The 136,992-nt window shown below is 40.5% G+C and overlaps 5 protein-coding genes and 1 long non-coding RNA gene across 10 annotated transcripts; 2 read left to right on the forward strand and 4 right to left on the reverse strand.

Moving 5' to 3' along the window:
- Nucleotides 1-13,508: 13,508 nt before the first annotated feature.
- Nucleotides 13,509-14,322, reverse strand: LOC131239706 (uncharacterized). Its single transcript, XM_058237568.1, has 4 exons — nt 14,172-14,322; nt 13,955-14,085; nt 13,798-13,873; nt 13,509-13,717 (listed from the first exon to the last, which is right to left on the reverse strand). Exons 1-4 carry the CDS (start codon nt 14,305-14,307, stop codon nt 13,509-13,511), a joined length of 552 nt encoding a protein of 183 aa, XP_058093551.1. The 5' UTR covers nt 14,308-14,322.
- A 4,834-nt stretch (nt 14,323-19,156) lies between these two features.
- Nucleotides 19,157-23,340, reverse strand: LOC131216854 (uncharacterized). Its single transcript, XR_009166984.1, has 4 exons — nt 23,002-23,340; nt 20,078-20,820; nt 19,754-19,876; nt 19,157-19,510 (listed from the first exon to the last, which is right to left on the reverse strand). It is a non-coding gene; the product is annotated as an uncharacterized LOC131216854 (long non-coding RNA).
- An 11,086-nt stretch (nt 23,341-34,426) lies between these two features.
- On the forward strand, nt 34,427-89,871 carry LOC131228214 (flowering time control protein FY). Of its 3 annotated transcripts, XM_058224167.1 has the most exons (20): nt 37,585-37,603; nt 37,721-37,835; nt 42,034-42,095; nt 48,066-48,157; nt 53,060-53,128; nt 56,631-56,735; nt 63,510-63,605; nt 63,695-63,777; nt 63,884-63,955; nt 64,050-64,147; nt 65,302-65,361; nt 65,466-65,526; nt 65,617-65,704; nt 66,265-66,328; nt 68,732-68,810; nt 70,198-70,287; nt 81,976-82,064; nt 85,522-86,060; nt 86,578-86,829; nt 89,403-89,871. In XM_058224167.1, the coding sequence occupies exons 3-20, from the start codon at nt 42,038-42,040 to the stop codon at nt 89,508-89,510; spliced, it is 2,103 nt and encodes a 700-aa protein (XP_058080150.1). In that variant the 5' UTR covers nt 37,585-37,603; nt 37,721-37,835; nt 42,034-42,037; the 3' UTR covers nt 89,511-89,871. The 3 variants fall into 3 exon arrangements, with proteins under 3 accessions (XP_058080120.1, XP_058080150.1, XP_058080153.1); XM_058224137.1 differs by lacking the exons at nt 37,585-37,603; nt 37,721-37,835 and adding an exon at nt 34,427-34,594; XM_058224170.1 differs by lacking the exons at nt 37,585-37,603; nt 37,721-37,835 and adding an exon at nt 40,593-40,799.
- A 2,809-nt stretch (nt 89,872-92,680) lies between these two features.
- LOC131228516 (syntaxin-related protein KNOLLE) lies at nt 92,681-94,153 on the forward strand. The gene is made up of 2 exons (XM_058224252.1): nt 92,681-92,828; nt 93,011-94,153. The coding sequence occupies exon 2, from the start codon at nt 93,033-93,035 to the stop codon at nt 93,978-93,980; it is 948 nt and encodes a 315-aa protein (XP_058080235.1). The 5' UTR covers nt 92,681-92,828; nt 93,011-93,032; the 3' UTR covers nt 93,981-94,153.
- A 3,048-nt stretch (nt 94,154-97,201) lies between these two features.
- Nucleotides 97,202-105,432, reverse strand: LOC131228579 (uncharacterized). Of its 3 annotated transcripts, none has more exons than XM_058224372.1 (9): nt 105,223-105,432; nt 104,692-104,763; nt 104,548-104,625; nt 101,462-101,542; nt 99,624-99,693; nt 98,982-99,073; nt 97,849-97,890; nt 97,690-97,770; nt 97,202-97,564 (listed from the first exon to the last, which is right to left on the reverse strand). In XM_058224372.1, exons 1-9 carry the CDS (start codon nt 105,253-105,255, stop codon nt 97,493-97,495), a joined length of 621 nt encoding a protein of 206 aa, XP_058080355.1. In that variant the 5' UTR covers nt 105,256-105,432; the 3' UTR covers nt 97,202-97,492. The 3 variants fall into 3 exon arrangements, with proteins under 3 accessions (XP_058080355.1, XP_058080435.1, XP_058080511.1); XM_058224452.1 differs by having other exon boundaries at nt 104,548-104,622; nt 105,223-105,428; XM_058224528.1 differs by lacking the exon at nt 104,692-104,763 and having other exon boundaries at nt 104,548-104,622; nt 105,223-105,430.
- A 28,495-nt stretch (nt 105,433-133,927) lies between these two features.
- Nucleotides 133,928-134,785, reverse strand: LOC131228747 (uncharacterized). Its single transcript, XM_058224633.1, has 2 exons — nt 134,704-134,785; nt 133,928-134,620 (listed from the first exon to the last, which is right to left on the reverse strand). Exon 2 carries the CDS (start codon nt 134,536-134,538, stop codon nt 134,008-134,010), a length of 531 nt encoding a protein of 176 aa, XP_058080616.1. The 5' UTR covers nt 134,539-134,620; nt 134,704-134,785; the 3' UTR covers nt 133,928-134,007.
- Nucleotides 134,786-136,992: the final 2,207 nt, after the last annotated feature.

A 136,992-nucleotide genomic window follows, 5' to 3' on the forward strand; every position in this document is an offset into this window, starting at 1 on the left:
TTCACACCACTCCTGCCTGGTGAATTGTCCAGTTTGGAATGTGCACCAGGGTCCATCTACTGCCATGCACCCCCATGTTTCATTTTTGGACAATGTTTGGAAAACTAGAGGGTTTGTCCATTACTGGCTAAAATCAAAGACCTCGTTGAATAACCACCTCTTGCCAATTGATATGCGAAACCTTATTAAAGAACAATACAGGTGTTGAAGGCCCAGAACAAACACAAGTTATCTCAGGGCAAGGGGTTCATTGCAGGGTTTTTTGTGCACAGGGGACCTCCCCATCCAAATTCAATCAATTCTCAAACCCAAATTGCAAGCAAAATTGAGGGATTCATGCCCTGAAACCCCTATTTTGTACACCCCGAACTGATTTTTCCTAAAAATTCTTAAACTGAAACTAGGGTTTTGTTAAAAAATTTAGATCCTCACCAACTTTTTGTTCAAGACTCTCTAGCATTAAGGATTTCTTAATCCTAGAAAAAGAATCTTTTAGTCTTTTTAAATAAAGCACCCTTATTTCATTTTAACAACATTAAATAACAAGAAATCCATGGCAAACAAATCTCAAATATTCAACAATACAAGTCCTAAACCTGGTAGCAAACGAAGTCCTAAACACAATCATCAAATCGTCACTTCTGTCAATGTCAACGCCACTGATTTTAGACACGTCATAAGAGAACAGTCGTCTAGAAACTTTTTTATTCTTTTCATGGGTAAACCTGGTTTTATTATTGTTGTTTTTATTTAATCCAATTACCCAACTTCTAATCGGGATGGATTTGATCGTTTCCATATCTGATATCCAGTAACTTGAATACGTAAAGATATTTCTATAGATTTATGAAATATTAGTATATGATTGGAATGAAAAAGTATCCAATGCTATTATTTTAATCAACAAGTGTCCGTGAATTGGAGCTTATGATTTCTCAGCCAATCTGATTTTAAGGTTGTGAATTGGAGACGGCATGTCTCCCAATTTAATCGGTTCAACTTTGGTTTGGTTATTCAAGCGTACAAATTCCGGGGGCTAGAATCCTCCACAACATTTCAGAGTAAAATACCCATGCTCATTAAGGCCCACAATGTTGCTTATGTAACATTCAGTTCGTCCATTAGGGTCTATCCTCCATTCTAGTCTTTGGATCAAAAGATCAACCAGATCTACAACTCAGGTGGGCCACGCCACAGAAAACAGTGGAAATGGGATGCCAACCATAGGTTTGTGTGTGGGGACACCATGACTTATCTTTCATCAAGTTAATCAAGTGTAAATCACCAAGATGAAGTGAAGATCGAAAAATCAGCTCGATCCAAAACTAGTTAATCAAGTGTAACTCACCGAGATGAAGATCGAAAAATCAGCTTGATCCAAAACTAGTTAATCAAGTGTAACTCACGGAGATGAAGTGAAGATCGAAAAATCAGCTCAATCCAAAACTAGTTAATCAAGTGTAACTCACCGAGACGAAGTGTTGAAAAATCAGCTCGATCCAAAACTATGGTGGCCCAAGCCCTGTGAACTTATATACTTTAAGAGCAATTTTACATTGTTTCCCTTAGCATGACCCATTGGAGTTTTCTATTCAGCTAGTCTTTTACATGTACAATTCAATTCGTGACTTTTGTGGGCCACACCACATACAAAAGTTGAGAGGGGTTTCCCTCCATTAAAACATTCATAATCATTTTTTGGGCCCACCTAGATGTGGTTCACAAATCTAGCCCATTCATTATGTGTGTCTCACTTTTATGAGGGGTCAGACCAAGTTTCAGACGCATCCAATTTCAGGTGGGCCTCGGCAAGTGCCTTTACATGTTTTAGGCGTGTCTTCACATGATTTTAGATGGTATGGCCCACCTGAGTTCCACATATGGCTATTTTTGGGATATCCCATAATTTAAAGGGGCCCATCAAATGCACGGGATTGATTTTCGACATACATCATGGTGGGGCCTACATAGCTCGACCTCATGGGAAGTTCCCATGAGCTCGACCATATAGAACTATTTCCATATATATATATTAGGAAGGATAATGAATCTTATTTGGAAATTATTGATTGTCAGCACCCTCTTCTTTCCACTAGTCAAGCGAACACCGCCACCCTCGGTGGAGCTCTGGATAAGCATACGAAAATAAATAAATAAAATAGAAATGGTAAATGAGCATTTCTCCAATAGTTTCTTTGATTTTACAACCCTTCATTGGTAAATCCTCACATTTTATTTAATATTTCACATAAATTTTGATGTATTCTTATTCCATAATAGAGGATTATAATCACCATCTAAAGTCATCTAGCATAAAGGTTATATAAGATATTTCTTTGATGATAAATAGTGTCTTGAGTTAGGAGTTGTAATTAAACGGATTTTCCCCATATCATTGTACATGATGTTACACCTATTGGAATTGTTGGTAGACCTCATGGATATATTCATGTATCTCTTCATACATCTTGGTCATTGAAATTAACCTCCATTTGAAAACATTTATCACAATGAACAATTAAAAGGTACTAACATTATACATGCTATATCACCTATTGAAATTTTTTGTTGATATCTTGGATATATTCATGTATCTCTTTATTCATCTCGTTCATTGAAATTAACCTCCATTTAAAAACATCTATCACAATGAACAATGAATGCCCTATAAAGGACAAAACCTTGGGAGAAGCATTTAATTGAACAAATTTTCAAATCATATGGCAACTAACATAGGCTATAAAACATTTGCTTGCAGTGTTGAAGATGGGCCTTAACATATCAATTGACTTGGATCACTAAAAACAGCCTTAATAATACAAGGCGTTTAGATGATTAAAATGATACAAATAAAGGGTTTATAACACATAAAACAAGCCCAATAATATGAAGGATTATGATCATTTCAAACGACAAAAGTATTTCAAAAAGTTGATTCAATTAGATCACTTCAAATGGCAAGGCATTTCAACTGGTTTAGACCAATGCCACAAATGATTTGGTTAGTGAAAATGGGACCCATTCTACAAATACTTTGTATCAATTAGAAGCAAATCTAGTGATTAATGGTTTGGATCACTACAAAGGGACCCAATCAAACCAAATGTTATTACAATTAAAATTGGAACGAGAGAAATTAAAGATTTTATTGTTGTAAATGAGCTAACTGTGAATGACTCATGCACTTGATTATCTCATGGATTCCAACTTACTCAATTATATGCCCATATGCGAACAGTAGAGGGGAAATCGCATATGCGATCCCTTCATATATGCGATCGTATATTTGTAAGCCCCGTATCCTAGACCATGCCGTTTTGTAGGCTTCCGCGGTCTTTCCGGTCGAATTCCGGCAACCATCGACCCTTAACCAGCATTTGCGCGCGACCCTGCGTCACACGCCGTCAACCTGAATCGACTCAACTCAAGACTTGTACCCTAGCGACCGCGCCGTCGCCGCGGTTCCAATGCCGCGTCTCGCGCACCGATCCGATACTCTGGCCAGAAGATGTGGACCAGCGTTCGGTGCGAGGAAAATGCCGCGCGTACAAATTTTGAGAGAATCTCTACAATATGTCAAATCAATCAATCAACCAATCAATCCCATCATGTCAAGTACACATCACCTCTCACCCTTCCCAAGCAACCCCTAAAGTCAAAAGTTTCTTACAAACTCATACCTTTCTTACACCATTTACCACAAAAGTCAAAAAGTCTCTTACACTTCCATCACCACCACATCCATCACCCATCTCTCTCTCTCTCTCTCTCTCTCTCTCTCTCTCTCTCTCTACAACCCTCTCTCTCATTTCTGAAAACTCATATTCCAAGCAACCAAAGCATCACACATCCAAGCCATTTCTACCTCCAAGAGAGCTTTGTGTGTGGCCCACTTCCTACCCCCCTCATCTTCCATGTCAACCATCCAAACTCCATCTCTTCCGTTAGAATCGAAGCTAAGGAGCAAAGGAAGCCTAGGGAGCAAGAAGGAGCGGTGGGTGATCTCGGATCTTCATCTCTTTAATTTTTGTGATGTAAGGGCCCACTTATGGTGGGACCCACCTTGATGTAAGCTTTGTATCAAAGAGGGGCCCATAGTGGCGGGGCCCCTCCATCTTCGCTGATGTCTCTCTCTCTCTCTTTTTCTATGATTATGGCCCACCTATAATGTGTGTATATCATCCATGTCATCTACCGGTGGGCCCCATCCATGTGGGACACACCATGATGTTTATATGCCATCCCAACCGTCCATAGGGGACCCACCTTGATGAGGCATGCCACACCGTCCGTCAGTGGAGGTGGCCAGCAGTGAAGTGTTAACTGACAGTGAGTGTGGACTGACGTGGGTTTGCTAACAGTGGAGGTGTGCACTGACGTGGGTGTGCTAATAGTGGAGGTGTGCACTGACATTGGGTGTGCTAGCAAGGGAAGTGTGGACTGGCATGGGTCCATGGGACCCATCCACGCCCTCCACCCCACGTGTGGGGCCCTCCTTGACGTTTTAACCCACCTAGATCCATAGCTCAGGTGGCAGACTAGTGAAAGATATCTCGTTTCAACGTGGGACCCAGGCCCTAGTTCAACTGCCAGACTGAGTGAAAGATACCTTCCTTCAACACTGAGGTCTTGGCACCGTTCCTTAGTACGGTGGCTAACAGTTGTGTGAACGGACGGTGGGGTCCATGGGACCCACCCACACCGTCCATCCACTCCGTTGGGCCACACCATGGTGTATGTGTTGTATCCTAGCCGTCCACCGTCTTTGGACGGTGGGACCCACCCCATGTGTGGGGCCCTACGTGGAACCCACATATACATATATTTTATATATTACATATATATTGTATGTTTTATATATTATATTATATTATATTATATATATAAGGTGGTGGGCCCTACGTGGAACCCACCTCTCCTTTTATGAGCATAGCCGCACAGCAGCAGCTACACCTATATAAGGTATTATATATTTTATATATACATGCTTTTTTTAAATGCATAAAGCTACATGGGCAGCAGTCATGGATATATATTAAATATATATTATCTTATATACTTCATACGTATATAAGGGTGGGCCCTACATAGGACCCACCTCTGCTCCTTTTTAGAGCAGTTGAGGCTGCACGTCCAGCAGCTGTGTAACTGCTCTTGTACCCTTACCATTAACTAGGTCTGTGGGACCCGATGTACATGTGGATACAATCCACACCGTCCAATTCTGTGGGACCCACTACTATTCGACGTGTAGGCCCCACCAGGGTGTATGTGTTTTATCTTCACGGCCCACTATTTGGATGGTGGGGCCCACCATGACGTATATGTCATATCCATACCGTCCAACCACTTGTGAGATCATCTTATGGCATGAGAAAATGAGTGAGTTAGATCCAAAGTTCAAGTGGACCCCACCATTTAATAGTAAACCGTGACATCCACCGTTCAACTTCTAAGGGCCATGGAAATTTCCAATTAAGTTTATATTGTTTTCATTTTATCTATCTCCATGTTAACTTATGAATGGGTCGGATCTCAAAAACACATAAGGGTGGGCCCAACTTAAAATACATGAGGCCGTTGTTGCGTCTCGATTTGATATACATGAGGTCCACTTGATATATGAGGCCTAATTTTTAGGCCTGTGCGATGAGGCCCATATGATGTATTTGAGGCCCAGGTGCGAGGCCCACCTGTTGTATATTCGAGGCCGATGTGATGTATGTTGGTCCATATGACGAGGCCTATGTGATATAAATGAGGCTCATTGTGATTGTACGTGAGGCCATGGGCCCACTATATGTTTAGCCCTATGTAGGACGTCCACATTGATGGGCAATGATAGTTAGATGTCCTCATTGTGACCCTCCCTTAGGCCTTGTTAGGCCTATTCTCTTCGTGGGTTAACCCAAATAAGTAGGCCCCACTCGCCGTATGTGATTGACCGATTCCGATTACCAATTTCCGATCATCGATTCCGATTATGAGTATATAATAACATAGCATCATGATACATATTCATACGCATCATCTGCATGCTTGTGATGAGATGAGTGATTGATCATGGCACATGCCTTCGAGCAGATTGTTTATGGGCTCCCTGATAGGCGAAGTTGCTCTACATGAGCACGAGATATACACATGTTTGTCGTATGACTGGGTTGCGTGATTCATGCATCTTGCATTGCATGACATTGTTACTGTATGCTCTAGAGACATCAAGGCCGTAGCCTCCATAGGCATATCGTGGTTAGCAGGATTGGATACCGAAAATCTTGTTCTACATGGGGTATTATAAATATCCCTGGGTGTAAGTCCCTAAACCCTTATGGTACCAGGAGGTTGCTCCAACGTTTAAACCAAGTGAGTACATGAAAATCGAGTGCCGATTACCAGAAGGCTGCGCTCTCCACTCTGTCGTGATCGGTTGGAAGGGGGTGCGGCCTTACCAGCCCGAGAGGAGTGGGCAAAACTAGGCTGAGTTTAACCAGCTCGAGGAATGGGTCCGCTATCGACGAGCCGGGCCCGATATTGGCAAGCGGATAGTGAGGTCTCTTCCACTCACCTTATTGCGCGCGATGGGACGGCAATCTGGTTCAGAGTGTACTAGACCCCGGTGATATTCCAGAGTTGAGCTGTATTGATATGTGAACTTAGATGAGGATTCGCATGCTTGAGTTGCATTTCGCACAGCATGGCCTTGGTATGGCCGACATCATTCATGCCTTGCACCGCATGGCCTTGGTACGGCTAATAGCATTCATGGATTCATCAGCATATTCCGCATTACTCTGATACTGTATAATTGTATTACTACCTTACGCACACACTTACACCACCCTCTAAGCTTTCCATAAGCTTATGTATCACCGTTGCGTGCAGGTGACCTTGGACCGCAGCAGCGCTGAGGCAGGAGCGCATAGCAGATCATTTTGGAGCTTCTTATCCATTATCATTGTATTTCTCTTTATGCTCATTGTACTTATAAAAATTTTTATCATAGTGAAAATATGATGAAGTTTTTGGTTGTTGTCTGTGGGTTATGCCTTTGGTTATGCTTATTACAAATCAAACTAATATTGAAAATCCTCCTCGTAGCATCCCAGGATCGGAACCTGGCAAATGGGCGCTGGGAGCAGAGAATGGGGTTCTACAAAGGCTGTCGGCGCCGGATTCGGCGATCGGAAATTTTGTGAGCCCGGTTTCCGAGTTTGGGGCGTGATAATATTGTCCCAATAGTCAGAAATGTGATTATTATTATTTACCGTTTGAAACTTATTTCTTATTTGTTTTTTTTTTTCAACATCTAGCCTTTTTTCTTATAAAAAGGCATTTATACCCCCTATTTGCGTTCTAATGCACTCAAACTCCCTCTCTCTACTATCATATACTTTCAAAGTCTCGAATTTCTCACTCTCTTACATACTCCATCTTTTAACTCTGAAGTTTTAAGTCTCCAAGGCCCAAGCTCCATACTCTTTCTAGTTTCAATCAAGATTCAAGAAAATAGAAGCAAGAATACATTAAAATCAAATTCCAAGTCAAGTCTCTCATTTCATTTTCTACATCTATCTCTTTCTAATTTCTAGATATCATTTCATTTTCTACATTCTCTAATTTATTATATAATTATATTCATTCTCTACTTAATAGTTATATAACATTCATTCATAATCATATATTCTGTATCTTTCTTTGCATTCTACATTTTTTCTACATTATACACTTTCTCTACATTCATTCTCATTTCATTTTTATATCTCCGTAGATTATCATTTTTATAATCTACACAAATAAGTACTAACTACATTCATTCATCATTCTCATTTCTACTATATCTCTTTAGTCACTTATTGTTCATTAATTTCTGTTCTCAATTCATTTCTATACCTCTTTAATCTTTACATTCTCATCATTTCTATTTTACAATCTACATTCATCTATCATTCTCATTTCTATCTCTCTTTAGTCACTCATTAGTCATTAATCTCTATTCTCATTTCAGTATCTTTTTAATCATTCTCTATATTCTCATTTCTATTCTATGACCAAAATCTATATTCATTCATCATTATCTACATTTCTTTATCTCTTTCTATCTCTCTTTCTCTACATTTCAGAGTTAAGAGATTCAAGTCAAGACATTAAAAAAAAAAAAAAAAATTTGTTACAACTTACAATTTACATGAAGATTCATAAGATTCAACTTTCAAGAATCAAGCAAGGGTTCAAAGAATGCATGAATTTACATTCTACAAGAGCAACGAGATTACAAGTCCACAAGTCAACATTTAAGAGTTAAGACAAGAATATATTTTCAAATTTTAGATTGTGTAATTTGTGTTTGTATAAAAGTGTAACTATCTTCTCACTCCCCTCTTCTACTACAAGTGTAACTCTAACTCCTTATCTCATTCTCCTTTTCTTTTCTCTCCCTTTCTACTACTACTAGTGTAAGTGTAACTCTCCCCCTCTCCTCCTCTCTCCCTCTGTCTATCTCCATTCTCTCTCTCTCTCTCTCTCTCTCTCTCTCTCTCTCTCTCTCGCTCATCGCTTTAGTTTTAAAATTTTATTTTTTACAACTTGTAAGTTATAATAAGAAGAATAAATATACACACCACACCATGTCTTTTTCCCAATCTTCCTCTTTGAAACCCAAATTGAATAATTATGTGGATATGGGTTCTAGTAGTATTGCACGGCACAAGCAACACTTAAATGCAAAAGCATGTAATAAAATTACTCCAAAAATCCAAATGAAGACCATTGAGTATATAGATAAATAATCGAGAAAGAGATATGACAGTGCTCTACGTCAAGAGGAATATATGAAACCAGATGCATACAAGGATGTAAACGTACTTAATGTAAATGAAGCTAGCCCTGCCCCTTACGTTGACAAACCAATCTAGACCACCAATGGCCTCAAAATGAACTCGTGGGCTTGAGCCCATGGATATCATGTATACCACTCCCCGAAGATGTGGTCGACTAAAGTAATCGGGGCAAAGGGCTGACTCAAATAACTTTAAAAATTTGATATAAACAAAAAGATAGAAAAACCACAATTCAATATATTGCTAAATAGTTTTATCATACCGGCACTGCTTTCAATGCAGTTAAATCGAGAAGCTTCAAAATTATGGTTGAGCCAATAAGTTAAATCTCATTCATATCATGTAATGGAGGAGATATGTCTCAAAGCCAAAGTTGATTATACATGATCATTTATAGCCGAATATAATGAATCATGGAAAGCCTATGGATGTTTACTCATGGCCGATGGATGGACCAATCAATCGGTCTCTCATTAACTTTTTGGTGAATTGTCGAGCTGGGACAATGTTCTTAAAGATCATAGATGCATCAGGCCATTTGCATATTGGAAATTACTTGTTTAAATAACTAGATAGTGTAGTTGATAAAATATATGAGGAATATATTATTTAGGTAATTGCAGACAACGCAGCCTCATATGTAACCATTGATCGTCTTCTTATGGAAAAGAGGCGTCGTTTATTTTAGACCCCCTATGCAACCCATTGTGTTGATTTGATGTTATAAGATATAATTATGTTATTTTTAAAAGTGATTGCAAAGGCTAAAAAAATTACGGTCTTTATATACAAACATGTTCTTCTTTTTAGTCGAATAAGAAAACACATTGGGGTAACTTGCTACATCCAACAGTCGCATATTTCGCTAGAGCCTTCTTAATACCATAAAGATTAAAAAAAAATTAAAAAAAAAAAAGACAAAAGATATGTCATCCTAAGAATCTGGTTAGCCTACTCATTAGGTGGGCCTCAAATGTACTTTGAATGTGTGGATCATTGGCTATCATTTCAAGTGTCCTTTTTTCCACACAGTATGTGTGGTTCCGTTAGTGAGTGGTGGATTGGCATGATTATTTAGGTCAAGGCACAATCACCAGAGGTGCCCACCTAACGAATGGATAGAATTTCATACACGTGTTGGTCACCATGCATGTGTACATATGCAACTATCTATATCCTCTCTATGAAAATAAAAAGGATCATCAAATTAACTAAAACATACATGTTCATCTACCAAATTCATGTAAGTTGTGTTTACCAAACTCATTGTGGCAACTGATCTGCCGCATAAATAACCCACATGCACACCAATCCTAACCATCCAGATCATATGCCCCGCCATAGACGGACCATATCCTGGAAGAATATTGGCAAGGCTATCCTGTCTTATCATCGGCCATCAAATAGGTAGCTAAGAACATCCATGCAAACTGGGCTAGGCTGACGGTTTGGCGTATATGGTCCAAGGTCGACCCAAATGATAAGCAGCCTCGAATTTTAAGCAAGAGTACAACCCTCGAGCCTGATACTCCAGCCCAACCTTGGTCCAAGGTCAACCTAAATAATAAGTAGCCTTGAATTTTAATCAATGAGTCAACCCTCGGGCCTGATACTCCAGCTCAAGCCTGACCCAACCCTTCGGTCCACTCAATGAGTGGATGGGGCTAACTTTTGCGCAAAACGATCCTCATGATTTAGTGAACCTAATGGACAGGTTTGGTGTCTCACACACAAGAAAAGTTGTAAGTTATTCACTAGGTGCTGGACCATGGGTTACAGTCCACGGTCCACATGGATGCAAAATGCAAACCTTCCAATAGGTTGGCCTCACCATAAGGATCACCAAGTGCAAAAGTTAAACCAGGCGGGCTACACAAAAGAAAACCACATCTAGCTATTGAAAAATAGCAAACTAAGGGTGGATGTGGCTGATTTTTAGGCGATCCTCATGACATTGCCAACCTATTGGATGGATTGGACATTAAGATTGGCAACTCTCAAAGTATACTTGACCGCATAGCTCCATAACAAACTTTTAAATGGGTCAAAATTGAACCACCCAAAAATAGATCCTAACCAAAAGATATATCCCACTACAACATCATACAATACTGTTGTTTTGCACCCCAGGGTGGTGAGGTTCCAGCTTGATATGTTTGCATATAAGAAACTGCTTTGAAAATACTTTTCAAGAACAAGCGTAGGTTCTTAATGCTTACCTGTACAATAAAATTGTTATCTTCAGTATCGCAATGAAGAATGATCAGAAAATGAATCAAGAAAATGTTAGAGGATGAAAACATAATGCACTTAAAAGGAATATTGAAGACTTTCAAGATCGGATATATAAACACATATTGCATCATTTAGAATAGATTCTTTAAACACCAACGCTTAAAGGTTCATATCTATACTAAGTTCCTACACATAGAAAAAGCACAATACTATGTCAAGTCGCAAAGTCACAAAATTCATAAAATCTTTCTTCCAAAAATAGAGACGGTCTATATCCATCACTAATTTCCAATTGTTTTAAACAAACCACAATATTTGTTGCATTTTGAATCTCTTTCAGATGATTTTTAAAATAATTAAAAAAAAACAAATATAAAAAAATATTTACAATAAGAAAAAAAATTTGAGAACCGAAACTTTAAGTGTCCTCAATAAACTTAGTACACACCGCTCTTCCTTGTCTGCCACCATAAGCACCGCTACAAAGTCATGTACCCATGATGATCATCTTGTATGATGACATAGAAATGCAAAGGAAGTATCATTACACATCCTACTGTGTGCAGCTATGGCAATAGGTACTGGAAGAGAGGTTGTGCATATGAAGGATCGACCTGTTGTTTGTAAGAGCAGTTTCCACTTTTTGTTGTTCAAATGGAATCTTAGAACATAGATATAGCAACTTGCATTGAAAGAGTCTATGAAAGAATCTATTTGAAAATTCATAGAAGTTGAAATCAAGCAGCATATGCAATGGAATTCTAGCTAAATGAAGAAAAAGGAAAGCCAGAGATTAAATAGGGGATTTACTAGTCTGAAAAATGGAAACCTGAATGTCCCTGCCCCAATCAACAGGATCAGTAACAACAAATGCTGCTTGAACTTCCTTTGAGAAAACATTGAATCTCAAGTGCGTCTCCTTCGTATCCAGTGTTCGAGTTGTCGGTATCGCTACAAGTTTCGTTGGCCGATGATAAAGATATAATATCATTATCGCCGATAACCGAAAATGCATGGAAAAATGGAAAAATATGGGGGAAATGGTGAAATTTTTCAGTGAAACTTTAGGACATGCCTAAATACATATATTTACATATTCAGGAATGAAAATTTTGTAAAAAGAATGCATTAAATTAGAAGTTTCCATTTAATGGGGGCCAAAAAGTATGCGTTGTCGTAGGAAATCACTCAAATAATAACCAAAATTAGTTTATATAATACAAATGCAGGCTTACAACAATTAAGACATGCAAAAGTAAATGAATTGAAAAAATACACATTTCTGGCCATGTTTCATCTCCGCATAGAGTGACGAGGTGGCTCGTAATCATTGTCCGGATCCCTTGGCAGTTGAGAGTAGTCCTACTGCCCAACATATTGGTAGTACTGTTCCCAGGTCATTCTCTGCTCGTATCAATTGAGGAACTCTCTTATGTACCCTTGATAGTCATCCTCCCCAAACTGTACGAGAACACCTAAACATGGGAATTGTGTGACATACATCGATGACATTTCCTGAGTAGGGTACTGAGGGAACAAATCAAGTCCAACCCCGACTCCTTGATAGTATTGCTGCCAGTCATACGGGTACCCCGAATATCCTCCTGTCAAAGGGTCATGACTCGAAGAACTATCTTTCGGCTGCCTGTACCCATGGGTAGATGAGCGTGACTGAATGTCAGAGCTGCCATGGTCATACTCGTGATATCCCCCATAAGCATAAGGTGGGACAGAGGTGGAGCTCCCCTAATCTGACCTTATGTCCATAGATGATAAGTTGCGTGTGAGAGCATCAGCCGCGGTGCGTCCGGCTTTCTTCTTCGAACGACGCTCAAACATATATCTGGGCTCTGATGCTCTCGCCCTGGATGGTGGACAAGATCCATGATCCCCGTCCTGAGTGGCATGGTCAAAGCTTTACTCCTCAGTGAACTGGCCAATGGATCGTTGGCTCTGAGTTGTCGTGTACCCCCCACCACTGCCACCCCCACCCCTACTAGTACCACCTATACTAGTGTCGGTGCCTTCGTCCCCTCCTTCATCACCATCATCGTCGTCGTCGTCGTGGTCCCTAGGACCAGTGTCAAGTAGGGGTTGAGTCTCATCATCATCATCACTCACTACGACTTGATGATGAGGAGGGAGCCGTGAAGATGCTTCCTCACCCTGATTGGAACCTGCCGAACTCCTCACCAAAGGATCAAAGGAGTCTGTATCCGCCTTCTGTTCTTCTACTACTTGATCGACATCGATACCCAGAGCCGCTGCTCCCTCGGCTACTTGTGGAGCAGGGCCTCCCTCCACATCATCTAAATCAGCTGATTTGACCCACTCATAAAGTGCGTCCTCATCATCATTACCTATTTGTGTCATGTTACCTATAAACAACAGGTCTAACGGGTCTTGATTTTCTTCCATGTTTCGGTCTACCCGCAACTACCTCTCTCTTAACTTCATATTGTAATGGCAGTAAATGAGCTTTTGCAGCTTCTTATATGCTAGTCTGTTCCTCTTGCTGGTGTGTATGAGTGACCATGTGCTCCAGTTCCTCTCACACGATGAGGAGGATACAGTCTGTGCGAGAACACGGACTGCCAATAACTGCAGTGCGGGCGTGTCGACTCCATACATCGCCCACCACTCACCTATATATCCATAAGGAGCTTATTTTAGTTTGAAGTTTAAATAAAAAAATGCAATTACCTAATTATGTTACCATACTCACATGGCATCATCGTTTCAGTCGATGCTTTTGCTAGTGCAGATGAGAACGTACCCCCCGCATCCCTAAACCGTAGCAACTGTAAACACGGATTCACATGTCATTATTTTTAGTTACCCATATTTCTAGAGGTTATGAGGAAGAAATTTTATTGCATTACCTGGTTACCGAAATCTGCTTGCGCTGTTGATTCTGGGAACAATCGTTCGAACGCCTCATGGACGGCCATCGTCAAATCTTGATTCTCATGGAGCCGACGTTTATAATGAAATTTGGGATTCAGGTAGTATGCTAAAACTCAAATATTAGTTACTCAGTTGTATTAACATGCAAACAGAAGTGATGCTTAAAGTACTTAGTTGTATTAACAAACTTACCAGCTTTGTGGAGTGGATGCTCGAGAGTCTCAGTCCATCGACGATCGATGATATCGATCACCCACTGATATGAAGTGGGGATTGCAGTCATTATCCCCTGTCTTATAATTCTCATAAGCTCATACATTGACCCCATTCAAGGCCACATCTCATTATCTACGGCTCGTAGGACCCTGTACATCGGATGCAGGAAGGAAACAACGTTGTGAACTTTATCCTAGAAGGCATCGGAAAGCACTATATTTGAACAGGTCTTTGTACCCTCAGTCTTCTTTTGATTTCACTCCATGTATCTCTCCGATCTGAACAAATTTCTGAGACCCACGCGGTGCCTGTATAAGCTGTCAAGTGCAATGAAGTTCGTGGCGAATCGTGTCTCGCCTGGTCTAACGATGTCCCCTCCATAACACTCACACATTGCAGCCAACAACCATGAGTGATTGTATATAAAGTTTGTCACTTTCCTCGCATCCTGGATGGTTTTCCTGACAGAATCCCTCTGGCCAATCTCCTCGAGCATTAAATCAATGTAGTGTGTCGCACACGGGTTCCAATAGAGATTGAACTTCTGCATCAATTTCTTTCCCGCCTTAACGAACGCACTGCCATTGTCTGTCACAACTTGGACAACATTCTAGGACTCAACATCTCTAATCACTCCTTTCAGGAGAGCATATATGTATTCGTGATCTTTTATTCTGGCCGATGCATCAATGGATTTGAGGAAAACCGGTTGTCCTCTACAGTACACCATGAAATTGATAATGGACAATTTCATGGGTCATGTCCACCCATCACACATGACTGTTACCCCATACTGCTTTCAGTTCGGTTTGAATCCACGTACCCAAGCCTGCATCTCCTCGTGCTCCCGATCAAGGTAGACGCCAAGAATCTCCTATGGCATGGGGGCTTCATGCCGGGCCCGGCACGCTGCACCTCCTCAATCATATTTTTGAAGTGAGGACTGTCTGCTGCATTTGTTGGTACATGGCTCGAGATGAACCACCTAGATATAACACCACCCACTTTCTCCCTGAGCCCCTTGGTCCACATATTTTTTAATCTTTTTTGATTAACACCTGCGAATGGTGCATCTGGGACACGAGCATTTTGCGTGCGTTGTAGGCCATGCCTGCTGCCTCCTTCAAATCGTCTGCTGCTCCCACTAGCCTCATGTCGGGATGTCCCAAACGACGGCCTACTCTCATCAATCCGTCTTCTTTGCTCCCTCTCCCACTTTGAAGCCCGAGACTCACGAATCACTTGTCTAAAAACACTCATTTCCCGAGTTGTAACACAATCAGGGTACACGATCCCCTCATCGTCGTCATCATCGTGCTCGTTGATAGCACCTAGGCCCCGTCTAGTGCCTCGTAGGTCCTCTCTCATATCCCTCTCCCAATCCCTTTGCTGCAACTTGCGTGACTTTGCTTCAGTTAACACTCTTCTCATCTCCTCTCTCACTGGCCTTATTACACTTGGACAGTCTTTCACATTCTTATATCCCCCTACCAAATGTTCTTTTAGCCTAGACACTCCCCCACTCCGTATCACTTGGCCACAATAGTTGCATATGGCCCCATATTTATTCCCCTCCACTGGCCGTCCATGTTTCCACCCAATGTCCAGTGCTCCTCCTTTTCCCGATCCAGACGACATTTTATTCCCTAGTAGTATACAAATTTGCAATAATCGACAAAAAAAAGTGCATCGGCTCGTATTCAGTGTAATAAACCCAAATCATTTCAAGGGTTAAGATGTTAGATCAAATCAAAATTTCATATAAATTACAATTGAGGAAAGAGTTTGCAGATTACATACTAAGTAAACTTTATGGGGCCTATTGTGATTTATACATACAACATGATGAGTATTGGAAAAAAAAATGAAACAGATATAGTCTTAGGTGGACAATGCAAAAGGAAACGGTTGTGATTGTACGGTCCACCATTAAACACTTATTAGGACCCACCATAATGTGTCCATAATGTTTATTTTCCATCCAACCCATTAAAAAGGTTACATAAATCTAGATGAAGTGAAAAAACAAATATCAACTTTATACAAAACTTTTGTGGCCCATAATAAAGTTCAAGTGGACCCCACCATAGAAAATAGGGACTGTGAGTGCATATCCACCATTAAAATCCTCCTAAAGATGGCTGTACTGTTTACTTGACATCCAATCTATTGATTAGGTCATACAAATCCAGATGAAGGAAAAAACAAAGATAAGCTGGATCCAAAACTTTTATGGCCCTCAAAAAGTTTTTAATAGTTGAAGTTTATTCAACGCTTTTTCCAATAATGTGGTCCACTTGAGACGATTATATACCTAAGTTTTGGTCTCATTCTATCAAATGATGTAGGAAAATAGTTGGACGGCATAGATGAAACACATTCATCATGGTGGGGCCCATAGAGCACCGACCACCATCCATGGCTGGTGGTAGGGGGCGTAGCCAATCTGTTTCCTTTGGCTACAGTTTTTAGCTATATCTTTTATCTGTAGCCAATGCGCCCCGAAATTGGATTGCTTACTGAGTTAACTCTTATTGTACTGAGTAAACTCAGTTGGGCCCACTGTAAATTTATGTGGTTTATCCACACCTTCCATACGTTTTTCCGTCTCATTTTAGGCGTTGAGCCCAAAATTGAAGCTTATATAAATCTTAAGTGAACCATACCATAGGAAACAATGGAAATAATGATTTCCACCGTTGAAACCTTTCTATGCCCCACAATGATGTTTATTTTTCATCCAAACTGTTCATGAGATCAAACAAACATGGATGAAAGGAAAAAACAAATATAATCTTGTTCCAAAACTTCTGTGGCCCCCAAGAAATTTTCAACGGTATACCTCCAATTCACATTGTTTCCTATAGTGTGGTCCATTTTAGCCTTGTATACCCTTCTGTTTTGATATAAGGCCCTAAAATTATCTTGTAAAATGGATAGACAGACTGGATAAAATTCATAAATCACAGTGGACCCCACAGAGTTTACTCAGTACGGTTAGCATGATGTATGCGGTACGCAAACCGCCATCCACGCCCCTTTCAAAAGCAGTGCAGGACTCGGATTTCCTTCCTGCTCTGCAAGCTTAGGTGGGGCTCACTGTGATATTTGTGAAAAATCCTCCCCGTCCATCCGTTTTGTGAGTTTATTTTAGGACATGATGCAAAAAACGAACCGTATCTAAAGCTCAAGTAAGCCTAAAACATGATAATAAAACGTCCACAGTTGAAATATTCGTGGGGCCATAGAAGTTTTGATTCAGCTAATATTTTTGTTTTGAGTTCATCCCAATAGTAATGACATTATTAACGGTACCGATTGCATCTAAACATCACTGTTGAACCCCAGGAAGGTTTCAACGGTAGGAATTTTCCTAGCCACATTTTTCCTATAGTACGACTCACGTGAGCTTTGGAAACGGATTGGCTACTCCCCTGTCATGCTCTATGGGCCCCACCATAAGGTATGTGTTTCATCCATTCCGTCCATCTATTTTTATAGATAATTTTATCGTATAAAAAAAATAGGTATATCCCAATGTCAATTGGACCACATTACATGAAATAGTGTTGAATGAACTTTGACCATTCAAAACTTTTTGAGGGCCATGAAGGTTTTGGAACAACATGATCTCTTTTTTTTCCCTTAATCTGGGTCTATATGACCTAATTAACAGATTGGACGTCAAATAAATAGTACCGTGGGCCTTAGGAGGATTTAAGTGATAGATATCAAATTACTATTATTTTCCTGTGGTGTGGTCCACCTGATACTTTTATCAATCTCATTTTTGGGATAAAGCCCTACAATGATCTGCAAAAATTGATGAACGGAGTGGATAATACACATACATCATGGTGGGGCCCACATACATCATGGCTAGACCACACCGCAGGAAATAGTTGAATTGCACGTCTACCGTTGCAAAATTCTTGGGGCCACAGAAGTTTTGGATATGCTTAAATTTTTGGGCTTAACCCCTTGAATTAGATGGAAAAACGGATGGACGGCTTAGATAAACCACACATGCATTCAACGTGGGCCCAACTGAGTTTAGTCGGTACGATAGGAGCGTACTCGCACAGCGTCCGTAGGATTTACCTCCTAGGCCGAGAGGTATTTCATTTTCATCTTCGCAGGGCGCAAACTCCTCACCGTGAGAGGGATTTTCGCGCGGCGAAATCTGATTTGCCAGTGCGAGAGCGATATTCGCTCGGTGTGAAATCCGATTTCAGGGATTTTCGCTCGAAGGAAGAAATTCAAAAAACAAGAAGCTCTGTCAAGAAAAGAGGGGTTTTGCGTACACATACCGGCTCTGTCAATCGAGAAGCTCCTCTTCCAGTTCCGGTTCCGACTTCTGATTAACCAGGTACGAAAATCACTTTGAAATTTTTTTTCCCCGATATCCCCGATATTTATCAGAGAAAAGAGGGGTAGGTAGCTACAGTTTTCTCATAGAGTTGGTGGCTACAATCGAGATTTCGAAAATATCGGACGGACGCCGATAATATCTCCTGATATTTCGTCGATAATGGAGTACGAAATGCATATTCCGATAATATCACCCATTTCGAAAAAATCGCCGATATTTCGCTGATTTTTCGCCGACAACTGGCAGAGAAACAAATTTAGGGGGTTTCGGTGTCGCAGAGTTGGCGACACTGATATTATCGTTGATATTATCGACAATTCACCGATAACTCGAACACTGTTCGTATCAAATGTCTAGCATTCTCACCAACCAACATCGTCCATACTAGATTCACACCAATTCAGAGAAGAAGATTGAATCAAGCTTTCCGACGACTCCAATTCATCAAGCCTATTCATCAATTTCACAGTCATGCATGTTGCATCATGACTTGTATTAGGCATTAGGTAGTTGGTCTGGGCAAAATCTCATCTAAAAGTCTAGATGGCATGAAAGAGCATGCACGAGAAATAGTCTTCCTAACTGTTCCAAACAATAATCGAGATCTTATGAGCTACACAAATGAAATACGCTAATTATTGTTGTATCAAATAGAAATAGTATAGCAATCAACATAAAATTTTCACTCATAAAAAGAAAAACAATACCCTTCCATTCCAGCTTCTGTACATAGACAACCCTACAGTAAAAGGATCAAAGGGATTTTACAGAGGATAGCTACCGTCTTTCCTTAATACTGAACACTCACTGGTCTACATTGATTCTGAAAATATGGACCTTGTGCACATTTGGGAACTTGGCGACCACCAGCACAATCACCGCAAGGGTGTTAAGGAACAGCATTGGATGTTGGTAGTCTGTCGTGTGTGACGCAATCAAGTACCTGCCCATGAATTAAGGAGAAGCCTCTCAATGACAAATAAATATTAACCGTTCAAACAAAATTCTCAATTAGGTGAGGGTTCACTTGAGAAATCAAGGCAGCCTCATTGGACAAACTTCAGAAAATAGATTATGGTAGGGGACCATATATGCTCTAGCAGCACATATTGGGGCAAGACTACCATTACTGTAAATTCAAGAACTACACCCTTACAAAAACAATCTGGAAACCAAGGACACATACCAAACCAGGCCCCCAATTATCTTGAAATTCAACATCACTAATATCATGGAATGATGAAGCCATTACTTTAGCACCTCTATGTGCATTGTAGATAGGATTATAATCCATGGATGAATTTGCAAACTGCGACGTAAAGCAAAGATAAAATGTTAATTACACCGTTACATTTTACAAAAATAAAATCCAAATAGAAAAGTAAGTTGTATGTAACTTGTATCAATATGAACAATAAGGAGAAGACTGCCCAAATAGAAAACTTCTTTTCCATTATTATTATTTTTTGAGAAGATGACAAATTCATTCCAAGAAAATGCAATGCTTTACAAAAAAACCACGCAGAGGCAGGATGGTGACCCTCTCGTCACCCCACCCTGCACAGAAGACAAAAGTAGAAAAGAGAAACAAAGGAAAGGTCCACCAGCAACAAAAAGGGCCCACCTAGCATAGAAAACTAACTTGTTTCAACATAAGCAATAAAGAGAATGCTCCAAGTAGACATGAATACGTTCAGATCGAAGCCAGAAAGACAATGCTAATAATATTGGGACCAAGCCGAGGCTGACAACCTAACAAGGTTTGCTATTCTGTTGCTCCTTCCATCATTTTGACAAAATAATATCTTTAATTAGAAATACCAAAAGAGAAGGGCTACATCTGATGCTCACGGTTCACAAGGTCAGCATAATTCGCTAGAGCCAAAAACCAAGCTGATGTGAACATGGAAATGGAAAACTCCTCTGAATAGAGAGAATCCAAAATATGACGTGGAAAAAACCATGTGAAATCCTTAGGAGATGGACAACTGCAGAATCCAACAGTAAACCCGTTGTTTGACCATGAGTATTGTTTCCATGGAAATGTTAAATGATTAATGGTCTTACAGTGAGTTACAACTTTCAGCTATTTTTGCTGCTGACCACCATTTCAAGCAAGGGCATTTCCACCAATGCTTCTTCATGGCCGGACTCCTTGCAGACATGGATGGCAATGCAGACATGTCGGTCCTCCAAGAACTGTTCTGTGTTGATCAGGATCAGTAGGCCGTACTCAAAAACAAACTTCTTACACTGCAAAAGGATTTGCAGGGGAAAAAAAGAAAAGAAGATAGTTAATACTTGGGATCAATCCACTTGATTCGATGGTTTTGATAGTGCACTCATGTGCGTCGTTGGCTAGCATACACCCTGACTTTTAAATGGTCGGATTGTACTTTTAAGTGTGATTTCGACATGCCTCGTTGTGGTTAACCAAGGGCATTGGTGCGTAGCCTCAACATCTCAAAATCACAATTTTCATGCAATCTAGTGATTTGGGTGGTGCCCATGAGCTACTATGTATACATCTTAGCTTTTAAACCATTTAGATCACACTTAAAAGTGCTAATCCGACCTGCCATGTAGCATTCAACCAAGAAAATTAGTAAGTGCTATGGTAGGGCCGCACTTTAATTACAATCGAACGGTGTAAAAGCAAGGGAGTGGTTGCACTAGCAATGGCATGAGTGTGCCTTATCTATTTGAACAGGAACTATCGGGTCCTGATGTATCAGGACTGGGATTACCCGATTCACCCATTTCATACAGGTGAGCCCATGGTCCAATTAGCCAGACCATTGATCTGATGGGCCACCCTGGATGGGAGATGTCCCAACATATCCTTGATTCAAAACATTCCTAATCTTTTGATCAGAACATTACGAAAGGGATGGTTAACATAAAGTTTGGGTGTGATGATAAAAGAAAAAGGACCCCGAAGATTTTTGGATCATCCCTCACATGAGGTCCATCAAATCAACAGTTTGGATTACTGAACCACAGCTCCAATTTCATCTGATGGGTACATCAGGAAACTATTCACATCCCGATGCACTGTACCCGACCATTCCTCAGCAAAATGACAAACTTCCTTTGGTTTTGTTACAATAAGCTGTAATAAGATGCCACTGTCATGGCTCGATCCTAGAAGAGGCATTTCTTTTTCGGTGTCCTTTGTGAAGTGGAAAAGGCCAATAAAGGGCTGGGTGAAGTTGAATGTTAATGGCTCTTCCAGGGGCAACCCAGGGCCATCGGGTAGTGGGGGCATTTGTAGAGATGATAAGGGAGATCTCAAATTTGCTTTCTCCAAAGGCTATGGTTTGGGGCCGAGCTTTCAAGCAGAAGTGAAGGCAGTGGTAGACAGCCTCAACATTTACAAGGATAAAGGGTTCTCCAAGGTCGAGGTGGACAGCGATTCGCTAGCAGTGGTAGAATTGTTCTCCAAGGTAGGTAATATTCCGTGGAACATGTTCTATTGGAAAAACCATTTCGATTCCATCCGGGCGACGGCTACCATTTCGATCAAGCACACTCTGAGAGAGGCCAAAAAGGTAGTAGACGGCTACCATTTCGATCAAGCACACTCTGAGAGAGGCCAAAAAGGTAGTAGACAGCCTAGCCCGCTTGGGAAGCACTAATCAGCAGAACAAGATATTCCTGGCAGTCTCTGACCCTCCCCTTTCTCTCTCACGGGGAGCTGGTCCTGGATAGGATGAATTTAGGTGCGATATGTGTTACTTAGGTTTTTTTTTTTTTTTGTTAGCTTTTGATATGATAGGCGGGCCCTTCCTTTCTAGTCAGGGCCAGCCCAAATGTGAATTCATTGTAAAAACAGGGGGGCTCGAGTATTATTTTTCTGCCTGAGCCCACCTGTACAGGTTGTAAGGTTTATTTCCATATCAATGAAATTTTGAGGTCTTCAAAAAAAAAAAAAAAAGAAGAAGATGCCACTGTAGCGGTTCGAACCTTGAATCTGGTTCCCATAACACAAGGCATTTTTTGTTTGGTCCAACTGTTCATGTGGGGCCCACCTATTGTTTATCTACACCATTCATCTAGTTACCCACTATAAATGGTCCACACCACACGTGTGAAAACAAAGCCATCGAGTAGGTGCGATCAACCATGTCAATTCCCTTGCCCCAGAATCGGATGGTCCACTGACCAGGTGGGCCGCTGTTTATAAATCAAATGAACCCTATAAAGAATCAGGCCTAGTTCTCCTAAATCATTGAGCTGTTTCTAACACTGGATCATGTGACGAGTAGACCGGCTTGATTTTCGAGCATGGTAACTGCACGGTGGGACCCACCTGATGGACGGCTTAAATCTCAGCCTGGCATCCATGTGTGGAATTAGCAAAACCCCCAGGTAATCATCCCTACGAGCTTTAAAGGGTTTCTACAATCTTCAAATAGCTCTTGAAGTGCTTACCTGCTTTACGTAGCTCTCCCCCCTACCGCATGCCTTGAGATTTGAGAAGCAGCTCAATTATCTCTAGCTGCACAGATCGCAATAGGCATCCCGCCAGCAGTAAAAAATGCACATATATTCAGAGAACTGTGGCCACACACTATCAAATGCTTGGCCCAGCTTAGGGATATCTTTTGAAACTTAATGAAGTAACAGATAGGGTTAACAGAAAAGGAATAACCGCAATTGTGAGGGCCGAATGCATTTCATCTAATAGGATTTGTTTTACCACTTGAGACTTATATAGGTTTGTGATTTTTACTGTTGCAACAGCAGACAGTGCAGCTACTTTGAAACCGTTGTGGAAGAACAACCGCGATCTCCTCACAGAGATTGACATTTTTAGAGAAATCCTCTTGACGTATCGTGGAAATCTCTAAGAAGAAAAAGAGGGGCGTAATAGTCCACCAGTATGACGCACTGTGGAAACAATCGTGGAGGAAAAGGGTTGATAAGAGAGGAACATTGAAGTTTCAAGATGAACATGAACAACACAAGTAAACCTACTTCATCTCAGGGGGCATACTGTGGATGCACAAGTGCGGTCCACATTTCAGCGATCAGATTGTTGATTTCATGGGCCCTACCGTGGATGCACCATGACCCAAGAAGATCCCAGCCATCCAATCTTAGGGCCTGTCCGTATGCCTGTAAGTCGGGTGAGTGGGAAGTGACTTACTTGGATGTCACTTCCTCGTAAGTAACATACACCCTTGAGTTAATTACAGGCGAATCTACCAAAAAAACTGCCGGGGGTGGGGTGAGAAGTCACTTCCTCGTAAGTGACTTTCACCTGTAAGTGACTACCAAACTTAAAATAACTTACAGGCATTCAAACAGGGCCTTAGAGTTTATTTTTGCAGTTGAATGTGGACCACTGCTGCTTTTCTTTTCTTAACCATCTATTTTCACTTGGAGCCCCCCGATTGCAATCCTAGAGTTATCCCATCAAGAATATCTTTGAGGCAGGGTTCATCAGCTGTGGAATCCATAGAGAAAGAAAGAAAAAAAAGAAAACGCAGAATCTGGGTTAAATGAGGACACCCGAAATTGAAGATTGTATAATATAGGATCCTCGTGAGGGTTTGCGTGGTATGCTCAGATTTTTTGTTCTGACAAGTGTGACCCATGTTTCATTGATCCCATTGGCCCCAACTGGGATGGACAATGCCAGCCCAAAAAAGTTCCCAGCTTAGAAGATCCTGTCCAATACTTGTGACTTTCTTCTGTTGAAAGTGGACCGCTGCTACATTTCTCTTCTTAACCATTTATTTGTAGGCCACAAAACATGGGATCAGGAATGTCCTATCAAGGAGAGTTTTTTGGAGTATAGTCCATCCATACACTGGGGCCAAACAGACCAATGGTATGGATCATTGAACCCATGGGCCCACTTGTTAGAAATTAAAAATGCGAAAATACTGTGAGAAGTCTCAGGTCGAGGATCATATACATCCTCTTCCTCTAATTTCCATGACCAGCTCACTGACAATTGCAAATACAGAAAATTTCATTCGAAGTGGGGGATTACACACAAACGGCGCAAGGCGCAGCTCCGTTGCAAATGATTGAAGAAGACGAGGCTACGTACAAACCGATTTTTTAAGAGCATTTTGCAGGATTCTTCCTGCAAAATGGCTGAGCTTTTTCACAGGACCTACATATCTCTTGAACGCTTTAGAACAGGTTCTCGCCTGTTAATCGTCCCAAAAATGCCCTCAAAGCGACCCTCTCATTCTACCCGAATTCTGACTCCATAAAGAACTGACCAGAAAAACAAACGGAATCAGTTGGTTAGGATGCCAGGTTTTCTAAGAAATTTGAGATTCACAAGCAAGACAGATTTAGATGAAGAGAATAACAATCATTTCTGTAACAAGAAAATCACAACCATAAGATAACTTACACAGAAAAAGGGAAGACGATTCAATAATGGGAGCGTGGATTCGGAACTCCTTCGATATGGAATCCTCCTATTGTGTTTGGCACCCAAGATTAAAAATCAAATTTAATCAAAAGTTGCTACGCATGATATATTTACAAGGGTTTGAATATAATTACTAAATTAACTTTAATATATCTACTTAGTGAATGTACATCATATTTGACACAATGATTATAACAAGCCCGCTGAAATTCAAGTCCCAGATGAGACAAGCACAAGATCATGTCTGAGTGACTAACCAATGATTTTAAACTGTTGATTCACATGGACAATGTTTGGATGACATTGCTTATCGTATTATTTCAAGTCTCAGATGAGACAAGCACAAGATCATGTTTGAGTGACTAACCAATGATTTTAAACTGTTGATTTACATGGACAATGTTTGGACGACATTGCTTATCATATTAAAGTAATTAGAGTGATGCAATTGATAATCTAATTGTTTTGGGATATCATTAGTGGGCCACGTGCCCAATAGATTAATAGTATAGTACACACATGTTACACTTGCAACTTTATAATTATAGATGTAATTGCTCTCAGATTTCAAACTCCCTTTTCCATGGGATTTGAAACCCCTTATGGTGCCAAACAACAAAGGGATTTAAAATCCCCTCAAATCCTACCAAATCTATGGTGCCAAATGACCCTAGAGAGAACTGAGCATTTAAAAAGTAGGTAGTGCGTCTTGGACATACCCAGCATTCGAAATATTAGTTTCGTGTTACATAATACATCTTTGGGATATATATACGAATCAGTTATCATACTAGATATACCATTTTCATAGATTAAACATTGAAAAAATAGTTAAAATTTTTAATGAAGTATATTAATATATACTTTTAAATCATAACCTCTCGAAAAATAAGTGCACACAACAAATTTCATCAAACACTCTCTAGAAAAATAATAAACAGCGTAGATGAAACACATTCATCATGGTGAGCACCTACCGCTAGCCATCTCTAGGTGGCAAGGGAGCAGCTGGTCCATTTCCTTAAATACCCCGGCCAGACCGTTTTTTAAACTCTCTAAGGGCCTGTTCGGCCGGCTGGATTAGATGGGCCAATTCCACTGCATGTTTGGGAAGAGTGGAAAAGCTTGGAAGTAGGTGGGATAGAACCGTCTTGGGTCCCATGCTAATATCACTCAATGTTAGCAAGTTGTGTAGGTCCCACCATGATGTGTGGGCTATATCCACACCGTCCACCCATTTTTGAGATCATTTTAGAGCATGGCCCAAAAAATCAGGTAGATCTAAAGCTCAAGTGGACCCCACCATAGAAAGCAATGGGGATTGAATACTTACCGTTGAAAAATTCTTTGGGGCCACATAAGTTTTGGATCTGCCTCATTTTTAGGCCCATGCCATAAAATGAGGTTACAAAACAAATGAACATTTTAGATGTAACACGCGTGTTATTTTTAATAGTTTCAAATGATGGTGAGTATATCCTTTCAATGTACCACCGTGTTACAAACTAAAAAGGAGATTAAGCTTATCCCACAGTAACAGGGAACAGTCCCTGCCATGGGTAATAATGATGTTTTTTGAATCCCATCCCACCTAATACCGTAGGATCGGTCCGGCCAAACAGGCCCTAAAATCAAGACGCTAGAGCCACGAAGTTAGAAAAAGGCAAAACACCCGGACGGAAGGAGGGAAGCAGATTAGATGGTTTACCACATACCAAGCTAAAGTAGATGGTGTATTGACGTAGCAAGTTCTGTAGGTCCCATCACGAGGCGTATGTTATATCTAAACTGTCCTTCCCTTTCATGAGCAAGCTCATATTAAGACTTGATACAAAAAAGAAAATAGATATAAAGATCAATTGGACCACACCGCAAACAGCAATGGAGATTGAACGTCTACCAATGAAACCCTTTTGAGGGTTATAAAAGTTTTGGATCAATATGATATTTATTTATTTTATTCATCTAGGTCTTTGTAACCTTATGAACAGATTTGATGGAAAATAAATGTTATTTGAGTTGTACAAATGTTTAATAGTGAAAATCATTATCCCGCTGTTATTTGCGGGGTGGTTCGATTGACTTTTGGATATGATTTAATTTTTGTCTCATGCATTAAAATGATCTCGAAAACTGGATGAATAGTGTGGATATAATAATTACATCATTTTGGAGCCCACTAACCTTTAATCCCCTTTCAACTGTTCTTACAATTAGAAGTGCGAGGAGCGTCTCTTCGCACTGGACGTACACACACCAGCTAGCTACATATACGTGTCGTGCTGACGCTCCTCGAGTTCCTCGTTGTATATCCACACCAATATTCATTCATTTTTCAAGTTCATTTTCAAGCATTAGGCAAAAATTAAATCATATCCAAAGGTCATATGTATCACGTAAAAAATAACAACCACAATAATCATTTTCACTGTCAAAAAAATTATGGCTTCACTATAATGTTTATTTTCCATCCCACCTGTTAGATAAAGATTAAAAACAAATTTCATATTGATCATTCCTTCTGTATCCCCAAAAGGTCTCAATGGTAGACGTTCAATTCCCCATCACCTTTTATAGTGTGGTCCAATTGACCTTTATAACTGTTTTATTTTTGAGCTAAAGACAAAAGATGGGGACGGTTTGGATATAACACATACCGACCCACATAACTACATTATTACACCAGCTATATAAGAGAAATTTAGGACTGTGGACCCCACCTCTTACGCAGCTATTTTGACAAAACAAAACAAACTTTGTTTCGCAGCTTAGACCTGCTCGTACGGACAGCAAATTTGAGGACGAAAATACCCCCACAATTCACGGAAACGGATTGGATACTCCCTGCCACGGGCCAACGGGGGGTGGTCGGAGGTCTGTTGGCCCCACCAATGTATTCTTTTCATCCATGCCATCCATATATGTTTCCACATCATTTTATGATATGAGACCAAAAATGAGATATATCCAAATCTCAATTGTCCCACGTTACAGGAAACAGTGTTGAATGAGTGTTAACCATTAGAAACCTTTAGGGGGCCCACTGTGATGTTTGTGAGAAATCCTCCCCATCTAAGCTCAATCATAGGGTCACAAAGACCTGGATGAAGAGGAAAAATAAATTTCATATGATCCAAAACTTCTGTTACCTTTAAAAGTGTTTCAATGGTAGATGTTCAATTCCCCACTGCCTTTTACAATGTGGTCCACTTGATAGTTAGATCTATCTTATTTTTCATCTCAAGCCTTAACATGAGCTTACCAAATAAATGAACAATTTGGATATAATATAGACTTTATAATGAGATCACAAAAGTAACACAGCAAAAAAAGAAAAAAAAAACCATCATGAAGCCTGTGTTATATCCAAACCATTCATCTATTTGGCGAGCTCATATTAAGGCTTGAGACGAAAAATAAGATAGACCTAACTATCAAGTGGACCACATTGTAAAAGGCAATGGGGAATTGAACATTTACCATTGAAACCCTTTTAGGGTTACAGAAGTTTTGGACCATTATAAAATTTGTTTTTCCTCATTCAAGCCTTAATAATCTTATAAATAGATTGGATGGAAAATAAATGTTACGGTGGGTCTTATAAAATTTTTAATGGTGCTGCTCTCTGTGGTGTGGTCAAGTTGATCTTTGGATATGACTTTTTTTTGGATAATGCTCCAAATGATATGAAAATATGGATGAACGTTGTGGATATAATAAATACATAGCTGTGGGGCCATATAACTTTGATCTCTTTCTTGGTTGGGGGAGCGTAAGCGATCGTCTTCGAAAGGAAGGGAGGGGTATTTTCGTCGTCAAATTTTCTGTCCGTAAGAGAAGGTCTAAGTTACAAAACAAAGTTTGTATTGTTTCGTAAAAAGAGCTGGATAAAAGGTGAGGTCTACAGTCTTAAATTTCTCGCTATATAACTCTGTGGTAAATGGGCCAAACCGCTTCCATTTCGAAAGCCCTAGCATCTTGCGCAACAGGAGTTGGAGACGAAAACCGAAGGGAGGCATTGAGTACAACAAATGCGAAGATCGATTTCCCCATTTTTAATTTCTAAAGATTTGCTTTATATTGTTGATTCTAACCTAAAAAGAGGCATGTTTCTTACTCTTAATCGTTTTTTATTTTGATTGATTTAGACTCTTACTCTCTTTCTAGGCGTTTCATTCTTGTTCTTGTTTTTTTTTTCTCTATGCAATGTTGTCCCACAACCATCTGTTGTCTGGGGCCTACCATGATGTGTTTATGGCCTGGCATCAAACCCGTCCATTCATGTGGGTCGCCACACTACATGCATTGTTTTTCACGGCCTGATGATATTATAGGCATGATTCTTTCTTTTTTCCCCTCTGTGGTGGCTGGCTGTTCATTGTTTTCTAATGGTGTGTCCTGCTGTCCAGCCCATCCAGTCTCGCAGTGCTGATCCAACCATCATGTGGGCCACCATGCTATAGTGTAGGTATCCATTGTTTTCTATGGCGTAGACCCATTTTTTGGGGGCATCCCATCATCTAATTTGTGCTTACCTATTTTTTTAACCTGCTTTTTTACTTGAAAAATTAAGCATGTTTTTCTAGGCCTTTTTTTCCTTTATAAATTTATATTTATTTTTACTATTTATCATATTTTTCCTATTATTTTAATTAAAAATAAAAGTAGGCGGTAGATGTATGTGTTAGATGTTTTTGTTGGAAATGATGGAACTTGTGATATAGGTCTTGCTTGTAATTTGAGGGCGACATCTTTTGTCGCATTGCATACTCATCTTCTTCTGACTCCAAATATGCTCCCAGGCCACAGAAGCGCATAACCTTGTAACCATTTGAAAAATTTCTCTACATTAGCCAACCAACTGAGGAAGTTCTTCGATTGATTGCCTCTCCTTCTATGCTGACAATGGAACTGAACACCTTGGAATAACTACCTCCGGATCCCACGTTGTGACTGTGGTCATCCAATCACTAACTCTGGATGATCAGTCTCCTCTTCACTCTGCAGTTGGTCATGAAGGTGGCAACAAGGAGATCTGGAACCCATTTTCCTTGTAAATGTTCCTCCGTTATTGTCTCTCAATCGCTACCTCCATCTGATTTTCCTCCATCGCATTCATCATCTTTCTTTATTTCTGCTAGCATGAATTTCATCTTCAGATTTCCTTTTTGAACACTAAAAGGAACATTGCGTAAATTTGAAGCACTTGTAGCACCTCATTTGATCTCAATGACGCCCCAAAAGTGTGTGTGTGTTTTTTTATTTTTTTTTATTTTTATAAATTTTAAATTAAAATTTTAAATTTAATTTTTTTTATTTAATTATCATGCAGCATTGGATGCACTTCCTTTTCCTTTCCTCTACTGTCTTGTTTAAGATATGCTGGGTTTGGTTTGAAAGAGACTCACCCGGTTTCCTTTCACAAACTTGTGAGATGATCTTGAGCTATTTGACATTCTTCTTTCTTATGTGTTCTTTACCTTTTAATGCAAGTTGGTAAACCACTGCGTCATCCATGCAATAGGCCTTTGTCATCCAAATCTCCCATTGGCTGTTCCAACCCGCTAATATGTCTTGGTACCTGTCGATCCACTGTTTCTTTGATCCATAATAGGGCCCACAGAATGGACGGATGAGTCATGAACTAATACGAATTATGGATATAATCAATGAATTTAGATTCTTTTTCAGATTTGACTAATCTTCTCATAATTTTAATCAAATTTCTGTATTATTCAGCCATTTTTCTTGATTTCTTTATTATAGTTAAATAGTTTTATTAAAGCTTTATTCTTGAATTTCAGTACTTGAAAAATCTTAAGCATGGTACTCGACTCAAAGGACTTCCAACCCAAGTAGAGTTTTCATTTTTTTTTGAAACCTTGACATTTGCCCTCACGCACATACACAAGTAGGCATATATGTATAGAGATTCCCACACCACGCAACTGATGAATGATAATGGACCTTCTTTTGCTATGTGTCCAATTTCAGTTATATATATATATAAGTGTGCTGTTGCACACAGATTTATCTCCATTGTGCAAAATGTGTAATTGCTTAATATTTTAGGAATCCTCAACCATCCCTATGTTTTTAAGTCACGGTTTTCTTTTAAAAAATTAAAAGAAAGAGGAGAAACAAGCACAACACCAAAACGAGGAGAAACAAGCACAACACCAAAACCAATGTAAAAAGGCAACAAAATAAGATACAATGGTGGCCCCATCCTAGAGAATTCATAGCAAGGCCAGAACGTCCACCTTGGAATTAGCAGCTTAATGAGCATGTGAGAAATGCACATTAATATTAGCACATAGATCAATTGCCTCCTCAATAAGTTTCGTAAACACCCATGAACTTCTGCCCAACCTAAACCTATTTGATTTTATTACAAAAGTAGCCTTAATGACCAGACAAAGTTTGTGGCTAACCATTGACCTGATCCCTTGACCACCTCTTTGGCGTAATAAGAGCCAAACATGCATATTGGGCCAGAGAACTCTCAGTGCTTCTCTCTACGAGACGACCTTTACCAAATCTCTAACCTTCAACCTTGGAACATGGGTGCTCTCTAAAGGAATTGCATCTTAGCCAGTGTTGAAATCTCTTCATTTCTTAAATTATGCAAAACTAGATCTGCTATCCTCTTAATTTGGACATGCTTGTGTTTTTTCATATCATTCTTTTGCCCCCTTCATTTATTTGTAAATTTTTTGCTGCAGGGAATGTTATATTGAGCATCTGTGAGTGATCCAGGGTTCAATGCCTTGGTAGTTTTACCTTCCAAAAAAAATATATCATTTTTTTCACTTCTTTATTCATTTCAATCATGAAGGAAGCTTTGAAACTAATTTTAAACCAGATCTAAGCCTATTTTGTGGATCAAAACACAAATTTTGAGTAGGGTTGGATGAATTGAAGTGAAGTGGACCATCTTGGAAAATATCGGAAGTAGGATAGTGTCCTTTCTTTTTTTCATCTCCTTTTTGTTGGATTTATATCTAACAGACCAATCAACAAATCATGCTTAATTTGTGATCGACATTCATCAGTTCAAGCTAAAACTACCAGATAGACGACATTCTTAGCATAGAAGGGCCAATTACACTGTCAAATCCATGCCCAAAACCAAAAACAAACAGACATATTTAGGATCCTCACTTAAAAAAAAATATTTTTACGAATAAAAATTGAGATTTTCCCCCAAGGAGTAAAGCCATATCGACTAATATGGGGTTCGTATTGGCCGATATAGCTTGTATATGTCGCCTGATACCATTAAGTAGAGTTGGGCATTGAGTCGAGTCGGACTGAGTTAGGGTTGATCTGAACTCGAACCGACTTGGTACCAAGTCCAGCATGCCTGACCTGATCCAAGTCCGGGTCTGGCTTGGACTAATCCGGACCGAGTTAGACCCGGTCACAAGTACCGAGTCGGGTTGAGTCGAGTCAGGTGCAACGGGTATTCACGGGCTGAAATCACCACTCAAACCTAGATTCACTTGCCAGAATTGCAGCCTCTCCATCAGCTACACAACATCTCAGATTTGAAATGTTAGATCTGAGGTTTTTATATATATATATATATATATAAAATACGAGTCGAGTTTCGGATCGAGTCGAGTCAATACCGAGTTGGATTTCGAGTCGAGTTACTAGGTGACTCAAACTCGACACGGTTTGAGTTCGGATTGGACGAAGTCAACTCGATTCATATCAACTCACCCATTCGGTTCGGATCGAGTCAGATCTGAATAAGTTTGCCGAGTCGAGTCGTCTCGTGCTCAGTTCTACCATTAAGTGATGCCTTATGTCTTTCCCTTCTTTGAGCCAAACCACGCTATACCATTGTTTTCATTTGAATTCTTCATTTTTATTTTTATGTTTATTTTTATTTTTGAAGGTAATGGTAATTTTTTTAAAACGAGAACAAAAAAGGCTCAAAAAAACAAAGCTACAATTACATCCTGGATAGGAAAGACTAATCAATTTGGTCAAATTCCTTGAGCAAGAAACCTATACTCTTACATCCAATTTAGCTCTCTTACATACATCCACCTCTGACCATTTCGCTCCCTCAGCAGCCCAAATAACAAACATCAAAACTGGCCTCCACACTACATTTCTTTTTTCCCACATCCACCCCAATGCCATGCTAGAAAGAGGCCAACAATGGACCCCGACATCGGCGCATCGCCCAAGGCACACCAAAGATTGCAAAGAATGTCCTTCACGCCCTTCAAACAAATGGGCAATGGACGAACAAGTTATCCACTGCCTCAATTGGGAATTGCAAGCAACAATTTCTAAAGGTTATCAATTGTGAGGATTCTGTTGCTACCCGCTAACCAAGTGAACGCCACCACTTTGCTAGGAGCACCAACTGACCATATGAAGGATAGCTACCCACTATTTTCTTCCTTGGTAAAGAAGCTCAACAATTTATAGAAAGAAACGACCAAGGATTGCCTGATTTCTCCAAGGCTCACGCCACAGAGTCTTTCTCACTACTAGGCAGTTTAAGGCAATGAAGATGCTCCAATAGTTAAGCGAAGTCCTTCATTTCTACTTCCAATAAATTCCTTCCGCAAGGGGGAGACCGAACCACTGCATCACCCATGAGTGAGAAACAGTGGTCAATGATCACCTCCATGTCTGATGCAACCCTTGCAAGCCTCAGAAGAGTGGAGAGGAGTGAGCTCTCCCCAAGCCACTGACCCTTCCAAAAGTGAATCCTTTTCCCATCAACCCACGAGAAATGGATCCCCCTTTTAAAGTTATTCACTAGACCCATGACCCCCTCCACAACCCTGACTCACCCACCATCCCCCATCACGAATTCCATATTTACATACAATAACCTATCTCCACAACCTTCCTCCAACCTGAATCTCCACAACCACTTGCCAGGCAAATAGCAACGGAGAATTCCTCTTTAGTTCGCTTTATGCTAAAAAAATGAAATTGGACTGCCACTCCTTTTCTTCAATCAGAACCTCCACTCCCTCTTTCATATCAATCATATGGATGTTCTGAAGAATACTTTTCTCTTCACTCTTCCATGATGGTCTTTTATCCATTGCTTAAGATTTTCCTTTAGGAGCTTCGATGTGGCAGACTGTCTTTAGAATGACCAAAACGTGCCAAAAGAGGCCTGGGTTCAAGGCTAAGATTCTGCTACGCTCTCTGTTGTAGATTGCATCACCACATTTCCCTTGGTGTAGAACCAAGATGATGCATGTGTTGTTGCAAAGACGAGACATTTCAGAGCATGTTTTGCCACATGTTAATCACATGTATCCAACTCTTCTGACACAGCTTTGGTCACCGATCCCCTTCTAAATAAGGATATGGAATGAGAGAGTTGTCTTCTACCTGCATTATCTAGCTTGAAAAGGAACCGACATCTATTTTAATTACAAACCTCTATGCTTTTAGAAGCTGAAACAGATCTTTGAATGTCTTTCCATGGGAAAGTGCACAAGTTCTAGTTGCATGAGCTTTGAGGACCAACGCCTAATTGAGCTCAGAGTTGAATGAGGACCAACACCCAAGCTTAGAGTTGAACTGGGGATCCTCCACCACCACCATGGTTTACCAAGCAAGGCAATTTGAAATCTCACAGTCAGATTACAATTCATGTAGCCCTATGATGAATTATCCTTACACTATGCATCTCTTATTACTGGAGAGAGGTGTTTTACCTTTTTCAGTATTTCGGGCACAACACTTTCTAGGATAAGCTTTCTTTTGGTTCCCTTGCATAGGAGAGATGACATAGTGTGAGGTTGGATTTCCTTTTTTTTTTTTTTTTGTTTTTTTGTTTTTTGTTTAGAGCCATGAATTTATACTTATTCGCCCATTGTTCTGCGCTTGTTAATGCCTTTTGGGCATCATCATGGGAAAGGTCGAACTCTAGCATTTTTTCTCCATCATTTGGAGCTTTGTTAGGTAAATTTACTTTTCATGTCATTTCTGGACAATGCAGGCAGTTAAGCATTGATTTCTAAATAGATTAACAACTGTTTTTTCGTGGTTTGAACTTCAGAATACTCCAGTTACTTTCAACTGTTTCAGCTACTTCAGTTTTGTTGGTGCATCGTTTTCTTAGAAAAAAATTAATAAAGAAAGCATATAGACTTCTACACCAGAATTCAACTGCAAAAAACTAAAACAACAAAGAATCCACGGCACAAGTTGCTAGAACCTTGATAGAGGATGCCCAATCCATACCAACTTTGCCTTTCTAAACACCTAGTCTGGCAACCTATGTCAGTTATGAAAGCATCTATCATTTCTACCTGCCCAAATGGACCACAACCCCACTAGAAGGGACAACTTCCACAAATTCTTTCCTTTTTGGCTGACACCAACCTATGGCATGCTAGAACAAAGGGGGTGATTGAATCTGGCATCACCCTACAACATTGAAGGAGATCGGGAAAAAAAAAACCCCCGAAAGGTTAATGCATAAAGAGATGATCAACCGACATGCATTCCTCATACACATAATACATACATTTGGAATAATCATGTGCCTCTTTTCCAATTTGTCACTCTTAAGCACTATGCTCTGCACAAGCCATGCGAATGCAATCACCTTAGAGGGTCCCCCATATGACCATGCAAATTTGGATGGGTCCTGTGACTCCCTCTGCCTGGTATACAAAGACCTGTCCCATTTCCAAACATATCCATTGCACCATTTGTTTTTTTGTTTTTTTTGTTTTTTTTTTTGGAGAAGCAACTGATAATTCATTAAAAGGAAAGAAAGAACAAAAAAAGGAGAAGCAGGCCGCTGAGATAGTGAGCTGATTGCCCAGAAAAAACCAGAAAGCTTAGAACCCGATGGGGTGATCATAAGAAAAAGGAAGCCCACTGAGATTGATCACATTACAGGCCCATTCATTGATAAGCTGATGAACTCTCTTTACTATGCAGACCACTGGATTGGAGACATCTCTGAAACATCTATTGTTTCTCTCTTCCCAGATAGCCCACCAGGCAGCCAATAGGGACATTCTCCAAACCGTAGATCTATCTTTGCCCAGGGAGACACCATGCCAAGCTGAAAGAAGGCGGTCCGTAGAGATAGGAAAGGTCCACGAGACAGCAAAGGAAGATAGAAGGACTGACCAAACGTGCTGGAAAAATGGACAATGAATGTAGAGATGATCCGTCGATTTTTCATTTGCCATGCAATAGAGACTACCCCCTTTTTTTTTTTCAGATTATCGACTGTTAGGACTTTCCTCTTGCCAACCAACCACCCGAAAATTGCAATCTTGGGAGGCACCTTGTATTTCCAGACTTTAGCTGTTATCACCTCCTGAGAATTCTCTTTATTCCAACCAAGGCAGAGATAGAGAGATATAATTGAGAACAACCCTTTTTTATCGGGTCTCCAAACGATCCTATCTTGATGCCGAAACTCTGGATTACACTTACTAATGCGCTCGAGTAATGTGATGTATTCTTGAATTTCCCAGTCGTATAAATTTCTTCTACAGGGTGAGAACCAGACAACTTCATTGCCTTGAATGGAGTAATAATCAGCTGCCATAATGAGGGGGTTAGGAGCCAAACGATAAATAGCGGGGAAGTCGTCTTTCAAAGCAGAAGAGCCCACCCAGATGTCCTCCCAAAAACGAGTTTAGTCACCTTTGCCTATAGCATACCCAATATGTCTTCGGACTTCCTTCTGAGAGGACAACACGCCTTGCCATAAAGCAGAAGCTCTATAGGAGGAAGAACTTTTGGTCCACCATCCCTCAGTCGATCGCCCATATTTGCATTTGATCAGATTATTCCAAAGAGACCCAATATCTAATCCAAGTCTCCACCACCACTTGCCAAGGAGGGCCCGATTCATAATTTTAAGGTCTATAACTCCTACACCCCCTTCTTGAAACTGCTGACAAACCTCTTTCCAATCCACCAGATGGAATTTCTTCTTATCCTCCCTCCCATGCCATAGGAAATCACGTCTCAATCTTTCGAGGGTGGATATGATCTTCGCCGGACATTTGAATAAGGACATGAAATATAGGGGAAGATAGAAAGTGCTGCTTTGATCAAGGTGAGCCGACCTTCGAAAGAAAGGTATATGCATTTCCACCTAGCTAGGTAAGATTCAAACCTATCAATAACCTTATCCCATAAGACCATCGGAGGTTTACCCACACAAAGAAGAAGCCCGACGAAAGTAGTAGGAAGAGAGCCCGACACACAGCCAAAGAATTCAGCAAACTGACTAGATTCAGCAACGTCTATATTTACACCAAACATCATCGATTTTTTCAAGTTAACTTTAAGGCCCAACACCGCTTCGAAGCAACGGATGGAAGTGAGGAGATTACTAACTTTGTTAAAGTCTGCTTCACAGAAAAGAAGAGTCACCATTTGTTATTTGGCTGTTTTCATATTCATATCTACTCATATATCATTTATAACAAATAAAAGAAAGATATTTTTTTTTTTTTGGTTTTGTTTACATAAAGTATTTTTATTTGGGATTTTCTGCCTGAGGAAGAATCTAAATTTGAGTTGATTTGCATATCTGGTCCACAATCTTTTGCATTTGCCAAGGGATCTCAATTTCACTGAACATACATGTGTCATTGGGTGGAAAGTGTAAGTTCATTGTGTCATGAATATGCAACATGCACAAGTTTTTGGGCCAGTAGTTTGTTCTCTCTGTTTTGGTTTACTACTAGTCTACTACTAAAGATCATGCCACATTTTACACAGGAACCAAAGAGCAAAACCAATCATCGTGGATCTGGGTCTTTACTTTCTAAAAACTATGATGTTTTCTAGACTACTGCACGTTGATCACTGCCAACGTCTTTCAAGTTATTCATAGGTATACTCTGTTTATTAAGTAATGTCACTTTTTTCATGATATACTAGTAACTTCTAATAGTACACGAATCTACGATGGTTAGTCATATTGGTTAGGTTTCTCAGAGAAGTTTTCCAAACATTTTCGTGATGCCAAAAGTCGTGAAATTTGAAACCCCAATCGAAACAGATTAGAAGCAAGCATAATGAAATGCTCAGAAGGAATGATCACATAATCATAATCTATTAGGCACGTATAAAACCATAGTGTGGACTCTTAAAACCATAACTTTCTCCTTATAAATAAATTATATCCTAAATGGAGGGGAGCCCTAACCAAAAAGAGCCTTAGACACCCCTCCCACTAGACGTCGCCTTGTAGGGAAAAGAGAGAGAGAGGTAGGGAGGGATAGCACATTCTCTCCCTCCATCCTCGATCACACGCATGACAAATGTAGGTCCAGTTTCATGGACAACACGTGTCTCCCTTTGCTATGCTCTCGGACTAATGTGTTTGCTTTCACCTCTCCTTAACGGGATAAATTTGGAAGATGCTCCATATGTTGGAGAATTGGCATTGGAAAAAATCCACAAGTTCATTGATAATCTTCAATCAACTGAATTGTAGCCATAAATTTGTGGTTTTTTGTTTTGGATGTGTCTGAGTAGGATCCATGGTATTTAATTTTATAATTTAATTTTTTGAATGTTTTAATTTTCGCTGCATTTTCAACATCTCCAACAATGGAGGGCTATAGTAACTCAAAATTAAACCATCCAAATGGTGGACCCTCACATTGGATGTATGATAAACCGACACACGAAAAATATATAACTCAAAATTAAACCATCCAAATGGTAGGCCCCACTTTAAATGGATCATAAACCAATATAAAATAGTGATATTTTAAATGTCATATTCACGAATGCTTGCAAACGATGCTATTTACATTTTTATTTTAATTCTTGAATATTACCCTTTAAAAAAAAAATAGAATTCACAATTGTTCAATATTAACTACTGTTTACCAAACTAGGTTGGAAATTTGTATAAAACTAAACCTAGCTATAATGGCTCACTCGGATCAAAAGTTACTTTACATACACTATTTATATGTATTTACAATATCATTTAAGTTGTTATAAAACTATACCTAGCTATTAACCAATACCACATGCTAACTTATCCCTCGAGTTTGTTTGGTCCACCCTTAATATCGATTGTCCATCACATGGGACCAACCTTTGATGTGTACCTTTCATCATGTTGGGCCCACCTTGGCGCTATCTTCAGTGTGAACTGTCAATGTATGGGACCTACCTTCAATGTGGACCATCTACCTTACGAGGCCTACCTTTGATGTGGGCCATCCATCATGCAGGGCCCACCTTGGACGTGGGTTGTCCATCACATTGGACATTGGATGTGGACCATCCATCACACGGGGCCCACCTTTAATACGACTTGTTCATCAAGTGGGCCCAACTTTGAGCAGGCTAGCCATCATGTGGAGCCCACCTTAGATGTCAGCCATTCATCATTAGGGCCAACCTTGATCATGCGGGGCCTACCTTCAATATCCGCCGCTCATCACGTGGAGCCTACATTTGATGTTGACCGCGCGTTGTCTGGGCCCTGCCTTTGATGTGGGTTGTCCATTGTGTGGGGCCCGCCGTGGATGTGGGGCATTCATCATTAGGGGCTGACCTCTGATGTGGACCGTCCATTGTGTGGGGCCAACCTTTCCGTGGCTCATCCATCATGTGGGGCCAACCTTGATGTGGGTCATCCATCATGTAGGGCCCACCTTCAATGTCCACTACCCACCTTGTGAAGCCCACCTTAGATGTGGACCATCTATCGTGTGGGCTACATTTTCAATGTGGGTCATCCATCTAGTGGGGCTCACCTTGAATGCGGGCCATTCATTGTCTGGGCTGACCTCTGAGGTGGATGACCCATTATGTGGGGCCTACCTTGATGTGGATCATCCATCATGTGGGGCCACCTTTGATGTGGATCATCCATTGTGTGTGGGCACTTTTGTTGGGAATTGTCCTTCGTGTGAGCCACACCTTTGATGTGGACCATCCATCATGTAGGGCATCATTTGACATGGACCACCCATCATATGGGGAGATAAGAGGGAAAAAGATAAGTAGAAATATAGAAAGTTTAAATGAAAGAAAACTTCAAGAAGACAAGTAACTTTTGTCACGTCAGTTACTTAAATGAAAGGAACTTGCACGGGTTAAAAAATTTACTTGGAGAGTATCAAACATGCCCTTATCAGCAACCGACACAAGACATGCGGATGGACAACTTTGAGCCGATGTAATCCACCCTGTCCATCACCACCTCATGTCATGCTTTGATCAGGACATCATACTGGTCCAAAACGCAGGTTTCCTCACCATAGGAAATGATGTAAAATCCGAGCTCAAAATTCACGGGGTGTGTTCCACCTAAGTAGTCCCAAAAGAGTGATTTTTGGAGAGTATTCAATCTTGGTGAGAAGAGTCATATGAATGGATTGGATAGATATAAAAACTAGTGTGAGACCAATGGCGTGCATCCCATCCTAAGTTTTCCTTATGATGTGGTCTTCCTACATTTTGAAATGAGTCAAATGACGCAATTTTTTATTTCGAAACTGAACATGAGGCAGAGCACCTGATGGACGGCTTGGATCTCATGTACGATATACCCACGTGGTGATCGATTACTTGTATGCACACCCGGGACGAGGCCTAGTACTGCCAGGGTGGGTACTGATTTTATATGCCCCTCCCCTCTCTCTTGCTCCATTTAGTCCGCACCCACACGACCCCCCTAAACCCTAACCGCTCTCTGCCATCTTTCTCGTTCTCTCCCTCACACCTCTCTACTATGCTCAAACTCTCCGTCACCTGTTTCTCTTGCTCAAACTCTCTTCCAATCGAATCTGCTCTTTGGTTCTTCAGAGGAGAAGTAGAAGAAGAATCAGTAAGAGATTTTTTTTGGGGTCTGTTTTTCTGATTTAGGGAAACAACCCATCAATAGTTTGTATCTGTTAACAGTTGGCGCTACTTGTCCGTTGATTTGGCATGTGTGCTTGCATGTGGTTGGTATGTTTTTTGTGGATATCATATTGACATTGGAATCATTGAAAAGTGGACTATTGTCTTATTTTTTCTTCTTCTTTTGCTTGACTGCTTGTGACCCTCAAAAGCGTTTGGCCCACACTTAGTGAGTGGAACAAGTCATTTGTTGGGACATCATGGATGATCCACTTTGCTAAAAATACATCGATTGGAGATCTTCAGTAGGCCTTTTATTTTGCTTTAGAGACGTGCGAGGTGAACCTAAACAAAAAATGCACCTTTGGTCAAATGATTAGGGCCTTTGGCAAGTCAGTTGAGCTTTTTTCATTTCTTTCTAAATTTTGATAACTGAAGCTTGATTTTTTTTTTTTTGTCTTGACATAGTCATGACCAAATCAAACTAGATGAAATCTATTCGATTTTATTTGACTTGGCCGAGTCCACTTGAATTTGTTTTAAATTCTCATAAAAGTTGCATGTATAAAGGAAATGCTTTGTTCCGATAATGGAGTAACCTGGTTATCAATTCAATGAGATGTCGACACACGAATCGCAAGAATGGACAAGAGTACTCCCACACAAATGTTTGAATAGAGGGGAATGAGCAACTTCATTGAAATTGAAATTTCTCCTCACAACGGGTTAGTAAAAACTCATCAACTTTAGAAATGTGGAATCCCTACCTCCTACACCACCCCTCTTTTTATAAACCCTAAAAACAATCCCTATGAATCTTTAATGAAAATTCCTCAACTATTAAATTGATTTCATTTTAATTTATAATTGATTTAAGATAATAAAAATCACACCAACACAAATTTAGCCTAAAATAGCAAAAAAATAAAAATAAAATCTACTAAATACCCTCAAAATCTTCAATCTTATCTTCCACATTAACTTCCTATCTTTCATAAATGGCAAATGTGGTCTTTGGCATTTAGGCCTCAAATCTTGTAACAAACAACCCAAAATCAGCACACGTGGGGCCTAAGGTCGGCTGTGTTCTACATTAGATAAACATTTGAATTTTCTTTCTTTCTAAAAATGATATTTTTTTGCTTTTATTCTTAATCACATATGTTGTTTTTTAATATTTATTTGTTCCACATGCCCTGGTTGTCACTGATGTTATCTAGGACAATGGAAGATTTGTCAAACAAGAATTTTGCGGTCTACAACACAAATCCAATTTCAGCAGGTAATTTTCATAAACTTCTTAGCATTATTCATCATAATATTTGCTTGTATAGGAAGCACAATATTTTATATTGTCACAGTATGTTCTTTTATTATTATTTCAAGCATAGTAGTATAGAAATGTAAAAAAAAAAAGCATGGTAGCATAGCTTAGGTCATGTTGTTATTGTTAAATTGGCAAATGCCATTATTGTAGATGGATTGTTATCAATTTTGGCGATGGTTGTAGCTTTATTATTGAACATCTTCTCATACTTATGGCTATTGATTTTACCCCCTCCCATCATGTGGTGTCTATTTTACCTAGTTAGGGGCATATCAACAATTTTAGTTTTAGATGCAAGTAGTGCTCATGCGTGTAGCTTGTATCATTTCTCTCCTCTATATAACCTAGTGTTTAAGTATTGATGATATCGGCCACTATATCCCACGATATATCTTGTATCCTACCTGTGCAATACGAAACACAATAGTGGAATATCCCACCTGCTCGATTTGGTGAGCATTTTTTTTTTTTGTTTTTTTTTTCCCTTATAAATTATGTTAAATCAATGCCAAATTGTTAGAAATCCATGATTTTTCATGTTTTGCATGAAAAATTATGGATTGAGAGCTTCAATTTTGAGATTTGGAGGAGATGGGCCGAGTTGTGGAAAATTGAAAAAATTCAAAATTTTTCACAAACCAGTTGCAATATTTGTGTCCAAACATAAAATCAAACATGTATGTAACCTGATCTAGTGATTTTTCTTTTGCTTTTGAATGTATTGCTTGTGTTTTTGCACATCTTCTTAATTTTATAAATTATATAAATAGACTTTGAATGTGCTTGCATCAATTCAATTAGATATCGCATAGATTAGGACCTTATACAAAGAAAACATATTATGTGCACTTGTTTTTTGTAATGTTTTGATTTATAAGTGTGTATTGATGTCTTTTTTAACAATCATTGAAGTTTCATTGAAAAATACGACCAATTTCCCAATCTTTCCTCATGTTTCCAGCAACGGCGATACATTACGTGATACAACCGATATATCCCATATGATAACCGATACGTATCCGTATCTCAAGGGTGTGATACATAACGCGATATCAATTTTTTGAACACTGATATAACCCACACCCATCCTCTCTCTGCGCACAGTTTGCACCCTCTCTATGTGTAGTTACACCCTTCTCCATCCTCTCTCTCTCTCCACGTGCGTTTTATGTGCCATACCCACTAGTAGGCATTAATTTCATGTTGTCGAAGGACAAATACCCTTAATCATCACCATCAATCTATGATAAACCAAGTCTTAAACTTCACCCAAGCTTTATAAAATCCTTCATTAATCATCCTCGACTAACAATCTTCTTGTACATATTCAATGTTATATTCTGTCTCTAGCTTCTTATAGGGGTCATTGTTATATCTCTTTTCAATTTACACTTCTTTAATTCCTTTTGAATAAGATTTCCGTGTTCTTCCTTAGTCCCTAACACTCATTTGGTTTCTAGCTCATCTAGACCTACATTCGGTAACTTTTGTCTATATCACTTGTGAGCCCTCAATAACTTGTGAAGCTGCCGTAACTATGTCAACATCACCCTCGGGATTCAAGGCCTTTGGCGAAAGAGGGAAGATCCTTTGGAAAATGGTGCCCTTCATGGTCATCAGGTTTTATAGAAAAAATTATGTGGAAGAATATTAAAAAAATAAAGTGGTGTTCGTTGAATGTGTTAAAAGAAAGATAAAGCTGTTGCTCTTGATTCGGGGATGGAGAAGCCAGAATTCAGACTTATCACTAGAACTGGCCTAACTAGGGGTTGTGTTGGAAGCAAGGTAATAATGCTAACGGTGGCCGTAATGACCACCACCGTTTTCTTTACGATATGGGCTGTGATTGCCTTCATGGTCTCTTTTCCCTTATTAAACCCCCAAAAAAACCTATATCGGCACCGTAATGGACTGTTACAACTTTTATGCTGGGGGAGGGGGGCCGTTACAAGGTCTACATCGGTTGTTATACGTCATTTTTTCTGTAATCGTTGTTATGGCCATTACGACCTTGTATTGCATAACGGTTGTAGAAAGCAGAAGAGTGTAGCTGCCGTAACAAGCCATTATCAGGGCTTCAATGGTTGGTTGGAAGATAGTAACCAATGGTGGGCAACTTTGAGTAAACCAAAGCCTGTGGTGGAAGCCACCTCCCTTTGTTTTGGGGGGGTGGGAAAGTGTCGCTCTCATCATTTCATTTTGCAAGCCATGGATCATGGAAAACAGAAGAGTGCATCAAAGGGAATACTAGATACCTGACATGAATACCTAACCTACCTAAAGGACCTCCATCGTACCATAATTTCCCAAAAGGTCCGCCAGGACACCCTTATAACTCTCGTCTTGACAAGGCTTAGTTAGCAATTATAGCCAAAATTCTTCTTTGAACGGTTCTATTGCCAAAACTATATACTAAAAAACTCTTCTTTTCCTCTCCTCCCACAATCCCCATAGAACCTCCTAAAACACCATCTTCCACTTTTTCACCCTTTGCCCTTGAGCAATCCACATCGCCTTTCTAACACCACTTCCCCAATGGAATTATTACAAGTCCAAGAAGTCTTGAAATGCATAAGGAAAAGTGTAGGAGCTTTTGCCAATATATGGTGAATGAAAAGGTGATCGGCAGACTCTCTCTCTCATGCACATGAAATACATATTGAAAATGCAATCTTTTGCATCTTTAAATTTCCAACATTCATATTTTGTTTACTATAGCAAACCATGCAAATGCCTTGACTCTTGGGGGGCACAGGAGCCTTCTGAACTTTAGCACGAGGAGAGTCGCCATCCCACATTGTCAATTTTGAATAGAAAGACTTAGTCAAGAAAGTGGCATTTGGTGAACAACTCCAAATTATCATATCCTCGGTCAAATTATAGGTATTTGTCTTACTCAATGTCCCTAATAGGCTTGCAATGAGAATTGGTTTTCATTTGACAGATTTCATTGTTGTCAATGCTGAATAGAAAGACTTAGCCAAGAAATTGCCATTTGGCGAATGCCTCCAAATTATCATGTCTTCCATTGAATTATAAATGTGTTGTACTCACCTTGCCTAATTAGTTTGCAAAGAGAACTAATTCCTCATTTGATAGATTTCATTGCAATCTAATATTCTAGACTGCGCAACCCTACCAATTCATGTCACTCCTTGACTTTTTCTTTTGTTTGTGATGGAAAGTGACATTAGAGCTGATATGTAATCTCGAATGGAACCTCATCCAACCATGTGCTTCTCTGAAAATGAACTTTGTCGCCATTCCGATCAGATTTGCACCCTTTTCAAAATCAATTCCTACCCTATTCTAGATGTCCCTATTGTCATCCTCAAGTTGTTGACTCATCTTGTCAATGGCTTTGCAAACCTCAGAACCCATGGCCCTAATATAAGTACTCGGGAGTACCCACCTTTAACTCACCATATTTCCCACAAAGCACAATTTTTCCACAAAGCATTCTTTCATCCCGATATATCCACCACCATTTTCTTGGAGCTGCCTATTCTCCCAAACTCTTTGAGATGCCAGCTCCAAGCCATACAAAGCCAAAACATTTTGCCACATCGATGAATGCTTTTGTATAGTAGTCTAAAAGGCCACCACACATTACCCAAGATCATCTCTTATGAATTATGATGTTACCCACACTTCCCCTTGATATGAAAGGTGCCACTAACTACTCTAGCAACAAACTGAGTTGGAGAGCTAGACATGTGTACGGAGGAGGCAAATGCTTTGGCTAACTTTTTGGTCTCTTCTGCCACTAATAATTATTAGGAATGGCATTGCCATCTACTTGGTCAAGCTATAAGTATTTATACTTAGATACTACCCTTGCATCTTTTGGCACCTCAAGCCCAATTGAAGCTAGGGTTATACGTAAACCAAGGGAATTGGCACGTGGAGAGATGCAGGGAAACAGATAAATGGGGGGAGAGATACTTTCGGAGGGGAGAGAAAAAAGGAGAGAAATGGAACGAAAGGATTTGGCTACACGTATAGAGAGAAGGTCACTGATAGTGGGCGACCCATCCATACTTTTCCTTGTTTTGTTGCCCACTTGAGTTTTAGATCCGTCTCTTGTTTGGGCTGATGTCCTAATATAAGGCGGTGTGATAGACGTACGGATGCATGTTACTCAATCATCATGGTGGGCGCCACATAAGTTGTGTTGGATGAACACGATTGCAAAGGGAAGTGGGAGCTGGTTACTTGAAAATGAAAAAGGAGCGGGGAAGAGCAAGTAAATCCAAACTGTCTGTTGACGTAGCTAAAATCCAAGCTGTCTATTTATAAGATCGCGGATTTCAAAATTACAAATATACTAATGGTCTATATTGGAAATTTCCTTTAATGTCTTATAGAATCTCAAAGGCCACGACTCTCCTAAAACTAATTGCCTGGGAAAATATGTCCTTGGCTCGCTTTATATATAGTAGAGATAAATCTTTACGAGTAGGTTTGTAGTTCAAAACTTACATAGATTTGGAATTCCATACTTAAAAAGTCTTGTTCACCAACATTGCAATCATATTTTGACCTCATCAAGTTGATTGGGTGCTTGGGTGTGTAACCTACCTTTAGAACATTTTAATCGTTCCTAGAAATGTGGCAATAGTTATGTCGACATTTGATGCCTCCACATGCCATAATGTTTTTTAGCACTGCTTTATCAAGTAAAATGGTTTGCTTGTAATAATGTGATTGTCTAAAGAGTTAATTATGTTGGAATCTATATTTGAGAGGTGCGGTGGATCAATGTTCAGAGTATTGGTATTGTTAATGTATTGATGACCAAGGATACAGAAACATGTATCTATATCGTTGATATTATCGTCGATATTTGGATAAATATCGCTACTGAGGAAAACATTGGGAAATTTTCAGTAAAACTTCAGGAGATGTTAAAAGATATATGTTTACACATGTAGGAATCAAAATATTGTAAAAAACAATTATACGTAATAAGTTTCCATTTTATAGGGGCCTAACCATGCGTTGTAAAAAAAAATAAATATATAAAATAAATGTACGAAATTTGTAGCCAATCAATAAATCTGCCAACACTCATTAAGATATAAAATCTCCACATTAATTAACAATGAAAAAGACATTTTCCAATATAAAAATGGAAAAATTAGGATTTCACCAAAATTTCCAATTTTTTCACTTAAACGTTGATTTGTTCACCATAAATCTATGTCAATGCTTGGGAATCATGCATAGACATGGATTTCCATTGCAATCCATGCTAACATTTGACAAAAAGAAGAAGAAGAAGTTCATAGGGATTGTTCGTCACCTTTTGAGTTCCTGCCCGTGTTTGATTTGAGTTGAGATTTCTCCCAATTCCAAACTTCAATTCAATGAAAAACTAAAAGTGATTGAAATCACATAAGGAATTAAAAAAAGAAGAAGATATTTTAGGTTATTTATTTATTTTTTCTAATTTTTGTCAAATTTTGCCCACTCACGGATGTTTCCTTGGTTTCGGGATAGTATTGCTAGTATTAGGGATACCATCGATGGTATCATCGGCACCAGGGAGCTTTTATAAGGGATTCCTCTCAAAATATCGTTGGTATCGATAATATTGTAGAATATCGCTGACATAATTAAAAAAAAATCTAGTAGTTTTTGTATTGTTGACCTGGTGATGATGATAATATCGGCAATGTTTGAAACATTGTGGTGGATTATCAAATTTTCTAATGGAATTCTTGGACTTCGATTTGGTGTATGTCCTTTTGGCATTAAGATTCCATGTACCTTGGTATATGTTGGAAACTGATATATGGTCAAGAGGAAATTTTGGACTACGCAAATAGCTTGGTAAATAAGGGTTTCGCCTGTGATGCTAATTTTGTATTAATTATTGTCGAATATGTTTTCTTTTATTCATATAAGTAAAATTTGTTGCAGCACATGGGGACAATTTTGCTGCTAAAAGAGTCAGAAAGCTTGTTCATCGGCGAGCTGTTGATTATACTAGCACTGTGGTTCGATATATGCAGGTGAAAATTTATTATCAACACTATTTTCTTCATTTATTCGTCAACACATTTTAATGCATTGAGAGTTCCAGAAAGTTGTAGAATGAAGTTGACTTGTGTAGTCTTTGGAATTTGTAAATTCCTATCATATAATGCTTGGATGAATCGATGCATCTCTGATATGAAACTTCTGGTCACGATTTACAGATGTATTTCTGTTATCTTCTTCATTAAGGAGAAAAGACAATCCTTAGCTTTTTTATGGAAATTTAGGATCCATGTGATATAATTCCTTATCATGCAGCTGCTATTTTCAAAGTTGATGATGAATTGTAGTTGGTATTCGATTGAGTCAATCAAGGATTGGATTTGTGCTAAAAAAACTTTTAAAAAATCTAAAAAATGGGGAAAAAAAGAAAGACAGTAGTTCAATATTAACCTATCGTGTGTCCAGATAGATAAAATAGACGCTACTACGCACAGATTAGTCTGAATGCCGAAATTATGCAATGTTAGGAGCCTAAGTCCGCAAGTTGTGCGATGCTGAAGTTTGGTGCTCTCTAAGATTGGGTTCCTGCAATGAAGAATGGGTTTTGGTGCCGGAGAGGATCCAAGGGAAGAAGAAACATTGGGAGGAAATCTCGCGAAGTTATAGAGTTGCTCACGATGTTCGTGGAAAGCTTTCTAGAGGAATGGTTAGAGACGAATATCTAGAGATCTTTTGGAAGATTTGGGAAGGTCATGGAGGTGGTCATCCCTTGAATGAAAGGCACGACGGTATTTGGGAATTCACTTTTGTGAGGATGAAAAGGCTTAATAAGTAAAAAAATGCTGAGAACATATGAATGGCAAATGACTTTCCAGTAAAAGACTGCAGAAAGCCAAGTATCGCCGGAGGTGAAGAACTTTTTGCAATTGAGTCAAAGTGAGAATCAAAAGAATGGGTCTTAGGAGAAGGAAATTGAAGATGAAGAGGGCGTTTCAGGTGCAAATACGAGAGCTAGGGAGAACCGAGTGCTGCAAGTCTTTTTTTGGGATGTGGTTATGGAGAAGAAACGATTTTCTTAGTAGAAGAGAAGAACAATCATAATAATGGAGAACCGAGTCCAGGGTTCCAAGTCCTTTTGGGATGTGGTTATGGAGAAAGAATCGATTTTCTTAGTAGAAGAGAAGAACAATCATAATAACGACCATAGTGCATACATGGAAATTGGCCGTTGTGCCTAGAAGGAAGAGTCGATGAAAGGAAGTAGATTTCTATCCACCTGGATGTTGCCAACATCTCCTAGGAGGCTTTGGAATGGGTTGGGGGGCCTGTTTGGATCGTTGACTACCACGGTAATGTAGTAGGAAGCTCACATCATTACACTCTACCATTGATTGGATAGATTGATGCAGGACATGAAATTCAAATATGATGTGCAAGAATTCAGGCTTAAGATCACATTAGTTCAAAAACAACTACACAAATTCCATATCCCACATGAAAGTCCAAACATTCAATTAAGGGGAATCTATGCGGGTCCAGGCCTACACAGGCTAGGGCTGAAACAATAAAAATTATAAGCCAAACGATACTCAAAGGGAAATAGAATTTAGCCACACATGCATAGTAATCAGCCCCTGGAACAGATCCCGCGTGCGGGTAGCGGGGCAGGGTACCGATGCACGTGTGCAGTAGGGGGCCGCACGTGTGGAGGAGGCCCGAATCCCAAAAGGGACTTCTTGGCCTTGGTTGGCCGGGGGGTCTCCAAACCCTCCAAATTTGATGGCGATCCGACGTACGGTTGAGGCACGGTTTTCCGTCGAAGTTTCAGCCCTTTTGCAGGGCCAAATTCTGGAAACTGGCTGTAGAAAGAAAAACAGTTGCAAAGCAAGTGGATTTGAGGCAAAGATGATCGAAGAATGGATGAAATAAGATGGAGGGGCGGATTAGGATAAACGTGGCTTTGCACCACGGTAGTTAGCCCTTCGAAAAGGGAGGGCTTCGCACCTACTTTAATTTAGCCCTTCGAAAAGGGAGGGCTTCGCACCCACTTGAATTTTTCCACAACTCAGAAACTCAGAGTAGAAAAAAATTTGCAGGAATTTTTATTAAACTTGAATCAATCAAAAGAACTACAAGGGGTGCTTATTTATAGGGAAACCCTATACCCCAAAACTTGCGCCATGTGCGACCTACTACTTGGCGATGAAGTAAACTAAAATAAAAACCGATCAAAGAAATCTAAAGCGTTCATGATGTTCTAAATAACATAAATAGGCAAAACCTAAAATATGAAATCAATCCAACTAGTGGGCCATATCATGAGATCCCATGATAGGCTTTTTTGACTATCGGGCCCACTCTTTTGAATCAAAACTTCATCTTCTAAGTAGGAGGCCTTCCCTGGACGTCGTCATCGAGCCAGATCGACGGTGGGGCCCTCCTTCGTACGTACGTGCGTAGGGGGCGGCATGCGTGCGCGTGTGCGCGTGATGTCCCCAGCATAGATCTAGCTGTCAAATCTGGGTATCCTTCAGATTTACTGCAAAGACGTGGATTGGTGGAGGTGTGTTGACGTGGCATAGTTCCGCGGGTCCCTGTATGTGTTATATCCACACCATCCATCCATCTTGCGAGATCTTTTTATGGAATAAGGAAAAAAATGAGGCAGATTCAAAGCGGAAATGGACTACACCACCACATAAAGTAGTGGGGGATTGAATGCCCACCATTGAAAACTTCTTGGGGTCCACGGAAGTGTTGGATCAAGCTGATAGTTGTGTTTTCCCTTCATCCAGGTTTGTGTGACCTTATGAACAAGTTGGATGGCAAATAAGCATCACGGTGTGCCCTAGGAAGGTTTCAACGGTAGTCTCCCTACCGCTTTCTGTGGTGTTGTCCACTTGGGCTTTCGATCTGCCTCATTTTTGGGGTCATTCCCTAAAATGATATTGCAAAATGGATGGATGGTGTGGACATAGCACATTGAAGAATTTACATCCACGTGTATCCAACCACGGTACTCTCTCTCTCTCTCTCTCTCTCTCTCTCTCTCTCTCTCCACGTGCATTGCACATGCCAAAGCTACTAGCATGTCAAACTTTAGCAATGTTGGTGAGTGTCAGTAGAGAAAATTGAAGTATGTATGTAGAGCTGCATCTTGGCTGGATCTAGAGGCTTAGCTTGTGAGATTGAAGGTATTCAATAATGGTGATGGTGGACGTAACGGCCACCATTGTTGCCTTCAATGGTTGTTTATGGCTTTCTTTCTTTCTTTCTTTAAAAAAAAAAAAAAAAAAAAAAAAAAACCTAGTTTGGCAACGTAGCTGACCGTTACAGGATTGTCGCGGGTTAATTTTTACGTAATGGCCATTGTGACTCAGACGCGTATCAGTTATGTTGTTACATAACCATTTTGGAATACCCTGGTGAGATTAATAAGCCAGGCCCCACGGTGTGGCTGACCCACTGGCTAAGGATCTGGCCCTAAGCCTGGTGCATGCTGTCCAAGTACCAAGCTAACAAGTTGTCATTGGAAAATAAATTGCACTGGCATTTGGGTTTTTAGGCAGACCCAGGCCCATTCTGATTAGTTCTCAGGCGCAGACCTCGCCTGCTGGCCTCTAGGCTCAACCAAATCTGGTCAAAGCGGACTGTGCCTCGATGTCTCACTCAGTCTGTACTTCTAAGCATATGAATGGTTGGTTTTGGAAAACTAATCATCTGAGTTGCCCATCTGGGCTCTTCAAAAAAAAAAAAAGTCGCCCGCCTGGATTTTATGTAGTAAACAGAATCTTAGAAACCTGAACAGAAATATCACTTCTAGTCAGTAAAAACTGAACACAATATCCTGATCAGTTGATCTCATCTTTGGAAATCTATGGAATAGCTTTATATGCTCTTTGACATTGATGTTCATATTTAGACTGATCTAACAAGGTTATCACCGAGAAAGCGGTAGGGTGGGGTGTCCACTCTCATAGGCCTACAATCCACGTTCAGGCAGCTCTCTTTTATGCCACATCATGAGCTAATTACTAGGGTTTCTACTGCTTGCATTCTCATTATTCTGTACTGAAGAACTGTTTCTTTGGAGAAAATATCCTCATTGGTGTTTACTCTTATATGCACCTTCAGCATTGAGAGTCTCTGGTTTCATAAAATTGTTCAGTTTGTGCGTGTGTATGTGTGTGTGTGTGTGTGAAAGGTAACATCAATTTGTTAAGAAACTGCCAAAGCAAAGCTAGGGTGGGAGAAATACAACCCAAACACAGAATATAGATTACAAAAGTCCACGGTTTGTAAGTGGGATGCCCATTGCCCAACCCACTATGTCTAACTTAATTCTCCTAGCCATCTCTTCAACCGAGCCGCTTCTATTACAGGAGCAACAGTTATTTCTTTTCCCCCAAATAGCTCAAAGTATGGCCATTATGATTAGCCACTACATTGCCTTTTCTTCCAACTCCTCTGCCTTGCCAAGCCAAGAGGAAGCCTTCTATAGAGTCCGACATCACACAAGCAATGTTGAAGAAGCACAATGGATGAAAAAGGTGATTAATCGACTCTGCATCTTTCATACACATTGCACAAATGTTGGGGAGCACCGTGCATCTTCTTGTTAAATGCTACTATGGGCAGCTAAATCTAATCTAGGAGTGTAAGGTGCTGCCATATTAAACAGGGAAAACTTATTTCTGGAGCTGCTGGCTTGGACTAACTGTTTTTTCTTCCCTGAAATTGTTACATTCCCCATCTGAACTTTATAGCTCTTGGCTTTGTTTATTCCCATGCATAACTACTTTGTGTGCTGAAGGAAATTGTAAAACTCCACATTTTCTTCATTTCGATAAATTGTATAGCACTAAAATTATTAATATTTAATTTTCAAATCAAAGCACAGAATTTATTCAGCAAGTGGTATGGAATTTTCGCAGATTCGCATGTGGCAGCGCGATGCAAGGGACAGGACTGTTTTGCAACCTACCCCAGCTGCAGCGATAGATGTTAGTTAACTTCTTTTATTTATTTATTTATTTGACAAATTCTGGTTCTGGGCTTGCAATATAAATATTCAAATGAGAAAACAATACTATCTGTAAGATATTGTCAACTTGGATTATTTTTTATTTTTATTTTTATTTTTTATTTTATTTTTGAGCAGGGAGAGGAAGGGATATGCTTGTGTATATACACATATGTAGCTTCAATGCACGTGAGAGAGAGAGAGAGAGAGAGGGATGCATGTGCGGGGATGATATGCGCGTGTGTGTATACACACACACATAGGTGCATGTATGCATGTGCAATGTCAATGAGAGATGCATACTTGTGCATATGTACATGTTTGTCTGCAATGTTGTAACGGACCATGTATGTTTTCAGAATATAGAAATGTCAGGGGAAACATTGGGAAATATTGTGTAATGTGAAAATGGTGGAATTTTTCAATGAAACTTCAAAGATGTGAAAAGGCAAATGATTAAACACTCATAACTTGGAACATTGCAAAAAATAACTATGCATAATAGTTTTCAATTGTTTATATAACAAAACTATGTTTTGTCGGCCACTATTTGGCAAGTATCAATAGATACATTGGACTTCTATGAAGGATGCATGCGATATATGTGGTGATAGTTGCGATATATTGATCGACATGAGCATTCTTTGTGAGGACACCAGAGTTTCGTGCACAGGTGTGACATCAGTAATATTTGCTGATATACCAACCGATATCATTGACAAATTGATTATTACTTGTACACGTGGAGAATGATCTCATAATCTTGACCTTGGGGTCCACTGATGTATACATGGCAACCCTTCCGTCCATGCGGTGCGTCCTTCTATGTTAGGCCATGGGGACAAACATAAGCCCATCTGATTGGAAACTCTGGTGGGTTACACCATGGGGAATAGTTGGGATGGTACGCTAGACTATCTATACTGTTCGAGGGGCCCACTGTGTTGTGTGTTTGCCATCCAATTCATCCATCAAATGTGCCCTCCAACAATGCTAAAAATCAGGCCATTTCAAACCCAGGTGAGCTATCAATGAATTTAGAGGCTTTAGGTTTGATTTTACAAATGTTAGCCTACCTGAGTTTCCAATTGGGCTAATCTTCGGGCTCCAGGGTACTAAGTCTAAGGCTGACAATGGGCCGGGCCTTCCCCACAAAATCAACATTTACAGGGTTGGCCCGAAGGCCAGACCCAACCAGTTCAAAAAAACTCGGGCTCTGGCCCAGCCCATTGCCAATCCTAGGGTGATTTGGAGGCGGTGCATCTGATGGACAGTAGATGTCATGCACGCATCAGGGTGGGCCCCATAGAGGTCTACACTGTCGTATGTTACGGTACATGGAGCCATGTGGGCTCCACAGTAGGTCTTCTCAAAGATTTTCGTACACTAGTTGAGAAGGGGAGAAAGAGTTTGGTGATTCTCACAAAGACTTCGTAGGAGACTTGTCATTTTGACGCTTCCCGGACGTTTCAACAACTGGACCTATGCACGACATCTGCTCGATCCATCAGTTATGCCTTATGTTCACTGTACATCCCCAAAATAAAGCTGATCCACAACTTGAGTGGGCCTCACTATGCCTAAAAGCTCTAAAATCACATGGCGCGGCTCACCTAAGTTCTGAAATGGCCTGAGTTAAGGATGCCCCTTCATCTTGGTGGGGCACATCTAAACTTTGATGCATGGGGTGGTCCGAGTGGATGGAATATACACACAATGTTGGGGCCCACAAACAATTAGGAAGCTTTTGATGTGTGGTCGTTCCCTCCCAACCATATCCTATGGTGTGAGAAACTTGAGTTTTGGATCATCCTGGTTTTGGGCTCCATGCTAAACATGGGAGGGCTCACTTGGTCATAGTAAGTGTCATGCATATATTATGCCAGGTCCCATTTTTCTCTCCATGACCTATATATAAGGGGGTATGGGACATGCAATGCACATGGAGAGTGATCGGGAAGGAAAGGGGGAGTGCTAAATAGAGAGGGTGGCAGGAGCGCAAGAGATCAGGAAGGGGAAGGTGCATGCTAAACAGACTACACACTAGGGGTGTACATCGAGTCGAACCGAGTCAAGCTGGCCTAAGCTCGACCTGGCTTGGGCACTAGTTGACCCTAGCTCGAACTCGGCTTGACTCGGTCCTGACTGGCCAGCTCGGCTTGGTTCGGTCAGCAACTCGGGCCAGTTCAAGCCGAGTTCGCCTTTGCAGCATTTTCACAAACAGATGGATTGCACCTTCAAAATGTCACTATATGTAAAACAACAGTAGTGGTTTTACAGGTATTTTATCAAACACCTTCTAAGCAACATAAAAATCAAGAAAAAAAGAGAGTATTTGTTTCATATCCTTCCTTGCCACCAGCCACACTTAGTTGAGTTATTTCATCAAACACTTGGTAAGCAACATCAATATCAAAGTAACCGAGTCACCGAACTGGTTCGATCCGAGTTCGATTCGAGTTGGGTTTGATCCGAGTCGAGTCGAGCTGGGGCCAGCTTGAACTCTTTTTCGAGCTCAAAAAATCAGCTCGACTTGGCTCGAACTCAGCTTCAAACCGAATTGAATCGAGCTTTTTCGAGTTGAGTCGAGTGAGCTAACCGAGCTAGCTCGGTCCGTGTACACCCCTACTACATGCTAACATAGGACAACTAGCCACTTGCTCTGAAAGCTTGAACTAATAGAGCGTGGCAAATCAATCCCTTTATCCATAGCCCATGCTCCACTTTACATGGGTTAGGCCCTCGGCCGAACCCCCTTGTGGGCCCTACTTCACATGGGTTCCACCTCACACGAGCCACCTGCCCCGAGTGTGTCCCCTCTCCCCCCCCCCCTCGAGCCCGGTGTGAAAATTTCCTTGCATTAATCACCCTCATGAGGAGTTTCGAACACGAGACCTCCTGCTCTGATATTACTTTGACTCAAGATAGTTAACCACTTGCTATTAAAGCTTGAACTAATAGAGCGTGGCGAATCAATCGCTTTATCTCATAGCCCAGGCCCCACTTCGCAAGGGATGGGCCCTCAGCCGAACCCCCCTCGTGGCCCCACTTTACATGGGTTCCTCTTGACACGAGTCACCCGCCTCACATGAGCCACCCACTTCACACGGGCGTCCCACCCCGAGTGTGCCCCCACTTCACGTAGGCCACCCCACTCGAGTCCGGTGTGAAAATGCTCCTATATTATACATAAAGTGAGGTTAGGATAGAGAGCCAAAGATCGGGAAGGAAAGGATGCAATGCTAAACACAAGGGTGAGCTTTGCTTATGTATATATAAGAAAAATTCATGCACTTGTTCATTCTTCTAATCGCAGCTCCCGATTTCCAGTTTGTCTCCTGGTTCATTACATGATTACTTGCCCATATTTTCTGAGCTGTTTAGAGCTGTTTACTAGAATGGTTTTTCAAGGGTTTTGTTATGAATTTATTAAATTTCTTCCTAATGTATAATCAGGTTTCTGATGTTGGTCATGGGTGCAGATGTTACCAACCAATGCATATGCAGATAATCCCTCTACAAGCTTTGCTGCAAAATTTGTCCATGCATCTACAAACAAAAATCGGTGCTCAATCAATCGTGTCTTGGTAAGTTTGATCGTGTTTATCATTTCTTTCTTGTACTGTATTGTGGATGGAAAAGGGATTCCTGGCTTGCTATTAACACAGTGATGAAGAATATAGTTCTCCATTATGGCTCTGTTTGAATCGGTGAATTCTGTTGTTTGATTGATACTGAAATGACCTGGAGATGAGAATTTCAATTTACAGTGTAGCCAGCAATATCTCTGGAAAACTATCTTGTTACTGCTAAGTTATAACATGATAACTCAATGAAAGTGAAATGAACAGGGATATATACAATCGAGATTGATCATAATGGAAAAGCCCTGATCATCAATCGTACTCTTCCATAATATGGGCCTTGCCTTCAATTAATTCTGTCCCTAAAGAATCACTTTGAACGTAAACTATCAATGGGCCAACAAAATGAATAGTCTAGGTTATAAGCTCTGATTATCAATTTAGACTTTCCATAAAGTGGGCTCGACCTTAGATTACAATGTCCCTCAACGATCACTTCAATTGGATGATCTAACCATCTTTAATTAATGGGTGAGCAAATGGATGGTCTATGTTGTTTATAATAAAAAGGTCCAATTATCTCCACCCCAAAAAAAGAAAAAAAGAAAAAAGAAAAAAAGAATAATCATCTATATTGAAACATAATGAAAAGGTCTGATCATCATTCAAACATACCAAATATGGGTCCTATTTTCCATGTTGTGGTTCATCTTCGAGTCTTCTCTGTAGCACTGTGATTTTCAGGTTTTCACACTATGCTAAAAGAGTTGTCTTTTATGGCTAGTTTCTGGAATTCACGCAACTGCCTCTGTCCAATCTCATGATCAATTGGGCTCTGGTGAGTCATAATTTCGTGGGTTGTGTTTTCAATCTTTCGCATTGTTAGATGACAAAGTGTCATTTTGGGTGGTACCATGGTTCAACATGTCACCTTGCATGCGCTGGATCGGTTTGTTATTTATCAGTCTTTTGAAAAACCATTACAATTGATATATGTACTCATATGGCTGATGCATGTCGGTGTTTTGAACATTGGATCTCCATAATGACCTTTTGAACCTTTGGTAGCAGGAAGGCTAACACAATGCAGAAATGAATCGGGTTAACTAAAATGTGGTGAAAGCATAAGTTTGATGGTGGCTGGATTGAAGATCCGTTCTGCCCAACATCAGTGGGGTTCTTAGAAATGACATTGAGGAGATCGAATTGCCTTCTTAGGGCTCAGTGATGTCATGAGTCTGAGGTTGTAAACAGGCCAGATACGAGTAAGATATTGCAATATCAGCATCTGACCCACGTAGAAGTTGGTAATCATGTCCCATGTATGAATGATGAATCTAATTTATCAGGTCAGATATTTTGGGTAATTGGGTAAATGGATATCCATTGCCAGCTCTAGTTGCACAATGTCCAAATGCATCCGTTTTATACAAGTGTGACCCAAGATTTCAAGACCCATGTTATGGTGATTTAATTACTCCAATTAGTCGGGATAGGGCTTAGATGATGATGTTGATGATATGATGGGCGTAAATCAGTATTTTAAATAGCGGTAGCGTGATGCGTAAGCTACACGATACTTCTATTTTTTAATTTAAAAATAGGACAAATATAATAAATAGTGAAAAAAAAGGAAAAAAAAAAATATAAATGCCTAAAAGATGATTCATTTCATCAATTATAACTTATATGCATGTTTTAAAAAATTATTAGTTATCATTTATCAAAAGCCAATCCACATATATAAGCCAAATCACATAATTATCACATCAACAACTTTCTAAGCAAACCACTTTAATTAATAATGTCTAATTGAAACCACAAGTCACAATTATGAAATGAAAGAAAAATCCCATAGGTTAAAAGTATCAAGTACAATACAAGTGTCACATTCCTTAACATTAGAAACAAAGAAAATGTGAAAAAAATAAAATAGTAAAAAAATACATTGTAGCTTATGCTACGGACGCTACGCGCTACGTAGCTGTAGCGTACGCTACAGGGGATTTATGCTATTTGGGATGCTATGTAGCGCTACGGCCGCGCTACGCTACATAGTGTCCGCTACCGCTACGCTACGGGTGCTATTTGAAACACTGGCGTAAATGTAGATATGGATGTAGCATGGGCCACATACTTTCTAGGTTAGATAATTCTATCCATCCATTCTATCACTATTATTATTTAGTATTTTAGTGAAAAAATATTATTAGTTGGGTAAATTACAAAAATGCCCTAAGCTAATTGGGCAAGCACATACGTATATGGATAATTGGGTAAAAAAATCCTACTTTCCAAATCCGATTTCTTTGGATTGGATATGTCTAGTAATTAGGTAAACAGAAATCCATTGCAAGACCTAATGAGTCCTAATGTGGTGGAAATGATGGCCCTTATGGAAGGACTCTGCATCTTCTCATCTTCATTTGAAGGGGATTGGACCACGAAAGGCCACTCAAGAAACAAGATTGAAATGGGCATGTTTAGCAGACAGGGACTTATTTGCTAATTTGAAAAAATGGAGTGTTTCGCCTAGAAACTGATTGTGAATCTTATCCAAAATATGTGATAGTGTCCATGGTTTGGATCCCTTGATAAATGATCAAATTCCATAATCAAGTTCCAGGAGATGAATGAAGAAAGAGAATCCTGGCTGAAATCTTCTTGAAGGGATCTGATTCTGAAGTCCCTAGCTGGCTTGGTATATGTTATGCTAGTGGTGTGATCATCTCTAAGACCTGATTGTCACCAGCAATGTTTTAAATATCGTTATCGCGTAATGTATCGCACCCTTGGGATACTGATACATATCGGTTATCGCATGGGATATATGTAATGTATCGATGTTGTTGGGAAACGTGGGAACATTGGGAAATTGGTCGAATTTTTCAATGAAACTTTAGGGATTGTTGAAAAAGACATTAATACACACTTAGAAATTAAAATATTACAGAAAAAAGTGCACATGGGAGGGGTTTCCTTTGTATGGGGTCCTAATATATGTGCTTTCCAACTGAACTGATGCAAGTATATTCAAAGTCTATTCATATAATTTATAAACGTAAGAAGACATGTATGGAAACACAAGCAATGCATTCAAAAGCAAAAGAAGAATCACTAGATCAGGTTACATACATGTTTAATTCTGTGTTTGGATACAAAGATTGCAACTAATTTGCAAGAAAGTGAGAAATTTTGATTTTTCTTAATTTTTCGCAACTTGACCCATCTCCCCTAAATCTCGAAATCGAAGTTCCAAATCCATGACTTTCATGAAAAACACGAAGAATCATATATTTGTAACCATTTGACACTGGTTTAATGTGATTTACACCAAAAGCATAAATCGAAAATCGAAAATGCTCACTGAATCGAATAGGTGGGATATATCGGTACTACCTGTACGTTTCGTATTGCACAGGTGGGATACAAGATATATCGGCTGATATTGTTGATATTTAAAACACTGGTCACCAGCATGTTATATTGGTGGTGTGATCATCTCTAGCATGCCTTAAAGCTTTTCTAGTTTCATATGTAATTCGGAGTAAATAAAAGCAAATAGGTAATAATTATTTCCAAGTGTAATTACAGCTTGCTTCCCAAGATGACAGTGACAGCTGCTCTCTTTGAAAACCTTTGGTCATGTAGTCCAAGGAGAAAAGCTTTAAATTGTGGGGCCCACCGCGATGTTTGTGTCTTATCCGCACTGTCCATCCCTTCCATAAGATCATTTTAGGGCATGTGTCGAAAAATGATGCAGACCCAAAGCTCAAATGGTCTACACCACTGGAAACAGCTACCGGAAACAGCAAGAATTGAATGCCTACCATTGAAAACTTCTAGGGGCTCCCAGAAGTTTTGGATGAAGCTGATATTTTATTTTTTAGTGGCCCTTTATCCGTGACTTTATGACCTTATGAACAGGTTGGATGACAAATAGACCTCACTGTGGGCCCTAGGGAGGAAACAACATTCAACAGCGGACGATTCTATGACCACTGTTTCCTGAGGTGTGGTCCACTTGAGCTATAGATCTGCCTCGTCACAGTCGTCCATCACAGTGGATAGTTCACATACATCACAGTGGGGCTCACAAATTTATATCAGCACCAAAAAGGTACTTTTTGGACCAATTTCAACGTAAAAATCCTTTCCAATATCTCAAACAATCATGTGGAAAAGCTAATTATTAACTATTTACTTGTATTTATATGGTAAATCAAAAATCAAACAGCCCCTAAACATTAAGGACAATAAGGAGGCTTAAGTATTATAAACCAGGCCTGGAAAAGGTTTTGGTCGGCATATGGGGATGGAGTGTCCTAGTTTATTAGGATCTTGATGCTCAGAGGCTTGGAACTTGGAAGGTGATAAAAGGGCCGAAGAGTTTGAAAAGAGCCTAAGATAGAATTGGAGATTACTCTAACATCCAGTTTTGTGAATATATTTGGTTCAGCAACAATCTCTATGCACCCTTTTCATCATAATTATAAGGGGTTTGTGTTTGGTTTTGGAAGCATGTGATGCCCAACCAGCATGACTGAGTTTGTTTGAAGGTTTATGGATAGTCTTCCATTAAGAAAAAGAGAAGATTCTGTTTCATTTGCTTATTTGCAGTGTTATGGTCTATCTAAAGCAAAGCAAACTTTCTAAAACAACGCTGGACAATAGGCGAGGTGGCAGATTTGGGAAGGAAAAGACAGCAGTCTGGTGTTTCACCCTTATGGTGACTCTTTGGGCTATATGGTTGGAAAGGAATAACTGAACTTTCCGGAATATATCAAGCTCTTCTCTCAGGGTTGTCAGGTCTATGAAATGTTTAGTTGTGGATGGGACCTCTTGTAACATTTCCTCTCTTTTCGGTTTGTAGTTGCTTTTGGTTGCATTCTTTCCTACCTTCGCAACTGCTCACTAAAAGCACTGTGACCTTTTGAAAAAAAAAAAGAGGTGAGGTGGAAGATGCGATGTTAGAATAAATTTTCCTTTGGCTCCAACACCCCACCCCCCCCATATTATAACAGGCAGTACTAGAGTTTTTAATAGGCTTGATTGGTGTTAGCGCCTCTAACGAGGTGGTGGCTAGAGCTTTGTGGATAGATTTTGAAGATGTGGTTCATTTCTTTCCTACAAAGGTGGTCTTTGGACGAGATTCTAATAATGCTTTGAAATGCGTGAATAGCAGGGGTGCAAATTGGTGTCAGGGCCTCTAATGAGGTGGTGGCTAGAGCTTTGTGGATAGATGCTGAAGAAGTGGTTCATTTCTTTCCTACAAAGGTGGTCTTTGGATGAGATTCTAGTAATGCTTTGAAATGGGTGAATAGTAGGGGTGCAACTTGCACGGTTTGGGTTCTGGGTCAACCTGTGCTTGACCCCACCTCAAGAGGATGCAACCCGACCCAGCCCGCATATCAACCTGAACCAAACCCGAATTCCCTTATACTTGACCCAACCCAACCAAATACATGGGTTATTCCCCGCATGACCTAACCCAACTCGATTTTTCTCAACCCAAACACAACCTGATTTTAAATCCAGTTGGCATTTTCCAACTTGAACCCAACCCAAGAACCTTAATAACCTGACCTGATCTTGGGTTGTGTCAATTGATTTTGGTTAACAGCATAGCACAAGGGGATACCCCTGAATGTCTGTGCATTGGGCGAGGAGATTATCAAGATTTGTTCCTCTCACGTGATCTTCTCTCTTACTTCTGGAGATGGCAAATTGAGGTGGATGCTTAAGCGAAACATAGGTTCTTTAAACCTTTGGTTTTTGGGAACTGCTTCCTTCAGTGTATTTGCCATTTTTTTAAGTGAATAAATTTCCGTTAACAAGAAAAGAATAAGCTTCAATTGGACGTGTGGTTCAAATATTATCCGATATGGCTCAGTTTAGGACCTTAGGTAGGAAGTGGGATGAGTTATCAGACCAAACGGGGAGTCAGGGACTGTAATGACTGAAATGAGCAAAACAAGGTGAATCATACCAGTTTTGGTTTCCAGGCGAGTCACACTCCAAAACCACTATTTAAAACCATGATTGGATGTTCTCTGTGAAACCTAGAAAATAATGCTGGATTAGACATTTGCAGAGGATGTAGATATACAATCTTCAGAAACTATTCCTTTCAATATTTTCTGGTTAACTAGCATTGATTTTTTTTTATTTTTGTTGAGAAATGACAAAATGTTTATTAAAACACTCGCAAAAGCGAGAAAAGAATACAACCTGATCAAATAAAGCTTAAAATAAGAGTCTAGGACTGGGATACCTTTAACCCGATCAAATAAGCTTAAAAAGAGACTAGCAGCTGGTATATCTTTAACATATACAGCCCAACTTGAAACCAGATATTTTACTTTCTTAATAACATCTTCAACACCCACTCTCTCATTTCGAGAACAACACCGATTCTTAACAGCCCAAATAGTCCAAAGAGCGGCCATGAGAGTTAGCCTCCACACAGCTTTACCCACCTTGCCAACTCCACCCCCATGCCATACTTGAAATCAGCCACTGACTTCAGCATCACCCAATCAGTGCTAAACAAACACAAAAAGAGCTCCCACACTAGCATTGAATGAAGGAAACAATTCTAGGATAATGCTAGAAGATGTTGTTGCATGCAAAAATGGTTAGATAGGCTGGACCTTTGACATGAATTTCAGCATGGGCTGCATCAAGCTTTGCTTTCTCTCATTTTTTCATCGGCTTAACAACTTTTACTGACATATTATTTTCTCTCATGTTACTAACACATATCTTTTATTACAGTGGACACCTACAGGGCGGCGTCTTATCACAGGCTCACAGAGTGGTGAATTTACTCTTTGGAATGGACAGTCTTTTAACTTTGAAATGATTCTTCAGGTACCAAATTCCCTTCATTTGCCTTCTGTGAAGCTTTTCAGTTGTGAAGTAACAATTGGCTATCTTTTTGACTTGCATTTATGCATCAGGCTCATGATCAAGCAATTAGATCCATGGTATGGAGTCACAATGAGAATTGGATGGTTACGGGAGATGATGGGGGCTCAATAAAGTACAGTAGTATTCCTTTTTTTTTTTTTTTCTTTGGCATCTCCTTTGTTTGATAATCCACATGCCTCTTGGGTAGGAAGTATTTAATATCCGGAGCTATTGTGTAGGTATTGGCAAAATAACATGAACAATGTGAAGGCAAACAAATCTGCTCATAAAGAATCAGTTCGTGATTTAAGGTATGCCGTTGCAGTTACTTTGATGATGTGGTAATATAGATGAACAAGCTTAGGGTTAGGTTAGGTTGATGAGAAGGTTATTTTTGTTTAACAGTTTCTCTAGGACGGACTTGAAGTTCTGCTCTTGCTCTGATGACACCACTGTTAAAGTCTGGGATTTTGCACGGTGCCAGGAAGAGCGGTCATTATCTGGTAATTGTGCCTTAAAATTGTTTCAAGGTTTTGGATTCAGTTAATTGCCATCACTTTTGTGGAATCAACTGACAGTTTGCCTATTTTTTAATTCTCCGGTTGATGCCACTTCCCTTCAGTTTCATACCTTTCTTTTAATTCTCGTCTGCTTCTCTGTGTGATATTCATTACCACGTATATTGTTTGTTGTAGAAGTCCATATTGCGCCTGTGGGCAAGGTGTTCCATGGCAGTGATGGTGGCTGTAACTGTTGTTACTGTTATGGTACAGGTGTCATGGCCTTTTTTTTTTTTGAAAAAACAACATGTTTTGGCCCCATAATGGGCTGTACGGGCCGTTTTCCCGTAACGCGTAAAGGTCACCGTTACTGTCATGTAACGGTCATTATGTAACTGTTTTCGAAGACCTTCCCCATGGGAGTTCTATCCTCTCATTGCCAGTACCCAGCTTGGACAAGGGAAGTTTGCATCAGGTTGGCAGCTGGCGTCAAACTTATGCCATAATTTCCAAGTCACTTCTTTAATAAAGTTTCTTGTTACCCTTCAGAAAAAAAAAACAAAGACACACACACACACACACACACACACACGCTGCAATGCATGCAACGTTCTGTGGCTGGTACATTTTTTTGTCGATCTGCAAACATTGTACATACTATTAATAACAGAAAGACAGCACAATTTCCATAAAGATATGAACGTGCAATCAGAAAATGCTCTTCCTAGAAACGAGCAATAATGCAACCTAACAACTCTCTAGGTAGGCTATGAGGATCAGAAACTTGCACTGGTTTGCTATTTGTTGCTTGCGCCTTGACATATATTTTGTGGTCAACATGATCATTTTACTTTTTATTTTACGTTGCTAAACAATTTATTTGATGAGCTATTCTTGTTAAATGTTTTCTTTCATGTCTTCTAAAAGCAATTTATTATTTTATGCACTGGGAGTATCCTTTTCCATGCCATTCATACACTAGTGAAACAATTCTGATTTATATAACAGCAATGTGATAATATCATGGCAATTATTCAAAATTGTGTGATGCACGCCTCCTTTTTTGATATTCACAATTAATTTGATGAATAGATGTACGATTTTAGCATTCATGGGGTAACCTAAGAGTCTTGTATATGTGCATTGAACTCAGACAGGCCATGGTTGGGATGTCAAGAGTGTTGATTGGCATCCAACAAAGTCTTTACTGGTTTCAGGTGTGTATTTCTATCTGTACTGTGTAATTATTGATTGCATCTTCTTCTAATGGGTACTTTGTCCATACCATACTTGGGTGTTATTTGGATGTGTTTTGCAATAGGTGGGAAAGACAACCTTGTAAAACTCTGGGATGCGAAAACAGGGAAAGAGCTTTGTTCATTGTGAGTACCTTGTCTTCGTTGCCATGTCAAATTTTTTTTTTTTCCAGTTGGTAATTGGATACTTAGGTTATTCTTGCATATCTTTTGTAGCCATGGTCACAAAAATACTGTGCTGTGTGTCAAGTGGAATCAAAATGGTAACTGGGTGCTAACTGCCTCTAAGGATCAAATCATTAAGGTTTGTGTTACTGCCACTACTAAAGCCATTATTTGTTGCTACGTTGATTAAGGTTTTTTTTTTTTTTTTTTTCCCGATCTATTCATCCTTTCCAAATAATGTTTTCTCTCATTCTTTTTTTTTTTTTTTTGTTAAGGGAACTATATTTTATAGTTCTTGTAACCAACTGTTCTGTGGATTTTTTTCTTATTTTATTGGATTTATGTTGGCATTATCCGTAAATTTTGTTAGCTAGAACTTTATTTTACCAAGGTGTTTCATTCTTATGGATATTTCTGCATCGAAGATTCTTATTACTAGGAAATTTGCACTAGTCTAAAATCGTAGTTTTAGTACTATTTATAGATTATTGGTGCTTCAAGACCTCCCATTTGAAATGCATTTTTTTTTTTTTTTTTTAGGGTCACAGGCTCTGCATCATTGTTTAAATTTGTTTGTGATGCATTGACCATTCTCTAGATTATATTTGTGTTCTCTTTCCCACATATTCAGTCCAAAGATTTTCATTTATATAAGTTTATCATGATAATTACGCGAATCTTTTGCTCATGAATTTTCAGCTCTATGACATTAGAGCCATGAAAGAGCTTGAATCATTCCGTGGACATCGCAAGGAGGTGACTGGTTAGTGAGATATCTTTCATTTTTCCTGTAATTCTTGTTCCCCATCTCATATTCTGAAAATCATTTCAGTAATGGATGATTTAAGATAGGATTATTTACGTATATAATTATAGATACAACTGCGTATTTACACATGTATGTTGTGTATTTGTTCTTGAATGATGCATATAGACAAACTTTGCATCTGGGTATTTCTATGCTTCAAATCCTTGAAATGTATGGGCTTTTAAGAGTGCTGAGCATAACCCGCTGATAAAGAACCGAATCCCCTTTCTTAAGCTTACAGTAATCGATTAGAAGTAGAATCATCTTTCAAATTTAAAACAATGGCTGCGAGTCATTTTTTCATCAAATTCATGAACAGGATGTGGTTATTCACCATACGTGCTTTTGAGCACCTACCAAGAATGATTTCTGCTCTTTTTGGTGCTAATCTGACAATCAGAGGGGTGACACTTTTTTACTGGGTATTAGTACGTATCCTTCTGTGGACAGTGAACATGTCACACATGATCAACAATAAAACAAAAAATGATTGAAACCCATAATATTTCTTCGTAGGGTCTGAATTGTAGATTATTTGCATCCACAGTATATAAATCAGTACATATGCATTCATTAATACTTATAATGATAGACTAGTACATGAATAGATGCTTAGAATCATACATGCATTACAAAAAGATATAATAATGTCTACTTGTATGTACATGCTATGGTATATGATCACTATTGTTGGAAATATTCCGTTTCTACAATAGATATGTAACATGCTCATCCTGCTCCTACGACTGAAAAGCACTTGAGATTTTGGGAACCTTCTCCATTTGTATGCCAGTTTACCATTTTGTTCTCCAAGTGAGGTCTGTCATAATCTCAATTGGGCTTGTGAATGTAGTGTTACCTGGACGCATTGGTGCAGGCTATGAGCATGGATGGTCACAAGCAGTCCATGGTCTCCCTCAAGCTGTATTTAGAATGATATGTCGTAATTTAAACAACAATAATAACTGAATTGCGGATTAGATCCTACTATACGTATCATCACACCATCTTATTTGTTAACATTACACTGATTGGATTGAGCATCATGGTCAATGTACATGAGATGTTGCTCCCAAGAAAATTTAAGAAATAAAAAAATATAGTTTCTTTTGTTGGATTTTCTTCAAAAGACAGAAGAGTACAGATTTTCAAAATCCCATTTTAGATGATTAGGATCTACTTCCCATGTAGTTGAAATCAAATTTCTAAGAGATATCCTTCAATGTAGAAGGTCTATCCTCGATCTATTTCCAATAGAGGATTGCCTTGAAAGCCTTCTTACTGCCAGACTATAGGTCTATGGATGTGAGAAATAACGAGAGACGTCCAATAAGTGGACCACACGCCAGATGGAGGAGAGCTTGAGCAATCCCCTTTGGGATATAATCTATTTAAGGGAGTTCCACCATATGGTGGTCCTCACCCTTGTGGACTTTGGTATATGCCCTATATCATCAAAAGTCTGTGTTCTTAACTATCTATGTACCTAAATTGACCCAAATCCTTCCTCTACATGTGGTGTCCATCCTAGGTCTAAAATCCTACCAAAGCACAAGAGGCAGACCACTCAAAGATCCAACTATCAGATATCCATCAAGTTTGATTAAAACTTCAAAAGTGAAATCAAAATATCTAACGGTTGAAAATTGTCGAGAAAGCTTTTGAAAACATTGGAGAGCACTGACTAGCTATGAAACACTTGATGGATGGTCCAATCAACAAGATCTATCCACAACTGGGTTTCGGGAAGACTAGTGGATCCCATGCTAGTGCATCTAAGGCTTCAACCACAACCTCACTCATGCAACAACATCCATATGTCAGGCACTAACGTAGCCTAAAAAATGTGTACTAAGGTCACTATGCTATGACCATGAAGCCTTCCAAAACTGCAGGTCTAAGGATTAGTCAAAGCAAGCGTGCGATTAACTGAATCCAATCCAAGCATGATGAGCCTCTTGGTTAGGAGACTTGATGCGATCTTCCAATGTGAGTGTCCAATATGACCCAAACTCAGGTTGGGTAAGTCGCGTTCAGTTTTACTCAGGTTGGGTAAGTCAGGTTCAGTTTCATGTGAATCCAAGTTGCAGCCGTGCTTTATAGATATCCTTGGATTGAGAATCATATAATTCTGCAAGTATTTCAAGATGAAGTTCTAAAATTGTGTGAGATCTACTTTGGTTCATGAAGTATGGGTATGGATTCTTTGACAAATGTTTCATTGTTTTTGTAGAACACTTTCTGACATCAGTGCAGGTCCCAATGTTCCTGTAGTTACATTATCTATCTTAATGCTTTCCATCTGTGATGAAGGCTGGATACTCACTGTGTTGCATGTGTGGTTTATTGTTTTGCTAGCCTTGGCTTGGCACCCGTTCCATGAGGAATATTTTGTGAGTGGGAGCTTTGATGGATCCATCTTTCATTGGCTTGTTGGGTAATCTCTCTAAATAGAATACATTACGATATTTTTGTCAAATTCATTTTCTTTGATATCCCTCTCTCTCTCTCTCTCTCTCTCTCTCTCTCTCTCTTTTGCTGCAAGTGTTGCCATTGCATTTCAATAACCGCAAAAGCACTTTGGTGCAGTGTTTTAAATATCAATGATATCAGCCGATATATCCCACGAAAAATCTTGTATCCCACCTGTGCGACACGAAACGCACAGGTAGTGCCGATATATCCCACCTATTTGATTCAGTGAGCATTTTCATTTTTCGATTTATGTTTTTGTTGTAAATCACGTTTAACCAGTGTCAAATGGTCACAAATATATGATTTTTCGTGTTTTTCATGAAAAATCATAGATTTGGAACTTCGATTTCGAGATTTAGGGGAGATGGGTCAAGTTGCGAAAAATCAAAATTTCTCAATTTCTTGCAAATTAGATGCAATCTTTGTATCCAAACACAGAATTAAACATGTATGTAACCTAATCTAGTGATTCTTCTTTTGCTTTTGAATGTATTGCTTGTGTTTCTATACATGTCTTCTTACGTTTATAAATTATATGAATAGACTTTGAATATACTTGCATCAGTTCAGTTGGAAAGCGCATATATTAGGACCCCATATGAAGGAAACCCCTATTATGTGCACTTTTTTCTGTAATGTTTTGATTTTTAAGTGTGTATTGATGTCTTTTTCAACAATCCCTAAAGTTTCATTGAAAAATTCGACCAATTTCCCAATGTTCCCACGTTTCCCAACAACATCGATACATTACGTGATACAATCGATATATCCCATGCGATAACCGATATGTATCAGTATCCCAAGGGTGCGATACATTACGCGATAACGATATTTAAAACAGTGCTTTGGTGTAATAATTCTTCTGTCATTCTAAAATCTTCTAAGCTTTTATTGACATGGTTCATGTATTTCAGTATCTGACCTGAGTGTTGCTCACGTTTTTATATTTAGTTACATTTGTGCTGGGACTTCTTCTGCAACTGTTGGAACAGCATGTAGGTAGTGGCAAAATGGTCCCAAATGAGTTGGAACAGCATGTAGGTAGTGGCAAAATGGTCCCAAATGAGCAGTAACATTCCAAAATGAGCACTATGTCGCAATTCACTACACATTGCGATCCAGTGGATCGTGCCGTGTATTTTTATATTTCAACAATCATATAATATTACTGAGAAGAGAATGCTCAAAGGAAAAAAGAAGAAGAGAATGACTGAATAGATTTTTAAATTTGTTTGTTGCAGTATCCTCAATTGTTGATGCATTCAATCCTGGACTTGGAAGCATTGCAATTGGAAATTTCATTTGTACTCTTTATCTCATGGCCACTAAAATTATATTCTTATGCACAGGCATGAAACTCCTCAGATCGAAATGGCTGGCGCACATGATAACAGCGTGTGGGACCTTGCTTGGCATCCTATTGGCTACATTCTTTGCAGGTACCCTGGAGTTTTTTTTTCCAGTTGTTCTAATGTAATGATAACTGTATTTGCACTTTTTTTTTTTTTTTGTGAATTCCCTTACTTTGAAGTTATGTCTGTGTTGTTCAAACTTTTGTTTCTCAAATCTGAACTGTTTCCCACCTATATATCATAATATCATTATTTGCTGATTTTTGTGTGTGCTATTGCATATTGTGTCTGTCAATGTGTCCTAAACTTGTGACCATACTTATGTTATTGAATTTGTTCCAATGGAATCTTCTCAGACTCACTTTCTACATACTTACAGTGTTTTGTGGTTCTCTGACTTCATAACAATTGTGTAGATGGCTCTCTCTCTCTCTCTCTCTCTCTCTCTCTCTCTCTCTCTCTCTAGCTATATTCAATATAGCCTGTAGTTCATTATATATATATATATGTATGTATGTATGTATGATCAAATGCGGGGCTTGAGATATTATAATTATAGTTTTCTAGCCCCATGTATCCCTAGACACGTGCCAACCTGGCATCTTTGTAGGACCTTGAACCATGTATCCAGAGGGACCTGTTGTATTTCATTTTATCAAATAAATAGGCCTGCCAACTATCAAGCAGCCAACACATGTATGAAAAGAAAGCAAGTTCTAGACTTTATATTGTTTTTGTACATGCGGAGGCTAAGTGATGGTTGACTTACCTAATTAAATTGGCGTTTCATCAAGCTACCTCATTAATCAAGGTATGTTGCATCCTGCTATCTTCCTTTCAAATTTCTCTGATTTCAGTTTGAGTTGCTTGAAAAAAAAATTGTGTTAATGACAAAAACACCTCTCTATAAAAGGATGAGAGAGTAAAAAAAACCTCTTCAGCAATGAGGAAAATACCACCATAAAACGGTATGCTAACCTGCCCAGCAGTGTGGCCCCACTGTGAAAGTGTGACAACCCCAAAATCACGCCTTTCCAACCATAACCTGATCATCATTTGGGCCATTTCGTCAATTTGGAGGTGGTAGGGTGGTTGTCCTTTGTTTTCTATGGCGTGGCCCTTCTAATGATTGTATAGATTTGATTTTTGGGGCATCCCATCACCATGGTTGGGCTCACTTAATGTGCAGGTTGGATGGCATACACAAAACAAGGTGGGTCCCATGCACAAACAAACATCAAGGTGGCCCCACGTGCTGTTTGTATCAACCTGGCATATTGAACACTGAGTACTCAAATCCAGTAGTTAGGATTGTCTAAGAGACGTGATCTTCGGGCTGAACACCTCCATGAGGAGGCTTGGCTGAATGGTGTTTGCTTGCGTCTAGGATTAGTGGATTGCTGGCAATCTTATGGGTTATGGCATTCTGAGTATAAGATGTTACAATACACTAGGAAAAGAATATTCCAAGGCTGTCTTGATATGCAGCTTTGGTGTGCTGCAAAAGGGGCATCCCATGATTCAGACCCACATGGGGAGTTATTGAGGGCCGTCCCTTGTTTTAATACACGTGTTGCCTATTCATTAGTCAAGTAGCCTGGGCTTTTAGCAGAATAAGCTACATGATGGACCCCACTTGACACATGGCTTGGTTGTGTTACAAAAGTGCAAAGCTGGTATATATGTACAAGTGTATTAAATAGCGCCCATAGTGTATGCTATGCAGCATAGCGTTGTTGTAGCGCTACGTAGCGTAACCAAATAGCACAAATCCCCTGTATCGTATGCTACAGGGGTCATAGCGTACACTACAACTACGTAGTGTGTAGCGTACACTACGTTGCACAGTTTTTTTTATTTTTTATTTTTTATTTTTTTATTTTTTATGTATGTAAAATGGTGTAAAACTAATATTATAAGAAAATCTTATAATGTAAAATTGAAACCAATATTGCCTTATTGTTTTTAACTTAAAACAGTTTTGATTTCTTTATTAAAACATGCTTCGAACTCACAACATAAAGATAACTTAAAAGAAAATAGTTCGAAAGTGGGTTTTCGAAAATCCCTCTTTCAAACCCTAGCCTCCGACGCGGCTACTCATTCGATCCAAAAGGCCATTGAAGGAGAGTTTTTGGCCGATCATCAGAGCCTACAAGATGGTCTATTTGCTGTAATTTGAAGAACATTGGAGCTGAAACGAAGGAGAAATCAGATTTCCCCCTTTATGCATCCATATGGCTATGAAGTTACAAATTTCAGATTTTTGATTGATTAAATCTCTTCTTTAGCTTGCAAGAGATGTTCTTGCCCCTTGATGAGTTCATTTTCATTTAGAATGATTTTTTGTTTTGTTTTGTTTTGTTTTTGTTTTGTTTTTTCCTTTTCAAAATGCTGGTTATCATGCGATATTTGTAGGGTAAGGTTGGTATGCAATTTTTTCATTTTCTTTTCTTTTTGAGGTGTTGGTAGGCATTGTTTTCTATGGTGTAGCCCACGTGGGGTCCACTGTAAGTTATGTGTGGGTGTGGATATGCATTGTTTTCTATGGTGTGGCACATGTGGGGCCCACTAAGGTGTAAGTATGGATAGATGTGCAATGTTTTCTATGGTGTGGCCCAAGTGGTTTGCTTAGAAGTTTGTTGATGTGATAATTATTTGATTTGATTTATATATGTGGATTAGCTTTTGATAAATGATAATTAATTACTTGCTTGAACATGCTTATACTTGAAAATAATTTAGGTCTTTTTATAAATTTTTTTCCCGTACTATTTTTCATATTTTTTCTATTTTAAATTAAAAAATAAAAGTATCTTGTAGCTTATGCTACATGCTACGTATTTACGCTACACGCTATAGAGGGCTAAACGCTACGCCACACGCTCCCACTATTTAAAACACTGATATGTACTAAAGCTCTTGATAGGATTAGAAACATGCAATCAAGTTTTCTAAGCACTCCAAAATGTGCAATTGAGCATTGGATGCCGAAGACATGCTGTCGATGAACTTTACTATGGCGAGTTTAGATCAGATAGCAATAAATTGGTGGCCTAGTTCATCCATCACATCTTTAAGTGGGAATTTAAATTGGATATTTTCCACATGCCACATCCATTGTGAGGTCTTCTATTGTTTGAAAAAGCTCATGACGCTCAGATGGAAAAAGCTCCTGACGCTCCCGACAACCTCGGAGATCCAAAGAATCGAACCGTAGATAACGATCGAAGAGAATGAGACGCAACTCGTAGGGTGAAGAGTTAAGAGGGCCAAGCTTCATGACAACGCTTTCTTGTTTCGGAAAAACCAATCGATGCCAACGTCTCAATCAAAGGCAAAAGTGCAGAGTTATCATGAACTTCGGCGGATTAACATCGGCTGTCAGCATCAGAGGGTTGGACTAAGGTAGGGCAAAGACAGAGACGATCCAACGGTGCAACCAACCAGGGGAGAAAATCTTCCTCCTATCCTACTTTGTTTGTTAAAGGGTATCCGTTAGGTTGGTTACCGATCAAAATCGCTAGGGTTTTTGGACGAGCTGGGGCCGTGATGGGTGTCGTCATGCCCAAGGATGTTCAGACAGGTTAGTACAGGGGTTTTGCCCTTGTCAGGATGAGCTTTGAAGAAGAGCTCTCCAAAGCCGTGCTCATGTTGCACGGAGAAAGCTTCGGAGGGATGCCTCCTGGTTCAACGGGCGAGATTTGGCCCTAATCGGACGACTCTTCCTGCTCCTCTCCCTTCGTCCAACAAGCTCCCGCTTGCGGAAATCCTTAGGAAAATCAAGCTAGCAACTCATACTTCCTACAAAGAAGCGTTAACATCTTCAGAAGAATCCTCCAAAGAGCCGCAAATTGATGCTGCCCCGCTGTGAACGAGCAATGAAGAGATGGGAAGAAAGCAGCCAGGTTCGGAGGGATCCAAAAATCCTTTCTCTTTAAACATCTCCATGGAACGGGTAATCTACTCCAAGAAACGACTCCAAGATTCTGTAGTTATCAATACCAGGGAGGGAGCTTCCATTCCGTTAAGTCCGCAACTGGATCGACAACTGTTGCCGCATTCGGCCCTCTCAATACCTGATCAAACCTATGGGCTACAACGAATTGTGGGTTAGGCTCACTCCAGGCCTGAATCCAGATATTTGTATCATGGCTGGGTCTCTACATGCCGAGGGTCCTGTAGTCAGGGTGCGAAGCTGGGAAGCATTCTCCATGTTCGGCTCGGAGGACATTTGGGTTCTCATTTGGGGTATTCCTCTCGACATATGGGACGATGAGTTCTTCATCGTGGCAGCTAAAATATTTGGTACGCTGATCGAACTCGACGATAAGACAAAACAAGGAGAGGAGTTGGCGGTGGCTAGAATGTGCATCTGAAGACCGAAAGGGAAAGTTCTTCCCTCTCACATTATCGTTTCTGTGGCAGACAGAGAGATCTCACTTCCCGTCCAGTTGGAAGATCTTAACTCCCCGTGGCCTCGGTGGGGAGACTATTGGCGTGCGAAGGAGACCATTTCTACCCTTGCTCTGTCCAGAGCTGCGGAGGAAGAAGATGCGGGACCATGCTCCGGATTCTCCCGCGGAGTACCGATCGGTTTCTCTGCTGCCTCTCTATCTGCCATCATTTCGTCCTGCAGAGAGCAGGAATCGTACCAGACGCGTGGCGAGATCGCTCCGCCTCCTCGCGCGTTGTCTGTGGACAGGCTGCTGCGTGGCCATTGGACGGATGAGAGGTTGCCACGTGGCGATCGCTCCTCTTCTCCTGTCAGAGTGGCAGACGACTATCATGATAGTAGCCGGTCTACGGACTGCGCCGACCCTCCACTCTCGACACGTGGCGCAGTTCGATCGCACCTTCGGGAGGTCACAGGCCCAGAGCTTACACGTGGCCTATCTACGGCTGGGATGATGCCATGCTCTTGTTACGATAAAGGTGGTAGTCGGCCTTCTGTCAGGCCTACTCCTTGGCTCTTGACACATGGCGTCAATTCTTCGTCGCTGCAGGCTTTAGTTGGATCAGAGGTCACACATGGCCCCCGAGCGGTTGGGATGGAGCCAGTGTTCGCCTCGATCCTTAGCGCGCTCAATCCATTGGTATACCGTCCCGGGCACATGTCCCCTTCGGATCGGGCTGGATCTCTTCCGGACCTGATTCGCCTTCGCGGGTCAGATCGGTTATCGGGTCCCTTGGCGACTTAACTTACCCGCCTATTCTGGTTCCGCTCGAGCCCGGGTTTCGGGTCCAGCGTTATTTCCCAGATCTAGACCCGTGCAATTTAAATCTATCGTTGCATTCTAACCAGCCTAGTGACTGCAGGTTACTCTCTTTCCTCAGAGAAGCGTCCGATCCCTCTTCTTCCTTCCGATTCCCACAGGCAAGCACCGCGAGCCCAAACAATTAGATCGAACATAATAGAACGTTTTGATGGTGTCGGTTCCCAAGTGAGCGAGCAGTCAGCAGACGAGGCCGAGCTCCAATCTTTTGCCAGCTAATCAACCCCTCACATTTCATCCAGAACCGGAATGCTCGGAGCTTGACCAGGGTTCCTATCAGTCAGAAAACCCGACATCCCCTTCTAGCGTGCCCTCTTCCCCGGCATCCTCTCTCCGTAACTGGACAGAGCAGAGTCTTCTCACGTTGTTTCAAGAGCAACCAGACATCGACGTCATCGAAGCGGAATCGTTGCAGGTTCACCTTGGTGAGGCCCTTGCCTTTGAGGAGGTTAGTAACCTCATTAAAGATGATCATGCCTGGGCTAAACTCCCGGATACCATCCATAAGAATAAATGATTAGAGACACGATGGGGCATGTCGGCAGATCATTAGGGCTACGTTTGGTGATTGTTTGGAAGATTTTTTGGCCCTGTTCCACTGTGTAGAGAATCGCGACAGACCTCTATCTCCCTCTAATTCGCCAAGAACTCGTTGCGCCAGGTCTTCCAGCAGTAGAGAAGTTCAACGTCTTGTGGATGGTTTAATTAGTTTAGCCCTCAGCTAGAATGAAGAGTCAGGGTTCCCGGGGAAGTTTGTTTGCCAAATGAAGTTCTTATCTTGGAATGTTAGAGGCGTTGGATCCAAGCAGAAATGTCGTTTGATCAAAGATACCTGCGATAGATCCAATTCGGATGTGGTTTGCTTTCAGGAATCGAAAGTGTCTGGGTGTGATGAGAGGCTGATGGGCTCCCTCTGGAAGTGTAGAGACATCAAATGGGTTGCTCTGGATGCTAATAGTAGTGTTGGAGGCATTATTCTCGCCTGGAAAACCTCGACTTGGTCTCTCCTCTCCAGATGGGTCAGTTCTTTTTCAGTTTCGGCGACGCTGCAACACACAACTTCGAGTTTCTCCTGTCTCTTCTCTTTTGTTTATGGTCCCAATCTCGACTCCAACAGGCTTCAGTTCTGGGAAGAGGTCTCGAACTCCCAATCTCGACTCCAACAGGCCTTGTTGTATCATGGGTGATTTCAACATCACCAGGTACCCTGATGAAAAGTCCCATGGGAATTCTATCTCCCCTGCGATGGCTTCTTTCACCCGGTGGATCGAAGATAGTGAGTTAGTGGATCTTCCGTTGCTTGGCTCTAGATTCACCTGGTGTAATGGTCGTGCCTCTCCAACTCTTTCCAGAATCGACAGGTTTCTCGTCTCCACTGGTTGGCTCAATTCTTTTCCCTCTTCTGCCCAATCGGTCCTTCCCAGAACCACCTCAGACCACTGTCCCATTCTTCTGGATGTGGAGGAGCAGAATTGGGGTCCCAAGCCTTTTCGATTCGATTGCTCATGGCTAAAGGTCAATGGCTTCAAGAAGATGGTTGCGGACTGGTGGTCAGATTACTCGATAGAAGGTTATGCTGGTTTCAAGCTCAGCTCTAAACTGATACATTTGAAGGTTGCGCTCAAGCAATGGAGTCAGATTGAGCTTTGTAACAGGTACTTGGAAGTGGATTCTCTTCTTATCGAGTTGCTCAGTATCGATGTCCAGGCCGAAGGGGCCCCAATGCCTCCAGAATCTCTGGCTAGAAGAGTTCAGATTGTGCAAGATCTGGCAGGCAGGGCCCTTGAAAAGGAAATTTTATGGAAGCAAAAAGCTCGGGCAAGTTGGTTGAAAGAAGGGGACTGAAACACCAGATTTTTTCATAGCATTGCCAGTATGCACGCAAGGAATAATAGGATTACCAATCTTATGGTTAATGGAGTGCGGATCAAAGACAAAGTTAGAATTATTGATGAAACTGTCAGCCACTTCTTAGTCCTTCTCAAGAGTGAACATAGGTGTAGACCATTTCTCGACAACCTCGTCTTCGACATGCTTTCGACAGCAGAGGCTACTTCCCTTGAGGCTCCTTTTTTCTCTGATGAGGTTAGGAATGCGCTAGCTTCTATGGCAAGCGATAAGGCTCCTGGGCCAGATGGTTTCCCCATCTTATTCTTCCAACATTTTTGGGAAGTGGTTCAAAGCGACATTATGGATTTCTTCGCCGAATTTCATGATAGAGGAAGATCTCCAAAGGTATGGGGGCCACTTTCATCGCCCTGATTCCTAAAGTGCCAGGGGCAGCCTCTTTCTCAGACTATAGGCCGATCAGTCTCTTGGGAGGCCCATACAAGATCCTTGCAAAAGTTTTGGCGTTACGATTAAGTAGCGTGATCGGGAAGATCATTTTCGGCAACCAGTGCGCCTTCATTGCTGGCAGGCAGAATGTAGATGCGGCTTTAATTGCTAACAACTGTTTGGATTCCTCTTCCAAATCCGGAAAGAAGTTCATCACTTGTAAGTTGGACATCGAGAAGGCCTATGATCATGTCGGTTGGGCTTTTCTGCAATACCTTTTGAATAGGATGGGGTTTGGGAAGAAGTGGGGAGGTTGGATGGAGGAATGTATTGGGGCCGCTCATTTCTCTATCCTTCTCAACGGCTCCCCAAAAGGTTGCTTAAAGAGTTCGAGGGGCCTCAGGTAGGGCAATCCGCTTTCCCCCTTCCTGTTCTTACTTGTGATGGAGGCCTTTTCTTGTATGTTGCACAAAGGTCAGGCTGAAGGAGTCCTTCATGGGATTTCTATCAAAGGGCTGAGCAACCCGATATCCTACATCCAATATGTGGATGATTCTCTGATTTTTTCGGAAGCTTGTGCTGAAAAGGTAGACAATCTCCGAACTACAATTCGATGTTTCGAGGTAGTATCTGGGCTGCGAGTTAATTTGGCTAAATCTAAGCTCCTCGGCATCAATTTGGATAGCAAGGAGATCGATGGAATGGTGTCCATTATTGGCTGTACCGTGGCTGCTCTCCCTCCCTGTTTTGTCAGTCTTCCTCTTTGTATTGGCAGGCCTCCCATTAGGATGTGGGAAAAAGTCATTTCCTGGTGTGAGAAGCTGTTAGCCCGCTGGAAGTGTCGATAATTATCTTTGGGTGGGCGCCTCACTTTGATAAAAGCATCTCTATCCAACCTCCCCATTTATTTTATGTCGTTGTTCAAATGTCCGCCAGCGGTTCTGGTCACCCTCGAAAATGTTAAGCGCAACTTTCTTCTGCTTAGATGGGAGGAGGTGTGCTGCTGTCTGTCTGATGGGGGGCAGGGATCAGAAATCTTAAGGAGATGAACCGAACTTTGATGGGAAAATGGATCTGGAGATTGGGAGTTGAAGATGGGAGTATGTGGAATTCCATCATTAAACACACATACGGGAAGTCTGTCGGGGGGTGGTGGACCAAGGGGTCCTCTTCATATAGGGCTGCTCCAATCTGGAAGGACATTCTCAAGATGAAATCAGAGGTGCTTAGAGGTGTTGCATTCGAGTTAGGAATGGGGCTAATATTCGGTTTTGGGAAGATACTTGGGTGGGAGACGTTTCTCTTAAACTCAGATTTCCAAATATCTTTTCCCTAACCCCAGATAAAAATATTTTTGTGTCCGATTGTTACGAAGTGAACGACAACAACATCGTCTGGTTGGTCGGCTGTAGAAGAAATCTGCATGATTGGGAAATCCCTGAATACGCTGAGCTGCTGGAATGTTTATCGGTTTCTCTCCCCTCATCTGCTCCAGATTGTCTGCTTTGGAAACCAGAAAAGTCGGGCCGCTTCTCTGTTAGATCCCTGTTCAACAACTTAACTGCTAACAGGTCTCTCTCTCTCTCTCAGTCCAGACACGCACCATTCCTGTGGAAATACACTGCTCCTCCTCAGGTAGTGGCTTTCGGTTGGCTTGCTGGCAGAAAAAAGATTCTCACCATCGATAATCTCAGGAGAAAAGGGATGATTATCCCTAATGTCTGTCTCTGTTGTATGCGGGAGGAAGAAACAGTCGACCATCTTCTCGTCAACTACTCTTTTATTTCGTTTATATGGGCTGCTTTCTTTCGTTCCTTCAACATTTCTTGGTGCTTGCCGGAGAAGGTCAACTTTCTGCATCATGCTTGGCACGGGTTTCAAATCGGAAAACAAAAAACAAAACTTTGGAGGATGGTTGTCCTCGCAGTCTGGTGGAGTGTTTGGGAAGAACGGAATAACCGCTGCTTCTGTGATTCAGTTAATTCGGCTGCCTCTGTTTTGTCCAAGGCTAAAAGAGCTGTAATCGAATGGGCCTCTCATGTTAAGGCTCTTAAAGATAGTGATGTTCTTTTCCTAGGCTTTTAGTCCTCTTCTGCTATCTCAGCAGATTTTCCTGTTTTTTCTTCTTTTAATACAATCGTCACTTCTCAAAAAAAATAAAATAAAATAAAATAAAATCATGGTCAACATGGGCCACCATCCACAATGTTCTATAATATGGGTTATTCTACAATTGTTATGCATGTCCCACCTTCTTGTCTTGTATGCCATCCAAGCCACACATCAAGTGAGCCCTACCATGATGATGGGATGCCCCCAAATTCATACAATCATCAGGTGGCTACACCATAGAAAAACTGGACAACACCAAAACTTCCAAATTCACATAGCATGTTGGCTGTGAAGGTGTGATTCCGACTTCTATGGTGGGTGACCATGTTGGGCAGGTTGACCGCTTATGCATGCTATTTTAGTGTAGAGGTTTTTATATAGAAGGGTATTTTTGTCATATATGAAAATAATGCCACCTAACATAACCCATGTTAGAGAAAATTGATGGAAGTTACAGGGATAAAAATACCTTAATTAACTAGGTAGTTAAAAGGTTGTAATACATAAAAATCCGTTTTGCATTTTTTTCGCAAGCCGTCCTATACAGTGGCTCCCACTTGATTCGCTGCTAAGAGGCAGATCCAAAAGTTGAATTCTCTTCCCAGCAAAAGATGACCCAAGATGCTTGAGGACCCAAAAGTTCAACTCCCTTCCTTAAAAAAGATGAGCCAAGATGCCTCATGTCAGTCTCCAGTCCAAGGAAAGATCTAAGAGACCCAGAATGCTTCATGTTAAACTCTCTTCCCAACATCTCATTGGTTGATTCTCTAGTTTTGCTGTGAAATCTCTCCAAGAAGTCTTTTTGACTTTCTTTATAACAAAAGATGGCCCAACAAGAGATGACCCAAGATGCTTACTAGAAGTTGCCTACTTGTGTTGTTTGTGGTGAAATTTCTACAAGAAAAAGAAGAAGACCCAACATGCTTCATGTTAAGCTCTCTTTGCAACAAAAGATATAAGAGTCTTCATGTTACTCTCTTACCAAACATCTCTTTGGTCTTAATGTTTTCTGTGGGCATGTTGATGTATATTTCCAATATTACGAAATGATTTCCCAGTGGTCTGTCTTTACAAAAAAGTTGGTGGTCATCAGCACATTGAACAAAACCTTCTCTAAGTAATGTGGTTCAAAAGCTAGCCAGCAAACCATGCTATTTGGTCTTCATATATAATTTTTTTCAACATCAAATTTAGTTACGTGGCCTAATCATATGTAGTTTTCTTGAAAAACATCATCAGGATGGTAAGAACATGGTTAAGAATCTGGAACAGTATGGTGTGTATTGTCTTAGACATCCTCTGTTTGGCTGGAGACACATACAACTGTTGCCCAATATGGACTTTGTGCCAAGCCGTACCTGCGGATATTGCACAGTTGTTCATCTCCGGCAATACACACATCTCACAGTTGGGTTGCATAAAAACCTAACACAAACTCCACAAACTTCATTATATAATTCTCAAAATGCCAAATTCTTGGCAATCTTATTGGTCAATTACTCAACTTCCATTACTACCAAAGTATACATGTACTAAGCTTTGCCTGCACACCCATCACTCAGAAAATTGTGCTCCAGTTTCTCCTTCCTGACCACGGACTGCCAGTATTCATGAGATGTGTATTGTTTGTTTTGTTGATTTACCTCCCATCATTCATGAAGTTGCAATGTTCTGATTATTTTTTCTTGATAATGTTTTTGCTCAGGACGTGTACAATGTAAATACTAGGCCATGCATATGTACAATTTGGCCATGAAATCTGGGATCCGGCACCAATAAGAAATATGTGCTATTTTCTCTTCCATAATTGAGTGTAGCAACACCATGTGTAGCAGTTTGACACCTCTTGCAAATCCATGGCATTTAATTGGCCTCTGCATTTTTGGTTATTCTAAATTACCCTTTTTTTTGCTTTATGCTGATTATATAATAACATTTGTAATGTATATTGTAGACTTCGTTTTATTGCAGTCTTTGGCAACACCTTGATGTTCATCGCATGCGTTCATTGCAGCTATAGGAAAGAAGTTGTGATCATTTATGCTTTGTACAGTAATTGTTTTTCAATTTATCTTTGTTTAAAATCTCATCCTTCTTGTTTATTCTGCAGTGGTAGCAATGATCACACAACAAAGTTTTGGTGTAGAAACAGGCCAGGTGATCCTTGCCGTGACAAATACAACATCGGCTACAATCAAGGTACCTTTTGTTCCTTCCTGAAGATAATTCAGAGAAGAATTATACGATCATCAGTTTTGCATGAGTGGACCCATGTTGTGCAACTGGAATTCCAGATTTCTACAACTAGGAACTTCTGAGAATATATTCCACAGTTCGGTGTGCCAAAACCATTTTGGAGTTACAAACTCTCAAAATTCAAGAGTTGCAAGAAGCTATAGAGAAAAAGAAAAGATAAGGAGTAAGGTATCTAGAAACTCGTGCTTAGATCATAGGCAAAAGAAGCCACAAGGGAACTCAGGCTAGGAGTAATATTTTCTTTAAAATACTGTTCTTCATAACATCATGAACACCATCTAAGAGTCACACACCCAAGGGGCTTTAAATAGCTTGAAAACATTAGCTATCTTTCTGGAAGCAAATAGTAATGCAAAGGGAAATGACAAAAGTTCCTTTAAACACTATTCTCCATTGGATTGAGGGTAAATTTTTTTCCTTCTTTTATTCTAAGCATAAAACACCCATAAATAGCTATCACCAGCTCCTTTCCTCATTTGGACCCATGTTGGGATCATATGTGACCAGGTAGGACCCCACACATGTGATCAAGTACGGTTGGAGATCTACTTCCATCACCATGTTATGGTGATCCAGGTCGTTAATCTTGCGCTCCCCTGTGTGGATGGGGGGGTGGACCATGCATAGCAAATAGGGTTGTTCAATGGACCAGGTTGGGCTGGGATTCATGTTGCTCGATCCAACCCAAAATCCTCTAGGCTTTTCCCAAGCCCAACCCTTGTCCAAAAAAATGGTTTGTGATGGTTTATGTGCCCATGACCAGTCTGACCGAGCCTATGACCACTTGCACATGCCAAATTTGTAAAAATAAAATGGCGACATTAAAACTCATATGAGAATCTCAAGTTATTTTAGTCCAAGTAAAATAATTAAAATTCCAATTCAAGTCAATTAAGCATCATAAATAATTCATGTACATCTTATATCACCTATGTACTGTAGTACATACATGCTCAAAAAGTTGAAATCTCATTTCGAGAGACTTGGGCAAGCGCTTACAATGGTCTCTACACCTCTTATATCATCATGTTCATTTTAATTGAAATACTTGCACAGGTTCACACACACACATAAAATCGAGAAGTTTGAGAACAAATTGTGAATTTATTCATACCTCTCCAATCAATATTCTATTTATAGTTGTTTAGTCAATTATGATTCATAATTTGAATAAGAATTGTTATGTTTATCTGTTTCCGACATGCGCCTACATAAAAAAATAAAAAATGATAGAATCATTCCCATTTCATTTGATTTCATTCAATTCAACAATTGACCATGTCATTGATTGCAACTCAATTGGATCAATCAAATCTTGATATTGATATATAATATTCAGGGGCTGATGAATCCATTCGTTTATATCCATGCAGATAAGGATAAGGAAAAATAAGAGAAGAGTTTTCAAACAAATAAGATTCATAAAAAAGTTGGTTAGGGAGATGTGTATACTTTTTTGCAAATTTACTTTTTCACAAACTCTCTATTTTTTCACAAAGAAAAATCTTTATTTATTTTTCACAAACTCTCTCTCTCTTTTTTTTTTTTTTCACAAAAACTCTATTTTTTCACAAGCTTTCTATGTTTATAATTACAAAAATCTATTTTTTTCACTCTATTTTTTTTCACCAACTCTCAAAATTTTCACAAAATCTATTTTTTTTCACAAACCTCATGGGAAGGTTGAGCTTTATGGGCCCCACCGTGATGTGTGAAGGACATCCATCCCATCAATCAGATGCATCCTTCCATGGTGAGCCATGGGCCAAAAAGTTCGGCCAATCCATGAGTTACGTGGGCCTAGGGAGATGTGATTTAGACGTCCAGCACATCCAGTGTGTGTCTCACTTGGATGAGAGGTCACACCAAATTTCAGGCCATTCCAAAACTCAGGTGTGCCCCACTAAGTGCATTTAGATGTTTTGAGAAACATTTCCATGGTTTCAGATGGTATGGCCCACCTCAGTTCTGGATACGGCAGATTTTTTGCACATCCCATAACCTAGAGGGGACCTACCAAATGCACCATGTGAATGTCCATCACACTTCAGGGTCGCCCCCACAGAACTCAATCTCATGGGAAGTTCCCATGAGGTTGACCTCATAGTACCATTTCCCATGTGTGTGTGTGTGTTCATAATATGTAATGGGTTTGCTCTGTCATGTATATACATAATATACATCATATGTTTGGGCTTTAATCCGGGTTGCATTATGGTTATGTTCTGTTATTGTTTTGATTGTAACCAGGGGTGTCTTTTGAGGTTGTATCACTTTGCTGCTTTCACTTTTGTCTTGCAGCCTTTTAATAAAATCAAATTCAAAGCTCTTCAGAAAAATAAAAAATAAAAATGTAATGGGCTTTTTCTAACATCCCCGAACATTTTAAATGACACATGGAGTGACCTATCGTGATCTGAACCATTCGTTCATTCTTATAACTAGGAGCAACCTATTGTGCAAAAATCATGGCAATCGAGTGATCCTAAGCATATGATCAATAGCATGGATAATGGACAGTCAAGATTGGCTACTAAACAGTGGATGGTTATAACGAAGTGGCCCCATTCAAAGGTTAGGATCTTCTGATCGACATGATTCTTGTACCATGACTTGCTCCCAACGGAACTATTGAACGAACCGTCCCAATTGATGATTGGGTGTCCTACGTGGCATTCAAAAGGTTTGGGAGCATTGCTAACATCCCCATGAAGGTGGGAACTTGGAACATTAGCAAAATCTATATGTAATAATACATTACATGTATTACAGTGTACAATATTTAATACACATTTACAATATTTATTAGAGATATATAGGCACTGGTAGGATCTGTTTGGGCCAAGGGTAGCTCAAGCCCGGCCAAAATTGTTTGGGCTTTTATATCTAAAGCCCAAGCTTGTCCCATGGGTCTAAAAAGCACACCCAAACCCGACCCTAAAACAGCTAGATCTCAGAGAGACGCTAATTACACTTTGAAAGTCTGCTTGCCTCATGTGGGAAAACGAAGTGCATGTGTGCAAGATTGGGTCTCCTTTCAAGCCAAATGTAGATGATTTGAAAACCAGGCCTTTATATGGTCACCAGGCAGGCAACTTCTATACAAAATAAATTGACTGCTAAGAGACATTGACCAATGGATCAAATTTTGTGAACATGTGTCCTACTGATGATCATGTATGCCATATTTTAATGCATGTGATCTGTAGGCTACACAGCGTGGATTGTCCAACATGCCATTTCAATCTTGCACATGTGACTTTTATCCATGTGAGGGGTGAGTGCACTTGCATGATGTAATTTGTGTTCCTCAATCACATTTCATGGCTCAGAATAACTTGATCGTGTATACCAGAAAAATTGTTGGCTACTCTTTAATCTGTGCATTTAAGCTTCACAGGTTATGGAGAGCAAAATCCTGCAATTGTTGGTCGTTCAGCTGGTGGTTTCCCATTACCTGAAGCCCCAACAACTCCAGGGCCATTTGCTGCTGGATTGACACGAAATGAAGGAACTATTCCTGGTGTTGGAATTGCAATGCCGTTATCGCTCTCATCTTTTGACACATCTGATCAAGGAGAGCAAAGGCAGCAAATTCCCGGTACTTTGCCTATTGGGGCTCCCCCTCTCCCACCGGGACCACATCCATCTGTTCTGGCTGCTTCTGGACAGCAAGTGTATCAACAGATTCCTCAGCAATTTCAACCACAACAGCAACAACCTGCACATCCACAGCAAATGGTCTCTTTACCACTGCCACCTCCAAATATGGTGCAACTGCAACCCCCATCACATTTGCCACTGCTTCCACATCCTCATTTATCTCGCCCTCCACTACCCATCGGCATGCCCCCATCCATCCCATCTTCAATGCCAGGATCTATGCCTGTGCACTCATCAATGGCTGCGTCGATGCCACCGCCGCAGGCTGGTCCAATGGTACGTTCTCTTTCTTTGTTATCATTATTTCTTAGTTACTGTTCTTATTACTTTTTGTGGCTAGACTACTGTGTTCGTCCATTATTTCTTAAATGGTGATGACTCATCCTCAGTACACATGACATAAAATGTACATAGATTAGACCATCCAAATTGTTGGATCTGTTGTGGGCTGAACATATCTAAGGATGATTCTAACCATCCTATTGGGGGCCATCAAATGAACATTTAAATAGAAAATGGTCTGCTGTTCAAATTCAAAGTGCTAATTTCAGATGGATAAGTTTGTCTATCAGTGTGCAATCTTCAGCCATGCTCCATCCACAATGAGCCTGCTATTGACGGGGCCTTGATTGGCGTACATGTATGCCATGTGTACATTGGAGGAGTTACTGCCCCTTAAGAAATGGTGTGAGGCCCACATATTAGTGTAGCCCCCATTTTCATCTTTTTATCTTCTTTCAAGTTCCGACTGCAAAATGGGAGCTTCCAATATTTAGTCTTATGCCTGGTTTAGGTAATGCAAGGGACAGCAAATCAGATGATTCCACCATTGCCACAATCGCACATGATGGGCATGAATCCTATGCATTCTGGACCTATTTCTAGTAACAATATTCCACCTTCCATTGGGAGTTTTGGAAATGGAATAGCAAATAATCAGGGTCCATCAAGTGCAAGCGGAGCACAGACATTTCCATATGGTGGAATGTTTAATCGGACACAAGGCGGACAGTTAGCACCAGTCCCAGGACTAAACGCCTACCAGGTATGCAAGAATTTCTCCAATCCTCTTAGCTTCGTGCTCTGTCAAGTATCTTGAGAAATATGTCCAACTGCTACAGTTTACATACCAACTGTTTAACCTTCATCCAAGGACACTTTTAACCATTTGAAATCCCTAGAAACTGAATTTAAGAACATTACCTGTTGGGACATATGCCACCAAGACCTTTGCGAAACCAACACTCCCCTCGCCCATCTCACGCTGACACACGTGACAAACTGCATCTACCTGTGCCAGCTCTGTTGTGCATCAGGTCAGGTGGGCAAGACATACCAAACACTGCCGACTGTCAACTGCCACATGTTACCCGCCTTATTGTTTACCATCCTAATGTTTTGGCGTGGTCATTTATGTACTATAACTGCAGGTAACTGTGAGACATCTAGGACCATAAGTCTATAATGGTTCCTTTGCTGCTATTGTTGATGCCTTCTTAACTTGAAGAATCATCTAATGGTTTCTGTGAAGCTTGCATGAATCCCATATGCCGCTATCTGGGCCACATCTCTGCTGCTTGAAGATGCAAAATGATATGGATGGTTGCATTTCCAAATTAATAAAATTAAATTTTGTTTTCATCTATTTGGAAAAAATATAGACAAAAAGAAAAAATGAAATGGAAAAATATAGATAATTTATCTTGAAAGAGAGAAAAATATAGATAAATTATGCTAGAAAACAGAAAATGCATTTTGATTGATTTTTTTTTTTTTTTTTTGGCAGTAGTATTTAATCCCTTGAAAGAAAGCTGAACCATGAAACCAGCCAAATGTTTTTACTATAAGTATTTAATCCTTAATAGAGAGCTAAACTGTGAAATGTGCTGACACCAAATAGCTGGGACAAGGCTACAATGATAGTGGTGCTAGGGATTTTTAGTTATGTGAACAGGCTGGATCATGTCTTGAGTACCATTTGTTAGATGGGGTCAATTCGAATTCTCTGGACAACACCTTCCTGTTCAAACACAATGTTCCAACTCTTTAGTTGTTCTTTTTAATTTTAACTTGACATAATTGTGATTTAAGTGGGAGAAACACTGCTTTAGCATGATGGAATCTGCTGTGGAAAGTATGGGCCCACCAAAATCCTACCCAAACATGCCCTCAATATTAGTATATATTTTTGTACTATTTAAAATTACATTTTATAAATGTTTGTACAGCAACCCTGCTTCCTGGAATTTGAGTATAATTGCTCCCTTTCTCGTGCACGTTAATCCGCTCATGTTTTTGTTTCTCGCAACTAGTATCTAGAAATGACCAAGCCACTCTGTGTATATTGATCTTCCGAAAAAGAAGTTTGAGGTGTCAGACTGTCTTCATTGCGAAACACCTCCCACAGATGGCCTGATGGATCAGGGCTTGGACCATACATCTCTTAACTTCCACCTTGGATTGGCCTTTGGCAGAAAATTGCTGTCAAGGTTTTAACTGTTCAATTGGCAGTGTAAATATGGGCGATTAAAAACAATATTAGCAGCAACCTCTATTTTTTCGTCATTTCTGATTATTCAACCGGTGCTATTTAGCCACGTGGCCCATCAATGGCGGGCTGAAGTTAGATGGACCGGATTGCCATCCATACTTGGAAAAAGTCTGTCCGCCCTGAAGTGTGATATTTGTGCAAACACTTGACATTAGTGTGTTCTTATTCCATGAAGTCCGAAGGCAATTTGCAGAGGGAGACATTGCTGTGGAAGTTTGCAGCATAGGTGCTATGACCCACAAGTGTGTGAGATCTGGGCTTTTCATCAGATGGACCTACTGGAAACATCCTGGGACCAATCAGACTGGTGCATTTATTCGGTGGGCTAGGCCTCCACTCCATGAGAAGAATTGACAGCTAGAATAAATGTAACCATTGGTCTTTGTTCACTTTAAAACATTAAAGCTAAAATTCCACCAAATTGAAGATGAAAAGCCACAATGGATGAAGAGATGATTGACTGATTCCCTTTGGTTCTAAAATCATGTAATGGAACCGTAGGAAAAAAAGGCACACAGAAAAAGTTTAGGTCTTTTAGTTGAAGTCAAATCTAGATCACCATTACCCAATATGTATGTCCAACATGATGGCAACCTTCCATAAAAAATATTCCAGTCATAATTCAATTTGGAGCCTGGACTTCAAGAGAGCATAAGAAAAAGTTCCACAATTTAAGGTGGAAAAGAAGATCCTTTATTTAATATTTTATAAAGAACAAAATAAAACAATTGTCCTATTTTAAAAGATGCTTAAAATGGAAGCCAAATAAAATTTTAAAAGAAGAGAACAAGTATGATTTTTTAATTGTAAATCAGGGATTGTAAATGTAAGATTTGCCTGGGGTTGGACTAGATCCATAAATTGTATGATCTGACGACTGCGGATCCATCAATGAGCTTTCCGGATACAGATATATGTCGTGAATCTACTCTACAATCTCTCCTTGTCTTGATCCCCCTCTTCACACCATGTGGTTTAAAATTTTCTATTTTGTTTTATCTATTTTTTGCATGAGGATAATATTAGAAATGATTTGCTTAAGTTATGGAGTGTGTTTCTGTTTGCAGTCTGGAGCACCGAACATGATTGATGTGCGTGGGGCTGGTGTGGGAATCGGATCAAATATGGCTCTTCCACCACCACCGCCTCCACCACATGGTTCAGCACCGCAATAGCCAGCCCCTTTTATGTACAACACTACTAAATGTTGGAGGATCAGGAAGGAGACGACAAGTTTGGAGGCTGTAATGTCTGTTTCTGTTGGTCTGGTTTTGCTTGGAGCATCGAAAATGAGGACCATCTTATTCTCAAAGAATTCAGGGGGGAAAAAAAAAAAACAGAGAGAGAGAGAGAGAGAGAGAGAGAGAGAGAGAGAGAGAGAGAGAGGAGTATCTTCCTTTTTCTTTTTTCTCCTCTTTCTTTTTTCTTTTTTTAATTTGGAACATATTTTATCTGGGTTCTGTACTACCGTGAGTTGGGTATCTGTTGACTTTTGTGTTGGCTTATTGAGCTTTCTTTGCAGCAGAAGTATTTTTCAACTCTTCACTGCAGTGGGATCCATGTGCCACCTGGTCCAACGTGCCAAATGGTCGAGGCTGGGTCTGGCTGAGGTATGCCATAGGACGTGAAGATTCCAGGCCAAGCCCAGCCCAGCCCATCAGAAATTGGGCACGGGCGCTGGTTGGGCCAGCCTCAGTGCCAGGCAGCCTTAATCGGTCACTTTTTGGGACTATATGACCCTCATCCAAAAGACCCTATTATTTATGGTCCATCTGTGAGATGCTTAAAAAAAACAAAGGTCAAAGCCTGTTTGGATGGCCCATTACGGCCATATGTATGGTAAATGTTGTCATTATCACTGATTGGATATGAGCAGCATGTGTGAGCTCGATTTAGTGAGATGTCTTGTTGACGTAAAGCACTGCAGCAATGGCGAATCCAGGGCAGGTTCAGGTGGGTTTCCATCTGACAACAGAACATTCAGGTAGAGATACAATGTCTTGATTCATCACAACTGGCACCCATTGTTTGGCAATCCAAACAGTTGATATTATTGGCCCCACTGTGCATGGGCCATGCACTAATGATTTCCTTTGATGGAAAACCACAAACGGTTGATTTAAAGAGGTATATGCAATGCTCGGACTTAGAGATTGTACAATAGGTTCTGACCTTTCAGTTTCTACAATTGGGGCCACTTGTTCAGTCGTTGGATTTGTTGATATTATGAGCCAAACAGTGTGTACTACATTCTCCAAAATTCTCCTTGGACAAAAAAATTCCCAGCCATTGATGTCAGTACTAATAAACCGTTCGGTTTTACAGATTGAAAACATGGACCCACTATTCATTGATACAAAGCGTTGATATTATGGGTCCAACTTTTTTAGATGCACCAAAAGGCTCCCCATATGAAAAATCCAAGGCATCTGTATTCCGAACCGGTGGTGTGAAGATGGGTACAATGCTCAGGCTGAGAGATTGTGCAGTGCCATGAGAATTTCTCGCTTGTAATTATTCAGCGGCCCGGATTGCCGTTGGTTATTGTTAGGCCGAGCTAGTCTTTAATAGTGGGTTTTCAATCACCACTGTTTCCTGTGATGTGGTCCACCTGAGATTTGGATATGCTTCATTTTTTGGGGGGGCTCATGCTGCCAGCAAAATATATGGACCACCTGAGTATAAAACACTTGCACCATGTTTGGCCCCAGAGTCGTAGATCCACCGACTTTGGTGGTTTCCCTTCTGAATCTGTGTCCAGTGCCATAGCCAGCGATCTAAAGGTTGATGTGGTGGGAGCCACCATGGATGATTGAAAGATCCTACCCTTTCATGCTCTTGGTAGTTGGTCCAACTTAGCGAGCAAGTCAAAGAAATATACCAAAAAAAGAAGAAAAAGAAGAAACAATGTCGACAAAGAGGACAGATTGGAAGGCTAGGATCTTCCGATCTGCGATATTTCTGGGCCATCACTCATCCTCACTGTGGATGGGCGTGGCTTTGGTGGATCCCCAGATCCAACGAGGTGGGTGGAATCCCTGACAATGGGGCCCACCGTGATGTTGTGCATCCTCGTTTTGATATAACACAACTCATGGTAAGGTTCCTTACTCTTGCTCCACTCTAAGGAGTTTCAACACCTGGTCAAGGGTTCGAGTACCCATAGGTAGTGAAACCCCCTACGGCGTGAGTATGTTGTGGTGTGTGTGCGTGCGTTCGCTAAAAAACACTCATGGTGAGACGCACGGAACTTGGTGACGTAAACATAACAGCCAGTTCAGTGGTGTGTGGTACACCAACCAATTTTAGGGCACGTGCCAAGGCAGATCCAAAGTTCAAGTGAACCCCACCACAGAAAACAGTGGGGATAGGGACGCCCACCGTTGAAACCTGCTTAAGGCCCACTATTATCTTTATTTGAGATCCAGCCCACCATTATCTTTATTTGAGATCCAACCTGTTTGTAGGTTAACACAGACATGGAAGAAGGGAAAACATAGATGTCAGCTTGATCGAAAACTTCTGTGGCCCAAAGAAGTTTTTAATGGCATGGGTTCAATCCCTACTGTTTTCTGTGATGGGGTCCACTTGAGCTTTGGGTCTTTCTCATTCTTTGGATGATAACCTAAAATGATCTCTCTAAATGGATGGACGGTGTAGACACAACACATACATCATGGCGGGGCTCACATAATGTGGTGATGTCCACCTAAAACGGTGCAGCCCTTACTGTGGGGCCCACCTTGATGTATGTATTATGTATCCATGCCATCCATCCGCTTTTGAAGATTATTGTGGGGCATTATCTAAAATTTAAGATGATCCAATTATCAGGTGGACCATACCATAAGAAACAGTGTTGATTGACCGTCCTACCATTAAAAACTTCTTAGGTCATGCTTTAATGTTTCCGTAGTGTTTATCTACCATCCAATCTGTTGATAAGGTCAGATAATCCTAGATGAAGGGGAAAAAAAAAATCAGCTTGATCCAAAATGATCTGGAAAAAAGGATAAGGTCAAATACGCCTGGTCAATCACCACTGTTTCTTATGGTATGGTCCACCTTTTAATTGGATCTGCTTCATTTTTATAAGTATGAACTAAAATGATCTGGAAAAACGGATGGACGGCGTGGATACATAATACATACATCAAGGTGGGCCCCACGTAACCCTACGGCCGGGGTCTCACCTAATCCGCTCTCGCTGTAGACAAGAGTCGGTTGGGTTAGAATTCAAATTTAAATAAAGTGGTTGATGATCGAAAATATAGCCGTTGGAAAGAAGCAAGGGCTGACACATGCGATGCATTTGACCGTTAGAAATCGGACTGGGGAAGCTTTCTTGCTATATTATTATTATTTAGAGCATTTGGTTGAGGCAACATCAAAAAACCCTTTTGCTCTCCCTCTGTCTCTGCGAAAGGGGGTTTTCTACTCGAGAGCCTGCTGAACAATTAGCTGCCTGCAGTTTCAAATCAGAAAGGGAGAAGGTATACATTCTTCTCTCTGCTAAAATATCTCTCTTCTGCAAAATCCCACTTCCTTTTCAGGTGTTTTATGTTAATGGTTTTCTGAAATTCCACTCCGTTTTTTTAAATTTTTTTACATGTTCATGGACTTCTTTCTTCTTCTTCTGTCTCTTGCTGATTTCTTTAATTGATTGGTGAAACAGATATATCTAATCTGCTGGCAAGATGAACGACCTGATGACCAAATCATTCACCAGCTACGTCGATCTAAAGAGGCAGGCTCTGCAAGATCTGGAAGCTGGTCCTGATGAGATCGAGATGGCAACCCAGGCCGCCAGCAGCAACAGTGCAATTGACCGAAACCTCAGCCTCTTCTTGGAGGATGCCAATAAGGTGAAGGAAGCGATGGGTTCCATCCGAGACATCCTTGTGAGGCTACAGGAATCAAATGAGGAGAGCAAATCCCTCCACAACCCTGAGGCCCTCAAAGCCCTTCGAAACAACATCAATCAAGATATTATTGCAGTCTTGAAAAAGGCGAGAATGATTAGAGCCCAGTTGGAGGAGATGGACCGGGCCAACGCCGCCAATAGGAGGCTCTCAGGGTACAAAGAGGGTACTCCAATAGACCGCACGAGAACATCGGTGACAAACGGGCTACGGAGGAAGCTCAAGGATCTGATGCTGGATTTCCAGTGTCTGAGACAGAAAACGATGGCGGAGTACAAAGAGACAGTGGAGAGACGGTACTTCACGGTGATGGGGGAGTATCCAGAAGAGGAGGTGATAGAGAAGATAATATCGAATGGGGACAGTGAGAATTTTCTGCAGAAGGCAATATCAGAGCATGGGAGGGGGAAGGTGCTGGAAACGGTGAGTGAGATTCAGGATAGGTATGATGCGGCAAAGGAGTTGGAGAAGAGCCTGGTTGAGCTTCACCAGATTTTCCTAGACATGGCGGTGATGGTGGAGACTCAAGGAGAACAGATGGATGACATCGAGCATCATGTGATCAACGCATCACATTATGTGGCAGATGGGACCCAAAAACTGAAGAATGCAAAGGAGTATCAAAGAAGTAGCAGGAAATGGATGTGCATTGGGTTGGTGCTGCTGTTACTCCTCATTCTGGTCATTATCATCCCCATTGCTACAAGCCTTTCTCATTCTTAGTTGTGGCTGCCTTTATTTAATTTAATTTTTTTATTTTTATTTTTTGTTTTTGTTGTTTGGTGTGTCCTTGGATTCCTTTTTATTTGTTATGCACCATCATTTCTGTGTAGATGTGTTCAAGCTCCTTCTTTGGAGTTTATGAGACAAGCATTTAATGAGTGAATTTTTCTCTCCTTCTTCTTCCTTGTGGGATGTAAATGCTTCTTCTGCTTCAGTATGGTGCTGTATCTAATATAATAATGACCCGGATCTACTTCGAAGCTTAATTTGTAAAGGGATCATTACTTCAGCATATATTTGTATCATGCTCCATCCACAATGGCCGGCCCCCACAAATTGACAATCTGGATTGAGCAGCCTTTTTGCATGAACAAGGATGGTCATGCCCACATTGCAGTCCGAGTTTGGTCGGGGGGGGGGGGCGGTGCGGTAGTGGGCTTATGGTGGTTAGTGTTCCATTCATCTTCTTGATGGGGGATGGCTCTTGACCAATTTCATCTGTGGCTTTAAATAGTCAGTTTGAGAAGAATTTCAGCAACATTCCATGCTCATTGGATACAATTTCCATAGATTGGATGCCTCAAATCAATCGACCTTGATGTGATTTTTCGAGTGTTGGCCACCCATGGATGGTTTGGATCACACATCCCTGCATCTGTGGCCCTTCACTGTTAGTCTTCAGTTGAGTAAGGATGATTGCATTCATCTTCTTAATTTTATACTAGCAGAACAGAAATTCAAATGCTGGATTGCTGGATTGAAAAGGTTGGCATTCACTACCAAAATTAAAATTTCTGTGTGCCCATGATGGCTACAGATCTGAGCATTCCACAGGTGGAGAAGTGGGCTTTTGGTGGTTAGTGTTCCATACATCTTCTTGATGGGGGATGGCTCTTGACCAATTTCATCTGTGGCTTTAAATAGTCAGTTTGAGAAGAATTTCAGCAACATTCCATGCTCATTGGATACAATTTCCATAGATTGGATGCCTCAAATCAATCGACCTTGATGTGATTTTTCGAGTGTTGGCCACCCATGGATGGTTTGGATCACACATCCCTGCATCTGTGGCCCCTCACTGTTAGTCTTCAGTTGAGTAAGGATGATTGCATTCATCTTCTTAATTTTATAGTAGCAGAACATAAATTCAAATGCTGGATTGCTGGATTGAAAAGGTTGGCATTCACTACCAAAATTAAAATTTCTGTGTGCCCATGATGGCTACAGATCTGAGCATTCCACAGGTTAGAAACATTCCACTACCAAAATTAAAATTTCTGCGTGCCCATGATGGCTACAGATCTGAGCACTCCATAGGTTAGAAACAATGCTTGGATTTTCTGCCAAAAAAATAAGCCAGTTTCCCTCCTGAAGTGGACCACAATTTACAACTGGCAGTCAAAACAATTTACGTAGTTATCCATTTGTTTTGTATGGGCCCATCTTGGTGTTAAATGACATGATTTTTTTAAGCCAGAGGATCTACACAGTAACTCACCTGATCGAAAGCTCAGATACTGCACACATGCTCCATATTGGTACGACCTAAAAGTGGATGGGCAGGGCTTCCATCCAGGTGGAATTAGCAAACCTGTTCTGTCTTTGCTCTTTGTTTCTTATACCCGTTTCTCTCTACTTGAAATTTAAAAAGACAGATTCTGATCCATGTGAACATGGATGGTCATGCCCACATTGCAGTCCGAGTTTGGTCGGGGGGGGGGGTGGGGGGGGGGGGAGAAGTGGGCTTATGGTGGTTAGTGTTCCATACATCTTCTTGATGGGGAATGGCTCTTGACCAATTTCATCCGTGGCTTTAAATAGTCAGTTTGAGAAGTATTTCAGCAACATTCCATGCTCATTGGATACAATTTCCATAGATTGGATGCCTCAAATCAATCGACCTTGATGTGATTTTTCGAGTGTTGGCCACCCATGGATGGTTTGGATCACACATCCCTGCATCTGTGGCCCCTTACTGTTAGTCTTCAGTTGAGTAAGGATGATTGCATTCATCTTCTTAATTTTATACTAGCAGAACATAAATTCAAATGCTGGATTGCTGGATTGAAAAGCTTGGCATTCACTACCAAAATTAAAATTTCTGTGTGCCCATGATGGCTACAGATCTGAGCATTCCACAGGTTAGAAACATTCCACTACCAAAATTAAAATTTCTGTGTGCCCATGATGGCTACAGATCTGAGCATGGATGGTTTGGATGGTTTGGATCACACATCCCTGCATCTGTGGCCCCTTACTGTTAGTCTTCAGTTGAGTGAGGATGATTGCATTCATCTTCTTAATTTTATACTAGCAGAATATAAATTCAAATGCTGGATTGCTGGATTGAAAAGGTTGGCATTCACTACCAAAATTAAAATTTCTGTGTGCCCATGATGGCTACAGATCTGAGCATTCCACAGGTTAGAAACATTCCACTACCAAAATTAAAATTTCTGTGTGCCCATGATGGCTACAGATCAGAGCATTCCACAGGTTAGAAACATTCCACTACCAAAATTAAAATTTCTGTGTGCCCATGATGGCTACAGATCTGAGCATTCCACAGGTTAGAAACAATGCTTGGATTTTCTGCCAAAAAAATAAGCCAGTTTCCCTCCTGAAGTGGACCACAATTTACAACTAGCAGTCAAACAATTTACTTAGTTATCCATTTGTTTTGTATGGGCCCATCTTGGTGTTAAATGGCATGATTTTTTTCAAGCCAGAGGATCTACACAGTAACTCACCTGATCGAAAGCTCAGATACTGCACACATGCTCCATATTGGTACGACCTAAAAGTGGATGGGCAGGGCTTCCATCCAGGTGGAATTAGCAAACCTGTTCTGTCTTTGCTCTTTGTTTCTTATACCCGTTTCTCTCTACTTGAAATTTAAAAAAGAAAAGAAAAAAAAGACAGATTCTGATCCATGTGATTTTTGCACTGTCACCAATTGATGGAGATCACAACTGGGTTAGCCATGAAGGTTGGATGAGGATCTGATGTGCAGTGGAGAACAAGGCAAAACACAAACTGAAGTCCTTGTTACTATTTTCGGAACTTCCAAGAGAGCCAACATCCATTGAAAGTTATTATCACAGCAAGGTGATGATAAGTGGGTCAACTTGATCGAAATCACCTGAAATCAAACAAGTGGGAAACCACTTTCTCCCAGATCATTCCCCTTTTGAAAAAATAAAAAATAAAAATAGAAAACATCCTCACAAAATGAAAGAGTTTCTCACATTGGTCACTTGCAAACAATAAACAAACTAATGGAGAAGGAAGTCAGCCCATAGGTTTGATTGGGAAGAGAGCTCCATTTCACAACCTTGAGGCTGCAGGTTCATTCCCATATAAATGTGCCAAAGAAGGAGACACCTTTGAAGCCCATTTATAGGCTAAAAAAAGATAAAAGAAAAAAGAAAAAAAAAAAGAAAAGAAAAGAAAAAAGCAGCTTCATTGAGAGCAAAGATTGCAGACATTGCTTTGAGGAATGATGGAGAAGCTTAGAGGGCCTCCTGAATAAGTTTCTCTGTGAGTGCCTTGGGGAGTCCCATCACACTGTCAGCTGTTCCCACCTGCACACATCCGTTTATTCTCATGTGTCAGTGAATAGGCCTTTGCCAACCAAAGTTACAACCCAACCAAGAAAGTTAAAAAAGAAAAGAAATGTGAAAGCTTGAGGAGAGGAAGGATAACAAACCACTGCTTCAACAAAGGGTGATGTCAGTGGATGCTCCAGAAGCAAGCCACCTGCAACATTTAGCACAACTCCCTCCTCTATCTGAAGCAGAAAACCATGCACTCATTCATCAATGGGAGCAAGAAGTGCATAACTAGATTACATTTGCATTAGGCTTACCAAGTTCTCGATGACCTCATCTGGAATGTCATGGAAGTAAACCTGCAGGGCCTTTATGGTCACTCATGATTGTACAGACTGACTTGAAAACAATAACAACAACAACAACAATAATACTAAAACACCCAGATTACTTCAGACCATAAAATCACAACTGGTGACAATCAACAAAAGCCATACGCGGAAAAGTTGGTGAGCAATAAAGCATCAAGGCTCTACAGCTAATGTTACCCGAGCACAGCAAGGCAACGACACTGGTACAACAATTACACTAAAAACTATTGAGTGTCAGAAACAAGTACAATATCCATTCCAAGTATCCAGGTAACAGTCTACAACAAGAAGTCTTGTTATAAATCCAAAATTTCTTATTCTATTTTAATCCCGAGGAAGGTGATTCTCTTTAACTTGAGAATTCTATTATAAGGAATCATACATGAAACTACTAACCACTCAAAAAGAATCTGGAGAAGAGTTTCGCGATCATAAATGGTGCAGAAGTTGGTTCTCTTATGGAAAGAGTTATCAGAAAGAATGGTGAGTAAATCCCAACACTTGAACATTCTAGAAGTTCTCTTTTATGGATTGGAGGGTGATGATTGCATGTAATATCCTAAGAATGCTTCACATGTCATTTTTGTGTTAAGTACAAACGAGTAGATCTGATGGTTTCATCATCTCACTGAGATAGAAAAATAACATCTCAATATATTCAGCAAGTAACCTGATAAAACTGCATGTTTTTGTAGAATAAATTAATAACCTGTAAATTTTTTTGGACATTAACAAGATCCAAATGAACCAAATGTGATTACTGAATAACTCCTATAATAGTAGTTCTATCCATTCAACTGATACTAAAGAAAATTACAATCTTCTAACCATGCTGGATACAATCAAGTTTAATAGAGGTCACATGCAATGTTCAAAAACTTGCAATTGGCCAGAAACTCGATCAACATAGCTTGGTTTGGGTAGATTATAACATATCCAAACTCTAATTTCTCATGAGAGCAGTAATCCATTTCATTGGCTCAGTGAAGTCGAAGTTGGAAGCTGAAAGACCACTATCTGAGTGAAGTCCAAGTTTTTGACTGTTCCATGCAAGCAAAATAATTATAATCAAAGAAAACCTCAGCTTTGTCCACTGCTCCTTTTCTGGTGCCCGTTTTCAGGTTCGTAACAAGTACAGATCCCACTGTTGATGCATGTCCCCCAGAATAGCCTGCAAAACCATGTCAGACAATTCGTGTCATCATGACTGCCAGATTCAACTAAGCACTATAATGGAAGTAGGGGTGGCAGTCGATTGGGTTCAAGTCAACCCAAGCCTGGCCCATTTAGTCTAAATGGGTCAAGAATTCTTGCCCAAATCAGACCCACGACCCATTACTCTGTGGCTGAATTCATCAACCCCAAGCCCGACCAAACCCGTGCATTCACGATTCGGTCAGGCGACAGTAACCTGACCCAACATGGCATGACCTAACTCATGTTTACATTACATACATACGCCATACATATGTCTATACTCATATTCTATTAGTATGTTTCTATTATTGGGCCAGGTTGGGTCAGGTAATCTTGCCCAACCCATTGATAACGTACACAGGTGCATCGGGTTGGGTAGGGTTCAATCCAAGCCTGATTTGCTACCAATTTAGCTTGACCCAAACCTGCCTCAGAATTGGATTGGGTCAGTTGACCCACTCGCTGGCCTGACACATTGCCACCCCTAAATAGAGACTAGAGAGACAGAAATTCATGAAGCAAACCTTTGATGAATTGGCGTGCTTCTTCTTTGCTGCATGGCTTTTCTCGGATTATCCCTTCATAGACCACCACCTCCAAATTAATTGAATTTAGTACCACCAAATAGCATCATAAACTCAATTACCCTCAAAAAACAAAACCATCATCTATGAACTTAATAAGCAAAGTTTAAAAAACCACATCAATGTTCGCTTGCATAATAATTTAAGAACAAAATTTCTTGAATGCACATCTAAATATTATGATCAGATCAAACAAGCACTCATACGATTAGATTAAACAAGAATTACTGTAGCTAGATGTGACCATGGTCGGTTTCATGTTAGGGAGGAGAAAAAGAAGAGAAAAACAGCAAAAGAGGCCTCAAAAGGGGCATATATATGTGCAACGGCTTGGGAGTGTAAAGGTGCTGGAATGGCCCATACACCATTACAACCATTCTTTCTTTTTTTTTGGAAACGGACTACTCGACCCCATGTCATGCAAGGTGGGTGCCATTACCATTACATATCATCAATACGTAACTCTTTTTTTAACACGTTACTCACTTCGGTATCGTCCCTTCACATAATTGCAATGCAAACAAGTGTTCAATTGATTGTTCATCTTGAAGACAAAAACAAAACAAAACAAAACAAAAACAAAAACGTTCCTACTAGTCAAGTGATTGATAGCGAGATCAGTCCTTCCCCACTACCCAACCAAAAGCAACCACCCGAGGTAGGCCAGTGCCACATGTATGCCATTGAAGTGTTCACACGCTTGGTGGGACCCACCATGAGTGCAACGTAAACTAATTCCACTGAGAAGACCCCTTCTTGTCTGGACTCCACTTCCACACGTTAATTTCTTTGGCACGTGAGTGTCAACTATTCAACTTCTCCATAAGGATAATGAGTTTCCAATTTTGATCATTATGTTTCCTCTGAAACTTCAGAATATACACCACACCTCATTGCCCATAAATTAATAGCACTGGACACAATCGCATCTTTGCCAGGTATCACCTGGAGTAAGCAAGCATAAACTTGACCAAAAGCTGTCTACATGTTCCCCTAGAATCTCATACACCATCAATCACCAACTCCACGAGAATGTCACTTCCATTGTTTGCATCCTTGGCACAAACCTAATGCTCTATACTGGGGCAAGTCTCTAGTCTACCGCCACCATATGCAGACTCCATTTTTGCTCTCGGTGTCTCTAGTATTTAATGTCCTTTATACCCATTGGATGAAGCTGAGGGGCCTTAATAGCAGCTGATTGCTATTTTTGGGATTGTATGTAAAACTGTTCAATAATATACGCATGGTGGTATAGCAATACCTAATGGCTACATAGAGAGGATTCTAGTTGGTACTAGTCTTTAGTTGCCAACTTTCAGTCTCTTCTTTAGAGAATTTAGGAAAAGGCTTCAATGACCATAGGATTCTTTTTCTTGTTTTTTTAGTATTAAATGGTGATTTATGTAAAGGTTATACAAATAGGCCATATGTATGAACAAAAGGGGATAGATAATTGATTGACTTATCTGATATTTTATAGCATGGGTTGCTCTACTATCTAACACTAGTAGCTCTATTTCTCTAAGCATGTGTTACTCCAGCCCATAATTCAGGCTTATTTATCAAGTTTACCACATATCTTTGAGGTTTTATTGTCTAAAGGTGCATATTTGACCTGAAATTTAATCTATTTGACTTGGTTACACAAATATAGTCTTGCCCAATTTCACCACCATCATGCATCAGACAACAATTTTTCAAAAGGTAATGTATAAATGTAATTTGGCTTGAGATAAGATTGGCAATTGGAATTAAAAAAAAGAGTTAAGATATACTTGATCAGCAGTAATCAGGAGTGTTGCTTCAGCATTGTTCTTGTAATCAATAGTTTGGACCTTTGAGATGATGGCGTCTGCCTGAAAGCAATTTCCATTCAACCAAAGTAACAGATTTGAATCAAAATTATCCTGGGTGCAGCTACAAAAATCAAAGATTGGACCATATGCATATTTGGGCAAGACAACAAAGCAACAACGAAAAGTAAAACAACCATATGCAGATATTTAGCAGTGAGGACCTGCAGAATTTCTACAAATGAATGAAGCCCGTATATCACATTGTTGATGGTCAAAAGTGCATAATTCAAGTAATCTAGACCACTTCGAACGTCCTGGATCATCTTAGATCCCTCCTACAAGCCCATAAAAGAAGAAACTCCTAGATCATAATGACTCTGAACTTCATTCCACTTTGATGGCCAATTTGATGGTTCATAGTACAAGAAGGATCACACCATGACAAGAGCACAAACCATAGAAAAGTTTTGGGTGGCTAATTCCTTCCATAAGCAAGCCTCCAAGAAGCAGTTGTTGGTCCTTGAGCAACCAAATCATCTCCTAGAAGACAATCATCCACTACTAGACAACAAGTATAACCTCTGATAGAAAGAGTATACCACCCAAGGCATTATGGCTCAAAATGGCTAAAATGGCTAAACCCGTTGATTCCCCATCCATAAACCTACCCTAAATCCTATATCCCCAATTTCCTATTTTTTTCAATTTCTAAAAACCCTAATTCCAAAATTCCCAATTTCCATAAACCCTAATTTTTCAGATTTCATATTTTCCCCTTCCTAACCCTAATCATAAAACCTACAATTATGTCCCTTAAGTGTGGAACGTGCCTATGCTAAATTGGAAGTTCTATCCTTCCATCAAGCCTAGTTTTAATTTATTTATGTGATTTCTTAGCATGCGGGCATGTGATTTAGCTTAAATCAGATTTTATTTTCTATTGTTTACACTTAATTACTTGGTGGGTTAGCATCTTTTGTTAATTAAATTACTTTATGGACTTTTTCATAATCTCCATGTTGCATGATAGCATTAAATCATGTGTCATGCATCAGGTTCCTGAACAGATTTGATAATCTATATTGATCTGTCATAGTCGATGCATATTCGGCTCTAATACCAATTGTAGAACTTAAGTTGTAGAATTGAAAGGATCAAATAGTGCATCGGAGATGGGGATCAAGAAACCTAAATTTTACCTGGTTGGGATGTCATCTATGAAAATCGAATGCCGTAGTCTTCCCCACCTTACACCCATTAGAGAAGCACCATATGGGAAATTAGCTTCAGAAGTGTGTAGGCTTGGGGACCCAGTCGTATTTAAATAGTTATTGAGGGTGGGGAATTTGAAATCCATCGAAACTTCTCTCACATGGGCTCCAGACAAATTTTAGCATTCCTAGTCCTATCAGAACACTTTGCATGTAACACAGTTGTAGCGCACCACCCCTACACGAACTTAGACTTATCACAACTTTAGTGGGGTCCACCGGCATGCCCGATCATGATATCCAACCCTTAGGGAGATCCAGACCGTTGATCAATTAGGCCCACCTTATAGAATAATTACATATTCTCCCTCTTTTATTGAATTTCTTTTTCTTTTTCTCACCTAATAATTTTTCCTTATCATTTCTTGTCTTTCCAAACAACCTTCATTGCTAACTCTTCACCTATTCCCACTTCACCGTTCACCTTCCTTTCTCAATTGTTCCTACTAAACTTTCAGACGATCGTTTCATCTGGTTTCTTGTTGAATCATCTCAAGCACAAGTTGGAGACGGGTCATAGAAGACAATGATTTGAGGAATGCCATGACTTGCAGATGAGTTAGGAAGACTTTGACCCATGGGTCATCTGTTTTATTTTCATTAAAATAAAGAAGGTGCCTCTGGGCTAAACATTCCATTTGAGCTTGTCGGTTGAGAGGCAAATGGTATTGTTGATTTCCTTGAATGTATAAGCCGGTTCAGTCCTTCTGGTGTACCCCCATTCCCTCTTCTTTGTTGCCTTTCTTTTAATAAAATTCTTTTACCCTCTAAGAAAAGTCAAGTATAAAAGTCGCTGCCATATTTTTTAGACTAATCCTCCCTAAGGCAAGGATTCATTTTCCACGACTATTATTCAAGCTCACCTAGCTACCTAAAAGCATTTGCATCTCTATTGAAAAATCATGTGGCTTTGGGGAATTCAGTGACATTGTCATGATGCTCAGATGGTGATGCTTCGTGTGCCTCTAGTGAACATTATTTCTTTGATTTGTTGCAGGTGCGAAAAATCCGAAGGCCCTGTTTGGTAGATGCCTAAAAAAATGAGTTGATCTCATTTTAGTTAACCATAATTAGGAACTAGAGATGTTGATCTCTAATACATAACTACTGTTAACATGAACTCATCATGTATTAGAGATGTTGATCTCTAATACATAACTACTGTTAACATGAACTAATCATGTATTAGAGATGTTGATCTCTAATAGATAATTACTGTTAACTAAAATGCAACGAACTCATTTTTAGGCATCTACCAAACAGGGCCTAAGCATTTTCCAGGGCTAACTGGTTTGGGGTTTTAAATTCTATGATTCCAATGGCAAAATTTTGGCAGCTATCTTGACAAGTATGTGTCAACTAGATTGAATTTAGATCCAACAGTGTAGATAATGAAAGGAAAGTGCATCCTTATCCATGTTACAGGTTTTAGTTGTCTGTTCAACTTGAAATGTTGGTTAGTTAAACAGATGATATCTCTTTGAAATTAGTGGTTGAGGTAGAGCCAACAATCATAGAGCTTTGACATCCTCAGGTGTAAAGAAAGTGTTTGGTGATATTTTACTCAAAGGAGACAGTTGCCCAAGTTGCAAAAGCAGGATTTGAAAATTTTCATCATCAGCAGTGGAAAATCTAATTATAAACATTGTCATCCAATCACCCCCTTTCCCTCCCACTGCAGGCCTGATGGGTTTGCATAACTGTCATGGGAATGGGATCTAGAGTTGAGAAGCATAATGTCACTTTGTCATTGAGAAACCAAAGATGATATTCTTAACATAGGAAAATGCCTACCTTTGCCTCGGCCAGAACCATTACCAACTCTTCCGGGTTTTCCCTTCGAATGCCTTTCTCATCTATGTCTGCAGTCTGCTAAAGCATGATTAAAGTTAGGTTCCTGAAGTAGATAGGGTCAATAAGAGAGTATTGAGCACAAACCATGATTGTGAATTCATATCCCATCTCGGCTAGAATGTGTCGACGAGACATAGAAGATGATCCCAAGATTAGCTGCATCACCGGTCAAAGGGAAATTGGTAATTCAGTTGTTTGATAATAAGTAAAAATGCTAGATCAACAAAAATATATTCCCATCACATGAGAAGATGAAGGAGGCCATGTTTGGATGCAGCGTGAAAATGAATTGAAATGATGAAGACTCATTCTTAAGTAGTGATATTGAGGATTTAATCTCCAAATTAGAATAGCATTACTTTCAAGTTGGAGTGAAGACGAAGGGAACATCATTAAAAAAAAATAAAAAAAATGCTTCTTCGTTTTTTTTTTTTTAAGTAGCAGGTACTACGTTTGGATGCATTATGGAATCAAATCGCAATAAGGGTAAGGGCTTAAAATAATAATAATAGTAGTAAGTGCAAAAGAAGGCTTCTTTGGGTTGTGCATCCAAACACTGCCTACAACGCCTAAATAAATGAAGTAAACGTCTCTGAAGAAGAAAAAGAGAGAGACCTTGAAAGAAGGATTATTAGGGATATTACGCATTTTCTCTCTTTGGTTGGGTTTCCTTGTTCTCTCTTCACTGCCGTCCCAAGCAAGTTGAGACGAGAGAGAGAGAGAGAGAGAGAGAGAGAGAGAGAGGCTTAGATAGGATTTTCCAAGACGGGTCTCCTCAACCTTCAACGCGTCAACGATGCCACCTCCTTCCGCTCATTCTCCACCACCAAAATAAAAATAAAAAGAGACAACGACGAACAAGCTAACTTCAGGTTTGCCTACTGGACGGTGCTCTATGGGGCCACCACGATTTATGTGTTTTATCCACGCCGTTCACCCATTTTTTTAAGACCATTTTGGGGCATAAAGCCAAAAATGAGGCAGGTATAATTCTCATGTAGACCACACCACAGGAAACGGTGTTGACTGAACGCCCACCATTAAAAACTTCCGGGGGCCACAAAAGTTTCGGATGAAGCTGATGTTTGTGTTTTCCATTCATTCAGATTTTTGTGACCTAATTAACAGGTTGGATAGCAAATAAACATTACAGTAGGCCTTATAAAGTTGTAATAGTGTACGTTCAATTACCAATGTTTTCTTGTGGTGTGGTCCATTTGATATTTGTGTCTGCCTCGTTTTTGTGCCCATGCTCTAAATAATCTCAAAAAAAATTTGATGGACGGCGCGGATAAAACAAATAAGTAATGTGGGGCCCACAGACGAACTTCCAGTAGCCTTGGTAATTGTCATTACGCAATCCTCGTCCCTTAAATAAAATAAAATAAGTGAGGAGCCTTATTAACAAGTGACTGTTTCCCAGTTTATGGGCTCACTTCACTCAAACGAGGCGTCATACAGACATCATCACAGCATTTTGTCGCATGCGTGTACGAAATTGGCACCGTTGGATTATCCCCTCATAAGCAACGTGCATCTCTCCGCGACGCACTTCCACTGCCAGGGGAAGCGGATTGCGTGGTCACCCCAACACCGACTATATCCCTTGTGAAACGATTCTGTGGGCCCACCGCGATGTATCTGTTTTATCCATGCCATGCGCCTGTTTGCCAATTATTCCAAAGCATAAGTCCAAAAATTAAAATATATTCAAACCTTAAATCGACTACACTACCGGAAATAGCAGAGATGCTATTGAAACTTTCGAGGGCTCATCGTAATATTTATTTGCCATCTAACCTATTCACAAGGCTACATAATATCAACTTAATCCAAAACTTACGTGGCATGTAAGGAATTTTCACAATATGCATTCGATCCCGCACTTAATTCCAATTATTTCCTGTGATCAGGTTTACTCAAACTTTGTATATGCATCAATTTAAGGTTCATGTTCTGAAATAAGTCAGCCAAACATATGGATGGCATGGATAAAATAATTATATCACTGGGTCTAATGGAGTCTGTTCACCTGGGTGTTGTTGCCAAGGCTTCACTTGGGTAGAGTAAGGGAGAGTGGATTATGTGAGACCCCTTAATATCAAACACAAATTAATGTATTTATTTTGTATCTACTCTATCCAATCTATTTTCTAAATCATTTTAGGACATTATCCTAAAAATGAAGTTGCTCCAATTATCATGTAGACATAGCTTAAGAAATAGTAGTGATTGAACATTAATAGGTTTCAAAAGTTTTGGATCAAGCTGATATTTGTTTTTTTCTCTTCCTCCAAGCTTAGGTCAACTTATCAACTGAATAGATGACAACAATCATTATGAAATATTAAGGTGCGACGCTAAGAAATTTTTTTTATGGCAAGGTATTCAATCACCACCGCATCTTATGATAAGGTATGATCCTGATCATTGGATTTGCTTCATTTTTGGGATAATATTTTCAAATGATCTTGAAAAAATGGATGTACACTACATAATGCATACATCAAGGTGGGCCCACAATAAGGGGCTTGGGTGAGGACGGGTCTCACCTAATCCATTCCTGAGTGCAGAAGGAAGATTCATGCATTGAGTGGGTCCCATATGATCCCAAAGAAGCTGCTGAACTCCTTATCATGTACGCAAAGGTGTTGGCAGAAATGGATGGTCCGCCAGCATGTTCTTGTCTTCTCATCTGCCAATGCATATCGGTTGTGGCAACATGGCCAGACACGGATTAGGCAGTGGAGCCAACGATGTCAGCGGTGCTCCCCGCAGTGTCTCCAGCTGCAGTGAAAGGACATGATGGAGCGAGATTTGATTAGACCTTTGTAAATGATCTATGACCTTTTTAAAAAGCTTTTTGGATCTACTACTCAGGCCGTTTGTGCAGCCCTGTTAAAGGCTGTGTTGGTGGCGCGACCCAACTCGCATCCCCTGTATCCCCTCTAATTTAGAATCATAACTCATATGCTATGATAATACTCATTGCATTGATCAATGAATGAAAACGTTTAAACAAGTGCATGTTTTGGTTCTTGAAACTGTGTATTCCTAAAGTAAATTACTTGAATATTCTAATAAGTTAAATGGATGATCATTTTTGAAGGGTAATTTTGTATTTGCACTTGCCACACCACCCCTTGATGAACGCCACTTTCAACGGTACTTGTATATTTTGATTTTCCAAGGCCCAAGGTTAGTTAACTAATTGGGTTTATTGCCAAAGTAGATCCAAGGTTTATCTTATTAGGTAATTAGGCAGCCTTTTCATTTTGAGACTTTTTTTTTCTAGATCTCTGATAGCTTTTGGTAAAAAATGACAAATAATTTTATTTTTTAAAAAAAAATACTAGTAATTGTTTTCGGCATCTTCTTCTTCTTTTAAACTAAAAAATAAAAATAAAATATCAAATAAATAAAAACAACTTACATTTTTCTTTTGTTCTTCTTCCTTTTCTTCTCTTTCTTTTTTCTTTCCTAAAAAAAACACAAATAAATTAGAAAAAATATACATTCAATATCTTCTTCTTATTCTTCTTTTTAAAAAATAAAAGAAGAACGAAAATAAAAATATCAAATAAATAAAATAACTTATATTCTTCTTTCTTTTCTCCTTCTTCATTTTTCTAAAAAAAAATAATAATAATAAATAAAAGAATTAGCTAATAAACAGAAAAAAATATTCTTAATCTTCTTAAAATTTTATTTAAAAACAAAAAAAGAAAGAAAAACAAAACAGAGAGAGAGAGAGAGAGAGAGAGAGAGAGAGAGAGAGAGAGAGAGAGAGAGAGAGAGAGAATAAAAATATCAAATAAATAAAATAGCATACCTTCATTTTCTAGTTCTTTAGCTTTTTTTTAATTTATTAATACATAGACCCTGATAGTTAATAGGGAACTGAGACTCTGTAGCAACTGCCAACTGCGACTTTATCATTTAACAAAAAAATGAGACACTATCAATTACGCAAGTTCTTTTAGTTAATTTGTACATATGAACATTGTTGGGATCAGAATCTATCTCATGGATGCCACAACCATTTTTTCTAGCCCTGGGGCTTGATTTCTGCCACGCTAACCTTGTAGACATTAGATTTCTTGCCTTGTTCCGGGTTGCATTTGTATAATAATGCTGCACTGCTGGTATTAGCTTTGATTGATAGCAAGCATTGGGGGATTTTATCTTTATTTGCTCGGTGGATGATTAAATGGTGGCCCCATGAGAACTAGAATAAGTAGTAAATGTGACACTAATTTGGTGTAAGTGATAACTGATCACTCCTAGTGGAGCTTGGCCGCTTGAAATTTACCCTGGTTCTTCTCATGGCAATGACTTGGGTGTGTTTGGGTGCATTATTGAATTGAATTGCAATTGATAGTTTCCTCAGGCATCATACAAGTCTTCTCAGCTTAAGGTTGCAATTGTGGCACTTTCAAGTTGGGACTTGTCAGAAATGTTACTGCAATCTGAAGGAGGAAAGGAAATGCAGCCTTGAGTTGGTTCACTAGGTACATACTCAGATTAAACAAACCATCAGAAGAAGCAAGGTGACACAACGGATTTAGATTCACCGCATTTTAATTTTGCAAATTTTTGCCTATTAGATTCCAAACTTGTAATAACAATGAATGGCCAGATGCGATAGATCATTTGAAGCACCCTCCAGCCACTAAATTGCAGTAGGCACACACCTGATATACTTACGCAAGTTGGGCATATGGCACTTGGTTAGCAGTCGGCATGCCCTATTTGTATTCTATCCTATTTTGTTTGTGTGAGACCCGTATTCTAACCCGTACCATTCCGTAAACCTTTGCGGTCCTCCCGGTCAAATTCCGGCGACCCGCGATCTGTTATAGGCATTTGTGTGCAATCCTGAGTCATGTCCCGTATATCAGAGTCGGCTCGACCCGAAACTTCTACCCTTGCTACTGTGCTGTCACCGCGTCTCGCGCACCGAGGTGATATCCAGGCCAGGAAATGTGGGCCCGCATTGTAACACCCCGGATTTTTGCCAACTTAGAGATAGACGTCCTTAGGCAATGGGTCGATCATAACACTTTATTAACTTCTCATAACTCAATCATAAAGCCTCAAATTCCCTTTCAACCCATTTCCTTCAAAAATCTCACCTTTCACCATCTTATTATTTAAATTTTTCCAAGTACTTTCATATTAGATACTAATCCTAAAGTTTAAATGATGAAGAACAATACTTAAACTAAAACTTACTATAAATGATAAATACATAAATAAAATGAGCTTTTGACCATTAACCCTTTTAGAATCTCACGATATAAATAAGTTATTTGGATAAATTAGCTTCTCCTACCCCAAAAATCATATATTGCACGTCGCGTAACCCATTTCAAATTGAAAGATGCACCCGTTTCAAATCTCGAATCAGCAAAACCACATCAAACAGACTCGGGGGCTCAAACGATATAAATCGGGGGACCCGAGGTGGGTCCCGTACATTCCCGACACCCCCAAGGGGGGATGGCATCGCCCCTGGGGTGAGCCATCGCCCCAAGGTCCAGCGGGCCTGGCAAGCCGCAGCGCATCCGGCGGCCCGTTTTCTGCCTTTTTTTTACATTTTTTTTCTAACTTCAAAAAGTCATATCTCCCTCGTTATAACTCCGATTTAGGTGATTCAAAAGTCAGATTAAAGATAAATGAGTCTAGTTTCATATAAAAATAATTAAAAAATATAATAAAATATTTAATTTAGTTAAAAATAGGTCATTGTGACAACTATCTGAAAATTATTCATTGGACAGTTGCTGCTTCGGGAATTTTTAGAATTTTTCTACAACATGAAATCTCATGAAATTTGGTGAAGACGAAGTAAACTCGATGATGAACTACTAAAAAATAATTAAAATAATATACTAATTAAAAGTACCAGAAATGGGCGTAGAAATGCCCTATGACCATATTTTGTCGTAATTAGGCCATAATTTAGTTAAGTACTAAACTGAATACTCAGTAGAATTAGCTTGAACAACTTTAAATATGAACTGCAAGCCCCAAAATGAGTAGAACCTTTAATTCTACATTACCCAAAAATCTAGGATCCATCTTTAAACCCAGTTGCTCTTGGGAGCATTATGAAACTTCGTATCGGACCTGAACCGCACGTCAAGAGTCTGATTACCCCAAAACTATATGGTTAAGACCGCCTTATTGGACCTGACAACCACCTCAGAAATCAAGTCCTAATAGTACCCCAAAATGCACAACTTGAGCCCGAAGCGAAGTGTGTGAGAAATGCGAATATCTTTAGGAAATGAACTGAACTTAAGTGAATTGAGTCGGTTCGCTTGCAGGCCAAATCTAAGGATTTTGACCGTCAGAATCTGACCCAATTACACCCTCGAATCAGGAAAAATTTTCAACACATGTCAGAGATCTCTGGACGGTGCTGTGGAACCTACCGTGATATATCTGTACGTCCATGCAGTCCACCTGTTTTGGACAGGCCATGGGACCCACCCCACAAGTGTTGTACGTGTGAGGGGTGGGGTCCACCTTGATATGTGTATCATATATCCACACCGTCTATTTCTGGACGGTGCAGAGAGGCCGACCGTGATGTATGTCTTGGATTGTAACAACCCGAATTTTCACGGCCCGAGTTTGTACTCATGCCCAAGGAAACTGGGTGTTAATGATGCATAAACTGGGATGCTTTGGAAAATTACACCATATTTTTTTTCTTTTGTTTACATCCAAATACATTTAAGAAGGTAACATTCACAAGAAGGAAATCAACTGTAATTAATTATATTACATCAACGTAGAAAGAATAATCAAATGCCCTCTTAATGGGAGGTTTATTACAACATCAGAGTTCACAGCAGAAGTAAAAACTAAATAGTAAAATATCTCCGAATTCTTTTAGTGTAATCTTCTATAGGAAAGTAGTCCTCTGTACATCACCTGCATAATCTGTATGGTTTGGAGAGGGTCAATGCCCTACTTATAGTGAAGGTTATCCTTCAAGATTAATAATAATTCAAGAGATTCATAACAGGTAAAGCAAGGGTCTGATACGTCCCGTGCTCCACTAACACGAGGGTATTAGCATGCGCAAACAACCTACATGAGATGCATGCCTAGCAAAGTATGTGGGACTCATCATACGTAGTGATCATCACAATGTGGAATACGATTTATAGATAACTGGCTCGACCTGCATCCCATAACTACGGATATTCATTGGTATGACCAACGCTACCGTGGATTTACGAGGGGACCTCAGAGCACACGACAACATGCGCTGGGTGAATTACATGACACGATTGTTCATGGAGCGACTATTTGCGAACATCTAATCCCGGGGTAATGTGGAACTACAGTAGAGAATTACCCACATCGAAATGTGCACCATACCCGAAGGCTCAAGGACTTACATGCCCCAAGAGGGTCTTTACCCAGAACTCATTATGTCCATGATAGAATATTGAATCACTAGTTGTGATACATCTTACACATCACTTGCACTTATAGATAATATACACCGAATCATAACAAATATAATAGAATCCGAATAATAAAGAATATCAATTGAATTACGGAGGTTCTGGAATGGCAAGGCACATGCCCAAGCCATAAAGATAAACGGCACGAGGCCAACATAAGAAAGAGAAGAATGACAATGGTCAACTCAACAAAAGTGGCAATGGCCAACAAAATAAGAAAAGAGTGACAATGGTCAACTCTATAATATGAAGAGTGACAATGGCCAACTCAAATAAAGAGACGAGTGGCAGGGCCAACTCAAAAAGGTGATGAGGCAGGGGCAAGGCTTACATCCATGGCCTCACACAAATTCAAAGAAATCCCTTAAAATTGACATCATGTCTTAAACTCAAATGGCCAATAATTGTAATGATAATAATGGAATTAATTGATAGGATAATTTTTAGAAAAATATAAACATGGAAGGCAGGATGAATCACATCATTAAAAGTATGGAAAGGCATGATAACTCTTATCATCAAAAGTATGAAAATGAAAGATAATTCATATCATAAAAGGCATGGAAGGCAAGATAAATGTAGTAACTTAAATTAGTGTAAGCTTAAAGGATAAAACCCTCACTTTTGATGTCGGATCGCGCTCATTTGTTCTTATGTTTACGCCAAGGGATTGAATTCTAAAACAATTCAAAAGGTTAGAATTTTTACCTAGGGTTTAGGTTTAGGCTTAGAAGGATGATGATATTAGACCTTAGCCTAGTTTAGGGTTATTGGCAAATGAGCGATTTACCCATAACCTTGATTAGTAAAACTAAAATTTACATGTGGAGTCAGCCCAAGTCAACGGGTTGAATCACTAAGTCATCTTGAGTCGACTCGGTTGGACTCTATCTCTCTCTTTCTTCCTTTTTCTTCTCTTTCTCTTTTCCTTTCTTCCTCTTTCTCTTTTCTTTTCTTTCCTTCCTTCCTTGTTGGACGGCAGCAAGACTGACGGCTTCCTTTTCTTTTCTTTTCTTTCCTTCCTCTTTTATTTTCTTTCCTTTCTTTCTTTCTTCTCTTTTCTTTCTTCCTCTACTGGACGGCAGCAGGTCTGGCGACAGCTGCCGGATTTCTCTCTCTTGCTCCCACATTTCTTATCCTTTCTTTTCCCTCTCAAGTCAGACGGAGGTAGGTATTTATAGGGATAGGTTTTCTAGATGTTTCTCATGCAGGGTGGTTTCCAACCGAGAGTCGGACGCCCTGTTTGCACATCTTATTTGTGTCGGGATGAACAGAAGCCGCGTGCGGCCCACTGTGTCCCTTCCGATTACTTCTGCCAGCATGGAAGCGGTCGAATCTTAGGATTTTGGCGTCTGGATGGTCCGGATCATGGCCATGATCTGGACCTTGATCATCCAACGGTCTGCGGTGCTTCAAGCTGCGTCCGCTGTTTCTGTGTTCGCACCTTCTGCAGAAATCACAAGTCTGCGATAGCTGGTGGGGCCACGATCAAAGCGGTCTGGGAAATCCGATCCTTCCATTAGTTTTCCCATGTTGTTTTGATCTATCAGGTTCCATCACAGGTCAGATTGGTGGTGGTTCGCAAGATTTCTCAGGTCACTGTTTATCCTACGCTTGAATGGGTGGAAGTCGTCCTCGCTGCATCTTTGCAACTTCTCCTTCTAGACTTGATCAAGTGGTCTATTTGGGGTCCAATGGACGGTCCGGATCGAAAATGGGAATGAAGATGGTGGCCCATCTGAGAGCTCCATAAGCCACTGTTCGAGAGCCTCATAGCGGAAAGCCCACTGGAGAGAGGATTCTTCCTCTCAGTGTGGAAAGCACGGGTCTACCCTGCATTGACCGAGTTATGGATTCAGCGCACTGCGAGTGGGGTTGTGTTGGGCATGCACACTGATCAAGGTGGGGCCCATCATAATGTTTTTAGGAACTCTATTTTGTCCATTCGTTCTTCCATCTAACTTGAGGCGTCCAGCCAAAATTTGAAGCACATCCGAGGATCAGGTGGGCCCCAAAGTGGTGTTTAATGGATGATCTCTATATGGCCCACTTGTACAATGATGATCTGATGGTTGAAACATTAAATGTATGGTTGATTTATGATACTTGGGCTTTATACAAGGTTTCATGCCAAAAGGATTGTGGTAATCATGTGCTCTTTGAATTTAATGGTATAGATTAGTGGCATTATCGTAATTATTAGCGATCTAAGGGTTTTGTGGAATCTAACTATTCCAGGCGGTTACAGGCACGTTTCTAAGTATTTCTTATGAAGGGACTTATGTCTAAATCCTTGTGGATGAAGGATCACACATTGATTTAGCTTGAAGGGGTGCACATGCACTAATCCCCATGATCAATGGTCGGGTGACCCGATTTATAGGTGGGGATTGTTTCCAAGGGTAAGATACGTGTAAGGGCAAAGGTATAAGGCTAGAATAGTTGGATTGGTAATGTACACACCTATATCTCCTGTTGAATTCTTATGGTAACGCTCGAGGACTTTCAATGCCCGTGTATCGAAAAGTTCGGGGCGTTACATGGATCCACACCGTCCATCTATTTGAGGGTGGACCCACCATAGTGTAAGCATTTCGTCATCACCGTCCATCCAGTTGAGTGTGACCCACTCCACACGTGATGCATGTGTGGAGATGGACCCACATTGATGTATGCATCCCATATCTTGACCGTCCGCCAATGGACTTCAGGGCTGATGTTTGAATTCTTGATATATATATATATATATATATAATATAATATAATATAATATAATATAATATATATATGTATATATATGTGGAGAGAGAAGTGCGGTGGCACACCTCCACTACGTGGGGTCCACTAATGTATGGATTGGGTCCCACCGTCCAGTACGTGGATGGTGGGGACCATCGTGATGTATGTTTTGTATTCCAGGCCATTCGTGCTTGGACGGTTCTGTGGGACCCCACCATGTTGTATGCATTTCATCTGCACCGTCCACATATCTGGATGGTGCTGTCCAATGTTTGGACGGTGCAGATTCACATGGGCAATGTTTGGGCGATGCTGATCATCACTGGTGCACCATGTGCCCAATAGAATGATAGTGTACAGTGATACACATGTTACACATGCCACTGTTGAAATGATTTTTAGATGTAATCCAAGTTCTCACCCACATCATAGTGGGACCCACCATTGATGTATTTAGCCTATATCCACGCGGTCTATTAGGTGGACCATTGCAGAAAAACAGTGGAGATTGAACGCCCACCATTGAAACCCTTTTTAGGGTCACAAAAGTTTTGAATCTATATGAAATTTGTTTTCCTTCTTAATCCAGGTCTTTGTGAACTTATGACCATATTGTATGGAGAATATGGTGGGCCCTACCTTGATGTATTTATGGCCCATCCATGGGCCCGACCTAGATGTATTTGTGGCCCATCGATGTGGCCCACTTGTAGATGGTGCGGCCCATTGGTGCGGTCTGTAAATGCGGCCCACCTTGATGTATTTGTAGCCCATCCATAAGGCCCACCTTGATGTATTGGTGACCCATCTATTAAGGCCCACCTTGATGCAATTGCAGCCCATGTCTTGTGGCCCATTTAATATATTGCTGACCCATGTGATGAGGCCCATTGTGATGTATTCGTGGCCTATGGGCAGGACCTATTGTGATATTTATTAGGCCCATGGGTTGTGGCCCGTGCGACGTATCTAAGGCCCATGTGCAGGGCCCACTTGTTGTGTATGTAGCCCTTGTATGAGGTCCACTGCGATATATATTAGGCCTTTGTGTGAGGCGATGGGCTCACTATACGTTTGGCTCTATGTGGGCCACTCCTTGGGAGCAATCTTGATTGAATGTCCACGTTGATGGACAATGATGGCTAAATGTCCACATTGTGACCTTCTCTTAGGCCTGGTTAGGCCCATTCTCGTCAGTCTCTAGTAAATCACTTCAAACGATTGGGCCCCATTGATATTGCTTGGTCCATCTCGGCTGCCCATCCATGGATCCCGCCTTATGTATAGGCCGATTGTTGAGGCCCATTCCGATTCTAATTGTCAAGGCTGATTCCAATTGTCGAAGCCGATTATCGAGGCCGATTCCGATTGTCAAGGCTGATTGTCGAGGGTAATTTCGATTGTCGAGGCTGATTCCGATTGTCGAGGCCGATTGTTGAGGCCGATTCCGATTCCGATTCCAATTCCTATTATCGAGGTCGATTATTGAGGCCGATTCAGATTCCGATTGTTGAGGCCGATTCCAATTTTAATTATCGAGGCTGATTCCGATGGTCGAGGTCGATTCCGATTGTCGAGGCCGATTGTTGAGACCGATTTCGGTTCCGATTATCGAGGCCGATTTCGATTCTAATTATCGAGGCCGATTTTGATACCGATTATTAAGGCCAATTTCGATTGTCGAGGCCAATTTCGATTGTCGATACCGATTCCGATTGTCGAGGCTAATTGTTGATGTCGATTTTGATTCCGATTGTCGAGGCCAATTGTATAGGCTGATTGTTGAGGTCAATTATCGAGACTGATTTCGATTGTCGAGGCCAAATATCGAGGCCAGATATCGAGGCCGATTGTTAAGGCACAATGTGATGTATATGCGGCCCGTATTTGAGGCCCGTTGTGATGTGTTTTCAGCTCTTGTTTAAGGCCCAATGTGATATATATGAGGCCTACGGGATGAGGCTTATTGTGATGCATTTGAGGGCTAGGCGATGGAGCTCATTGTGATGTATGTTAGGCCCATGTGAAAGGCCCATTGTGATGTGTATTAAGCTCTTGAGTGAAGCCCATGGGTGTTGCATATTTGGCCCTTGTGTGAGGCCATGGGTCCACTATATGTTAGGCTCTATGTGGGCCATTCCTTGGGGGCAATGTTAGTTAAATGTCCACATTGTCGAGATCGATTATTGATGCCGGTTATTGATATCGATTATGAGTATGTGACAGCATAGCATCATGATACATGCCCATACACATCATCTACATGTTTGTTATGAGATGTGGTTGACCATTACATATGTCATTAGGCAGGTGGTTTATGGGACTCCCTGATAGGCAAAGTTATCCCACATGAGTGTTGAGGGTCAAATATTGCATATTAGACTCTAGTTATTGCTTGAATTTACGAACATGATACCGTTTAATGGCCACTTTAATCATGTTTGTGATGCAGAGTGTATTTACGAGCATGGACTGAAAAGGGAGCTTAAAGCATGGATTTAACGCTCTAATGACACTAAAGGCAAGAGACGGACTCTAGAGGACCAAGCTTGAAGAATTTACAAACCAGATATCCGAGAAAATCAAGCCATTCTCGTTAAAGAGGCCCGAAATTGGTGAAGAATGCAAGATCATATAGTTCCCGCCATCTGATTGGCTCAAAACTTCATACATGGCTTGAAGACCACAAATGAACCGTATACGTCGAATTTTAGCTCCTAGATCACTGTGAAAGTAGCCCAACTGACAGATCAGTCACCAAAATAGTGATATGGGGCCCACCTGATCTCTGGATACGCTTCAGTTTTGGACTCAACGTCTTAAATTAAATGAGAAAGGGGATGGACGGAGCGGATTTCTCGAATACATCACTTGAGATCCACATCATACGATGCATGTGCATAGCACACACACCAGTCGCGCCCGCCGGACGGTCAGCCCAGTGAAAGCCCGGCTGACCCGACTCTTACCAGGACTCAACAGCGTCCGACACTGTTTTCGCCGGGTGATCATTGTGGGCCTCACTCATCATCCAGTTCGATGATCCGACTCGTCCACTTGTCTTAGGAGATGGCCAAGACCAACGCCTAGGTGTCCTGTTGCCACTATGCAAGCATCTTTGTGATCCCAGCCGTTCAACGCAAGATGAACGGTATAACACCAAATCTTGTGGGCCACAACGAAATCAACCCGGTCTCGCCCTTCCCCAACGGTTTTTCGAAAGGATGCCAATAGACGGATCGGATTTTTCAGCATACCCTGGTCATGGGCCCACCGTCTTTCACAGCGAAGAAGCGGAAGCTCTGTTTCGCAACAGAGCTTGCGATTCTTCTTTGTGGGCCACCATCACGAGCTGTCTCTCCGATCCAGACCGTCCATCATAAGTCCATGCTTCCTATAATCCAAGCCTAGGTGACATAATTTTAAAAAGACGGCGATAATGGCATCCCAACCATTCCAACACTAGTTGAACGGCTATAATATTGATCAGGTAGGACGCATCAACGGACAGCAAAAAACGATCCTTTCCTGACCGAAATTTTGAGAGTAATATGGTGGACGGCGTGGATTTTCCAAAAGACAGCCTCAGTGGGCCCCACCGAGAGCTCAGTGCAGTTCCTGTGCGTAAGTTATGTACACTCGCGATTTTTGAACGTTTGGGAAGATGTGGCCCACTAAATCTTCTGAGATGGCAAATCTGGACCATCCATATGGAGCACAAGCCCAGGCCGACCCTAGATATGATGAAAGATTTGAAGGTGAAGTCGTGCACCGTCCAAAAATACCGGTCAAGCGCAAGTCGGTTTACGCTTACGTACGCAGGGAGCGCGAAAATTTTCCACACCGACTTCTGAGGCTGTGCATAAACACCTATCCGCCTCCCCCAATCGTCTATAAAAGGGAAAGAGAGGAAGAAAACCGGGGGATCGAAGCTGGGTGGGTTGGACGTGAGCAGATAGAGAGAGAAAGAGCAACAGGGAGTGAACTTGTTCACTTATCTTTTTTCTTTATTTTTTAGGATTAGCCTAATCATGTTTATTCTAGGCTAAACCTCTTAGCTAGGGCTAAGAGGTGAAGCTTGTAGCGAGATGGGAGACTCCATTTTATGCTGGTAATTTAATTTAAATTTATAAACTGACTTTGATTTTAGTTTGATAATTAAGGGAATACTTTTAGTTTTTAATGATCTGTTATGACTGAAATTACAATGGGTCTACAATGGCTTTGAATATTTCTTTTTCCTTATTATGATTATGATGTCAGGAAGTCCTGTTGTTCGCCATTGTCTCCTGGGCATGGTTGGATGATGGTACCCTTCCTAACCTTCATAGCATGTTGATTGGTTGGTAATTAGTTTAATTCTGTCATTTGCTTTGTCTCCTGGGTATGGTTTGGTGATGGAATCCATTCTAATTCATATACCTTTCATCTCTTGAAAACTAGATCAAGTAAGTTCAATTGAATTTCCATGATTCTTGATGCAGGCATAAGATCTCCCTGATCTCTACAAGTGGATCCTCTGAATCCCTAGTTTCCTTCCTCTGAATTCCGTAAGTTTTAGATTAGTATTTCACTATTATTCCTCAAATTACAACTCAAATTAGATTTCATCTCATTCTAGTTTTAGTTCTAGTTAGTTTCAGACAACGTACAGATATCAGTCCCTTAGGATTCGACCTCGGTCTCACCGAGTTTATTACTACATCACAACCCTATACTTGGGGAGTGAACAATGAGCGCACGGTATGCGCATGATTGATGCATGGTTAGACTACATGACTCATGCATCTTGCATTGTGTGATTGTGATTACTATACACCCTAGCGACATCAGGGCTGTGACCTCCATAGGCAGGTCATGGATGGCTAGATGGGACAGAAGAAATGTTTGGTTTGAGCATCTGGGCACTTTGGATATCCGTGGGTGAAAGTCCTTAAACCTCCGAGGCCATGAGACACCTCAACATTTAGACCGAGTGGATACATGAGCGCCCAAGCGCCGAATACCAGTAAGCCGCGTATTCTACTATGTCGTGGTCGGTTGGGAGGGGGTGTGGCCTTATCCGCCCGAGTCAGGGGCCTATAAGCTAGGCTGAGTTTGACCAGCTCCCAAATGGGTCCGCTATCAACGAGCTGGGTAGGAATTAGTATACTACTGGCAGGCGGGTAGTAGGTCTTTTTCACTCGCTGGGCTACGCGGCCGGCTGAGGTAGTAGCCAGCTTGGAGTGTATTAGACCCCGGTGATGATCCCAGAAATGTACAACATTGACATATGGACTTATTGAGCAAGAGTTGCATACTCATTCATTCATTTATTCATTCATTCATTATCCACTCGGACTGTTGGTGCACAACTATTTGTTACGTGTACCTTCATAATGGCCAGAATTTCGGTTGGGGCGTGCGACTAACCTGAGATCAGGAGTTTACCACATTGAGTTTGACTATCCAAATTTAGGTATGAAACTGGTTTGGATAGAAGTCCCTTGTGATGGACCACATAGCCTGCGATACTACGTACTATCATCATGACTTCACTCCAGCTTGGTCATTTCATTCGTACCACATATTGCATTGCATCCATAGCATTTAGCATTTTAGGTTGCTATGTTTCTACATTGATATGGCCGTTAGCATTCATGCCTCGCATCGCATAGCCTTGGTACGGCTGATGGAACTCATGGACTTACTAGTATATTTCCGCTTACTCTGATATCGTATGATTCATGATCTTGTCAGTATTTTCACCTATTCCAATATTGTATGATTTATGGTGCATTGTATTGCATACTTAACACTTACCTTGTGCACACACTTTACCACCCTCTAAGCTTTCTATAAGCTTATGCACGATAGATGCGTGTAGGTGACATTAGGTTGCAGCAACATTGAGCTTGGAGGGTGCAACGGACTTTTAGAGCTTTGATTTTTCATGTATGTATTTCCCTTTCAGCATTGTATTCAAATGTTTATATTAGTGGATATGTGATGATGATGTTGCCTTTGTGATTTAGGTATACTTGTGGTTATGCTTCTTATGAGATAAATGTACATTGGAAAATTCTCCTTGTAGGATTTCAAGATCGAAATCTAGCGTATGGACATTAAGAGTTGAGAACGGGGTACTATGGAGGCTGTCGACACCGGATTCGGCGATCGAAAATTTTGTTAGCTCGGTTTTCGAGTTTAGGGCGTGACAGTTTGCTACAGTAGCTGTCCTACCTTGCCCAGTGTGACACTTCAGAGTACATATCTGAGTTGTTCATCAAGTGAGATCTAGCGTGACAACCATCAAATAGGTCACAGAAGGATCTTATGGACTACTTTTCTACCATCCATATCATCTGATGACCTCACGACCATCATGATTTTTGAGCCATGGAATACCTTTGGCATGGGCCGTCCATCGTATGGCCCCCTCCTTCAATTTGGGTCCATCCATCATGTAGGGCTTGCTTTAGATGTCGGCTATTCATCATTTGGGGCTTATTTTTTATGTTGAAAATTTGTTATGTGGCCCACCTTGATATGCGTTATCCATAATGTGGGGCCCACTTTTGATATGGATAGTCCATTTCGTGCCCTACCTTTAGTGTGGACCGCCAGTCGTGTGGGCCATTTTTTGATGTGAACCTCCCGTTGTGTAAGGCCTTCTTTGATATTGACCATCCATCGTAGGGCAGAGAGAAGTAGAAAAGTAAGAAAAATTTTCATTACCAAAACAAGTAACTTTTATTACAAAAGTTGTTTTTTAAATTGTGCTTACTAAAGTAACTTTAAAAGTTAACTTATTAGCTTACCTAAGTTTAAAGAAGAAAAAAAGTTACTTATTAGTAGAGTTGTACATGAGTCGAGCTTGGCACAACTTGACTCGGCTTGGCTCGGTCCTCCAACCTGACTAGCCAGCTCGGCTTGATCAGTCAGCATCTCGGGTCAATTCGAGCCAAGATTGAGCTTATGCGGCATTTTCTCAAACACATGGAATGCACCTTCAATTTCTCACAGTATGTAAAACAATAGCAGCAGTGTACAAGTATTTCATCAAACACTTAGTACATCAAAATCAAGATACAAGAGTATTTGGTTCATATCCATACCTTCCTCACCACCAGTCGACACTTCATTAAGTCATTTCATCAAACACTTGGTGAGTAACATCAATATCAAAATAACCGAGTCATCGAACTGGTTCGATCCGCGTTTAATTCGAGTTGGGGTTCAATCCGAGTCGATCTGAGCTCGGACAAGCTCAAACTCGGCTGGAAATTTTTTCGAGCTCCAAAAATCAGCTCGACTTGGCTCGAACTCAGTTTTAAACCGAGTCGAATCAAGCTTTTTTAAGTGGAGTTAAGCGAGTTAACCGAGCTAACTTGGTTTGTGTACAGCTCTACTTGTTAGGTGGTATTCAAGCAAGCCATTATTGCATAATTACGAGGAAACCATACTAGACCTATAAAAGCAATGAAAGAAGGCTCGACATCTAATTTGAAGCATCATCATAGTAATTTTTCTTGCCTCGGTAATTAGCCCACTATCACTTCCCTCCAAAGACTGCCTCTTTCTACACCAAATCTCCATTGCCATTTACGTAGGAGAGTCACATTCATTACTTGGAGATCTCTTAAGCCTACTCCCCCTTCGTCGAGGGGTACGCAAACCTTATACCAATTAAGGAGATGAAATTTGTGTTTATCCTCTACTCCATGCCATAAGAAGTCTGTCAGGCCCGTATCCTGGACCATACCATTCCATAAGCTTCCGCGGTCCCCCGGTCGAATTCTGACGACCCGTGATCTGTTATTAGCAGTTGCACGCGATCCTGAGTCGTATCCCGTATATCAGAGTCGGTTCGCTTGAAACTTGTGCCCTAGTGATCGCGCCGTCGCTGCGGTTCGGACGCCACATATTACCTGCCGAGGCGATACCTAGGCCAGGAGATGTGGACCTGCGTTCAGTTCGAGGAAAATGCAGCGCATTGTGAATACCGAAGAAATCTCTACAACACAACATATCACATCAATCCATCAATCAATGCCAAGTACCACATCCCATCCCCAATTACAACCACCCCTCCCCTAAAGTCAACTCTCTCTTACAACCAAGTATACCCATCTCTCTCTCCTATCACTTCTCTCCCATCACCTCTCTCTCTCCATTTTCAAGCAACCCCAAAATAAGAGAATCTTTCATGGCTTCCATGGGAGAGAATCTAATGTGGCCCACTTCCTACCACCCAAATCCAACCCTTCAAAACCGATCTCAACCATTGAAATGCATTCCATGGAACTCTAGATCGCATTGGTAGAAGGAGGAGTCTAAGATCTAAAGGTGGGTGATTTTATTATTTGATTTGATGATTTGAGGGCCCACTTATGGTGGGACCCATCTTGATGTATGCATTATATAGAGGGGCCCATAGTGGCGGGGTCCCTCCACCATCCGATTTCTCTCTCTCTCTCTCTCTCTCTCTCTCTCTCTCTCTCTCTCTCCTTTTTTTGATGTGTGGCCCACTTGATGATGCTTGTACTATGATCCAGACCATCCGTCCAGCACACCTGGACACTGTAATAGGAAGGTGATGTATATCATATGATATAATATAATATATGCGTGTAGTGGGTGGGCCACACTACGTGGACGGTGATGTATATAATATACATTTAATATAATATATATATATGTGTGTGTGTAGTGGGTGGGCCACACCATGTGGACCCACATGATTTAGGTGTGGCTTTCACCACCGTCCAACAATGGATGGTGGGGCCACTGATATATGTGCAATGATGCATGTGTTTCATCCGTGTCGTCCAATTGTTTGGGACAAGGACCCACCTCGCTGCACACGTGTGTATCCACACCATCCATCCAAATGGTGTGAATCTACATCGTCCATCTATTTAAGGACGATTCAAATCTCAGGTGGGGCATACTGCTGGACAGCACGCTGTCCAGCGTACTCTCTGACGCTGACCCCACTGTGACCAATTGGGTATGTGTTATACCTGAGTACGGGTATCCATCTTTTATCCGTAGACAGTGATATTGGGCCATACCCAATGGTCTATGGCGTCGGACCAGCTTTTTATTTTTTTAGTGAGTGGTGACGTGGACCAATGAGGATTAGGGTATCAGGAAATCTCTGTTGACCAGATAACAGAGGATTCAGACTCGTGATTTATACATGCTGTTTGTCCAATGTCCAGGTCTGGACGTTGGACGTCCTTCAGAAAAAAATATAATATATATATATAAAGAAAAATAATAAATATTATAATATTATGATAATATATTATATATTATATATGTGGTAGTCCCCACATGGGACCCATATGATGTGGTGTACCCACACCGTCCAGCAGATGGACGTGGGTCCCACCTACTATATCTAAACCAGTCATCCAGGATGTCCGTATAGTGCCTTTCAAATGCATTAAATAATAAATAATATAAATAATAGTAATATATAATATTATATGGTGGGCCTCACGTGGGACCCACCTTTGTGAAAGAGGTTTGGATGTTGTATGCCTATACCAGCTATATATATATATATATATATATATATATATATATATATATATATATATATATATATATGATATATACCTTATATTATATATGTAGGAGTGGATTATGCGGGATCATCACTGTGGGCCCCACCTGTGATGCATGGGCACCACTTGCAAATGCACACCCGATGTGCATGGAATTGGGTTGCTCGGTCAAACGAGTTTGACCCGAGCTAACCACATACAGAAGTGGGGAGGGGCTGTGCACCATTAAAACATTCGTAATCATTTTTTGGGCCCACAGAGATGTGGTTTACAAATCCAGCCCATCCATTATGTGTGTCCCACTTGGATGAGGGTTCAGACCAAGTTTCAGCAGCATTCCAAACTCAGGTGGGCCCCACCAAGTGCTTTTATATGTTTTTGGCATGTCTTCATATGATTTTAGATGGTATGGCCCACCTGAGTTCCGTATATGGCTGATTTTTGAGATATCCCATAATTTAGAGGGGACCCATCAAATGCACGATGTTGATGGTCGACACGCATCACGGTGGGGCCCACACAGCTCGACCGCATGGGAGCTTATCATGAGGTTGAGCGCATAGTACCTTTTCCCTATATATATATATGTTGTATTTGAAATATAATAAACTACTATGTTATATACACAGCTGGTGTATATCTTGTGGGCCACCACGTGGATCCCACCTTGAATTATGTATTTGAGCTCCACCGTCCAAACTCATGGGACGGTGGGGTCCACTTGATGAACCTGTTACCTCCTCACCGTCCAGATAGTATGGGACGGTGGGGCACACGTGATATATGTTGTATCCTCACGGTCCACACGTGGGACGTGGGACCCACCTCGGATTTATGTGTCTATACAAGTTGTTCATCTATTTTGCCAGCGTGGGATGCCTGCCATGATGAATTTATTTCATCCACACCGTCCAGATTGTGCTGGACGGTGCTGGACAATGTTTGGACAATGCTAATCACATTGGTGAGCCATGTATCCCTATGATAGTGTACAGTGATACACATGTTGCACCTGCCACTATTGAAGTGATTTTAGATGTAATCCAAGCTCCAACCGTCCATCAGGACGTGGGACCCACCGTGATATATATGATATATATTCACACCGTCCATTCATGTGGCCCCCACGTGATGTACGAGTTTGATCCGAGCTGTCCATGTCATGCGGCCCGCTTTGATGTACATGAAGCCCATGAGCAAGGCCCACCTCATATGTTTCATCCTGACCGTCCAAATCATATAGGGCCTGCCTCGATGTATGTTGTATCCACACCGTCCGTGGGACGTGTGACCCACTAAATGTATGTATTCTATATCCACACTAACCATCTGGTGGGGCCCATTTGCTGCATGTGCAGGGCCCACCTATTGTGCATTGGTGTGGCCCACGTGATGTATATGAGGCCCGTTATGATATGTTTGGGCCCATGATTGTGGCTCGTTATGATGTATTTGAGGCCCATGGATGTGGCCCATCCTAATGTATTTGAAGCCCATGAGATATGGCCCGTGTGATGTGTATTAGGCCCATGTCATGCGGCCTATTGTGATATATATTAGGTCCGTGTGGATAGCCCATTGTGATGCATATTAGGTCCATGTGTCGTGGCTCATCGTGATGTATTTTCGGCCCATACGATTAGGCCCATTATGATGTATTCCTACCCATATGATGAGGCCCATTGCGATGTATATTAGACCTTTGTGTGAGGCCATGGGCCCACTATATATTTAACTTTGGCTCTATGTGGGCCATTGCTTGGGAGCAATGTTGGTTGAATGTCCACATTGATGGGCAATGATGGTTAAATGTTCATACTGTGACTTTCTCTTAAGCCATTTGTTAGGCCAATTCCGATTGTTGAGGCTGATTCCGATTATTGAGGCCAATTCCGATTGTCGAGGCCGATTCCGATTATCGAGGCCAATTGTTGAGGCCTAACGTGATGTATATGTAGTTCATATTTGAGGCCTATTGTGATGTGTATTTAGCCCGTGTTTAAGGTCCAATGTGATGTATATAAAGCCTATGTGATGAGGCCCATTATGGTGCATTTGAGGGCCAGGTGATGGAGCCCATTGTGATGTATATTAGGCCCATGTGAGAGGCCCATCGTGATGTGTATTAGGCTCTTAAGTAAGGCCCATGGTGTTGTATATTAGCCCCTTGTGCGAGGCCATGAGTCCACTACATGTTAGGCTCTATGAGGGCCATTTCTTGGGAGCAATGTTGGTTAAATGTCCACATTGTCGAGGCCGATTGTTGATGTCAGTTATTGATACTGATTATGAGTATGTGACAGTATAGCATCATGATACATGCCCATACGCATCATCTGTATGTTTGTTATGAGATGTGGTTGACCATTGCATATGTCATTGGGCAGGTTGTTATGAGACTCCTTGATGGGCGAAGGTTATCTCACATAAGCGCACGGTATGCGCAGGATTGATGCATGATTAGACTACATGACTCATGCATATTGTATTGTATGATTGTGATTACTGTACGCCCTACATTAGGGTTGTGACCTTCACAGGCATGACATGGATGGCTAGATGGGACACCGAAAATGTTTGGTTTGAGCATATGGGTACGTTGGATGTCCGTGGGTGAAAGTCCTTAAACCTCCGTAGCCAGGAGATCCCCCAACGTCGAGACCGAGTAGATACATGAGTGCCTGAGTGTCGAATACTAGTAGGCCGCGTCTCCCACTGTGTCATGGTCGGTTGGGAGGGGGTGTGGCCTTACCCGCCCGAGGATAAGGGGCATAGTTAGGCTGAGTTTGACTAGCTCGTGATTTGATCCGCCATCGACATGCCAAGTAGATATTGGCTGACTACTGGCTAGACGGATGGTGAGGTCTCTTCCACTTGCATGGTCGCGTGTCAGTGGGCGGCGATCGCATGTAGAGTGTACTAGACCCCGGTGATGATCCCAGAGATGTACAATACTGATTTGTGGAACAGGAGTTGTATACTCATTCATTCATTCATTCACTATCCACTCGAGCTGGTAGTGCGCAATTATTTTTTACTTGTACTTTCATAATGGCCAGAATTTCGGTTGGGGCGTGCGACTAACCTGAGATCAGGAGTTTATCACATTGAGTCTGATTATCCAAATTTAGGTATGAGACTGGTTTGGATAGAAGTCCCTTATGGTGGACCCTATGGCTTGCGATACTACGTATCATCATCCTGACTTCATAATCCTGCATGGTCATTGGCACCGCATATTGCATTACATCCTCAACACATAGCATTTGGTTTACTGTGCTTCTATATTGCATAACCTAATTAAGGTTGACGGTATTCATGGACTCGGTATCTGATATTGATTTATTATGTTTGTGCATCGTATAACTTGGATAAGGCTGATAGTAATTATGAACTTGTCAACATGTTTCTGCATTACTCTGATATTGTATGACTCATGGACTTATTAGTATTTCTGCTTACTCTGATATCATATGATTCATGACCTTGCCAGTATTTTCGATATTGTATGATTATGATGTTGAATTTGTGTGCTTGACACTTATTTTGCGCACACACTTTCACTACCCTCTAAGCTTTCTATAGATGTATGCAGGTGGCGTTAGTTGCAGCGACGTTGAGCTTGGGGCGTGCAATTGTCTTCTGGAGCTTGATTTTATTTTGACATATATATTTCCCTTTAGGGTCTGTTTGATTTTCCAGATGTAGGGTAAATACCCTATTATTACAATTTCACTTGTTTGAAAATGCCGGGGTATTTCTACTTTGAAAAACGGTCCAAAATGACTGCATACATTTGTGGGCCCCGATGTCATGTATATGACATATTTGTATCGTTCCATCCGTTTTACCTTAACATTTTGAGGCATGAGCTAAAAAATGAGAAAAATCCAACATTCAAGTGTCCCACACCAAAGTAAACAGCGGCTCCAAAAAGTTTTTAACGGTAAATGTTCAATTACATTTTTACTGTGGTGTGGTCCACTTGAACTTTGAATCTGCTTTATTTTTTGGCTTCTGTCCTAAATTCATTTGGCATGATGGATGGACGGTGTGGATAATGCACGTACATCATGGTGGGCCCTCCTAATATTTGGAGGCTTTCTCAATTTTTGAGTTGAAAAAGTAAGAGTCAAATCAACATAGGTAACGACGAAGGTATTTAGCAAGGAAATAATTATTGCCCATTTCCACTGCATTTATGCTTACCAGAGAAAATCAAACATGCCCTTAAGCATTGTATTCAAAGTTTATATTAGTGGATATGTGATGATGATGTTGTTCTTGTGACTTGGGTATACTTGTGATTATGCTTCTTACGAGATAAATATACGTTGGAAAATCGTCCTTGTAGGATCCCAGGATCGGAATCTAGCGCATGCGCGCTGGGAGCCGAAAATGGGGTACCATGGATGCTGTCGGCACCAGATTTAGCGATCGAGAATTTCGTGAGCCCGGTTTCTAAGTTTGGGACGTGACAAATTCCCTCCTCAAAATTTTCAAGTTTATCATTCATCGCTTAGAGATCTCTTAAGCCTACTCCCCCTTTGGCTAGGGGTAAGCAGACCTTATCCCAACTAAGGAGATGAAATTTGTGTTTATCCTCTGCTCCATGCCCTAGGAAGTCCCTCAAAATTTCTAGTTTATACCTGAAGAGAGACATAAAGTACACTGGAAGGTTAGAGAGAGCCACTTTAATAAGGGTGATGTGTCCGGCTAGTGATAACTGTCGCCCTTTCCATCTAGATAGCTTCCACTGAAATCTCTCACACACCTTGTTCCATAAATGCTTCGCATAATTACTTTAAAACTGGTTTTCCCATCACACCAAAAAGAGTCATAAGCTCATAATTTTCTCCCATCTTTGGTCAACCTCTTGAAAAATGGAAAGACAAACAAAACAAAACAAATCGAGTTGAAAATCAGCATGCTAGCATGTTCGAAAAACAGCATCTCTTGCCAATGGAAAGGTTTTTCATATATGACTGACTTCTTTTGAATGCATCAAGAATAAGTTCCAGGCAACAAAAGAATATATGGATCAATGAGATATCTATAGAAGATATGGCCAGGGAAAGTCCCACTAAAAGTTTGGAAGCTTGCTTTCATCTTTTAACAAAATCCAGGATTTATCCCCTCCTCTCAGTTAAGTGTACTGTTTAACCAGGTAAGTAGAAGCCATAGCCTTGGGAATGTTCCTGCCAAGGAGAGTGTTTCTATTGGGGATTCCAGGACCTCGCTTGAGGCAAATTCTCTCACTGCTAACAAAAAGAAAATCCCAATGCATTAGAAGCCTGAACTTTTATGGAAGGTGAATGTCCAAATGTCCATAAGCTCGTGTTTTTATCGGTGGGGAGGATTGAACATGATTTTCAAAAATGGGCAAGATGAATCTGTCAGTGCTTACATCTAAGCTTGGACTTTAAAAAGGGAAAAACCTCATCTGGAAATACTTTTTTATTCCTTTTCTGGTTTGCTAAGATAAACTGCAAATACTAATTGATAGGCAGTGCACGAGCAGAACACAAAAAGCAGTCCAACCATTAGGGAGAGCATATAAAGAGATTCATTGGCCAAAATGGATGGGAATAGAGAAAGAGGGCTTCATTGTCTCTGACCATTCTCGTCCTAGAGGAAAACTTTGCTCTTGTCATCAAAATATAGAGACTCTTTTTTACACACGCCACAGTGGGCACTTAAACCCATGACCTCAGTGTTGAAACTCACTGAGTCTACCACTGAGCCATGAGTAGGGACCCATCAAAATATAGAGATTGTCACCATAGAACTCTCCAAAGCAATTTAATCCAAACGAAAGCTAGATCCAAAAAATTAAAAAGACTACTAAAAAAAATCACATATTTAACCCATAAAAAGCTTCTGAAATGACAACCTTGATGCAAGTCAATTCCATATGGGCTTCTAAATTCATTGCATGGCCATGTTTATGGGCTTGACCATTGCAAAGTTGCTAACTAATATTTGGCTACATTCATGGGTGCAAGTTTAAATATATGCAATTATCCAGCACGGATTCAGGGACTTGAATAGGAGAAAAAAAAAAGAAAGAGAAAAACTTGCAGAATACACATTGGTGATCAATAAAACATTGATTGCATTAAAGTATATCATGGTTAGAGAAAAAACGCTTACGCTACTAGACAGCATTTGGCTAGTGGGCCCAATTCCTTAACTCACAGGCAGCTCTGGGCATCAGCACGGATCTGAACTAATTGCTCCGGCCCAGATGTGCCTTGCCCCTTCAAGATCCATAAAGTGAAATAGCCATTGCATTCATCCTAATCCTCTAACCTTTACTTTGATCCATAGTTTTAAAACTCGGTGACTCAACATGAAACTCAGCCGAGTTAACTTGACAAGATTTTGCCCATATCACCATGAAACTCGTAGGCAAGCTTGACTCAATCGAGACTCAGCCAGAGTGATCGAGCCGGCTCGCTGACTTGGTCAACATGATATGACTTGACGCAACTCAAACCAAGTTGCTCGTTGGGTGATTGTTCTTCATAATTAAAAATAAAAATAAAAATTAGAGGGTGATATTCAAACCCCTGAATTTTCTTAGAGACTTTAGTGACTCTACCACCAATTTGTGTACTTCATCTTTGAAAGTCTATGTCAACTTTTTTGTATTCATACCCATTTAAGTAGGTGTTATTAGTTAAACACCCTTATTTATTTAGTAATTAAATATCAAGTCAAGTTGAGTCGAGTCTTCAAGTCAACCTAACCTAGCTGGATATCCAGTTGAGTCCAGTCAAGTTTTCAGGTTTTTGAACTATGGTTTGATCATCACTCCACCAAAGCTAGGGTTCAAAGTAACCAACTTAATTTTGCAAAGGAAATGAATCTTAAAGCCTCTCACAAACAAAATCACTCTTGAGTGCGAACAAGGGGAATAAGCTGTTCTGCTCCCTTGCTTGTATTTCTTAAACATTGAAATAAACACTGACACCACAAGGCATAGTTTGTTACCTATTAAAAGAAAGGGCACAGCACTCAAATGAATATTAGTCTGCATTCCTCAGCATGTGATTCATTCCTAACAAGAAAATTAGAGTGCTGCCAACCTTATCTTCTTTTGTAGTGGGGGAAAATCCTAAAATTCAACCTCTTTAAATGATTCTGGTGTTAATCTTTTTCTTCTTTTCTTCCAAGATCTGAATCTAAATACTTTGGAGCAAATCCCATCCAGATCTTAGTGTGCACGCATTGCAAGAGGAAGATGGGACCCCATGATCCATAGGATCATCAAATCAGTCTAATCATGTAGCCCAAACTGATCATATCATGTGGCCCACCGAATCTAGGAATTCGAAGTGGGATCAACACCTCCCTAAATTCAAGAAGGATAGGGTGCACGAGTAGAAGTCTCACCATTTTAACAAATGTACGAGAGACTAGACCTAGCACATGTGCAAGTGATGATACAGCTTCTTCTTCTTCTGTCTTCATGTTGTTCTTCTTCTTTTCTTTCTGAAGGATGAGCCTCATACATGTAATATGTTTATTTATCGGACTGATTTGATTTTCCAACAGATTGTGGGTTTCGATCTTCTTCCCATGACAGGTTTGTAGTTGAATCAGGATGAGATTTGCACAAAACCAATCGGGTTGAAAGAACTCAGTTTCAGTGAGTTAGATGTACTGCCTTTCAAGGTCAGGTTTCAGTTGCTTGAACTATTCTTTGGAGATTCAAGTGCAACGGGACTTTGGAATGTTCTTCCATTTCAGCAAAATACTTTGACAGCCTGCAAAACGAGTAGAGAATGCTTGATCGAAGGATAGCTTCACCAACTTTTTTGACTTGCTTTGGTGCAAGAGGAATCCACATTGTTTACTCCCATATTTTCATGTTTGTTATCCAAAGTATGTGATAGGATCTTCCACATTAAATATTCAGTTGGTTTTCAAGTTTGGTGGGAGATCTACATGATGGGCATTATCACCATTTCTCTTGGAAATATGGTTAGGGACCCACATTCCCCCACATTCCACAAATGCACTCGAAGTAAGCCAATCGATCATCAAGGTACATCAGCATGCCCCTTAAATTTTCCATTACTAAGTGCAATTTTACATCTCACGTCCAGGTGCTTGTTGTTTACATGATCTGAGAAAACTTTTGTTACCTTGCTAGACCTCATAAGACCAGGCATTCAAATGAGATGTATTGGCTGGCGTGGCTTGGTATCATAGCTGATCTAAAATGGTGTTTAGCCCATAGTTCAGTTGACAGAGCTATAATTGGTGAATTCTGTGTGGAAGAATTGGATCCCATGCACATATATATCTTATCACCAACAAGACTCCACTTCCGTACAACCAGCCTTCCATGGGTGATGAGTGCTAGAGAACTTCAGTTGCATTGCATCTTCGCCCACAATGTCCTCCAGACAGCTGATAAATTTACATCACACTCCAAAACAATACTCCTTAAGTCCCCTGAAACCAAACCACTTCATTGAAGAAGATGGAAACTATTACAGGACTACATGACATACCTGCTGCCTTCTTATAAGTAACAAACGGAGCCATCTTAGGAAATGATCAACCTTTTCAATTGTAACCTGCAATTTCTTCAATAGTTTCACACCACATTCCATACTATGATCCTTCCCTTGTGCATCCAGAGGGCTGTATAGACAACTATTTTACTTTCAATCTTTTTGCAACTAATAGGCTCCACAGTGTTTTATTGTGTTCCACATTACTTGCTTCTGGAACTCCACCCAGATGGGTGGGCCAGAAAGATCTGAAGGTCTACACGATCTTGGGACCTTCGTAGAAGCCGAAAATGGACAGTGAATGGCCAAATATCCCCCTAACCACTGTGTGAGCAGAGATGATCTAATCACCCTCTGATTTTTACGGTTAAGATGGCCCCTGAATTACGATCAATGGCTTAGATCCCTGTATTTATAAAGAGAGGAATCAAAGGATTAGGGAGGAATTTGGTTGAGTAAGGACTTATCCCTATCTCATCCCCAATCCACACCCACCGGTGGTTGCCCTCAAGTGAGCCTATAGGCTCATATCCAGCAGCTTCAAGATTAGAAAGTGATATTCAATGAACCATCCCCCTTATTTTTAAAGCGAGCAACAAAATAGAAAGTATATTAATGGGAGGGGAAAGAATTGCCGAAGTGCAAAGACAAACGGTTTGCACCATTCATCGCCATAAACAGAGCATCCAGCAGACAGAGACCTTATGTCGTTGAAAATAAAATGCAAGCCACATGTCCGACCACGTAATGACTCCGGCCTCCATACCCCTCAAGAATAATCAGGAGATCATTAGTATCAGAAAGATAGTGCAGGATTGTTTGCAAAGTGATAGCAGCAGCCTGAGCAGAGGGAGCATTGGAATATGCCCACAAGAGGTTCCCAAGATGCCCTCTAAATTTATTTTTTTTCAAACCCTCTATTGCCAGTCAGCAAATAATTAATTAGAATGTCAGAAGAGTTATCGAGTAGTAAATAAGCAAAATGAAATGCATCCATAACCCGAGATCGTTAGGAAATAGAAATCAAATAACTGCTAAATGGAGAAAAATGTGCAAAGAAACAAAGAAAATCAAAGAAGAGAAAAGGTTCTAGAAGCAGAGGAGGACAACGGAAGCAGAGACGGAAAAGGCAAAAGTAATGATGAAGAAAGCAAAATAGAGAGCCCAATTCCTCTTGAACTTGGCGAAATAAGTCTCAGGAGGCTCCTGATAATGTATCTCGAAGTCATCCTCATCTTCCAACATCCTCATCTTCAACTGCTTGAGACGCTCCGTCGCCAGCCCCAGCGTCAGCTTGTGGCATCTCCTCTGATACTTGAAGCCGTTGATGCACCTCAGCGTCTGGGCGACTGACACGTAGAAGATGAGGTGGCCCAGGGAGAGGAGGCCGATGGGGATCCAGCAGTGCTTGCATTGGAGCTTGGGAGAAAGCGCCTGCGTGGCCAGCACCAATGCTAGGAAGAGGAAGAAGATGTGGAAGAACCTCCAGAGCTCCTTCTTCTGGAGATCGACGGCCCTCTTCTTCTCTAGGGTTTTCTCGAAATGGAGCTGGATGATTGTGTTGAGTGCTTGCAATGCTGTCTCTTTAGGAACCAATGACTGCTGCTCCAAATCCCCCATTATTTCTACTATACTATGCTATGTTATCACTTTCGGAGGCAAGCTCGCAGGGCTGGCAGGGAAACGGAGGTAGATGATGGTGCTGCTCTTGATACTAAGTGAGTGAGAATGCATTTTGGAAACCGAATTAAAATAAAATAAAAATTCTGAGTTGTTTAAAATTACCGGAACGTTCGTGTACTGATATGGGTTGGATCCTGACCCTGGGGCCACTGTGATGTATGCCGTCCATTACTTACTGAAACCTCATTTTAGGGAAATGATCCAAAAGATGAAACAGATCCACATCTCGGGTGGAGCATAATACAGGAAACATTTGTAATAGACCATTAAAAACTTCAAGTGGGCCACAGAAGTTTTGGATCAAGCTGATATTTGTTTGGTCTCTACATCCAAATCTGTGTGACCTTATCAACGGTTTGGATGGAAAATAAACATTCTTCTTGTCCCATAAAGTTTTTAATGGTGGGGATTCAATCACTAATGTTTCCTTAACCTTTTTTTTTTTAAGTCATGCCTTGAAATGAGCTTCCACATAGGTTGGATGGTGTGGATTTAAGGCGCATACATCACTGTGAGCCTTACCGTCCTAGGTCCCACTCACCTCCCGTGTTTGACATGATCCATTTAGGTAAGTTTGATAAAGTGCTTGTCCCGATCCAAAGATTTTAGAAAATTTGACAAATTTATCTTATTGGCCCATATCCTTACGATCGGACCAGGGATTGGATTTCTCTTAAACATTACGGTAAGCTACATCTAACTTATTATGGAATGAAGTTCCTTTGCCCTTACTCTAGGGCCACCTTGATATATGTGTTGTACATCAACATTGTTCATTGAAATCTTTGATATATGTGTTGTACATCTACATTGTCTAGCAATTTTAATGACTCATTTTATGCCATAATCTCAAAAGTAAAGCAACATGAAAATTTTTTTGTGTGTAACAAAAGTTTTAGATCACGTTGATTATCATTCTTCCCTTCATCCCAGTCTTTATGGCAACGGGTTGGATGGAAAATAAACAATGTAGTAAGTTTTTAATAGCAAGTTGTCAATGATAACTATTTCTTGTGGTGTAGTCCACTTAAGCATATTAAACAAACATCCAAAATCACATATTAAATGATTGAAATCTGTTATGGAAAAGATGAATCAACTAATAAAATAAGGTCAGGTCAAACATCCATATACTTCGCCAAGTCAATTAACAGCTGATATAACTAAAGGCTCAACCTTTGGCTCTAATCCGAGCAAAAATGAGATCGGCCTCGACCTTTCATCAATCCCCAACAACAAATTAGAAAACCTATGGAAATGCTTGACATGAAAAGGAGCTCGACATCGACTCAAGAAGAGGAACCTAAGTTGGACAAATCCCACCTCTGAGCTCATGTGTGGTTCTGCATTCAAATTGAAGGAAAAATCCAAAACTCAAGTGGACCACACCACATAAAGCCATTTGCCTGCAACCAGTCAAACTCATCGTATCCTATAAGCTATTTGTCTGCAATCTATCAATAGTATCAATTACTTTAAGAAATGACGAATAACGCTTTAAGAATAATATGATCACACGTGATTTACCCTCTCCTTAGTATTTTTGTTTTCTTTTATTATTTTACAAAAATTATAAAAATGTAATATTAGAATATCAATTTTCTAACAACATATGTGCTAAATGACATCATAGGTCCAAAGTCGAATCCTCAATCGTGAATCCACCCATCCACATGTGTTTCAATATTGTTCCCCACATGCTAATGAAATTAGATTTTCTTTAAGGAAAACATGTACCAGGTTGGAATAACCTAATGGATAGACTATATCTGTGTATAATTGAACTTTAGTGCACATGCATGTATGCATATAAATCTCTCTGGTTGGATGCAGATTTCAAGTTCCTGTGGTTGAACCTAGGTGGGCCCCATTGTAATGCTTGTGAGAAATCCTTCCTATCCATAAGTTTTGTGAGTTAATTTTTGTACATGTGCTAAAAATAAACTGGATCCAAAGCTCAAGTGATCCGAGTTAGAGGAAAATGTTGTTCGGGAAATTCTTACCGTTGAAACCTCCTTGGTTTCGACAATAATATTCCATGCCAATAAAGACGGATGAACAAAACGAAAATATTAACATAAATCAAAACTTCTTTAGCCTCGCGCATATTTCAACAACGTTTAGTTATTACTTTTTCAGCTAACTTAGCTTTGGGTACGGTTCAACTTAGTCAACGTTTCAAATGAACTCACGCAATGGATTGGCAGACGTGGATTGGCTACTCTGACTGGTGGTTGTTGCTCCGTGGGTCCTAAAATGATTTATGTGCTTCATCCATGCTATCCATTTATTTTTTCATATCATTTTACACTATGAGGTATATATTTGGAGCACATTATAGGGAACAGTGTCAAATGAGCTGCCACCGTTAAAAACTTTTTGGGGGTATAA

The sequence above is a fragment of the Magnolia sinica genome, chromosome 1 (genome assembly GCF_029962835.1).
Source record: "Magnolia sinica isolate HGM2019 chromosome 1, MsV1, whole genome shotgun sequence".
In the NCBI taxonomy this organism is placed as follows: domain Eukaryota; kingdom Viridiplantae; phylum Streptophyta; class Magnoliopsida; order Magnoliales; family Magnoliaceae; genus Magnolia; species Magnolia sinica.

Excerpts from the sequence above, each read along its gene's own strand:
- LOC131239706 (XM_058237568.1), bottom strand. The coding sequence starts at position 14,307 with ATGGGGTCAATGTATGAGCTTATGAGAATTATAAGACAGGGGATAATG. Across the intron at positions 13,874-13,954 it reads AAGCAGATTTCGGTAACCAG|TTGCTACGGTTTAGGGATGC; the intron begins GTAATGCAATAA and ends CCGTGTTTACAG. Across the intron at positions 13,718-13,797 it reads GACTGAAACGATGATGCCAT|GTGAGTGGTGGGCGATGTAT; the intron begins GTGAGTATGGTA and ends ATGGATATATAG.
- LOC131228516 (XM_058224252.1), top strand. The coding sequence starts at position 93,033 with ATGAACGACCTGATGACCAAATCATTCACCAGCTACGTCGATCTAAAG.
- LOC131228579 (XM_058224372.1), bottom strand. The coding sequence starts at position 105,255 with ATGCGTAATATCCCTAATAATCCTTCTTTCAAG. Across the intron at positions 104,626-104,691 it reads GATATGAATTCACAATCATG|CAGACTGCAGACATAGATGA; the intron begins GTTTGTGCTCAA and ends ATCATGCTTTAG. Across the intron at positions 97,565-97,689 it reads CACCCTTTGTTGAAGCAGTG|GTGGGAACAGCTGACAGTGT; the intron begins GTTTGTTATCCT and ends GGATGTGTGCAG.
- LOC131228214 (XM_058224137.1), top strand. The coding sequence starts at position 34,560 with ATGGTTTACCAAGCAAGGCAATTTGAAATCTCACA. Across the intron at positions 42,096-48,065 it reads CACAAATCCAATTTCAGCAG|CACATGGGGACAATTTTGCT; the intron begins GTAATTTTCATA and ends AATTTGTTGCAG. Across the intron at positions 65,527-65,616 it reads GGGAAAGAGCTTTGTTCATT|CCATGGTCACAAAAATACTG; the intron begins GTGAGTACCTTG and ends TATCTTTTGTAG.
- LOC131228747 (XM_058224633.1), bottom strand. The coding sequence starts at position 134,538 with ATGGGGGATTTGGAGCAGCAGTCATTGGTTCCTAAAGAGACAGCATTG.